This window comes from Rhipicephalus microplus, chromosome 1, assembly GCF_043290135.1.
Source record: "Rhipicephalus microplus isolate Deutch F79 chromosome 1, USDA_Rmic, whole genome shotgun sequence".
In the NCBI taxonomy this organism is placed as follows: Eukaryota; Metazoa; Arthropoda; class Arachnida; order Ixodida; family Ixodidae; genus Rhipicephalus; species Rhipicephalus microplus.
This window is the reverse complement of record NC_134700.1, coordinates 205586116-205730294: the sequence shown is the minus strand read 5'-3', so window position 1 is coordinate 205730294 and position 144179 is coordinate 205586116. Positions and strand designations below refer to the sequence as shown.

At 46.3% G+C, this 144179-nt stretch overlaps 4 protein-coding genes across 14 annotated transcripts in view; 3 read left to right on the top strand and 1 right to left on the bottom strand.

Moving 5' to 3' along the window:
* Positions 1-2467, top strand: part of LOC119160184 (uncharacterized) — a 6341-nt gene extending 3874 nt beyond the window's left edge. Inside the window, exons 3-14 of one of the 8 annotated variants that reach the window (XM_075890692.1) lie at positions 80-109; positions 195-227; positions 312-344; positions 412-444; positions 1029-1061; positions 1129-1161; positions 1242-1271; positions 1439-1483; positions 1588-1617; positions 1712-1738; positions 1835-1917; positions 2164-2467. In XM_075890692.1, the coding sequence (XP_075746807.1) occupies positions 80-109; positions 195-227; positions 312-344; positions 412-444; positions 1029-1061; positions 1129-1161; positions 1242-1271; positions 1439-1483; positions 1588-1617; positions 1712-1738; positions 1835-1917 (410 nt within the window). In that variant the 3' untranslated portion in view covers positions 2164-2467. Of the gene's footprint in view, positions 1-79; positions 110-194; positions 228-311; positions 345-411; positions 445-1028; positions 1062-1128; positions 1162-1241; positions 1272-1438; positions 1484-1584; positions 1618-1711; positions 1739-1831; positions 1918-2163 lie in introns of all 8 variants that reach the window. The other 7 variants (XM_075890689.1, XM_075890685.1, XM_075890677.1 and 4 more) reach the window with 7 other exon arrangements.
* A 5588-nt stretch (positions 2468-8055) lies between these two features.
* On the top strand, positions 8056-14508 carry LOC119160185 (uncharacterized). Of its 4 annotated transcripts, none has more exons than XM_037412882.2 (11): positions 8056-8277; positions 8917-8976; positions 11671-11733; positions 13058-13090; positions 13176-13208; positions 13280-13312; positions 13397-13426; positions 13595-13621; positions 13728-13757; positions 13835-13944; positions 14199-14508. In XM_037412882.2, exons 1-11 carry the CDS (start codon positions 8070-8072, stop codon positions 14217-14219), a joined length of 648 nt encoding a protein of 215 aa, XP_037268779.2. In that variant the 5' UTR covers positions 8056-8069; the 3' UTR covers positions 14220-14508. The 4 variants fall into 4 exon arrangements, with proteins under 4 accessions (XP_037268779.2, XP_075728313.1, XP_075728324.1 ...); XM_075872209.1 differs by having other exon boundaries at positions 8067-8277; positions 8917-8984; XM_075872203.1 differs by having other exon boundaries at positions 8069-8277; positions 8917-8980.
* A 45770-nt stretch (positions 14509-60278) lies between these two features.
* On the top strand, positions 60279-110084 carry LOC142766810 (uncharacterized). The gene is made up of 8 exons (XM_075868030.1): positions 60279-60612; positions 61342-61465; positions 67532-67895; positions 89050-89085; positions 89213-89245; positions 97521-97592; positions 104988-105196; positions 105283-110084. Exons 1-8 carry the CDS (start codon positions 60279-60281, stop codon positions 105521-105523), a joined length of 1413 nt encoding a protein of 470 aa, XP_075724145.1. The 3' UTR covers positions 105524-110084.
* LOC119159779 (uncharacterized) lies at positions 110047-142052 on the bottom strand. Its single transcript, XM_037412631.2, has 13 exons — positions 141896-142052; positions 140963-141234; positions 136740-136933; positions 131794-131892; positions 130114-130173; positions 129453-129539; positions 128013-128128; positions 127379-127477; positions 122395-122500; positions 122130-122315; positions 116200-116363; positions 114327-114372; positions 110047-112318 (listed from the first exon to the last, which is right to left on the bottom strand). Exons 2-13 carry the CDS (start codon positions 141228-141230, stop codon positions 112211-112213), a joined length of 1533 nt encoding a protein of 510 aa, XP_037268528.2. The 5' UTR covers positions 141231-141234; positions 141896-142052; the 3' UTR covers positions 110047-112210.
* Between the last annotated feature and the right edge of the window lie 2127 nt (positions 142053-144179).

Sequence of the window (144179 nt, the reverse complement as noted above, 5' to 3'; positions counted from 1 at the left end):
GCTGGTTGTGATAACGTTCTTTTACCAACTACAAAGGGCCTATACAATTTGTCTCACGCTCCCACATTTTTTTTTTCAGGCTCATGCTTTCTCAAAAATGACATCAATGGTAGGTATCCTGAAGACGGAAACCTGCAGATTGAGATTACAACCTAGAAAACGGAGTGCAATACTGGATGATTTTTTTTTTCCAGAATATGAATACGAGATTCCTATTCCCGTAGAGGGTACGAACTACAATTCAATAGTTTTCGCGAATGTAAATACTATGTTTAGTCCTGTCAACTAATTCTACACCCCTTTTTTCCCAGGGATATCAGCGCAAGACATCTTCCATCAGAACGGTTAATATTTTAAATATATCAGACCTAAGTTTTAAATACTAAACCCCGATATCCTCACCCTTTTCAGAAGCTGAACCGGAACAAACAAATGATGTGGATGGTACGTACCGCTTTCTTTAACTTAGTACTCGCAAGAGCTGCTTGTGTCAACACATAGCTGGCACCTCCATGAGAAGCATGCAGGCGTAGATCCTAAACTTTCAGCTCGCATCCACCCTGGGGGATTGGCCGAGAATCGGGTACGTGATCAGTTGTAGCTAGTCGAAGAAGACGACGAAGTTTACGAATCTACACCATCAAATACGTTAAAAAATGAAGGTATTGCTTTGTTTTTTGTTATTGAAGGTATTGCTTTGTTTAAAAAAAGAACTGATTTCTTTCGTTTTTCAGTAGATATATACATTAGATCAACCGCCATATTTTTCAATGTAGCCTTCCTATTTTATAACCTTCACTATTCTAAAACTTAATCACTAAATTTTTGGTCAATCCCCCACAGTGAGTGCGCGCCACAGTTAACAAGTCAACGAGATCCACGCGCTGTTCTCCTGTGTGGCATTGTCTAGCCTGTTTGACATGTGCGGTCTTCCGTTTAAGTCAATTACTCGTCTTTTCTTACAAGGCCTCGTGTCTTCAAGCTACGCCGAAGACAAGAAAATTAATTCGTCATCTTTTCTTTCTCAGGTATATCAGCACAAGACACCTACAATCATAACGGTGAATATCTTTCCATACATATCAGACTTCCGTTTACAGTAATCAACCACATCCTCACCTTTTGCAGGAGGTGTACCTGAAAAAATTAAGGATGTGTGCGGTATGTACCTCTTTCCTTAACACAGTGCTCATAAAAGCTGCTCGTCGAAAATCTTAAATCTCGTTACCTTTTCTATTCAGAACCATCGTTTGAACGAAGAACGGAGGAAGGTATACGCGCATCATTTCTCATTTCTTCTAAACGTCACGTTCGTACGTGCTCCTTAAAATAAAATCGATACTTGTTTCACCGGAATGGCCAACGAATGATTCGAAGGGAGGTTCCGAATATTTTTCGCCTGACCAGTCAATAACACTAATACTTTTCCGTTTTTCAGCACACGATTACGACGATTGTGATTCTTACTTCGGTGATGAGTCCAGTGCGTATGACCTCCATTAAATAATTGCCAAAGATAACAAACGCAAGTGCTACTTATCGCCTCCTCTGGACATGCACCGCGCTTTCTTTTTTTTTTTTCAGCAGCCAATACTTGCAGTGCTCTAGGCGAATGTGGTATGGGTTTGATATATCGCGCTTAGATATACAGCAATTTTACTCGCCCTGTCACTGATTCCATTCTCTCAATCCTTCCTATTTTATTCTACAGAACCACAGCGGCAACACTTCAAGCAAGGTAGGGAATGCATCACTTATACTTTCCTCAAGATGACCTTCTGCAAGAGGCTTCTTACAAAAGCTAAAAGCTAGAATTGTTTTTTTTTCACAGCAGCTTCACCTAAAGAAGATCCCTATGGCAACCCATACGAGTACGACCTCGATGAGGAAGCCACTATTGCTTCGCCTTCCCCTTAGGTGAATCTCCCTTACACTATGCGCTCATTATGCAACTTACGTTTTCTCTTTGTTTCGAGTGGGGAATACAAGCTACTTTCAAGATTCTATATCAACGCTGATTGCACTTTCTTTTCGAGGTTAAATATCCGTCACCATACATGTAAACCTTCTAAATTAGTCTGTGCTTCGCCAATGAACGAATGACAATGGTTGGTGTTGCATCTTACTGTGGCTAATGGCTTGTATTTTCTGCCTTCTGCTCAGAACAAATGATCGCATATGCACTGGGGTGGCCCTCAAGCTGCGTCGTATCAAGATTAGATATCGTCCTTGGCAATTGGAAAGTTCGCCGTGACCTGACGTGAAAGTTCGACACAAGCCTAGGGCGCTGTCTTGACGTCATTCGTAGTGGGCTTGTCATTTCTTGCGCCATCATCATTGCCCCTGCCGCACGAATTTCTTAAGCCATGAAGCGGCCGCGGTATCTGGACGGCTTCATGTTTTTACTTTCTTGAATTATCCCTTTCGATACCTTTTTAAGTGGAAAAGAATAAATGATCTTAGACGAGTTGCGTGTCTGTATTATGTGGAAGCCGATTTAGTGCATGGCGTGTTACGTTACGCACAGTCAGACAGCAAGGAAGCCGTTCCTGTGTTCATACTCGGGGGCAGTCCACTTCACAGTGAAGGCTGTTAGATCACAACACGCAATTTCGGTGTTCTAGTTGTTTTCTGACGTCAATAACTACTATAGCGCACAATAAAACAAGAGAACGAAATATCACCAGGGCCCAGTGGGATGTAAACCCTGTTCCGCTGCGCAGCAGTCGAGCTTTCTATCCCAAGCAGCGCCAGTCCTAGAGCCTCTATCGCACGAAAGACCTTGTGCAGGAATCGTGCCGAGGAAGGAATCGCGTCAACAGATGTGATGAGTGTGGTAGGTGAGTAAACAAATGCACGTTGCGTGTTTCCGCATCCGAAGTGAAGTGCACCAAAAGAGTAAACTTTGCTTGGTTGGCGTCCAGTCTCAGTTTCGCCCACGGCGCACGAAGTCGACCCACACTGTCTCAGAGCTGGATTGGACGGGAATCTGTAGAACTTGCACTAATGGCTCCTGTTTCACTGGAACAAGACTTCATGGGCCAAAATATTGGCGCCATGAGGACTAATTCGAAATAAAGCGCTTCCTTTGTCCTCTGATAAGCGTGTATCTTGTATTCGCATGCCCGTATACGCTATTCTAGACCGCTAGCTCACTTCTCAAGTCTGCTGAATGTCAGTCACCGCTGAATTGAGAATGCGGCGTGGAAGCTACCAGAACCAGACTGCTGCGTGAAGTCACCAGAACTTCTTTTCATTAAAATGAAGAAACAGGGGTTGGTGCCATTATGGTGGCACCAGGTACTCGTTTTCTTTTAGTACACAACATATGCTGTAAGATCAACACTAACGGCACAAAATGCGAGGCTGTACAACAGACGATGCGAAAGTACGAAATAGCCAAACTTCACAAGTCAGTTCACATACAGTTAATAGCTTCATATGTTCCACACACAAGGCCAGTACATCTCGCATTACGGTTCATATTTGCCTAATAGATATATATGTACAATTTCCACATACAAGGTCAATTCACACTGAGACAGATGGTTACACATGTGACACAAACTATCTAAATGTTCCATATTTTCTGTACTCTGACTCTGTATTGTACTCTGACGTAAAGTTAGTGTCAATGTCGATAGGTGTGCCGCAACATTTTCTGAGCGTCACACTTGCTGAGAGCCATCTCTATGCAAGAGATTTGTGTGGCAGTGTGAACGAGACTTCGAAAAAAGGTGTCAGTACCCCTTTAAGAAAGTGAAGGTGAGGCCACATACACAATTCAAGTGCTATGGTTGTCACTAGCGCATCTGTTTTGATTCCCCGTTGCCGTCCTAGACCTTCAATGCTATTTAGCGTTCATACATGGCTTCCGAGATAATTTACGAAAACCTCTCGAGTCGAAATCTCGGAGACCATGATGAAGGTTGGCGTGCTGATCTACAGATGGCGCTTGTCGTTTCTGCCACATTGTAATTAAAAATAGGGCACTGTTGAACTACAATAGGTATGACGGTGTGAGAGGAATTTGAAAAGGTGCCATGGTGCTGGGATTGACGTTGGGTGATGCGGTCTTGTGCATGAAATCCGAGGTTCAAGCAAGATTGGAAATTAAACAACATGGCATATATAGGTAGACTTGCTTTGGTAGCACACGGGAATACCTCAAATCTGGGGGTACAGGGTGGCATAGGATGGACATCGTTCGAGTGCAGGGAAGCTAGCAGCAAGATAGAATCCAAGGAGCTATTGAGAAAAATGGGAGAGGAGCGTTGAGCTAAGAAAGTTTTCAGCTACTTGTTCATAAAGAATGTCTAAATCTAAACGAAGAAAGCGAACTCGAATACTGTCAAGCAAGTATTTAGAGAACAGCAGAATACCAAGCCAAAAGAAAACATCGGTTAAGAATAAGGTGAAGGAAACAGAGAGGGACACGTGGAAGATTGAAATGCTTACGAAATCACGAAAAATGCTACCGAACTTTCAAGCAGGAAATTGCAAAAGAAAACATCTACGATGATCCTCGGGGTAGTTTTTGCTGTCCGAGGCCAGAACGGGAATATTGTGGACCAAAGACGTAAGAAGGCACAGACACGTTATGTTACAATTTTTTAAAGTATGAGTTATGTGATTCTTAAAGAGAAAAGGGAGCCCCGTAACTGTCTGCATCAGAGTGCAACCCCTCAACAGTAGCTCACGAGGGATAGGGGTTAGGTGGGATTAAAAGAATAGGAATAAAGGTAGAGAGGGGGAGAAAGGAGAGAGCGAGGCGCAGGGACAATGAAAGACAGAAAACGACGGAAGTAAAGAGGAGATAGGAAAGTTGGTCACGGTCGCAGGAGTCCGAGGATGGGGCACCACTCAGCGAGAGCTCTTGTCGGCGGCAGGAAATGGCGTAAGGCGAGCCAGTCGGCCAGAGCTGCGCTGTCGTCGGCGATCGCGGGGGCACAACCGGTCGGCACGAAATCCAGAGAGCGATTCCTAGAGTATTATTACCCTTTGAAGTCTACGAACAGCACATACTCTCGACAACAGCAACCTACTTGTCTTCGTCGCGCCGTCTAGCTGTCTCCCACTCGCCACAGTTTCGAAGCAAAAGAACTTTTAAACTAAATATTTATACATAACTACGAATAAAGCTTATAAAAATCTCTGAATGAAGATAACAGACATATTTTTCATTTTCGGTGAATTTATCAAATTTACAAATTGTTTTAGAAAAGCTGGCCCCTGAAGTGTGCGAAGTGTTTCTTGACGGGAAGGGTATCAGAATCTTGGAATAACGCCAACATCGTTTTAATCCATAAGAATCAAGAAGTGAAGGACTTGAAAAGTTACAAGCTGATTAGCTTACTATCCGTTCTCTACAAACTATTTAGAAAAATAATACCTAATATAAATAAGCTGCCAATCAACCCGGTTTTATGGTTTCTGCTACCACGTTATACCTGCGAACATTTTAGTCTCATCGGCCCACCTAAGATTCTGACTCCACCTCACCCGCTTGCCTTCTACGAAAATCCAGTCACTTACCCATAATGACCATCTGTTATCCTGCCTACGCGCTACGTGCCCGGCCTATGACCATTTGTTCTTCTTGATTTCAACTATACCATCCTTAACCCTGCTTTGTTCCCTGACGCACTCTGCTCTCTTCTTGTGTCTTAAGGTTACACCTATCCTTTTTCTTTCCATCGCTCGTTGCGTCATCCTCAATTTAAGCTGAATCCTCTGTGTAAGCTTCCATGTTTCCGCTCCATAAGCAAATACCAGCAAGATGCAGATTGATCTGATTTGCTATATGGGGTTTAACGTCCCAAAACTACCATACGATTATGAGAGACGCCGTAGAGGAGGGCTCCGGAAATTTTGACCGCCTGGTGTTCTTTAACGTGCACCCAAATCTGAGCACACGGGCCTACAACATTTCCGCCTCCATCGGAAATGCAGCCGCCGCAGCCGGGATTTGATCCCGCGACTTGCGGGTCAGCAGCCAAGTACCTTACCCACTAGACCACCGCGGCGGGTCAAGATGCAGCTGTTATATACCTTCCTCTTGAGGCATAGTGGCACTGTACCAGTCATTATTTGAGAGTGCTCGCCAAATGTGCTCCATCCCATTTTCATTCTTCTAGTTACTTTAAACTCGTGGTTCGGCTCCGCCATTACTACCTGTCCTAAGTTGACGTACTCTTTACAGCTTCAAGTACACTGCTACCTATTTCGAAGCGCCATTCGCTTACTAAGTTCCTGTGCATCACTTTCGTTCTTGCAGATTAATTTTAAGACGTACTTTTCTGCTCTCCTTGTCTAACTCCGTAATCACGAGTTGCAATTCGTCCTCTGAGTTACTCAGTAATGCAATATCACCGTCGAAGCGCAGATTATTAAGGTACCCTCTATTAACTGGTATTTCTAACTCTTCCCATTCTTGGCCCCTGAAAACCTTCTGTGAGAACGCGGCAAATAGCTTCAATTGGGGAGACCTGATCTCCTTGTCTTACACCCTTCTTTATTGGTATTCCGTCACTTTCATTATGGAGCATCCCGGTGGCAGTTGATCCTGATTCCACAGTGTCTGCATGACTGCTGATATATCTACTAAATAAAATGCCTTCTCGTAATCTATCAAGGATATGCATAGTGGTGGGGTGTATTCTGAGCATTTCTCTTTCACCTGATTGATAGTATGAATGTGCTGGATTGTCGAGTAGCCTGTAAGAAATTCTACTTGATCCTTGAGGTAATTGAATTATAATGTTGTCTTGACCCTGTTAGCATTTACCTTTAACGTGTTCTTTTATATGTGCTGAATATAAGTACAGGGCCCACTTGCATTTCGCGTATACAAGTAAATGCAGCTGCAGCAGCAGGTATTTGATCTAGCGACCTTCGTGTCACCATTTGAGCACCATACATAACCACTAAACCACCGTTTCGCGTATAAAATAAAATGTAAAACTGTGTGTGTCGTCATATGTATGAAAATTCATATGTCATTATGAATACAGAACAGTGCACGTTGGATCTCGGTTAGTTAGGCCTGTATTTTAATTACGCACGCATGGCCGTATTTCTTGGATACAACCCTCAGCCTTCGACATTTCTACAGAAGTCCGCGGATGCGACGCTACCCTTTTGTGCAGATTATGGTTGGGTGTAGCATTTACGCACGCGCGCTCATTTCGCATATGGATGGCCCACACCACAACATGTGACCACTGTGGCGGTGTTGAAACGATTCAACGTAATCTGTGCCCACAGTACTGTTAGAAGAGACGGGCGCTTCGGAATACGTTGGATAAACTAGACGACCGAACTCCTTCGGAAGAACGAATCCTGCGCCATGGACCGGACCTGACGTCTCAAAAAAAAAAAAAAAGGTTGGGCAAGCGCTTCCTGAGTTCAAACAGCCTCTCCGAACGACTTTGATCTTAGCGTCCTGTGTGTGTATTTTTTGTTTCTTTATTTTTATTTATATTTTCTTGTTCTGCTGTACAACGCCTATTTATTCAACCCTACGCAGGGTAGAAAACCAGTTTCCTTTACGAGGTTAACCTCCCAGCCCAATCTTTTCATCTATTTCTCTCTGTTGCCTCCTCTCGTTCGTTTCACGGTTTATTGAAGGGTGAAGTTTCATTGGTTTCATCTCTACAGTTCACACGTCAGAGTGGGAGCGATACGAGACAGCTTTCCAGCACACACACACACACACACACACACACACACACACACACACACACACACACACACACACACACACACACACACGCACGCACGCACACACACACCCACGCACACACCCACGCACACACGCACGCACACACACACACTCACACACACACACACACACACACACACACACACACACACATATATATATATATATATATATATATATATATATATATATATATATATATATACATATATATATATATATTCTGGTAGCTTCATTCAATTTATTACTAAGGCTGCATGGCATGCGGAATTTCCGGCGTTTATTATCAGCATCTACCGGGACGGCTTATTGGTGATCACTGCATCACAAAAAACGCAATGAATCAATGAAAATGTCGGCACGAAACCACTTTTATCGATCATTGCTAAAGCTCAGCTATAGCATAGTCACGAGCATGATTCCAACAAGATGTGTATTGTCACGTGTGCATATTCTCGTTCGATGTAGACTATATAAGCACGTCTACGTTAACCGCCCACCGTCACGCGTAGCGTCAAGTGATCTCAGACACCGAGCTGACCAGGCGACTACAGGTAAGTCGATCTGTCTTGCTTATTATGGGTAGGGACTTAACGCATAGCAATTTATTCACGCTGGATTTGCTTGAGAAGATCGATAAAGGACACTGAGAAACGCTACTGACCAAGTGATGCGCGTTTTAGAAAGCAAGGCCTAAGGTGTTGTTTGCTGCTTCGAGCCTGAGGTCTGTCTCTCTTTGTTCCGAAATAGTTAAGCTTTCAGGCCAGGGTTTTTTCTTTCTTTTTTGATCGCGCTGTTCGGGCGAGACTTTTTCATGCCGGCCTATAACTTTGAAGTGAAGCTTTCAGGTCAGTCTTTCAACTTTGAAGCTGACGTCTCGCTGCAGCCTTTTTCGGCTGCTGACCCAGAATATACGTTACGCGGTGACCGAAGTTCTCCGGTTGTGTACACCTTCACTTTACCTATAGAGTTTTCTATAGCTAATATGTGGGTTGCGTTGGTTCGCTGGGCGTTTTTCATGGGCGCGAAATACTAAAAAAACCCTGGTGCGTTTATAACGGATTCTAAACGGATTCTGGAGTGGTCGATATTACATATAATACTTTCGAATGCGGCGTGTATCATAGTGTTAGTTAATTCATGCGTTTAGCCGAATACTTCATGCAATGTATACTCGCTGTTGCCTCTTGCAGGTGCGCTGACTTCGTTCTTCTTAAGCCCTGGTCAAGCCGCGAAGCCTCTTGAACAGAAACGTGCGTAAGTAAGGTCCAAAGCACAGCAGCACGAGTTCTCAGTAGAGACGTGGTCACACCGCATGTCCTTCCTGTTCTCATGTTTCTGTGTGCTATCGTTCATAACGTACGCAGTACCCAATCGATGTTACCGACGACGTCCACTGGCTTTCATCACTATCTGCTGCACAGCGGTTTTCACATCTCGTACATGCGAAAAAAAAAGAGGTCCTTCGCACGTACCTCCTTGTCTCGTTCTTGTCTTGTTTGTAATTAGATTCGGCGCTCTTCCTTTCTTTTAAGTGTGAATACACTTTATAAGCGACCCCAAACCGTCCACCGCCGTCGGCGGCGTCCGCAGTCTTCTCTCTATCTTTAAAAGAAAGAGGACTTGGCGGGCCGCAGCGCGATGCTCTACCGAATAAGCCACGGACGCGACGCTGATAGTCCCCCTCCCCCTTCGCTCGCTCCTCCGCTCTCCTCGCTCGCTGCAGCTGCGCGCTCACCCCTCTCTCTCGCGCGCTCGCCTTCTTTCTCAGTCTCCCGTGGAGAGCGGGTCGTGCGATGGATGTCCCGGAGGCAACGCTAGCATCAACAACGAATGCAGTACAACCGAATGCCAGCACTGTACCCGTCGCTGGAGGTGATGGTACCGCGGTGGTTTCGCCGACGTTGGAAGACAAGGCGGTGCTGCGAAGGGCTCGTGAGACCGAATGTAAGCGGGCGAAGCGTGCAGCGGATGCCGAACTGCGTGCTCGCGAGGCCGAGTGCAAGCGGGCGAAGTGTGCAGCGGATGCCGAACTGCGCGCTCGCGAGGCCGAGGACAAGTGGGCGAAGCGTGCAGAGGATGCCGAACTTCGCGCTCGCGAGGCCGAGGACAAGTGGGCGAAGCGTGCAGCGGATGGTGAACTGCGCGCTCGCGAGGCCGAGATGAGGCGTCAGCATCGAGCCGCGAACGCGGCCCAAGAAGCGGAACGACAACGCAAGCGTCAGGCGGAGAAGGGCGATGAAGGCCGGCGTCAAGACGCCGCTCGCAGTCGTCAACGGCGAGTGGACGTTCGCGAAGCCGTTCGAGCCAGTGAACGTGCCGCGCGGGAGAGGGTGCGAGCCCTGGACTTTGCTCGTCCAGGGCTCGCATGCTATAAGGGGGAGTAAAGTTAAAATCCGTTGGCATTCGCCAGTGAGTTAACGTAAACTCCCCCGTGTGATCAAATTGCGATTCCCAGGAACCATTACACCATAAAGGCACCATAGTGTGATTAATAAATTATAATAGTGCGAATGAATAAATATCCCTCATAGCATCACCCCGTGCATTCGCACTTAACCATGTTCACCCGCGGGGAAATGCTTGGGAGTTTTTTGTAACACGGTTGTAAAATCAGTGGGGTCATGCGAACCGAGCTACGCAGCTTTGTTGTTCGATGCCATTGCCCTATATACAAATGCACGCGATTGAATTCATTTTGCGGCAACACCCAACATACCCAACTCATTTTGTATGTTACTCTATACAGTCACTCAAGAATATGATAGTCGCATGGAACATATCTTTGGGCGCCTGTTGAGCGTAATCATACAAATTTCTGGGCTTCCGTACTGGCAGGCACACGGCTCTCAAAGGACGTGCGCTATTGGTTACGACTATTTATGTCGCCAGGAATACATGTCCTTCTGGCTTAGCTTCTGGCATCACAGTGCAAAGCTCGATGACGCAGTGGTGATGACGGTGATGTCGCATTAGGCCAGTCTTCACCTGGCATACATAGCTAGCAATTGTTTCACTTGAGCATTTCGTAAGCGTGTGGGTGTGCCACCACGTGTCCACCATTGCCGTGCCTCGCAGGAAGGCATTCAAGTCGTTTCGCGCACCACTTGACGATTCGAGTTCTATTACGCATCCCGGTGGCTTCATAATATGGTACGTACTGCAAAGACTACCCGTGTCCTTAGCCTTGGGTTCACATTGAAGAACCCCAGGTTGTAAAACTGATAATTTCGCACCACTTTAGCGTGCCTTATCTTTATATCGTGATTGCGGTGACTACAACACATTATTTCATTCTTTCAATTCGTCAGAATGCGGAACAATGCAGTTTTACGCGTACTAGAAGGTGCTGCATCATTTTTTGTCCACCCGTATTAAATTTTTTATAGTGTAGTTATTCATTGTCAGGCCATATCTCTATAATCACTTTACCTAACCGCGAGTGCGGTTTTTCTGCCACCTGTCTACCTCTGTCTTTCGTTCCTTGTATATTTACGCACTCAAAATACCAGTATTTTCTACTGCGCTTCGTTGACCTTTAGTCAGTAGGCAGCGGATCTGAAACGGCTACATGGTGTCCGTGCTATTCTTTCGAAATTCAAAGCTGTTTTATTAACATAAGAAGGGGGGAATGGGGGGGTCTAATGGTGACGGTTGTGTACTATCTGTTACTCCCATGTTTTCAGAGTTCACAAATATTCACAGCGGTGGGTCCATTTACCGCAGAGTTCAAACATCACTGCTACTCGAAGGCTTGCGTAGCTTTCTGTGTTCGATAAACCCTAGCTAGTGTCTGAGCATAACTTTTACTTTGAAGTGATCAAGCGCTCCACCTGTATGGTGCTTCTTTATTTTTTCCGCTTTTAACACACCTGTCCTATCACTGCCCCTTAGTGTGCACAACGGTGACGATCTACAATTTCTACATGCATCAACTTAACTCGCAGGTTTCACACCAAGGAACATGCGCACAGCAGCTTTCTGGCTTCTGGTTGCCATTCTGGGCATCGGTGAGTGCTTCGGTTTTCACTCTTAGCGCCAAACACAAGTGCGGATGTTTGGAATACGCAAACTTTATCGCTTAAGTGTTGCCAGACTATCACCACGTTCCTTTCCTCAAGTTTTGTTTCCGCCTCGTTACACTGCGTTCAGCGCATACCACGCCTTCGATGTTCGAGAAGCTGCGAGGCCGTAGTAGATCGTTTTGTTAAGCTTACGCCCACTTCGTGAACATAACAGATTATTCTGGAACCTACGTCGCCGCTAGCGACAATGCTAGAATATTCGATGGCAAGGGTATAAATGTCGACACGCATCGCCGCTCGTCAGTTGATCGACGGCCGACTCCCTGCTCGCCTCTATCAGTCTTCGTGCTGTACTTTGACTCTCCTTTCACGTGGCCACAATCTCGGTCCGAATAAACAGTTTATTATTCGACCTGCAGCCTGCTTCCTTCGTCCACGTCATGACCCCGTGACACTATTGTGATAGGGCCAAGGGTTGTAAGTGAGCCAGATTGGTGTTTCCAGCGCAGGCTGGTGTCGCAGACAGAACGCCATGACCCTGCGAGCTACTTTTCCAAGACACTGTATACCATTCAAGAGGGCTTGTTGCTGAGCTAGTTCTTTACCCCTTATGTAACACTCCCCCTGTGGGGTCTTTAAGGAAATAAAGTGAAAGTGAAATAAAGTGAAAAAAGCTTGCATGGCGCACAGAAGCCGACGTGTGAACTAACCTACGAGAGACACATGCCCTATTTTGTTGACGTCTCTATTCAGAAAAGACATGTTGGTGTGAAGCTCGTATATTTCTTTTGCACTTTTATCGCTTTTCTATTAGGCTGACTTCTTTTCCACGGCAATTTATTCCTATACTGTATGGTATCACTCACCACTTTCCAGTGTTAGTTTTGTACTCTGTCAGTTGGCATTATACTTTATCGGTCATGTTTCCATACCAATATGTGCATCAGTCCAAGTGTCTTCCAGCCAGTGGGTATATTCAAGTGTGCTCAACTATATTTCCTAGGCCATATAATCGCACATGATGGAATTTCGTCAAAATATGTCGTTTCATGTGCCCGGAAAAACGAAACCGCTTACCTTGTGCTCTCGCACCCTGAACGTCATGTATACTCAGATAAGCACTTGATACTCCCGCAATGTCATTTCAAAGTTCTTAGTTGCATAGTTTCTGAGTCGTTGCATTTCAAGCCTTCATTATTCCGTACATGTAAACCATGCAGTGGCTGATTATTATAAGTTTTTTTCCCTTCTTCCACTTACAAAGACTCCAACTCGCCTGTCTCACCCTCCTACTGTTTTATTGTTTCAGGATCTTGGGCCGTAGACTACCTCGACACATCAGGTAGGCAGTCTAAAAAATTTTTCCGATTCTAGCGGCTCAAAATAATCGTTTCATTGCACTCCGAATATATATTTTTTATTTCCAGATGAATCGGCGCAACCTATATACCATCGCAACGGTGAATATCATCCATCATATCGGCCTTCAGTTTCCTTTGATATACTCTGACATATCCTCCCTTGTTTTCAGGAGATGCATTGGAAAAGATGCATGATGACGACGGTATGCATTGCTTTTCTGCAAAAAAACTCCTTTTCTCATAATTCCTAAATCAAGCCACGTTTCCTTTCTTCTTTTCTTCCTCAGACCTATCGTTTGAAGGCAGCGCTGAGAAAGGTATGGATTTACTTCATAGCCTATTTGCGTAAGGCTCCTAAGATCATTAAAGTAAGACAACTTTTTGCTTCATTTGCGCCGCCAGCGGGCACACACGAGGAGGTTATGTACAATATTCCCAATGTCTTACCGAAACCGCTGAAACACTCATCATCTTCTTTTTTTCAGAGTACCTCCCTTATTATCATGGTGACGGTGCGTATAATTGCTCCTAAGATATACTTTTCTGAATTCAAGTCTTCCGGACTCTATTATAAATCCTGCGCTCGAAATCCCTTCTTTTTTTCTTATTATTTCACAGGCCCGCATTCGATCAATCTCCACAAGCGAGGTAAAGCTTGCATTTTTCAGCGTTCCTCAATATACACTTACGCAGGCTGTTTATTAAAAAGTTTATTTTTCTTCCAGAAGCTCATTGCCGAGAAGATGTTGATGTAACGTATCCACAAGAACTGATTGACGAAGCAGAAAGGCATGAATACATTATCGATGTATATACTGCTTCTCCTAGCCCCCCCGTAAGTCGTCACGATATGCCCATTATGCATCATCGCTTTCTCTCACACTGAACTCATTGTCAATGAGTATTAATGTGAATTTCTTAAAAGTTCCACATTAATTTTCCCAAAATATAAAATCACCGTCGGTATTAACGTAGGCATTATACAATAAAGAGTTCAATAGTTTTTTCTTCCCAACCAACTCCGGTACGTTGGTCGGTTTTGAACCTTACTGTATTTAACGGCACGTATTTTCTGTCTTTTCGGCATAGATGTCTTTTTCATCACTGTGACGCTCAAATTGTGTTGTATCAGCATTTTGGATGTGATCGTCGACTACGCTATCAGCTGACTCGACAGAATGGATGCAAGCTCAGGGCCCTATAGTAACTGAATTCGCACATGCCTCACCCGCTGACCACTTCTTCCTTCGGAGTGAATTGCCCCTGCCACGCATAGAGCGTTTTAACTTTGGCATGTGACTGTTTCCGGTGCCTGGAAGTTTGTTTTCTATATTTGTTGCGTGACTTTATCGCTTTCGACGCTTTCCAGACCGAAAGAATAAACAATCTCGTACACGAAGTGCGTGTCCTTCATGTACATAGTACCTTCGGCTCATGGCATTCACTACACATGATAACGTAGTAAGAAACCCCTATCTTGTTCTTACACTTAGCCACGCATTTGCTACCTTCTTGTAGACTGTGTTCAATTTCTCATTTTACTTTTTAATTCTTCCTCCAACCTTGCATAAGGTACGCGTGTGCTATTAACTTCACTGTACTTCTCACGTTTACTATGTTTTCTGCCTGCGTTAGGTCTGACCGGTCCGCCTTTGCTTGCTGACATCACATGACAAAGCTCCTAAAACTTCACTCTTAGCAGAATTGTCATTGCGCTACAAATTTGCAGTGCCCTAGCATCATGTTCGAACTAGGAATCTGACGAGGGTCTCCGCTACAGCCGTTATTACGGAGGCTTAGATATGGAACATTCAAAATGAAATGATCCCTCGTAAACAATCTGTGCTTTGCGCATTTGCCGTGTTGTAAATGCCTAAGGGCAGGCTTACGAAAAAAAAAACATATCAAGGGTTTTTACGAGAACGCCAGTCACTCTAATTAACCAATATTGCTCAGCTGCCAGCTTGTATTGATACCGCGAGCTATGTGACGCTGACAGGCAAAGGAAGCGTTCCACAATCGCCGTAGTGTCTACTGGCGTTGCTTAATGACGCTCCCGCGTTTAAGTAATGTGCATGGGAATGACAGCCGCCGTAGCTCAGTGGCAGAGCATCGGACGCGTTAACCGAAGGCCGTAGTTACGGTCCCTGCCCATGGCAAGTTACTTTAACGTGATAGCGTTCGAGAACTCGTGTCGCGGAAATTCCGCCATCGGCGTCGGCACCGTTGGTTGTGAGCGAAAAACCGTCCGTGAGCGGAAATTCAAGAAAAAAGCAAAATAAAATAAGGAATAAAACGTTTGGACCCATTGAGGATTGAACCCGGGCCGTTTGCGTGGCAAGCAGTTGTCCTACCACAAAACTACAATTTTTTTCTTTATTTCCGGTTAAACTTCTCACACAGGGTGCTAAGATGAAGATAATACAAAACACAACGAACAATGCAAAAAATGAAAATAACTAAGGCCGTCTAGCATTACTATAACACATCGCGTCCTAGAATTCCTCCATGTTCATTAGGGCTTCTGTGCTCCCTAACCATAAAGGTACACATTCGTCCGTTCTTATTACCTCGAGAAACCTTGAGATACTTTCTTTAAAATACTCTCTTGCTGGTCTCCTGTCCGGGTCACAGTGAAATACAGCCATTCTAGCCTGATCCCATGAGGGTCCCATGAGGGTCCTGATCCCATGAGGGTCTAACGGGAACTCTTTTTTTTAATTGTTCTTTGTAATACGTCCCAAAAGTAAACTCCTTTCCAACAGTGCAGGAAAACATGGTCAATAGTTTGCGGTTTCTTAAACATTAGACAGTGAGATCCTCAAAGCATATAAAACCCACAATCTTCTAGGAAGGTTCTTAGAGGAAGTGTTCTGGTGTGTAAGGTAAAAAAGAACGTTTTTGCACTTGGAGCTGCCGGCATTTTTTTTTCAAACTCGTGTAAGTACATTCTCTGCCTTGCGTGCTGTATATAGCGGTCTGTGCAGTGGGATGGGGAGCACAGTATCATATAAATTTTGTAGTTTATTTTTCAACAGACCACAGGTAGTAAGTCGAAAAACGAATGCACTAAAAACGCACGCTGGCCACAACTTTCTTCATGTATCCTTGTACAGCCCCGGTGGTAACATGAGAGCTCACAACGAACTCGGGCAACAGTCTACTTAGTCTTGTTTGACATACTGCTAGTAGGAAAGGATCTCTTGTCTCACGGAAAACAAAAAAAAAAAACCTATTTACTAACTGTTTGATAAACAGATGACCTAGCCCAAGGCCTCCACACTTGACCCGTCTAAACAAATTAGTGTGACGGCACCTTTCCCAGTTAGACCCCAACACAAATATTGCAAACACCCGATGTAATTTTTGCACATTGACCCGGGAACAGTACAGAACTTGCATCACATACCATAGCTAAGACAAAAAAAAAAACAGTTGCATGCAGTAGCCCTAGCAAAAATGAACATATAGGTTGCATTCCACCTATTCGCTTTCTCTTTATTTCTTTTGTTTGCTGTGTCCAATATTCATCAGAACTTTTGTATGACTCGAGCAGAACTCCGAGGTATTTAACTGACCTGTTCGTTCATTTAATGGCAGCGAAAAATTCTGGGGTTGAAGGCCAATATTCACGCCAAAATCCGAGGCATTTACTCCAGTATATGTGGCTTCCTGTAACTTCGGCGAAATATGTAGAAACGCTGATTGATTCTTCAATACCTTCATAGGAAGTGCTACAAATCGCAACATAATCAGCGTATGCGAATAGTTTGAGAACCATAGTCAGCAGATTATTTATTCCACACTGTTGGTAAATGTGCAGTCTTTATGATTTGTTGAATATCAAACGCTGTCGATATCGCGCGACCTATGTGTGGGTGTTTTGTCTCAGTGTGAGTCAATTGGCATGCCTTTCAAACACTCTTAATAGTTGTCACGAACTATAATCTGGCATTTGTGCTACTCGCAAGCTTTGGCTACATAAAGGGATAAAATCGAAAACCATTTTTATTATACACTGCACATCTAATTGCAAGATTGCACAACACTCACGGTTTCGAACACAGTTTACACACAGAGCTTACATCTAAAGCCACTTTATACAGAAATGTTTCTTCTGTTTATTCCCATAAAAGACACACCACTTTAACTTGCTTGCATACTGAAATTGCCTTTTAAGTAGCACAAGTTTTCCTGCATATTAAAATGGTCTTGTTTACAGTCATTAAAGTAAGTGGAACTTTGTTTTTTTGTTTTTAAATGTCGCATGTCATCAGCCTCTGTATGGTAACTATTGCAAAGTTAATGTGTACCAGTGCTATCTCATACGTCTTTTTCATGTCTTCCCTAGATACCTCTCTACTTTCGGCATAACATGGGAGCATCAAAAACACCCCACACTTTTCCTTCTACAAATACTTCTACACTTTCGAACTCCTTGTCCCAAGATTTTAAGTCACCTGGCTTCAATATTTTTAGTAAGCCAGTATTCTGTGTTGTAAAAGAATCTCATCTCATGGCAATACTGTCCTTGTAGTTTTGACAGCATGAGTAATTCAAGTGCTTTCTCTCTATCTATCCTCTCGTAGACTGTATAGAAGCACATATGATGGGCGAGGGGTGATGTCACAGTACGTTTCCAACCAAGTGTGTGCTGCAAACCCTAGATGGCTCTTGGGAAACCGCGCATTTCCATATGGCCGAATAAGTTACACAGAGTTAGTTCTCGCAGTGAAAACCAGGGATGCAATAATTGATGGTAATTAACATATATTTTCCTTACGGCTGCATTTTTTACTCATGACCTGCGCAAATAAACACTTTGATTCACACAAAAAACAGCGAGAAATTCTTTTATGCAATCACACATGACACCCACACACAAACGAGAAGAAAATTATAGGCAAAAACCATGCTGCTGAAATCACACTCTCGATAGTCGTAGAGAGCTCATCACGGTGTCTTTCGTGTGGGCGTCCATCTCAAGTCGCGTTAATTTGCATCCAGCAGTCGAACGGAGAGGTTACATGGGACAAAGTCCCGTGACTGATCTGACCATACGCAACCGTACCGTACGTGACTAGAGAATCACTAATCGTGGTTAGACTGAATTCATTATATTTGTTGTCAATATTAACGTCGACACGTTTAAGCACTGGCTCTGTTTGCTCATTTTCGTTTTCAGTTTTCTTTTTTTTTTTTTGACCACGTGCTTGCGTCATCTATTGGCACACAATGTATAATCGCGTCTGAAAACGATGGCAGCGCAATATTGCTATCATAAAATTAAATTCTTTGCACGCATACACTTTATTATCTTATGAGGGGCGAAGCTCCTTATAACAGCACCCGTTCGTCCCTCGTAGCCGTTGTAGTGTGTAACAAGTATGACATTTTGATTGATATGTGGGGTTTAACGTCCCAAAACCACGATACGATTATGAAAGACGCCGTAGTAGAGGGCTCCGGAAATTTAGACCACATAAGGTTCTTTAACGTGCACCCAAATTTGAGCACACGGGCCTACAACATTTCCGTCTCCATCGGAAATGCAGCCGCCGCAGCCGGGATTCGAACCAGCGACCTGTGGGTCAGCAGCCGAGTACCTTAGCCACTAGACCACCACGGCGGAACAGTATGACATTTTGACCCCCAAGGTGGTACCGGTGAGAGATTTCTTCTGTGCGTTGTTGAGCAATTAAAACTAATGTTCAATGTACATGCCAATGGCTGCTAATGGCGAATGAGAGACAGGAGCATTCGGCTTTTAGTTAACGCGCACGCTGCGATCCCCATTAGCAGCCATTGGCATGTGCATTGAGCACTATCTGACAAGAAAGGGTTCCTACGTTGTAATCGCTGGGCGTAACCTCCTTGGTTTTAGAAAGGTTTAGCGAGCGTTGGGCCGCAGTGCCATGAATACAGTGAACTAGTATATACCATGAACTCGAGGTGGTTAAAGGTGGGGAGTAGACCCGAAGCGGAAGCCGTAAGAAAGTGTGCGTGTGCCACCTCTCGTTTAGTCTTTGGAATGTCCGCTGGATGGCGGAGCTTCTATATGAGGAGAGAGAGAGAGAAACGAGAAAAAAAGGAAGGCAGGGAAGTTAACCAGGTGTTAGTATCCGGTATGCTACCCTACACTGGGGTTGGGGAATAGGGGGTTGAAAGAGAAAGGGAGAGTTAAAAAAATAAATAAGAGAAAAACACCGACACACATGCACACACAAAATCAGTCCACTCAGAGGCGTTCCGACAGGCCAGTAGTTCGTAAGAAGCCCAGTAGCGCTTGCACGGCTTTCTTCTGTGACGATGAGTCATGACGATGGCGCAGTATACTTTCTTCAAACAGCGGCTGGTCATCTACCCTGTTTAGTTTATTAGAAAGGTGTTGTCTTTCCAGGTTGTATTTCGGGCAGTCACACAGGATATGTCGAATTGTTTCTTCATCTCCGCAGTGTGCACAGTCAGCGGTGTCGGCCATACCTATGCGGAACGCGTACGCACGGGTAAACGCGACTCCCAACCATAGTCTGCACAGAGCAGTAGCGTCGCCTCGTCGAATTTTCGTTGGAAGCTGCATGCTTAACGTTGGATCAAGGGATCGTAATCTTGCATGCGTAAAGAGAGGCTCATTCCAAAGAGCCATGGAGCGTTGGCGAGCAAGCATGCGGAGCCTCCTACCAGCGTCCGTCCTTGAGAGAGGTATTGACTGGTCGTTGTCTTCAGTATGGGCTGAACGGGCAGCTTGATCAGCTCGTTCGTTACCGATAATTCCACAGTGGCTTGGCAACCACTGAAATATAACGTGGTGTCCTTTCTCTGTTATATGGTGTAGCATTTCTGCTGTTTCAAATACCAACTGCTCGTGTGGACCACGGCGTAGATTTGACAGAAGTGACTGCAGTGCCGCCTTGCAGTCGCAGAAAATCGTCCACCGTTGCGTGCTTTGGTCGTTAATGAAACGCAGCGCAGCGCAAAGCGCTGCAAGCTCTGCTGCCATTGTTGTGGTTGCATGATCTGTCCTGAACTTGATGGTTGTGGCATGCGTTGGAATAACGACCGCCGCAGTTGAGCTGTTTGGCAGGACGGAGCCGTCGGTGTAGACGTGGGTGCAGTCTTGGTACTTCTCGTACAGCAGAAGTAAGGCGAGCTGCTTGAGGGCTGGTATTGAGAAATCACGTTTTTTCTGGATGCCTGGTATTGTCAGGTAGATGACTGGCTGTTTGAGGCACCATGGAGGAATAGAAGGTTTCGCCGCGGGCGTAAAACCAGTTGGTAGGGAGTCACCATGTGTAGTTATTGTTCGACAAAAAGGAATTATGAGGTCTATCCACTGGTAGAGAGGCAAGGTGGTGATGGGGAGTCCGGCCCACATGCCTTATGTGTGTCCTCAAAGCTCCAATTTCAATATGGGTCTGCACGAGGTGGTCTTCGGCTATAGCTATAGTCGCCATTGTTGAGGAACCCTGAGGCAGACCTATGCATCATCGAAGCGCCTGTGCCTGAACGCTTTGTATCATGCGTCGACTTGTTTTGCTGGCGTTTGATAATGCAGGCAGACTGTATCGTAAAAAAATGCCGCCATATCCACGAAGTGAATGATGATGAGTGGGCGAAGCTCCGGAGGTAAACCTGGTAAACAATGAATCCTCCGTACATTTTGCCCACTCGATTTTATTGCAACGCTCCCCCTAGCGTACGTCGCCGCACTATATCGAACGATGACACGCGCCATATGTGGCATCATTCCTATTTTATAACACCTCGCATCTTTCATAATCAACTACACGTACCGCCGTCTAGTTTATAACATCTTGCATCTTTTGGACGGACGGACGGACGGAAGGACGGACGGACGGATGGACGGACGGATGGACGGATAGACGGACGGATGGACGGACGGACGGACGGACGGACGGATGGACGGACGGACGGACGGACGGACGGATGGACGGATGGATGGACGGACGGATGGACGGACGGACGGACGGACGGATGGACGGATGGACGGATGGATGGACGGACGGACGGACGGACGGATGGACGGACGGATGGACGGACGGACGGACGGACGGACGGACGGACGGACGGATGGATGGATGGATGGACGGACGGATGGACGGATGGACGGATGGATATGGCTGTACCCTTTAGATCGGGCGGTGGCTAGCGTAATACTTAGAACTGAACGAGAGGTGGCTACATACAGGGGACGCACAGCCCACGCCTTAAGGAGCTTCGCTCCTAAATGCCAAGGAAAATCCCTCTGTACAGTCGTAACATAGCGTTAGGCTGCATTCCCCAAGTCTTTCCAGCGAGAAACTTGAAAAGATGGCATATGCCTGTCAATCGCTTTTTCAAATACGACACATGAGGGCTCCATGATATGTCTCTGTCGACTATGACACCCAGAAATTTGTGAGATCGACGATATGGTATATTTTGACCGTTAATTGACACTCTGTAATTCGACATGGGTTTGCGCGTAAATGCCAGAAGAGCGCACTTTCCGGAGGAAATTTCCAGGCCTCGATTGCGTAGATACAAAGCAGTTGGAGTAGCAGCTCTCTGCATTCTCGCTCGTAACTGCAGGCGAGTTACCGCAGATGTCCAGATGCAGATGTCATCAGCGTATGTTGATAGATAAATATTGTTTGGTAGGTGCGTATGGAGAGCGATCATGTTATATTGAATAGCACGGGGCTCAGTACACCATCCTGAGGGACGCCACAACTGAATTGTGTAGACGTGTTCCCGGTCTCTGTACTCACAAAATAGGATCGCATTTGGAGATAACTGCGTATCCACTTAAACATTCGGCCACCCACTCCAATATCTTCTAGTGCGGTAAGGACGGCTTCATGTGTCACGTTATCATAGGCTCCTTTGACGTCAAGGAACAGAGAGGCGCAAAGACGCTTATGGCCTTTCTCGTGTTCAACGTACGTGACTAGGTCGATGACGCTATCGATTGATGATCGACCACGTCGAAAGCCAGCCATGGCATTTGGGTAGATCTCATGATACTCCAAGTACCACTCGAGTCGGCCGAAAATCATTCTCTCCATCACCTTACCCACGCAACTGGCCAATGCGATCAGGCGATAGGAGGAGAGTTCCAATGGTGATTTGCCAGGTTTTAGTAATGGTACTAGACGACTAGTTTTCCAACTTAAGGGGACAGTGCCCTCTAGCCAACAATCATTATATAGCTGAAGTAGAGCTATTCTCGCGCGCTCACCCAGATGACACAGGGCTCTGTAGGAGATTCCGTCAGGTCCTGGTGCGGAGGTACGTTTGCATGAAGCGTGTGCTGCTTTGAGCTCCTGAATGGTGAACGGGAAGTCCATACAGGAATCACGTGGTGGCGGACAACTGCTCGAAAGTGGTGAGCTGCTGATGGCTGTAGTTTGCCCTGATAATCCGGCACAGAACTCTTCAGCAACGTCCACATCTGGTCGATTTTGGTGAAGGGCTAAGGTCTTGAATGGTGACTTCTGAATGGGCGATGACCGCAAACCTCTAACCGTCGTCCATATCTGCGATAAAGGCTTACGAGGGTCGAGTGACTCGCAGAAAGTAATCCAGCGTTGAAATTCTAGGTTGTCCAACCGACGTTTGATCTTCTTCTGCATACGTCTAGCAGTCCGTAAATCTTCCATGTCCTTCGTGCGCCGGTACCTTCTTTCAGCTCGTCGTCGCAAGGCTCGAAGCCGCTCCAGCTCTATGTCGATGTCCATGATTCTTACAGGGCATGGGATCGTACACACAGTCTCTTTTACAGTGCTCTTGATGGCCTCTTGTAAATCGGATATGTGTTCTTGGCATTGGTCTTCCATACGAAACTGAAATTTCTTCCAGTCCACTCTTAACCATGTCGCGCACTTTAGGAGGCGACAATCCTCTGATCTTGACGTATGTTGGAATGTGATCAATCCCGTGCGTTTCTATATCCGTGAACCATTCAGTATGTATAGGCTTCGCGAAACAAAAGCCAAGTCGAGACAGCTACTGTATGTGGAGTCACGTAAAAATGTAGGACTGCCATCGTTCAGTAACCAAAGTTGGTTGTCGGAGGCAAAAGACACCAAGCTTCTGCCCTTCATGTTGGTATTCTGACTTCCCCATAATGTATGATGAGCGTTAAAATCCCCGATGATAACACACGGGTCAAGAGTTAACGCTATGATGTCTCGTAGTCTTTTTTGATCGAAACGGCCTGATGGTGATAGGTATGCGCCAACCACAGTGATGTTGAGCCTCCTCTTTTTCACTCTTAAGCATACGTATTGGTTTCCGTCATGAGGTGGTACAGGTTGAAGAATGTAAGTGAGGTCTCGGCGAATGTACACCAGAATATATGATGAAAAGATTGGTTTCCGTCATGAGGTGGTACAGGTTGAAGGATGTAAGTGAGGTCTCGGCGAATGTACACCAGAATATATGATGAAAAGATGCGAGATGGTGGTACTTGGAGTGTTGAATAGATGGACGTACGGACACACAGACAGATGCATGGATGGACGCATGAACAGACGCAGAGGCGGATGCATGGACGAACGCAGGGACGGACGCACGAACAGATGCACGCACGGACGCGCGGATGGACGCATGGACGGTAACACAGACGGACGCATGGACGGATGGAAGCAAGAACGAATGAACGGCCGAATGCTTCACCCCACTCTCCATCATTAACCCGGAGGATATGCTGCCAATTTTTTTTTTGTCATTCGCAGATGTTCGAAATAATTTTTATCCCGAGTGATATAGACGAGATGGTCAGCGATGGCCAGAAGGAAATCTTCGCGCACACTAGACGCGCCTTTCATTTCTCCGGTCCGTGTGCGTGCTTCTCAACAAGTGTTATTGCGGGACACGTACCACGCTTCTGTCGGCCGCGGGCCGCGTAAGAGCGCAAAGCCAATGAGCGTCTCTTGCAGGCCCAATTATTGCATTTCCAGTTCTAACAAGGTACTCTTTTCACGTGTGCCGGTGCAATCTACTGCATTTTCTCGCCAGTACCGGGCTGGAGTATGTACTCCAGCCCAGAGATATCCCGCACCCACAAACATGTAGCTCACGACATGTCGAAGCAGAGAACGGATTCTCATTGTTCCGAGTTGCCCAACCGGCAACCGGGGCGCTTCGAAGACGTCGCTGTTTGCAGCTCCCAGGAACGACGATCTCCGAAGAAAGTGGGAGCGCAACCACCTTAGGGCTGACAAGCCTCTCAACGAAACTTCAGCAGTGTGCGGACATCATTTCGAGCTAAGATACACCCTGCGCGATTATGTGCACGTGATAAACGGCAGTGAGGTGCGCATTGCCCGAGGAAAACCGTCACTGGTTCCTGATGCCGCGCCAACGCTTTTTTATCCACGCAGTAGCTAACCTCGTAATTTTACGTTTGCATGAACCAGAAAGCAAACGCGCGTTAGAAGTAACCACATCCGCAGCTCTGCAGAAGTCCGCGACGGCCCGACAAAGCAGACGAAGCTGGCATGAAAAGTAGCAGCGACGTCGCCTGGCGGCATCCGCGTGAAAGCTGACGCCGGAGCCCAGCCGGTCACGTTACTATAGATACTAATCAACTTCACTATAACAAAAGCTATGCACGCGAGGGGAGAGGAGCCTGCACATTGACACGAATGGCGCTACTGTAGTTTTAAATGCGAAGCATTTCTTAGCGAGCTTGAGCGACTTTGAGCGTATCTATCTATCTATCTATCTATCTATCTATCTATCTATCTATCTATCTATCTATCTATCTATCTATCTATCTATCTATCTATCTATCTATCTATCTATCTATCTATCTATCTATCTATCTATCTATCTATCTATCTATCTATCTATCTGTCTATCTGTCTATCTATCTATCTGTCTGTCTATCTATCTATCTATCTATCTATCTATCTATCTATCTATCTATCTATCTATCTATCTATCTATCTATCTATCTATCTATCTATCTATCTATCTATCTATCTATCTATCTATCTATCTAGCCGCCTACGACGTTTAGCTCTCCTGGCCGTTTTGATGACGGTATCGATACCAAACTTGGTATGGCATAACATGACTGTACGAAGAACATATCTGACTGGTCATTACAGTAAAATCACGAAATTTATTTCATGAATGACATGATCTACATTTCATGGTCCTGCAGCACTTGCGGTGGTTTCGTTCACATGGCGCGTCTTGCAAAACTGGTATGATATGACATGATTGCATGTTGAACACAAGCGACCGACCATAACATGAAAGTTACGACATGCGTGTCATGTAACAACATGACTACATGCCACGCTCATGATGCGCTCACGGCCATTTCGCTAGCTTCACATGTACCAAACTCGGTATTACGTGACGCGAACAGACGACATAGGTAAATGACACATCCAAACATGATATTCATGACGTGCGTGTCATCTAACAACATGACTACATGCCACACTCATGAAGCGCTCGCTGCTGTTTCGCTAGCTTCACATATGCCAAATTTTGTTTTACGTGATGTCAATGGATGACGAAGGTATGTGCCTGGTGCAAACATGATAATCATTAGATGCGTGTCATGTGAGAACATGACTACATACCATAGTCAAGGAGACAATACATTTCGAGTGACTCGGTGCGCGTGCTCGCCGGCGTTCATTTCATTGCGTCACGCCAGCGTTGCCACGGCAACTGCCGGTCTCTCCATATACTCGCAGGCGCGCGCCGCGCTGCGTTGCTTTGACGCATGCGCGTTTCAGCGCGTCCAGCGTCCCTCCGTCACGAAAAGACGGAGACGCAGTGCTGTCTGGGTAACGCATCGGCGCGAAATGAAGAACGCCGCATTTAGCACCGGTTGCCGTCGGGCCGCGCCGACAGACGCTGGTCGTGCCAGTCGCACCTGGCGTCAGACTATAGAGTGCTCGCGTTTTGCTAACGTACTCACAAGAGAACAGCGCTTTCTGATAGGTAGAGAAGCAATGGAAGTGGTAAAGAGATACCTCTACTTAGGACAGGTAGTGACCGTGGAGCCGGACCATGAGACCGAAGCAAGCGTCGATCTGCCCAGCGTGCGCGCGCGTCAATACCACATTGCAGTATTTTGGGCCCTTCATGATGCGCTCATGGCCGTTTTGCTAATTCCACATATACCAAATTTGGTGTTACGTGACGTCAATGGATGACGAAAGTATATGACTGGTGCAATACTGACAAGCGTGTCATTTAAGAAAACGACAACATACCACGCTCATAGCGTGCTCGCAGCCGTTTCGCTAGCACCATATGTAACAAATTTGGTATCACGTGACGTGAACTCATGACGAAGGTAAACGACACAATCAAACGTGATAATCATTACAATTAAATCATGTACGGCATCATTTACCTCCACCTCGTAACATTGTGCTGATTTTAGAATGCCATGTCAACCTTCCTCATTCGTGCTTCGCATATTACCGATTCCCACTGTGAGATCTGCCAATTTTTAGGGGCGAAGCTCCTTATAGCGGCACCCGTTCGACCCTCGTAGTCGTAGTAGTAGTGTGTAACCAGTCTTACATTTTGACCTCCAAGGTGGTGCCGGTAGGACATTTCTTCTGTACGTTGTTGAACAATAAAAATTTCGCAGCGTGCGCGTTACTAAAAGCCGAATTCTCCTGTCTCTCATTCCCCCTTAGCAGCCATTGGCATGTACATTGAGCACTATCTGACAAGAAAGGGTTGCTACGTTATACTCGCTGGGCGTAACCTCCTTGGTTTTAGAAAGGTTTAGCGAGCGTTGGGCCGCAGTGCCATGAATACAGTGAACTAGTATATACCATGAACTTGAGGTGGTTAAAGGTAGGAAGTATACACGAAGCGCAAGCCGTAAGAAAGTGTGCGTGTGCCTCCTCTCGTTCAGTCCTTGGAATGTCCGCTGGATGGCGGTGCTTCTGAGGAATATATGATGAAAAGATACGAGATGGTGGTACTTGGAGTGTTGAATAAGTGGACGAACGGACACACAGACAGATGCATGGACGGACGCACGGATGGCTGCACGGACGGATGGACGCAAGGACGGACGCAGGAGCGGATACATGGACGAACGCAGGGACGGACGCACAGATGGACGTGCGGACGTGCGAAGAGACGCACGCACGGACGGGTGGATGGACGCACGGGCGGCCACACAGACGCACGCACGGACGGACGGAAGCAAGAACGAATGGGCGGACGGATGCTTCGCCCCACTCTCCATCATTCACTCCGTGGATATGCTGCCATTTTTTTTTCCAGGGACTTTAGGAGCTTCTGGAGCTCTGCTAACCGCAGAGATAATGTGGTTGGATGGTGTGCCGGTTACAAGGGGCTTATTCTGCATATTGTGCAACACTGCACTATACATATACGTAGTGACGAGACTGACCAAGCAGACAGAACAAAAAAAAAGAAACGTGCTCTCAATCGAAGTATATATTTTAGAGTGCGAATATATGAGAACATCTGTATATTTACGGCATTATACCGCAAAGAACACTCTAATCAAATAGCGCATTTTTTAAGGTACTTCACATTGATCAATACGTAGGCCGTTCCATAATGCGACGGATGGTAAATTTCAAAAATGTTTCTCATCCGGCTATGCGCGGCTCTATGCTCTCCCATAGTACAGTACCAAGTACTCTAAATCGTTAACTACTTTTGCTGAACGCCACGCTCTCCTATAGTAGAGCACCTCGTACTCTAAATCGTTAACAACTTTTTCTAAACAAACGCGTCATTCACCTTGAAAGAATGTTCGTCAACACGACTTGAACATTGATGTGCACGGGACAGCTTTAAGCTCTCCCATAGTAGAGTGCCCTGTACTCTGAATCGGTAGCCACTTATTCTAAACACATCTTCACAGCTTGCTCGTGGGACTGCTTTCCGCTCTCCCATAGTGGAGTACGAAGTACTCTAAATCGTTAAACACTTTTTTATCAACACGTGAAAATCTCTCACAGAGTTGAAAGAATGCGTTCTGCCTCGCCAAGAGTGAGGTCATCGAGACGTCTTTGTGTCCTCCCATATTAGAGTACCAAGTACTTTGTACCCTAAATCGTTCACCGCTTTTTTCTAAACACACTCGTGTACAATAAAACTTCCCTTAGTTCTCATCAAGTGTGAGGGCCACAGGACGGCTTTCAGCTTTTATATAGTAGAGTGCTAAGTACTCTATATTGTGAACCATTTTTTCTAAACCCAGGTATAAGGAGCTTCGTCCCTTAAACTAAAAGATTGGGAGTCGGTTATAGAAGTCATTGGACGGTGCCCCGATTGTCGAGTGGTCGTCGAAGAGAAGAAAGATATCGCGGACTAGACAACCGTCAAGTACAAAATCAGCCGAGTGACTATGGGAGTGCACCATGCTGTGGCGGTAGCACGGGTGGTTTCGACACTCGAGAATGGGGCCATCCTTATAGGGACACTAAAGGCAACTATTAAGTCGACGTTGTTTGTTGAAATAGCATATGCAGAAACCTCGTAGTGCCAAGGTGGTGCTCATCTTGAAATCAAATCATGTTTTAGAGGCTCGCATCGGGCTAGCGTACTTCAAATTTCCCGCCTCAAGTGGAACGTCTCTCGTCGCTGTTGCCATGCGCAACGTTGCCCGGCTTTACTGGGCGGCCCCCGACACTAGTAGCAGGAGAACGACAGCAGCGAGAGCACAGCAGCCACTACGGCCATTGAAGAATTTGCTACATGACCTCTGAGATGGCAGGCGTGCTTGGTTTAACTGGGCCCCCCTAGATGGCACGACCTGTCCAGTTTACCCAGGCGAAAAGTGAACTTCTGAACGACTCACGCCATTCTCCATAGTAACGTCCGGTGGTTCTTTTTTCCATGAATCAAACAGAAACGAACAAGCAGTATTTTCTTACGTCTCTAAATACATGGAGGGTTTTTATATTTAATGCAGCTAGTTTAATTACTAGCGATTAAGTGCAGGCGGCACCTCTCACGTCATCGGGATCGTTTCGCTAACGTCTTACTCGTAGCATATGTGTTCTCGTTCATTTACCCTGATTTTTGGGTAAGTAGGGTACTGCTGTTGATAATATTGTCGCTTTAGACATTGTCATACATTGAGGTCTCACTCCGGTGTAAATTGTTATTTGAGTTTAGTATCCTTTTGAGGTGCGGAGCCTTCCTACAGAAATTGTCTCACGAAGAAACACCCCATGCACCTTCGAACAAGCTCCTTTAACATCATTCACTTTGCGGACATGGCTGTGATTCTTTTCTCTCAAACATTACTTTTTTATGTGTCTCGTTTAATCTTTTTTTATCCCTTTCCTCGTGAGCTACTGATGAGCTGTCGCACTTTGATGCAGACAGCTGCGGGGCTCACTTTTCTTTTGGATTTTTCTAATTAAAAATTAATACCCCCATCCCCTTCCTTAGTACAAGCAGTACCGTAAGTCCTTCACCTTTCGAGCTAAACGCACCATCGAAACTTCTTGTATATATAAAAGCTTCTAGGAACATTAGAAACGAACACACGTTCGCTGGTCAGGCCTAAAGTGTCCTGTTTAAATTTGCAAGCAGTGTATACACAACGCGGTCACCGCTTGCTTATTTGCTCGACATTATATTGCTGCGTAGCTGACATATCAGGGGTCAGAAGACGACAACGAGGAAGTGGTCTGTCGGTTGTGCGTGCTGTACTCCATCTTAGCCGATGCTATACGCATCAGTTTCAATTTAGATTCTAAACAGACACGCCTCTTGTCATTTTTAAGTAACATCTTTGTGGTGGGCATGCTGGGTACTTCCCTGTCTTCATCACGAAGCTCCGCAACGGCCGCATCATCTTAGGTCCAACCATGTCACAGGTTGAACAACCATCGTCTTCACCACCTGCCCCTTCCGTGACTTCTACGTACGTCGTTCTACCTCCTGCTCGTGATCCCCGTGTATTTTCCGGTCAGGATGGCGTTGACGTCGACAAATGGATCAACCGATACGAACGGGTCAGCGCAAGCTATAGGTGGGACCCGACTCTTAGGCTTGCCGATGTGCTTTATTACCTCGATGGCCCACCGCTGGTGTGGTTCGAGACGCACGAAGTGGCGATTACGAGATGGGACTCCTTTAAAGAGAAGATCCGCGACCTTTTTGGCGACACCATTGGGCGGCAGATCGCAGCGCGGAATCAACTGGCGGCTCGTGTACAGACGTCGACGGAGTCGTACGTCGCGTACATTCACGACGTCATCACCCTATGCCGCCATATTGACGAGCACATGAGTGAGTCTGAGAAAGTGACCCATGTGCTGAAAGGCATAGCAGACGACACCTTTAATCTTCTAGTATACAACAACGCTGCCACCGTCGACGCCATCATTAAAGAGTGCCGGCGGTTCGAAGAAGCCAAGAACCGTCGTATTACTCAGCGATTCACCCGGCTGCATAACACGGCCGCAACCTCATCGTGTGAAGCCGTCCGCCAGTTCCCCACGTATGACAACGTCACGCGCATTCTTCGTCGGGAAATCGAAGCCGCCTGTCCGGCTCCTCTTCAGCCACCCGTTTTCGCAACGCTTGCCTCTGACAAACAACAGCCGTCAGTGGCGTTAATACAAGCTGTGTTGAGGCAGGAGTTTGCGAACCTCGGCCTTCCAACAGCATGTCCCTTGACTCGCCCTGAAGTCCCGTCTTACTCCCCTGGACACGCTCGCCGTTAACGTCCAACAATGCCCTTCCGTAACCCTTCGGAATGGCGAACACCCGACGACCGGCCTATTTGTTTTTCCTGCCACCAGCCTGGGCACGTTGATCGCTATTGCCGCCACCGTTGGTCAAAACAACCACGTCAGACCTTCTCTACCTCGGCGCACATGCACCCGACGACCCCTCGACGTTCAGTCGCCGCACCCTTCAATTTCTATTCGTCCTCATCTTACGAGCCTTCCCCTGACGCCCCTTTATCCGGTCGCCGCAGCTCTCACTCCCCGTCGCCGCTACGTCGCCCATCCCGCTCTCCGCCACTTCGGCGCTTTTCCTCGCCAAGCTTCTCTGGACAACCGCAGCAGGAAAACTAGATATTGCAGCTTATAGAGGTGAAGCTGCAATACCAATGACGGTCGAAAATCCTCTACTGACGCTTCCCACGCACCACAGCCTGCTTGAAGTACAAGTCGACCATGTTCCTGTGACCGCCCTCATTGACACAGGTGCGCACCTGTCAATTATGAGCGCTTCTCTACACCGCCACTTGCAAAAGATGATGACGCCGTTTACGGCGCAGGCAATACGTGTTGCCGATGGCGGTACTGTACCAGTATTTGGAATGTGCACTGCTCGTGTCAGCATTGCCAGTCGTCACACCGTGGTCGTTTTTGCCGTGCTAGCCTGCTGCCCTCATGACCTCATACTTGGCCTTGATTTCCTTTCGGCACACTAGGCCTTAATTGATTGTTCGTCTGGTACCCTTAGCCTCGATCTTCCAATCTTTGCCGACTACTCTGCAAAGCCCACTAGCCGCTTGAGCCCAACCAGTTTCGTTCACCTGCCACCTCGAGCCGTCACGTACGTGTCTTTGTCATAGACCCCTCGCGTTCCTGACGGTGATTATATCGTTACGCCGATAACTGAAGTTCGGCTGACGCGCAGTGTTACTGTGCCCCATACCATCGCGACCATAGCGAATAACTGTGTGTTCCTTCCGCTCCTTAACTTTGGTATCACCCCTCAAGTGTTGCCCTGCCACATGTCTCTAGCCCAGCTAACTGCCATAACCGAGGACGATGTCAGTGTTGTCGCTGTATCTGCTCCTGATTGAAGCGCAGTCTCACGGTCACCCAGCTAAGACGATGCTATTTTTCGAAACATGATTGGATCGGAGCTTTCGCCTCACCAGGCCGACGCTCTCTGCCAGGTATTGGCCTCATGCAGTGACATTTTCGACACCGACGATCGTCCCTTCGGCCAGACTAAAATTTTCACTCACGGAATCAACACTGGTGACTCTGCACCCATTCGCCATCGGCCGTACCGCGTGTCAGCGTCCGAGCGAGAAGTGATTCAGAAAGAAGTGACCAAAATGCTTACGAAAAACGTAATCGAACCATCATCGAGCCCTTGGGCATCTCCCGTGGTATTAGTAAAAAAGAAAGACGGCTCATGGCGTTTCTGCGTTGATTATCGCCACCTCAACAAAATTACCAAAAAAGACGTGTACCCTCTACCACGCATTGACGATGCCCTGGATTGCCTCCATGGCGCCACATTCTTTTCATCTCTCGACCTCCGATCTGGCTAATGGAAAGTTGCTGTAGATGACATGGACCGAGAAAAGACCGCCTTCGTTACCGCCGACAGTCTTTACCAATTCAAGGTCATGCCCTTCGGTATCTGCAATGCTCCAGCGACCTTCGAGAGAACGATGGACGCGCACCTACAAGGACTTAAATGGTCGACATGTTTGTATCACTTGGACTACGTGATCATTTTCTCACCTACTGTCGCAACCCACCTTGAACGCCTTTCGACCATTCTATCCATATTTCAACGGGCCGGCCTGCAGCTCAATTCCTCCAAGTGCCACTTCGGTCTTCGTCAGATTACCGTGTTGGGTCACCTTGTTGACGCTGCCGGCGTACGGCCAGACCCGGCGAAAGTACGCGCTGTAACAAACTTCCCGGTCCCACGCTCTGTCCATGATGTTCGCAGTTTCGTGGGCCTCTGCTCCTACTTTCGCCGGTTCGTGAAAAACTTTGCGGCACTCGCACGGCCACTCACCGACCTTCTCAAACAAGACGTCCCATTTTGTTGGGGCCCTCTTCAAGCTGACGCCTTCTCTGAGCTAATCACCGCTCTAACGACACCTCCTATTTTAGCACATTTCGACCCCGATTCTCCTACAGAAGTGCGAACAGACGCAAGTGGTCACGGATTGGGTGCAGTTTTGGCCCAAATTCAGCGGGGCAACGACCATGTAATCGCGTATGCAAGCCGTCTGCTTTCTAAGTCTGAACGCAATTACTCTATAACAGAACGGGAATGTCTCGCCCTCGTCTGGGCGGTTTCGAAATTCCGTTCTTACTTGTATGGCCGCCCTTTCGTGTCATCACAGATCATCACGCGCTGTGTTGGCTTTCTTCTCTGAAGGACCCCACTGAATGACTTGGCCGTTGGGCATTATGCCTACAGGAGTATTCCAACTCGGTTGCTTATAAGTCTGGACGTCTCCATCTGGACGCCGATTGCTTATCCCGCTACCCTGTTGATCAGCCCGACGAATCGGACATCGAGCCTAGCCTCAGCGTCCAGTCAATGTCCCAGTTTCTTCAGATTGGTGATGAACAACGTCGTGATGCTTCTCTGCGACAACTTATTGACCGTCTCAAATCTGCTCCGAACGACGCGTCACTTCGCATGTACGTCCTCCTGAATGGCACGCTGTACCCTCGTAGCCTCCAGACAAATGGCCCTGAGCTCCTTCTTGTCGTGCCGAAACACTAGCGTTCAACCGTGCTGCCCGAGCTTCATGATGAACGAACTACTGGTCATCTGAGTGTATCTCGGACGTACGACCGTGTGCGTCGCCTCTTTTTTTTTTTTTTGGCGTGGTCTTGCCAGGTTCGTTCCCCGCTACGTGTCCTCCTGTGATAAATGCCAACGTAGGAAGCGACCTACTGCACCCCCGGCTGGACTTCTTCAACTGACCTCCATTTCAACCGAACCTTTCTTCCGTGTTGGCATAGATCTTCTCGGTCCTTTTCCTGAGTCGAAATCGGGCAACAAGTGGGTTGCTGTTGCTATAGACTACGCGACTTCGTATGCCATCACTCAAGTGCTCCCCACCAGCACCGCTACTGACGTTGCAGACCTTTTGCTCCACGATGTCATCCTACACCATGACGCTCATCACTAATTACTCACGGATCGCGGCCGCGCATTTATGTCCCGAGTAATCGACGATCCTCTGCGCTCTTGTTCGACGCAGCACAAGTTGACCACTTCCTACTATCTCCAAACAAATGGCCTTACCGAACGGCTAAATCGCACCCTCACGGACATGCTCGCTATGTATGTGTCCTCCGACCACCATTACTGGGACTTGGCGCTACCTCACGTGACCTTCACGTACAATTCTTCGAGCCACGACACCACTGGTAATTCACCCTTTTATTTGCTCTATGGCCATGATCTGACGTTACCACTCGACACCCTACTTCCATCCACTACAACACTCTAAAAAAAGAGCGAGTAAAAAGGGTGTCTTTTTGTCCCACAACAATAATCGTCATCTATATTGCGTTCCATCCTTGCGCTATCGCCCCGCGCCCGGTACATTCCGGTCACGATCGACATGCCCATTATCAGGGTTACATTGCATTCTCGATAGGAAAGTGGCCAGCGCCGAGTTTTCAAGAAAGGAAGCGCACGCAAGCCTGATGACGATTATTGTTGTGGGAAAAAAAGACACCATTTTTACTCGATATTTTTTTAGAGTGAACGCCGTCAACCGAATGTGCACGCGACGCTATTGCCCGTGCCGACCACGCACGTCAGATCACCCGCTCTAGACTTTCGGCTTCGCAAGCCAACCAGAAAGCCATCTACGACAGCCGGCATGCTGACGTTCACTTCTCACCCGGTTCTCTCGTTCTCCTGTGGTGCCCAGTTCGTCGAGTTGGCTTATCAGAAAAGTTGTTGTCTCGCTACACGGGTCCTTACCGTATCATCCGCCAGGTAACCGACGTCACCTATGAGATCATTCCTGCATCTGAGACCACAAGCCCGCCTGCAACCACACCCAGTGATGTTGTGCACGTCAGCAGGCTAAAACTTTACCACCTGCCTACTGAAGACCGTAGTTAATGTGCACCGAGACGGCGCTTTTACCGCCGGGGGGTAATGCTACGTAGCCGACATATCAGGGGTCAGAACACGACAACGAGGAAGTGGTCTGTAGGTTGTGCGTGCTGTCCTCCATCTTAGTCGATGCTATACGAATCAGTTTCAATATAGATTATAAATAGACAGGCCTCATGTCAATATGTTCCCCGGGTCTGCGCACGGCAACCAGGAGTTCGGCGCAGTTAGTCAATAATGCCATTGGCATTAAACTGTCTTCGTACCAGTTATGCCAAACTGGTTAACACCCCTGCCCGATCATTGGGGCCCGTGAGGTTCAGAAGATAGGGTTTCCTGAAATTAACTAGAGGGACTCTGGCGCACCGATCAACCATCGACTTAGGGAATTATGGGTATTAAACGAATTTGCCTAACCTTCGTGCTTGCGGGCTTCGAACACACATGTGGCTTCGTTTACTGCTGCGTTTTGATTGTTTCGAGTTAATTAAATAACACACCGTTGTGAACATCTAAACCCGATTCGAATTGGTGAGCCTCAAAGCTTAAAGGGAAGATGAAGCGCTTTTCTAAAAAATGATTTAGTAGCGCATAAGGAAAGTTTGATCCTTGCTGAATTAGAAAAGCGATGTGGGAGTTCTCAAAAGTGAACGCCAATAGCACGTTTTGGTGAAAAAATAGTGCCTGTGGCCGTCGGGCATCTTGAGACGCTGAGCGAGCACGGTGACATCATTTTCGATATCACGCGTCATCTGCAACAGCAGCACTGCTGAAGTGTGGCCTCTTCGATAAGTACCGGCAACGGCACGTCATGGGTTAGTCATGGAGGCCGTGGTTGAAGATAAGAAAGAAAACTTGCTCCGGGCCAGAGGAAACGAAGATAACGTATGTTTCCACACCCACACTTCCACGTCGCTCGCGGGGGTGGAGCAAGACAAGCTTTTATTTCGCCTGTTCTAAAGCTCCTGCTGCTACAACCGCGAAATCAATTATGACATCGTTAAGGATAATGTCGGTCCTTCCTAAACACGAACTTTGATAGAATTCTAAAATCTCTTCAGCTTCCCTTTAAGATGGTGAAATGCAACTGTTGAACATTTGCTGATTGTCATTTCGTGACAAAGCAGCTCCAATGCTACGCGAAGCTAAACAGAGCCAGAACAACGAAGATTAGACGAATTCATGTACTACCCATCATTTCCATGCTTGCTGAAGCTCCTTGCGTTGCAGCTTTCATAGACACTAGCACCAGAGTTCCCTCTGGTGTATTTTTAGAAAATTCTGTGGTGCAAAAGAGTTGCAGTACCTCAGATCTTGGAGGCCGTGCAAAACCACGCTTGATGCGGAAACTTTTCGGGGTACGGTAGGTCAGTGCAATCGAATGAGAAGGAAAAAAGCCATGGCTTGCCCCTTCCAGTCATCTTAGGTGAATTGATCGGGGACACAGAGAGCTTTTCTTATAACTGTATGTGCTTCCGGTAACAGCCGCGCAGATTCATGGCACTGTGAGATGTGTAGCTGTGCGCAGGGTATGCCCAACCAGGGGTGTAATATTCCAGAAGATCTCACTATTGTCCTCTGTGAATGCAGGCTATATGTACCAAAGAGATAGTTTCTGAAGGCAGCCTTAAATCTTCAACAGGACTCGAACTGGAAGTTCCGGGCCCAGCTACAGTGCGTGACGCGCCACGAAAGCGCTGCTGACTTTCTTGTGGGTCACAAGGCAGAATAAAACTTCTTAAATGGCGTAGTGTAAGTGTGTTTTAGGGGTGTGCAGATTAGAAAGCACTTCGTTCAATAATTGAACTCCGAGTGAATTTGTGTCCTGCGAATACGTCGCCAGACAGTGCGAATTTGAAGCCCTCCCCGCAAGTGGCCCTCCCATATCGTACAGCAGAAGACACAAAGTTGCCCTCAACGCGAACGCCACGGTCCCGACGCCGGGAAAAGTTCAGCGTAAACACTGTGCGCACCGGCGCGGCAGAAAGAAAGGCTCCTCTCTTGCAATTGACCTCCGAAGGAATCTAGGGAGAGGACCACCATATTTCGACGAAGCTGACCTGGAGCTTGAGGCAGTCGAACCTTGGCTCGGGCGAAAGGAAGATGCACACCGATTCCGTCTAGACAGAACCCACATCGGCTACACTCCGGTCTCTGGTGTCAAGTCGCTCCCCCTGCTATACGCCCCGAGGGCTCCATCAAGTGTGAAGTGCTACTCCGCACCCCAACTGCCACCAACGAAAGTATATTCGGACTTTATTGTTTTTAACAAGCAGCGAAATTAGGTTGTGATTTGGACCCTTAATTAATTATGTCAACTCGAAGCAGCCACGAGAGTTGCAAAATTGTTGTCAGTACGGTTTTTTGAGTGTATTTCATTTTCATGTTTGATCGAAAGTAAATAGTTAAAGCGAAATGTGTCCGTGTGCATCCCTCTGGTCTCCATCACTTTACGGGCAGTGACAGTTTGTGTAGCTCTACGTGCTATGTGTTTATCAGTGTACATATCATAATCATCATCAAATAGGGGAAGTATTAAGTCAGGCGAAAAGGCAAACATATCCAACTCTCCATTAAAATATTCGCCCTCTCTCTCTCTTCCCACATTCCCTTAGTCAGGGATTGTGAAGGTTCTTCGCAGCAACCCCCCCCCCCCCCCCATGCCCTACTAAGTGAATGTATGAGGCAGGTTCAGCCCCACCCCTCTCCAATGACACGGGAGGGGTCAACCACCTTCCCCCCCCCCCCCCCCCGTGTGCCTTCTTATGAACCTCTGTAGTGTCTGTGCCTCCATCTGGTGCCTCATTTGTTGCGTCACGTTTGTCTCTAGCTAACCATTTCGTAATCGCAGATATGGAAACTGCCTTGCTGAAGACGCTCAAGTTCATAGCACTGAAAGAGGGAATTAAGCCATCAGCTGCTTCAGTTTCTGGGCACTCTGCATGCCAGTGCTTTATTTTTATCGTTGTTTGAATACATTTATCTCTTTCCCACCGCATAGGATGGCAAACCACACGCGCGCCTGATTGACCTTTCCTTACACTTCCTTCTACTCCTCCTGTCTTCTGAAAAACCCCCGCGCACGATGCGGCTTTTTTTTTTTTATAGCGTAGAGCCTCGCTCCTCTGTAATCGGTGAAACGGCCGACGACCACCACTCTTTCAATAAAATGTATTTCAACTAGCTTTCGTGCAAGCTTGTGACAGATGAGAACTTCGTAAGAGGTCTCCACCAATGCTGAATGTGTCCAGCGCTGGTGCTGTAAATACAGAGCCCTTCAAATGTGAAAAAAAATTACTCTAGTATTTGTAACTGCATGCGCATTGTACCATGTGCATGTCATTTCGGTTCACTGATGATCCAGTTATTTGTACGCTACGCTAGCTTGCGGCTATTTTACGCGTCGTAACAAAGCTTCGAAATTAGGCGATCAGCTTGTCTACGTTCTCGTAAAGAGAAAATACTTTGGGCCGTGGCATGGTCAGTAGGCCTGAACGACCATATTCGGTTCAAACCGTTCGATAAAATACAAAACTCTTCTACTGGCTGAGATCAAAGTAAAATACTGACAAGCGAAATGTGAACTTGGTTTTATAATAAATTTTACAATTGTCGTGCGTTTATGCATTTTTTCCCGTGTCTAGCATATAATGATGGACGACTGTTGGTGCATCATTAGAAATACGGGCCAAAAGGCAGTCAATTTTAGAACTTGCACTTGAAAGCTTAGGGAGCAAGCTAATCTCGAAGCATTCTCAATTTCCTACTGCTGCAGTTTCATTTGGATGCTGTTAATTGTGTTCCACAGGAAAGTTTTTTATGGACACAGTACGTGCAACAAATCCAGTGCATGAAATCTTGCTCACCACCTTGAGACCAAAATAATAATTTGCGGGGCTTTAACTGCGAAGATCACGGCGTGATTATGAGGCACGCTGTCACGGAAGGCTCCGGAAATTTGATTATCTGGTGTTCTTTAATTTGCATCCTACATTGCACAGCCTACGGGACTGTAGTATTTCACCTCCGTCGAAATGTGACTGCCACGGCCAGGATCGAACTCGCGACCTTCGGATCAGCAGCCGAGCACATCACTCCCAAAGAATTCGCACTTGAACTATCTCCGTGTTACTTCTTGTAACCCCAATGCGGCTAACACTGAGAGCATCTTTTCTCGCAAACCACCGTGCATTCTACGTACCCACATTGACCGAATCGGTAACGAGCCGTGAGGTAATCACACCGAACGAGCATTTTTCGTGGGCACGGGGTGTCTGCGCATTGGAAAAAGCCCCGACACACGCACGGTATACGTGGCCAATGCATGGACTCGTCGTATCCCGCGACACGTATTTATCTTTCTCTCGGGTCCAAGCCAGCCGGAACATGGGCGACGCGCGAATTGAGGTGTACGGGACGGGCATTCCCCAACAGGCTGCTGCGTGGTTCGGCCCCTGGGCGAATCCAGGAAACCCCGTGAGGTGACCGCTGACCCGGAACCCGCGCTCTGGCAGAGCGCGACGGTGAGCCGGAGCCCCAAAGCGGAGGCCTGTTGTGCGCCCGGGTCTCCACGGGTAACCAACAGGCCGCGACACGCTTGGTGGCACTCTCCGGCACTGGCCACACAGCGAGCTGCAAGCCGACGCCGTCCCCTGAAGACCGATTCGCGCTGCAGGTGAGTTGCAAAACTATTTGCTCGCATGCATAGAAAGGCGGAGACTTCGAAGACGTCCCGTGCAATGCTGTCTGGTTGACACCAAATATATGGATGTTACGCCCGAAACATATTACTTACCTCGTTTCCTTGCCGCTAAGGCGCTGCTGTTGGCACAAACGTGCGCCGGGTTCCCGATGAGAGGGGTCCAAATAACATTCCGCGACACGCCCCGCCCCCGGCTCTTGCCGCGTTGCTTCAGTTCGAGAGAACACAAGCTTTGCTATTTATACAAAAATGAAGATGTTTTTGACAGAAGTCTGTAAATGTTGGAAATTTGTAAAGGCGAGCTTTTCAAAGGTAAAGGAAGCTCGAAAGGTCTATAGCTAATCCAAGATGGCACAAATAGAAATACACAACACATATATACAAAGCGCTAACATTCGACAAAATGTGTTATCTGTCCTTCGCTTTGTCTCGTCTTGAATGTGCTATGCTTTTCGAGCTATGCATCACGAGCACACCCGCCGTGCAACCTTAGGCAAAGGAAGGACGAAAACACCTCCCAGAATGCAATGTCAGCAGTCATTGGCCGCTATTATCGCCAAAAACCCGCCATGGCCATATCTCTATAACGGGGCAGGTACCACTGCGTGAAGTATGGGGAAGACTTTGTCCCTTTAGAATGTTGTAGGAGGTGTAGCCGTCTGAATCAGTAAACTTCTGAACTCAAAAGAATATTCCTTACTGGTGCGCAAACATCCAGCAGTACACATTGAACTTGTTGCAACTGCAGAACATAAACACCTGCTCGCAGTTTTTTTTTTTCGGGCTTGTGGATAGCGCCGAGCCAATGCTAACAAGAGACTACGCACTCCGGGATGAAACCTTTTGCAGTGTGGCCTATATGTTGTCTCAGCACAATGTACCAAATCTAACTTGCTGTACATTTTTGTTCTAACGCGGCGCAAATTCGACATACAGCGGACATCTTCGCAGACAGTAATAAGTCGGCTAAACTCCCAAACATAAAGGATCATGGCCACGTCCGTTGGTGGCACAGAAGGCTACATATGTGCGGATACAGCTGTAGTGTTTGAAGGACACTGCACTCGGCGACAGCTAGTTGTCATGCTGTGCAATCTTCTTTCTAGCTCTGTGCATGTGGTGCTCACTCTCTCACTCTTTTTTACTTTCTATTGTATATTAACATCTATAGCGCCAAGGTACGGTAGCAAATCATACGCTCATCTGGTTGACTTCTCCACCTTTTTCCCACTTGCTTCCTTTGTGACTGTACTGGTGATAAACTTGCTAAGAACCGATGACCGCTCTCCACATTTTAAGAGTTCTTAATCCACTTTTCCATGTGAGTGATTGAAACAATTTTATTAGGTTCACAACAGACGCACGCAAACTTAACATCACCTGGCTAGGCCTACTCGCGGGCCATGAATTGAAACCAAGCGATCATTGAATGACCTTAGTACCGAGGTTAATGCTAGATGAAACGAGGGCTGCAGACATTTCTAGATTCCGTGAAGAAATAATGAGTTCGAGGGATTGGTCGCACACTTTAAGGGCTTTCTCTCTTCTATCGTCTCGACGAGCTTGGGGTAAGTGACGTCAGCGGCATAGGGCAAGAGGTAAGTGATGTCAGTGGCCTCGTGACCTTGAGGGAGTGCGATGAGATGCGATCACTCTCTCCCGTTATGTTTCCTTTGCGCAAGTGTGGCTCACTGTGTAATGTCAGCAAACTATACGAGCGTAGTGCCAGCAGGCACCCTATGGCAAGAAATGCCTGATCCAAACGCCACTCTTGTTTGTTATCAGCTATTGGTCAATAACACGCTGTCTGTTCTTCGGCGTCGAACAGCAAGCGCTGGCATTTCCGAAGAGCTAACACAAATCGCCATGGGAAAAAAATGGCCCCGCATCTGCATGTAATGCGCAAATGTCGTCGAAAAACGATAGTCTTGTGTGTGGAGAGAGTGAACAAATAATTTGATGTTCTGCACAAAACAATCGGTGAATGGTATTTTGGAGGCGCTGCAATAGAGTGCCTTGAGCGTGCAGCGAATGCGAACGAGGGCATCAAATCACGTCACACGTGAGACATGAGCGCCAACTGACAGTCTTCTTGAAAAACGAAGTGCGTGGCTCTGAGACGGGCGTGCGCGCCTGTCTCAGAGGTGATAAGGAGAGGAACGCAAGGCAACGGTTAGGTGCCACCACCATCGCGTCATAGCAAAGCGTTGGAAACACTCACTTTTTCGTGCAAGCGTTGCATGGGCAGCGCAGCGTGATAAGCGCTATGGTCCTTAAAATTACTTATGTATGCATTTGCTAGTAAAAAATGCACATGCAGAATACATACGTGTTGTTATGGTACCCCAGACTTGCGCAATAATTGCTTGTTAATTGACAATTGCACAAGTATGAACGCTAAACCTTGAGCAACATTGGTGGGTGCTGCGGATGGGGTCGGCCGTTTCAAATACCCGGTGCCGTTAAGAGTGGACAAACATACAAAAGTACAGACAGACAGACCAAAATTCCTGCGTCGAAGGTCCCCAAGAAAGGCTATCGTCTTTAAAAGAGCGCGTGAGAAAATGGCAGCTTCACGCTCCGTCACTCAACTCTCCTTGCGGCGCACGACTGCAATATCTGGCACAGCTGCTCACAGCAGTGTTTGCTTTGCACTAATCCTGAAATATTGTCTCCCACAAAGGCTGTGTGGTGATTCATGATCGCTCTAATTGAGTGTCAGGTGGTTGAAAAGAGGAACCACTTTGCAATGTCACGCTGCCAACATATTCCCCTTAAGGCTGCGTTGTTCCTCGGGAACGAACTGTCATTTGAAAGAAAATCAATTTCAAGCGTTTTACTGCGAGGTTTACTTACTGCATGCAAGCCAACCAAAGTACTCGTATCCGATGGGAGAAGCCCACTGCGCGCTAGTCGCGTTTCTGAGGACTACAAATAAAGTTATTCTATCCACCCATGGTACTTCGCGAAAGCTCACAGCTTTTAAATGCGAAGCATTTCTTAGCGAACTTCGGTGACTTTGAGCGTATCTATCTATCTATCTATCTATCTATCTATCTATCTATCTATCTATCTATCTATCTATCTATCTATCTATCTATCTATCTATCTATCTATCTATCTATCTATCTATCTATCTATCTATCTATCTATCTATCTATCTATCTATCTATCTATCTATCTATCTATCTATCTATCTATCTATCTATCTATCTATCTATCTATCTACCTATCTATCTATCTATCTATCTATCTATCTATCTATCTATCTATCTATCTATCTATCTATCTATCTATCTATCTATCTATCTATCTATCTATCTATCTATCTATCTATCTATCTATCTATCTATCTATCTATCTATCTATCTAGCCGCCTACGACCTTTAGCTCTCCCGGCCGTTTCGATGATGGTATCAATACCAAACTTAGTATCGCATAACATGACTGTATGGAGAACATATTTGGGTAGTCATAACATGAACATCATTACATGTATGTCATGAATGTAATTTCATGGTCCTGCAGTTCTTGTAGGGGTTTCGTTCACATGAGATGTTGCGAAACTGGCATGGCATGGCATAATTGCATCGCGAACAGAAGCGTCAGACCCTAACATGAAAATCGTGAGATGCGTGTCATGTAACAACATGTTCACATGTCACGTTCATGATGCGCTGGCGGCCGTTTCACTAGCTTCACTTATACCAAATTGGGTATTACGGGGCGTGAATAGATGACGAAGGTATTTGACTGGTGCAAAGATCATAATCATGAAGTGCGTGCCATGTGAGAAAATGACTACATGCCACCGTCAAGGCACCAATACTTCTCGACATGACGCTGTGCGCGTGCTCACCAGCGTTCATTTCGTCGCGTCACGCCAGCGTTGCCACGCCAGGCGCCGCACTGCATTGCGTTGACGCATGCGCGTTTCAGCGCGTCCGGCGTCCCTCCGTCACGAAAAGAGGGCGACGCAGTGTTGTCTGGGTAACGCATTGGCGCGAAACGCAGTATGTCGCATTTCGCGCCGGTTCCCGTCGGGCCGCGCAGACGGACGCTGGTCGTGCCTGGCGCCAGACGATAGAGTGCTCGCGTTTTGCTAACGTAGCGTCGCTGTGCCCAGCGTGCACGCCCGTCCACGCTACTTTGGAGTATATTGGGTCCTTCATGATGCTCTCGCGGCTACTTTGCTAGCTCCACATTTACCAAATTTGGTGTTACGTGACGTCAATGAGCGCCGAAATATATGACGGGTGCAAACATGATACTCCTGACCCGCGTGTCATGTAAGAACATGACAACATACCACGCAAATAGCATGCTCGCGGCCGTTTCGCAAACTCCACATATACTAAATTTGGTATCAGGTGACATGAATAGATGACGAAGGTAAACGACACACCCAAGCATGATAATCATGACACGGAAGTCATGTATGGTGTCATTTACTTCCACTTCGTAACGTTGTGCTGATACTTAAGTGACATATCAACGTTTCTCATTCGCGCTTCGCATATCATCGATTCCCACTGTACGTGGGATCTGCCAATTGTTTTTCGCTATTAAATGCGAAGCATTTCTTAGCGAAGTTCGGCGACATTGAGCGTATCTATCTATCTATCTATCTATCTATCTATCTATCTATCTATCTATCTATCTATCTATCTATCTATCTATCTATCTATCTATCTATCTATCTATCTATCTATCTATCTATCTATCTATCTATCTATCTATCTATCTATCTATCCAGCCACCTACGACTTTTAGCTGTCTTGACCGTTTCGATATAGGTATCGGTAGCAAACATGGTATGGCATAAAATGACTGTATGAATAACATGTTTGACTAGTCATAACAAGAAAATCATGATATGTATGTCATAAAAGTCATGATTTACATTTCATGGCCCTGCAGCTCTTGCGGTGGTTTTGCTCACATGGCATGTTTTAAAACTGGTATGGTAAGGCATGATTGCATGGCGAAGACAAGCGACAGAACATAACATGGAAATCATGACATGCGTGTCATGTAACAACATGACTACATGCCATGCTCATGATGCGCCCGCGGCCGTTTCGCTAGCGTCACACATACCGAATTCGGTATTACAGTACGTCAATGGATGACGAAGGTATGTGACTGGTGCAAACATGATAATCATGAGATGCGTGTCATGTAACAACATGACTACATGCCACGCTGATAATGCGCTCGTGGACGATTTGCTAGCTTCACATATGCGAATTTGGTATTACGTGACGCTAACGGATGACTAAGATATGTGACTGTTGCAAACATAATAATCATGAGATGCGGCGTGTCATGTGAGAACATGACTACGTGCCATAGTCAAAGCACCAATACATTTAGACGTGATGCAATGCGCGTGCTCGCCGGCGTGCATTTCGTCGAGTCATGCCGGCGTTGCCGCAATGCGCCGGTCCTGCCATATACTCAAAGAGGGCGCCGCGCTGCGTTGCTTTGACGCATGCACGTTTCAGCGCGTCCCGCGCCCCTCCACAACGAAAAGAGGGAGACGCAGTGTTGTCAGGGTAATGCATCGGCGCGAAATGCAGCATGTCGCATTTCGCGCCAGTTGCCGTTGTAGCGATCAAGCTATGCCTTGACCCAGCGGGTCATTCGCCACGCCAGACCAGTGCCCAAAAGGATAGTCTCGCCATGGCTGGACAGAGGAAGCAACAGGGGCCGACTACACGAGACGGCGCCCACTGATTGACAGCGGCACCAACTATGTGGAATGTAGCAACAGAGGGTTATGGAGCCGCCGCTCTATCTCCCGCCTGGGCCACGCATCACGTTGGCGCGTTAACCAGCAGACGACGACGGCGCTGGTCAAAGGGCTCTCCCCAGAGGATTCCACGAACCTGGCATCTCTCGAAAGGGCGCGCTAAAATCTTCCCGTGGGAACGCAGCGCGAGGCCGGCACCAAAGGGGTCGAGGCGCCCGTGCGTCTTCCGCTCTCCCCCTCCCTGTTCTACGGCAGCGCTGCGACTGGTGGCAAGGGTGTGTGTGTATGTGCAAGCCAGTGTTGTGCCTCTATGAACATACATGACGGGCGGTGCTTCACTGAGAGGAACTTCCACATCACCATTGGTCCGCATTGTTTTGTGTAGTGATCCCCAACCTAGGGACCTAGGGAACGGGGGTCAACAAAAAGGGCGTGCAGCGCTTCGCCCAACTTTCTTCTCTTCTGTCTTCATCTTGACAACTCACTGTAAAGATGTAAATAAATCCGTTGAGTTTGCTCAAAGCTCTCCCCTAGTCCTTGGCTCGACGGAGCGACGGCGACCGGCCCCGCTACCCGCAGACTGCGGTCGCCACGACGCGCAACAACTGGATGGCAAGCGGTGGGATGTGAGCCTGGAAGACGGAGAATGAACAACACGCCGAGATCATGGAGACTGGCAGCTGTGGACTGGTGAGTGCTGGCTTTGGTTTTTTGGTTGCCAGGCTGATAAGATAGAAGCGCAATCTTTTCGCTGGTAGAGGCTACCACTGAAGCAGTTGTTTACGGAACTTCTGGGTAGAGAGTGAGCTGCACCACACTAGTTCTCTGCCATGGATTGGCAGCTTTTGTTGAAGAATCAGCTCCTGATTCTGGGGGAGGAGCTGGGAGCAGAAGTAGATGCGGGGATGAAGAAAGACGCAATTGTTAGCGCTATCAATGGCTTGAATCTGAGCAGTGAAGATATTAAAGAAACGTGGAACGAGATTCAAAAGCAACAGGAACAGGAGCGTCAGGAAAGGCGAGAGCAAGAGAGAGAGCAGTGGAAGTAAAGCCTAAAAGTGAAACAGGAAGAGACAAGAAGATCAATACAGTGCCTTAGATGGTCTCAAGTAAATTAGAGGATCCATGCATTCGAAGAGGGCGAGGATATAGAGAGTTACCTAGCCTCTTACGAGAATGTTTGCACAGACCTAGGGCTCGACGAAGACTATTGGTCTTTCGCCTTATTGAGTGTCTTTCCGTGCGACTTAATTGGCAGAATAAGGTACCTTTCCAAGGAGGAGTTCAATAATTACAATGTAGCTAAGGCAGCCTTACTGCGGTGCTTCGGCATCAGAGTTGACAGAAAGCAAATTCAGTGCAAGCACATGAACGCTCCGTTGAAGAACGCGCGACGGCGTGCTGGTATTAAAACCAAGCCTAAGAGAGGTCCGCGTGTCTCTTATAACACCAAGGTGAATAGTGAGCGAAAATGGGATATAGAAAAACGGGAGCGAGGTGAAGAGCTTGAGCGGGCACTCAGCCTAGAGATTGAACTGTCGGAACAAAAAGTCGAGGCAACGCGGTGGAAGATTCAGCCATCCGCAAGTGTAGCGCACGGGAAGTGCGAGGTGCAGCCCAGAGCTTTAGAGAAGGCTAGCACGTTTAAAGACAGCAGCAGGTTCGATGAAGAACCGAATTCGAGTGCTGCGAAAGATGCTGCACTGAGTAGAGAGGCCGACGAAGGCCAGAGCGAATTCGACGAGGTGCTGTGCCAGTTAGCTGTTAGCGAAACAGCTAGGGTAGCTGTAGAAAGGCTGGGACAAACCTCAACTGTGTTTGTCGCGACGGTGGATCTTGCAAAGGAGGTTGAAGAAGTCAAGAACACCGAAAAAAGCTCAGGAGAAGCAGTGAAAGTAAAGAATGGTATCAGTGCAGTTGCAGACAGCTCTCAGGAATGCGAGCAAGATTTTTCGAAGGGAAGCAGCTGCATTGTTCCAAAGTGTGTTAACCAGTCCGCCGGTCTAGAGGGTTAGAATAAAGATGATTTGGTCGAAAATCATTTAGACCGCGCGACTGAGACAGCTGACGAAAGCTGTGAGAGGGTTCACGAGTGTGAGATGCGATCGGGAGGCTCGGAAACGAGACGCAAAAAGCGGCGCAGACGAAAGAGACGTCGCAAAGCCGCGAGAAAGACGAACAGTAAAAGAAGAAAGACGCGTGTAAAAGAAGGCGCAAAACCTGTCAGCGTAGCAAATAAGAGCTTTGCAGCAGCGTCAAAACTGCATTGCATGCGTCCGAGCAAACAGATGAAAAGTAAGAGGAAAGCGGGTTCGCGAATGGAATTGCGTGGAGAGCGCCGGTCTTTTCGTTCTATCCACAGAACGTTTCAGGGCGAACCTGAGTACAGCGTTAGCACAGGTGAATCGGCTGGACAAGGCGACAGAGCCAAGAAATCAAAGTGCCGAAATACTGTGGCAGGTGGTGCAGAAGCACCCTTGAGCTGTAAAACTACCGATGGCGCAACCCGAGGCCAATTTCCTAACGGTGCAGAAAAAGTCGGTCGTAGACGTCGCCGTAGAGGAGTGAAAGGTACGCGCGCGACAAAGCGAAGGCAAGAAGGAGGAAGCAAGCATCGGGGAGAAAGAAAAGAGGGTAGCTCATCGGCCAGTTCAGCGAAGAGGCCTTTGTGGCGGGAAGTAAGGCGCCAGCGGCGAAAGTAGGCCACGGCGCGCATCCTCGCGACGGAATGTACGCAGGAGATTTAAAGCTTTGCGGGGACAGGATTGTCGAAGGGGTCCTAGAAGAAAGGCCACAATAGCTAAACACCACACGCGAGCTAGCCCAAAGAAGGCATGGCCACTCTGTCCCATGCATCGCTCGGGTCCCCTACGCCGAACTGACAGAAGCCCGCCAAAATCGCGAATGAGGCGTTACGCGGCAGTTAAGCTGGAAGCACGTGCTCGTTGTGGACTCGGGTGTCCTCAAAATCCGGCAAGACCGCGACCTCCACGTGTGCGATTGAAGTGAGGGCCGACTTTAAGCTGGAGAGTCGGACAAAGTATTTTTTAGAAGCATGTTTGTTTGCTTATTTTTGGTTTTATTGTAGTTTTAGATGCGGAGCATCTAATACTCGAGGCTTGTAGTGCGGCGCCGTCCGCACGCTTCCTCCTCCTTCTTCCACCATCTGTGCATCCCTTCCTCCTCTACACACCGCGCGCGCTTCACTCCTCCACCATCTGCGCACCCTTCCTCCTCTACACACCGCGTGCGCTTCTCCTCTTCACGAACATTTGCTAGCTGTATAATGTAGCGCGCATGCGCCGTCGCGCTTCGAGAACATCGGCAGCTGACGCGCGCGCATGCGCTGTTGCGCTTCTCCCCCTTCTCGAACATTCGACAGCTGACAGTGCATGCGCCGTCGCGCTGTATATATACTCAAGGTCGGCGCTCGCTCGCTCAGTTGCCGCTCGTCGGTTGGTTTGTACGGCGCGTCGACGTCCAAGGTCGCGGTGAAATGAATTCCAACGAATCCACAAACACAATGATCGACGTCCCTTCAACCAGCGCCGCCCTTTCACATACGTGTGTACGTGTTCACTCATTTAACACCCCCTCCTACAACCACGTTAACCAATTTAGCCATCGACCCAAATAAGTCGCAATTTAGCACCCCATTTCACAACCACGTTAACCAATTTAGCCATCGACCCAAGTAAGTCGCACTTTAACACCCCGTTAACCAATTATATGCTCCGCATCCTCCTCAGTGTTCCCCCGTGGGAAGCTGCGGGCAATTTTTTTTATGTGCCGTCTCCACAGCTTGTTTGTTTAGTTGGTTTTTCAGTCCAAAAATTTTGAATTGTTGAATTGTTAAGCTTTATGAGGAAGCAGTGGCCCGCATCAGTCTGCCGACTGCGTGAAATTAGTTCTCCTCGAGATAAAAGCATGTAGGTCAGGGATGATGATTTGGTACGCCCACTAAATTTGAATGAGTGGTCGCTATAGGTTATCGCGGTATGACCTATGATTAGGGGTGTGTTAGTATGCTAGCGTTCTTTGAATGAGAGTATGATGTCGTGCTAGAGCGCACAGCAAAGTCTTGTGCGTTCTTTAAAAACATGGGCTGACATGAAACTATATTCAGCAAATAAGCGTGTTAGTACACGAATTGCATTACCCCTTATTATTTTAGTATGTGCTCAGGGATCAGGTGAATTCTTTAGCTGAGCGTTATGTTATACCGAACGTTGAGGGAGGTTTTTCCGTAATGATTTTAAGTGGTCTTTTGAGTAATCGAAGTTTTTAGCTATGAGCAAGAGTATTAGTGTGGTTGCCATTTAAGAAAAAAAAAGCGTAGGGGCATTGTGGTACATTTGAAAGACCGGCCTGGTTGCCGAAAACTCATTGCCGGTGCTTGCTGGTTCTAGCGGTTGGTCTTTGTGGTTTCAATGGTGTTGAAAGACTGCGGTTACTGTGATCTCTCCCGTCGAGCAGCTGACACTACCCGACGTCCGAGATCTTCCTGTCGGCGGAGGAGCTGTAGCCATCAAGCTATGCCTTGACCCAGCAGGTCATTCGCCACGCCGGACCAGTGCCCAAAAGGATAGTCTCGCCACGGCTGGACAGAGGAAGCAACAGGGGCCGACTACACGAGACGGCGCCCACTGATTGACAGCGGCACCAACTATGTGGAATGTAGCAACAGAGGCTTATGGAGCCGCCGCTCTATCTCCCGCCTGGGCCACGCATCACGTTGGCGCGTTAACCAGCAGACGACGACGGCGCTGGTCAAAGGGCTCTCCCCAGAGGATTCCACGAACCTGGCATCTCTCGAAAGGGCGCGCTAAAATCTTCCCGTGGGAACGCAGCGCGAGGCCGGCACCAAAGGGGTCGAGGCGCCCGTGCGTCTTCCGCTCTCCCCCTCCCTGTTCTACGGCAGCGCTGAGACTGGTGGCAAGGGTGTGTGTGTATGTGCAAGCCAGTGTTGTGCCTCTATGAACATACATGACGGGCGGTGCTTCACTGAGAGGAACTTCCACATCACCATTGGTCCGCATTGTTTTGTGTAGTGATCCCCAACCTAGGGACCTAGGGAACGGGGGTCAACAAAAAGGGCGTGCAGCGCTTCGCCCAACTTTCTTCTCTTCTGTCTTCATCTTGACAACTCACTGTAAAGATGTAAATAAATCCGTTGAGTTTGCTCAAAGCTCTCCCCTAGTCCTTGGCTCGACGGAGCTACAGCGACCGGCCCCGCTGCCCGCAGACTGCGGTCGCCACGACGCGCTACACCGTCGGGCCGCACCGACGGACGCTGGTCGTATCTGGCGTCAGACTGTAGAGTGCTCGCGTTTCGCTAACGTATAGCTACGCTGTGCCTAGCGTGCGCACGCGTCGACACTACATTGGAGTACATTGGGCCCTTCTTGATGCGCTCGTGGCTGTTTTGCTAGCTCCACATATACCAAATTTGGTGTTACGTGACGTCAATGGATGACAATATATATGACTCGTACAAACATGATAATCCTGACACGCGTGTCATGTAAGAACATGACAACATACCATGCTCATAGCGTGCTCGCAGGCGTTCCGCTAGCTCCACAAAATACTGAATTTGGTATCACGTGACGTGAATAGATGACGAAGGTAAACGACACATCCAAACATGATAATCATGACACGGAAGTCATGTACGGCATCATTTACCTCCACCTCGTAACGTTGTGCTTAGTATTTTAAAGTGACATATCAACATTTTTCATGTCTGCTTCGCATATCATCGATTCCCAGTGTACATGTGATCTACCATTTTTTTGTAGTGCAGCCTACCCCCAGCCCTCGCGTTCCGTATCCTATGATGACATGACGATAGTTATAGCGCGAGATCAGAACGACGACAAAGAGACAAGAAGGTGACGTCTTTGCCGTCGTTCTGTTCCCGCGCTATAGCTATCGTCATGTCATACCAACTAGACCAAACTGCCACACTCCTATGATGATGTCTTGTATCATAACGGGAAGGCGGGCTGGGCCTCTTTGGCTCGTGCATCTGGATTGAAAATATAACCTGGTTACTGCCGTACCGGACGTGTTCTCATAAGTGGTGGAGCGTGCTTTGGTTCCCACGTCATCCTGCTCTACCGATCACCCCTGGAGCTCCGATCTGGTCGACGGCTGTGCCCTCAAGCAACAGGGATGGCAGAACCCAACGCGTCCACTGCTGCAACCACTTCTTCTCAGCCACTTAGTCTTCACTACACCATGAGTACCTCTCACCAAGACCCTCCGGTATTTTTTTGGTTTGCGGCGAAGACGTCGAAGAATGGCTTAACAGTTATGATCAAACCAGCGTTTGTAATAATTGGGACGATGCGCACAAACTGCGCTACGTTCCTTTTTTCCTCAATGGCGTCGCCAAAATCTGGTATAACAACCACGAGAGCGACTTCTCCAATTGGTTTGCCTTCCCAGGGCATTTCCGTCAGGTATTGGGCACGTCTACAGGAGGCTCTGCAGTAGCGAAACAGATGCTCGCAACCCGCATCCAGGGGGACGACGAATCATATACGTCCTACATTGAAGATGTTCTGGCTCTCTGTCACCGAGCACAAAATGACATGACGGAGGCCGATCGCATCCGACACCTACTGAAAGGTATCAACTCTGTGGCTTTCAATGCTCTCGTGATCCAGAATCCAACTACCGTCCGGGACGTCATCACCACATGCCAACACCTCGATGCGCTTCATTCCATGCGCCTTCCACACGCCTCCTGAGACGCTCGCTTTACCGGAGAGCATGAATTGCGAGCTCTTATCCGCACAATTGTCAGAGAACTCCATGACCTTATTCCAGACAACCCAGCCATTGCGTCTGCCTGCACACCTTCTCCCAACCTGCGTGAGATAATCAAGGACGAACTGGCATCAATGACAAGCGCTGCACATTCCCCGTCTCCTGTGCGCTTTGCGGCGCCTTCGTACGCAGAAGTCACATCACGGGACCCTGCACCAGTTCCAACCGTGCCTGCGGACGTTGGATGCGACCATTTGGCTGCGATGGCAACGCAAATTTCAAGGCCACCCAACTATTCTAAATGGCGTCCTCCCCGACCCATCTGCTTCTACTGTGGCATAAGGGGTCATATATCCCGTTTTCGCCGCCGCCGTCAGCAGGATGAACAACATGGTTATCCAGCTTACGAAAGAGACTTTGCCCCGAGACCAGATGAATACGATCCCGCAAAGTATCTGTCCACATCCCGTCGATCGCCCTCCCCTCCACGGTCTCAAGCTGGATCTCATCCTTCTCGTTCATATCGCTGCCGTTCTCCGTCACCGTTTCGGCGTACGTCATCACCCCTGCGTCCTGCACCGACATCTGTGGACTCGGAAAACTAGAAGGTGCAGTTTTTGGAGGGGAAACTGCTTGTTGTCAAAACGTTACAACTCCTCCGTCTCGTCCAGATAGTTTACTGGGTGTTTGTGTGGAAGGTGTTTTTGTTAACGCCCTTATAGACACTGGAGCCGCCATTTCGGTAATTGATCGTGAATTGTGTTTTCCCCTGCGTAAAGTGCAAACTCCTTATGCCGGTCCCATGTTATGTGGCGCTAATGACAGTCCGATTTGCCTGTCCGGATTGTGTACTGCTCGTGTTCTCATCAATGGAATCCGTCATCACATACTGTGCTGTCTTCGTGCGCTCATCCGATAATCTTAGGCTAGGACTTCTTGTCAGCTGAGTCTGCTGTAATTTCGTGTGGTCGGCCCCTCATTCGTATTACGGACACTGAGCTTTCTTCTGCTGCCGACCTTTCGTCGCCCAACCTTGTCACAGATGCGGATTTCCTCCTGCCTCCTGGACAAGAACGTGTTCTTACGATCAAGTCACGAGGCATTCTAGATTGTGACGCTGTGGTTGTTCCTTGCCAGCGCTGCATTTTTCGAGGGATCACCATCGCATCTTGTTTAGTGTGGTTCTCACGTGGTCATGCAAGCATCACCGCCTGTAACACGACGCCAGAACCAATACTTCTGCCAGTGGGGACCACTGTTGCCAGCATTACCGAAGAAGCACCGGTTTGTGTCATCACTGGTTCATCTGCTTCATTCTCAAAGGGTATGCCAGCGGAAGATTCATCTCCTGCTTTAAAGGTCACTTTGTGTAAACATCTCAACCGAACGCAAACTGATGCCTGGCTAGCGTTAATAATGAAGCACAAAACTTGCTGTGACGTTTGTTACGAAGGTCTGGGTCGAACAACAGTGGCCGCTCATCAAATCGACACCGAAGAATCCTGTGTCATTCACCGCCGCCCTTACCGTGTGTCGGCTTCTGAACGCAAGCTTATAGAAGAACAAGTCAACGACATGCTCGCGCGCAACGTCATCAGGCCTTCGACAAGCGCATGGTCTCTTCCTTTCGTACTAGTAAAAAAAAGATCGCTGGGTACGGTTTTGCATTGATTACACATCACTCAACAAAATTACTCGTAAGGACGTCTGCCCAATGTCTCGCATTGACTACGCCCTTGATACGTTACATGGTGCCGAGTACTTTTCAAGTCTCGACTTGTGCTCTGGTTATTGGCAGATTCTGATGCACGAGTCTGATAAAGGGAAGACTTCGTTTGCTACGCCATATAGGCTCTTTAAATTCAATGTGATGCCCTCTAGTCTCCCAGCCACATTCGAACTAATGATAGACACGGTACTGCGGGGATTAAAGTGGAAGACCTGCCTTTGCTACCTGGACGACATTGTCATCTTTTCGTCCAGCTTGTCACAGCACCTGGAACGGCTAGACGAAGTCCTCACGTGTTTAGCTAAGGCTGGTCTCCAGCTCAACACTAAAAGTGTCGGTTTGCAAGTCACAGCATCAAGGTGTTAGGTCACGTTGTCAGTAAACAAGGCGTTCAGCCCGATCCCGACAAGGTTGCCGTGGTACTGCACTTTCCTACATCAACCACACCGCAGCTTCCTGGCTTGGCGTCGTATTTCCGCCACTTTGTACGTGACTTCGCTACTATTGCGGCTCCTCTGCAGAAACTTCTGACCACGAGCGCACCCTTTGTCTCGTCGGGTGACTGCGAAGCCGCTTTTCACTCCCTCAAGCGATGCCTTACATCACTGCCAGTGCTTCGCCGTTTTAACCCTGCAGCACCTACTGTGCTACACACTGACGCGAGTGGACTTGGCATCGGTGCTATCCTTCTTCAGTGGAACCACGCTTTCGAAGAACAAGTCGTGGCCTACGCGAGCCGTACTCTTTCACCTGCTGAGCGAAATTACAGCATCACTTAGCAAGGATGTCTCGCCATCGTGTGGTCCGTACAAAGGTTCCGCCCTTATTTATACGTGTGGCAGCTTGGGCTAGTTGGTATGGCATGACGATAGTTATAGCGCGAGAACAAAACGATGACACAGAGACAAGAATGAGAAGGAGAAAGAGAAAGAGAAGGAGACAGAGAAAGGTGTCTTTCGTGTCCTTCTTGTCTCTGTGTCATCGCTTTGTTCTCGCGCTATAACTATCGTCATATCGTTATTTATACGGCCGGCATTTCACATTAGTGACTGACCATCATGCTGTGTGTTGGTTATCGTCTCTAAAAAATTTGTCGGGACGCCTTGGCCGTTTGGTACTACGATTGCAAGAGTATGACTACAGCGTCACATATAAGTCGGGTCGACAGCACAAAGATGCCGACGCTTTGCCACGTTGCCCGTTCTCGCAAAGCGCCGAAGAGTCACCTTCCATCTGTTCATCATCGCCCACCAAAGTGACCAAGCAGACAGCTGCTGGTTCTAAAGAGTTTGTTGCTTTGGTGGACCTTCTTTCGTCCACAGATCTCGCCTCGCTCCAACATGCCGATACCTACTGCCACACAATCATCGATCGGCTCACTGGCTTATCGCGTGCTCCAAACCGCCGCCTAAGACGACAACTTGCCCGTTTCAAGCTTCAAGATAGAACACTATGTCACCAAATTTACCATCCTCTCTGTAACCAATGGATTCCCGTCATTCCTCGCTCACTTCGTCTGGAAGTTTTACAAGCGTTTCATGACGACGCGACAGCTGACCACTTAGGGTTCCACAAAACTTACGACCGCCTCAAGACTCGCTGCTTTTGGCCTGGCCTCTCCACTTCTGTCGCCAAGTACGTCGCTTCCTCCGCGCCATGCCAGCACCGAAAACGTACCACGTCTCTTTCCGCGGGACCATTGCAACCACTGCCGTGCCCGTCCCCTCCCTCTGAATTTGTGGGCGTAGACTTATACGGATCTCTTCCGCTTACGCCAGCTGGTCACCGTTGGATTGTTACTGCCGTGGACCACCTTACTCGCTACGCGGAGACGGCAGCTCTTCCGTCTGGTCCTACCTCTGAAGTCGCCGATTTTTTCCTTCGCGTCATTATTTTGTAACATGGCGCACCACATGTGCTTATTAGTGACCGTGGCAAGACATTTCTTTCACATGTCCTTGCTGAAGTCCTCCAGGCCTCTAACACCATCCACAAGACCGCATCAGCGTATTACTCAGAAACTAAAGGTCTGACTGAGCGTTTCCACCGAACTTTGTCCGACATAATCTCCATGTACGTTCAACCGGATCACAAAAACTGGGACACTGTCACAAAACGAGCGCTCAAAAAGGGCGCGCCGCCAAATTCTAGCGTCGAAACGCCGGAGTGACGCCGCGAGGTCAACGATAAAAAAAGAGAAAAGAAAACAAACATTCAAAGACTCCCGGGCGCGCGACTCTCTCTCTCACCTGCTCTCACCTGCTCTCTCTCTCTCACCTGCGAGGAGGTTCGTCGGCGTGGGCTCGCCGACGAACCTCCTCGCCCCACATCGGCGGCCGAGCAAGCACTCGAAATTTCTAGAAGGAAAGAGGCGTGGTAATGCCGGGTTGAGTCATCCGACGCGGACGGCCCTCGTATCGTCTCGACCTTTTTCCCAGCTTTCGCTGCGCATCGCGCCGACGAAATGATGAGAACTTTCTGGAATCTCGCGCGGAGGGTATTTAATCGAGCAGCCGAGTTGAGAGATCAGGAGAAGACGGACGTTAGCGCCAGAGCGCGTAGGGATTCCGCCGTGTAGTCGGCGAAGGTTTTGTCCATAGGGACAAAGCAGGAGAAGACGGAAGTTAGCGCCAGAGCGCGTAGGGTATACCGCCGTGTAGTCGGCGAAGGTTTTGTCCGTAGAGACAAAGCAGGAGAAGAAGATGATTTCCACCTGAGGGGTGACGACTCGAGCTACAGGCAAGAGTGTGTGTTTACCGCTATCGAGCGAAGACGCGTGGCAACAGCTGCGTGTGAAGCCGACGTGTTTCCGGCGAAGAAGTTTGAAGCTTCGAGAGCGGCCAATTGAAGACGCGAGGTTTCCCGGAAGAGAAAATTCGGCGAGGTTTCCTGGAAGAGAAACTTCGAGGGCAGCGGAGCGACAACGCTGGACTTTGAGTGAGTGATTCTCGGAAGAGTATCATCCCGACTTTTGTTCCAAGAACTTTGGACTGAATAGGTTTCCTATCTCTTTAGTCTTTAAGTGTCTTGGTTGTTCAATGCATGCGACTGCATTGTAGTGCGTATTGTTGTCTGTGTCCGTTGTTTCGAGTGTGGCTGATTGTGCTGTGTAGTACGTTGTCTGTTTGGTGACACATTGTACTAAACTATTGTGGAGTGTGCATACTTGTGTGTTGTTTTGATCTGCCTTTATTGAGAATATAATTCTGTTTTTGTTTATCAACTCTCGGGTCTGACTTGTTCTTTGGGCCACAGCCGGCGTCCGCTGGCGCGCCAAAAAGGACCACTTCTAAATTGTCCACGCTTTCGTGGTGCGGTTCGGGGGCCGATACTTCGGCCCTCGGAATTAGCCCGGCGATCGCCTCCCTAATTAACGGGACCTGTGTGGCAGACACTATACTTCCTTTCGTCACGTTCCCATATAGTACTGCCATGCAGCGTACGAGGAATTACAGCCCCCCTTTTTTTCTCGTGCATGGTAGTGTACCGACTTTTGTTCTGGACACCACCTTTTTGTCCACATCTTCCGTTCTAGCTTCATCTCTCCCGGAAGAGTTCGCCGCTCGCGTCACCCGCTGCCATGAAATCGACCGCGCCAACACTGTTACCATACAGGGCAAGAGAAAAATCGACTTTGATGCAAAGCGTCGAGTTGTTCTGTTCCGCCCAGGCGACGAAGTCCTTTCGTGGACACCTGTTCGTGCACCTGGGCTCTGCCAAAAATTCCTTCACCGATATCTCGGTCCATACACCGTCGTGGAACGAACATCCGAAGTCAACTGTCGCACTGCTGCTGTCAGCGCGGCTCCTCATCGTCGTCGCCGCCACCCTGAGATCGCCCACGTCCCTCGACTGAAACCATATATTCGGTGTCCCAACCCTTTCTAACTTGCTGCCCTCTTTCGTGAAGGGGGGAAAATAGTGTGAGCGCTGACTATGTACGTCATCTTCATCCGTATGACCAAACCATTGTAGTGATCATCATCGTATGTCACGCGGGCTCAGCCTCTTTGGCTCGTGCATCTGGATATATATATATAATATATATATAACGTTTCACGACGAAGCGACAGCTGGCCACTTAGGGTTCCACAAAACTATATATATATATATATATATAAATATATATATATATATATATATATATATATATATATATATATATATATATATATATATATATATATATATTAACACTGTTCGAGGCAAACGAAACAAAGAAAAAGTCTTCTGACAGGAGTCTAATCCACAAATATCCTCGAAATTACCATTCCCTTACCTAATCGAAAAAGAGGTCCCAGGCGGGGGTACTACTCATTACCGTTGGAGCTTACAAATTGGGACGCCCTTCGCAAGGTCACTACAAAAGTAAAAAACTGCCGCCATATCCACGAAGTGAATAATGATGAGTGGGCGAAGCTCCGGAGGTAAGCCTGGCAAACAATGAATCCTCCGTACACTTTGCCCACTCGATTTTATTACAACGCTCCCCCTAGCGTACGTCGCCGACTAAATCGAACGATTGCCTGCCACCAATGACATGCGCCATATGTGACATAAATCCTATTTTATAACATCTCGCATCTATCATCATCAACTACAAGTACCGCCGTCTAGTTCATAACATCTTGCATCTTTTCATCAATAGCTACATGTACCACCATCTAGTGAACACTGCAAGAACTAAACGAGAGGTGGCTACATACAGGGGACGCACAGCCCACGCCTTAAGGAGCTCCGCCCCTAAAACGTCGACACTTAACGATTGGAACCGTTCTCTCCTTACAGCACATAGACAAACCACCAGAACAGTTCAGCGCAATGATGACAACCCACAGATTGATCGACTCCTTCTGACCCTCTGGGACAAAAGGCATGGGCTAATTAGGAGATGGAAACGTAACAAATTAAACAAACGCCTTAAGTCCCACATAGAGGAGATCACGCGAGAAGCGCAAGAGTATGCGGACAAGTTAGCCACCGACAATTGACTGGATATTTGTGAGCACGCAGGCAACAGCTTGCACACGAGCAGAGCATGGTCTCTTTCTCGCACCTTGCTTGGGCAACCCAAACGAAAGAACCACCTAGAGGTAATACAGCTCAAGAATGGGATTGACTCACAAACTTTGGCAGAGGAAATCACCGACCACTTCTTTCCAACAGCTACGACAATCCCTTGCGCTCATCCTCTTCCGGTATTAGCTGACGACACCTCTTCAGATCTCGACCGACCTTTCTCAATGGGAGAGCCGCGAATGGCTATCGATGCCTGTAAAAGGCAGACAGCGCCAGGCCCGGATGGCATAAGCAATCAGATGTTAAAAAATTTGCCCGAAACACAACTGAAGTTTCTTCTCGACACCATCAACTAAGCTTGGGAAACAGGCAATATACCCGCAGAGTGGAACATGGCCACTGTAATTCCTATCCCGAAGCCCAATAAGGCACCAAACGAAATTGGGAATTTTCGCCCGATTTCACTGACATCGTGTCCAGTGAAACTTATGGAGCGCATCGCACTAACGCGACTACTCTGGCAGCAGGACAGAGCCTGTCCGGTTGACCCGCGCGTCATTGGTTTACGAAAACACATGTCTACGCAAGATGCGATGCTTGCTTTGCAGGATGTGTACACCGTGCACAGCACCTCTCAACTGCGTGCTGTAGTTGGCCTTGATATTAAGGGGGCGTTTGACCACGTAACCCACGCAGCGGTTCTTGAGGGCGTTAGAGTGATCCGACTGGGACAGAAGCTATACAACGATGTTAAAAATTTTCTTACCGACCGCACAGTCGCCGTGCAGGTTAACGAAGCAAAAGTGCGCACGCGGTACCTCCAACGGGGCGTTCCGCAAGGATCAATTCTGTCACGGAAACTCTTTTCCTTCGCTCTCAATGGTCTGACACGGGAAGTCAGATCTATACAAGACCTTCAGTTTACAATATATGCGGATAACATCACCCTTTGGGCCGGAAGGGGTTCCCCATCAGAAATACAACACACGCTACAATTGGCCATTGACACGACTTCTCAATACCTTGAAGAAAGAGGGCTCACTCTTTCCAGTGCCAAATGTGAGTTTATCGTCGTAACAAATGGGAAGCTTCCAAACATTCAGGAAGACCGGCAACTCGTTACACTCTCCATACAGAACGACCCTATTCCCAGGAAGCCCTGCATCAAAGTGCTAGGCTTCTGGTTGCAAGATGACGGCAAGTCAAAGGAGTGGCTCTGACATACAACAGTTGCAGCAAGTACACCGTCTTTTGAAGCGCACAACGCGAAAGTTGAGAGGCATCAAAGAACACCAACTCAGGCGCATGATCCTAGTTTTAGCCGTTCCCCGCGTCATGTATCAATATCCATATATTGACATCACCAAGATCCAAAAATCGAAGCTCGAGACCCTGCTTCGTCAGATTTCTCGCACGATACTGGGTACCCCTCATTATGCAAAGTCTGATAGGGTTCAAGGAACTGCGATCCTACCAAACCCCGACGAGTTGACCCAAATTCACCGTGAAGCACAATTCCCGCGCCTCAAACATCCCGCACAAGGATACGCCCTGCTTCGTGACTTAGGCTACGACATATCTGCACCTGTCGCATTTGAAGCAACGCGGCCCCCTTGGGCGACGCTCAACCAGATCACCGCCGAACCAGTTCCGCGGCACATGGATCGAGGTAACCATACAGGATGACGTAAATCGCGAGCACAACATCTCCATGAAACCACTGGTGAGCGGATCTTGTACACGGATGCATCTCCGTCTCATACCGGCGAGGGCTTTTGAGCGGGAATAGCTTCCGATGGACTACCACTGTCATGCGGCTTCCATTACAACATTAGTACGCAATGCATTGCAGAAATCACGGCCATAGTAGAAGCAGTTACCATGCCCAATCCGAATGCCCGTAATTTACTGATACGCACAGATAGCCAAGCTGCCTGTCGAGCCCTCGCGACAGGTGACATTCCAGACGCGCATTACAACAAACTTACGAATAACTTAGCTGACCACCCTTCGTTACGTGTTCGCATACAGTGGATACCTGGTCACTCGGGGATCAGAGGGAATGAAGTGGCACACGCCATGTCCTGCGTAAATCTCTCAGGCCCTCCTCTGTGGTGGCCGGATTCACTGATTCGCACCGAATTACTTGCTATGGCACGTTTAGAGAGGCGCGAACGATTAGATGAGATGCGCAACAATCGCAGGGTTTATCCCATTCCTCCTCATTTCATGACGAGACGCGAGGCATCCCTGATAAGGCGTGCCCAAACTCACTCTTTAATGACACCACACATTCAACACTACATACAAGGAAAAGACGGGTCTCCTACTTGCATGGCATGTGGTGGCTTCCTGGATAATGCTCACGTTCTGTTGGATTGTCCGGGTGGTCGCGCAGCCATGGGCGAGAGCCTCAAGCACATACCTATAAACCTAAGACCTGTGACCCTGGAGGAGTGGCTGGTGGACTCCTCCCCGGACATCATGAAGACACTGCTCCAGCATTTGCAACTTCTAGGCCTGTCTGATGGATAGGCTATCTTTTTTTAGTAGACCTGGACCGGGGTTCTTTTAATTTTAAATACAGTTGTTCTCTCTCTCTCTCCAACAATGGCAAGACAACCAACTAAAAAAACAAGGAAAAATACAGGACTCGCTTTTCTCAAAATTACTTAGTGTCTACGCCAGAGGTTCAACCCTGGCCAGCCAGTCAGAAACAAGTCCTGTTGCATAAAATCATCACTGTACTGAACCAACATATGGAGGGAATAATACACGAACACGTCTTTTATTTCGCTTTCCTCTCACATGTTTTCTTGGTTCGCAAAGAGGTGTCCCCGTATAGAATTGGTCGAGTGACGTATTGCGTCGCTTTTACGATTTGCCAGTTCTTGCAGCGTGACGAAGATGCTACGACCGCCCCATTCAGCAAGTTTTCAACAGGCAAAGTGTAATTTTATCTGCGCTTTAACACAAGGCGAAGAAATCGTTTTAGACCTAGATCACTCATAGTATTCACCCGTATCAATAAAATAGCTGTCCGATCCTCACCTGGCTGTCTCACCGCATTCCCCGCCCTCACTGTGAAAAATCATGGCCAGGCTAGAAGGGAGACACGACGTGCGTCACGCTTCATTTCGCGCTTCACATCGCTTTAAAGGAGTACATATGGACAACCAGTGTTTATTTTGTACTTTCTCATGCACGGTGTATCTTTGCGCAGGATACGCCATATGCAGTGTCCAAGTATATGTCAACTTCAGCTGCTGCAAGGGTTAATTATAATCATTAGCGTTTGTCGTGGGGACAAAAATGTGTGTCTAGGCGTTAACGAGATTGCGTCCAGCTCAAGTGGTCCCATTTTAGTCAGTCACCAATGAACATGGTAGAAGCTCTGAAATCTCAACGCGCTGTAAACAATCATCTACTTCTGTGACATACGTTTCACTTTCATGTGATATACGAAAAAGCCATGTTTTTTTTATTCCTATTTCGGAATTCTCAGCGTAGTGTAGCCAACCAGATGTTCATCTGAGTAACCTCCATGCATTCCGCCTTTTATTTATATAGCATATATAGGGACAGTCTTGATTGGTTTTTGCCATCTCCGCCGCCATGGTCATTCACATTTATGTATATATGTATGTATATAAAAATGGGGAAGGCGCTAGCCTTCTCTTTCTACTGAGCAAACATCGCCTTTCCAGCCGGGGTTGTCTGCGCACGCACTTATCTCATGAGCGACAAGGGGGGGGGGGGGGGGCGCTCATGGTTGCCGTTCTATCGCGGCAAAAATCAGCGCGCGGCTCTTGCCCTCACAACAGGCGGGAGCTTCTATGGGCTTCGCTCTCAACAAGAAAAAACGGTGCCAAAAGTCTTCCTGGAGCGGCCATGTTCTCTTAGACCAGCGTTCTGTAGAGTTACGTGAGATCAGATCTAAATGAGTTGACTGCCAGCCTGAATTCGATATCAACGCCGTCATTACGCAGGAGCCTTGTTGTAGTCATATAGTGAGGCACGCCCCAGGAAATTCGGTTACTTAGCAAGCGCATGTTTATCACAATTGATATTGCTCCTAAAAATGATAGCCTTGCTTCGTAAAACATTCGAATAAGTTGCTATCGTATTCATTGCTTCACCCTTTTGTTGAAACTGTGACATTTAGGGGCGAAGCTCCTTAAGCCCAAGGTCGTGCGTCTGCGATGTATGATGTATGTAGTAGTAGTAGTAGTAGTAGTAGTAGTAGTAGTAGTAGTAGTAGTAGTAGTAGTAGTAGTAGTAGTAGTAGTAGTAGCAGGTAGCCACGTCTCATTTAGTCCTTGGAAAGTCCGCTGTATGGTGGTTCTTCTATATGATGTCTATATGATAAAAAGATGTGAAATGGCGCTGAAGTGTTCGCTAGATGAACGGACGGATGGACAGACAGACATACAAGCAGACTGACGGATGGACGAACGCTCCTACGGACGGACGGATGTACCAACGAACGCACAGAGGAACGCAGAGACAGACGCACGGGCGGACGCACGGATTGACGCAAGGACGGATGAATGGAAGCAAGAACAAACAGACGGACGGAAGCGCGGATGAACGGACGGACAGACGGACGTACGGACGAACGGATGGCCGTACGCACGGGCGGACGCACGGAAGAACGCCGGGACGAACGCATGGACGGACGGATGAAGGGAAACGCAAACGCTTGGCGCACCACTTTGACCTCGTCCAGCAATTTCGTGCTTGACGTCCAGGTCACGTCGCATAGGAGGCCTCTATCAAACACGCTAGGTGCTTCATAAGCACATCGTTCATCATCGAAAATGCGCCACTTTGTAACAGTGTTATTGCACTTAATAAGTGGGCACGTTGGATCGTCCTGCAGTGCTCGGCTGAATGACTGAAAACCTGTTCTACAAAGCTCTGCGATATGAACTGCAATGAGCGAATGCGCTGTGAATCGACGTTTTGTAAGCCAGTCTTAGCCGACACGCATATCGATGTCATTTACAGACTACTGTTGACGGAGCACTGTTTAAGGAATATCACAACACCGCTTTTATATATAGAATAAAAGAAAGGCTGCAGTAGCACAGATAGCGAAATATTAGCTGTGAAGTTTTATCGGACAATATTGTGTCGATCGGCACAAAAACACTTTTGCATTGAGTAAGTGTTTTTGCTTGGGCGAAAAAAAACCCACATATATACAAATCAAGCTTTTTAATACAAAAATCAATATGACAACAAATCGACTTTGTTATAAGCACCATTTCGATAAAACCTGAGAAAGCATACAAATTTTACTTACACAAACCCTTTGCCACATCACGGGTAACAGCATTTTTTTTTTTCAATTGGCATGATCTCCCAAAAAAGCCGAAGTTGCCGCAACAAGATGCCCCGGGCGAATTAAGTACATTGCTTTTCAATTTGCACTAAGCAGTGAGGGGGGGTCCGTGCAACGAATTAATTAACCCCAACTTTGATTACTAATAACTTCGAAAGTAGTTGTATAACTCATTCATGACTTCTTTGCGCAAACACGTACACGGACACAAGGAAAAGAGGCAAACAACACGGGCGCAAACTCACAACTGGTTTATTTTGAACAACGAACTGTACTTATATCTTCACGTAGCCCACACGCCCCCCCATCGGTGGATCCAGGAACAAACGAGATAACCAAAAGAAGCTTATTCAGCGCTACGTCATGATAAGAACCACAAAACGACAAAAATTAAAGAGTTCATGCATCTGCAGACGGATTGTTGCACGTGCCTTTCAAAAAGTCAAATTCTTTATCGGACAAGGTGACGGAAGCTTGGCTAATACATTTTTCTCCCATGTTTCTAATATGGAATGCTTCAATGAACTCCCTGTTAATTTTTCTCTTGTGAGTTGACAGAATCTTTGTGTCTGTAAAAATTGGTACGCACCCACAAGACTTGCAGTGATCCACCAGATGTGTTCGTCCTGAACTACGAAATGCCGAGTCATGCTCCCTCAACCGTGTGTTTATACACCTTCCAGATTGCCCGACATAAGATCTGCTACAGCTGAACGGAACCTGGTATACCACTGCTGTTCTGCAAGACCGGTATTGTTGGCTGTGTTTCATCTGGCAGCTGTTCTTACTCTGCGTAGTGCCGGACTCCATCATGTTCCGAAGTCGTGGACACAACTTAGACAGCTTGTTGGGTGCTGTGTCCACGACTTAGGAACATGATGGAGTCCGGCACTACGCAGAGTAAGAACAGCTGCCAGATGAAACACAGCCAACAATACCGGTCTTGCAGAACAGCAGTGGTATACCAGGTTCCGTTCAGCTGTGGCAGATCTTATGTCGGGCAATCTGGAAGGTGTATAAACACACGGTTGAGGGAGCATGACTCGGCATTTCGTAGTTCAGGACGAACACATCTGGTGGATCACTGCAAGTCTTGTGGGTGCGTACCAATTTTTACAGACACAAAGATTCTGTCAACTCACAAGAGAAAAATTAACAGGGAGTTCATTGAAGCATTCCATATTAGAAACATGGGAGAAAAATGTATTAGCCAAGCTTCCGTCACCTTGTCCGATAAAGAATTTGACTTTTTGAAAGGCACGTGCAACAATCCGTCTGCAGATGCATGAACTCTTTAATTTTTGTCGTTTTGTGGTTCTTATGACGTAGCGCTGAATAAGCTTCTTATGGTTATCTCGTTTGTTCCTGGATCCACCGATTGGGGGGGGGGGGGGGCTACGTGAAGATATAAGTACAGTTCGTTGTTCAAAATAAGCCAGTTGTGAGTTTGCGCCCGTGTTGTTTGCCTCTTTTCCTTGTGTCCGTGTACGTGTTTGCACAAAGAAGTCATGAATGAGTACCAACTCGCCCAACTTTCAGTACTGTAGTTGTATAACGATTAAATCGACTTCTTTAAAACTAAGACTGATTACACGTTATTCAGGTATCTTCGCACCGGCGGCTAAGTGGAAACTGTGATGTCGCCTGACAGATCGATAGTGCAAAATGATATGTTATGTGGGCTTTAGAACTGACCATCACAAGCTGGCGCCATTAGCCTGCTAGCGATTCCCGTCTGCATCATGTGTATTCCACAAACTGCGATACCTTACAGACAGGACAGAAGCGTCTGTTACCGAGAAAAGTTAACCTAGAAACGCAAATCGCTGAACATCAATTGCAAATTTTATACTCGATGCAACAGAAAAAAGTTCAGTGAGATGTACCCGTCAAAAATCATTGAGACTTTTCGACGTGGCTTTGCACTCTCGAAAACTAAAAGTCAATTTCACGGTTTATTTGTTCTGTTTGTAGTCCTTTTTTTTGAAAGTCTGGAGGACAACATCCCCAAACTTTGGAGCCTCATTTCGAAATGTTTCTAAAGGCATATATTCACTACTTTTTTGTTAGTGCAGCTGAAACAGCCGAAAAGGATTTTTTCGAACACAGAAGCCATTTCATGGGCTTATCTGTCTCTGATGGTGAATCGGTAGTTACACATGCGGAGTATAAATTAGGAAAATGTGGCAGTACGTAGACGTGACGTGACCGGTGCGTTGAGAATATATTTTTATTAAAAACGTAGATTAGGCTAGCACCAGCCATCTATCATCATTATATAAGTATTGAAAGAAAAACTACGTCGCCGCCCAAGTTCTCAATACACATGGTTAACCAGAGAACAGCGAAACTGTATCTCAAGGTATCGAAATGTCTTCTGTTGTACCTATCCATGCTTCAGACTTCGCGTTTGGTGACGTCAGTTTAAAGGATATTAGTAACACCTACAGGATTTTAAGAATAGAGGGTGATCGTGCGCCTAGTATCATCCCTATAGCTACATATGCCAATAAAACTTGAGGAGGAACCAGTGCAAACCCGGCGACCCTTCGAAGTTGCGTAAGCTAGCATTTGTTGTCAAGATGTTCTCCAGACCGTTAGAAGCCAACGTGCGTCAGGTATCAGTGTATTTGCTGAAATGCAGCCTCATCAAGTGTGAGGCCCACGTGACCACTTTCAGCTTTCCCATATAGTAGAGTACCGAGTTCTCTAAATCGTTAAACACTTTTTCTAAGCACACGTGAGCTGCCATGAATCATGCTCACGGTGGACGGCTTAATGCCCTCCCATAGTAGAGTTCTACGAACTATGAGTCGTCATACATTTGTTCTCAAAAAATAAAAAGAAAGGTTCGCTGAACCGCTAGAGCCAGTGGAGCCTTGGAAGAAGGGCTCCATTGCGATGAACCACTCTTTTTTTTTAAATAAATGTTGGCTGTATCTCTCTGCCACATTTTTCACCTAGTCATATGTGTGTGTCTGAAACACCTAGTGTACATGTTGCCTAAGGAGGTTTATTGCTGTTGCATCCTCGTCACTGAATTCTAACTGTTGTGTGATTCTAGTAAAGAATGTGTAGCAAGCAAATACTATTTGGAATTGTGATTTATTATATTTTAAAAACAAGTACAATTTTTTTCTAGACAGAATTATATAAAGCTATACCGTAAACCGCATGAATACGCGAGTGCGTAAAGGTGTTTATTGCGATTCAACAACGATGAAATATGACGCATCCGCAGGGACCTCTTTCGCGGGCCACACACGGCAGCACTGTCGACTGAAAGACTCACTCTTCTCTGTGGTGCGTCGTTGGACGGGCGACGTCGCGTGGGCAGTCTGGCTGCCGTTCTGGACTCCCCCGACGTGGTGGGCTGGGCGGACGCTCCCGGCGACACCCTCAGACCGGCCGTCGGCTTCTTCAGTCGATGGGCGCGCGTAGACGACGATGGCGTCACATGCTACGGCGGCGACGCCTCTGGAAGGCGTACGGCGACCCGATGGCGGGACGACGACCGCCGAGCAGCGGGTCGACGAACAGTCGCCTTCGCCAGCGGAGCTGAAGACTCGGCGTCTGCCAGTGAACCGGACAGGCCACTGCTCAATGTGAGTTTCAGGTGTGCGCCATCACGGAATGCCGCACCCGCGTGTTCCTAAAGGCTGAAATTGGAAGTGGTCACCTTGTCCAGATAATATGTTGATCAAGCAGCTCGTGAGGCCTTCAAGTGCTCTCGGAACAAAGGAGACGATAAAACATATAATGCGAACGCGAAGTAGCCATTTACTTAGTAATTACATGCAAGAATGACAGTCAGGCAAACAAGAATCTATGAATAAAGGGAGAAAGAGAGAGAAAGAGATGCTTTAATGGAATGCTATAAATGTTAGCCTGGCTGTTTGCTTGACATGCTACACCAGATGCTGGGTACTGGGTCATGATTTATACAGCAATAAACACATAGCAGCACAGAGAGCTGCACACAGGTACACACGTGGATTATAGTATTTACAAAATTTCGTCAAGGGGCATAGCCCACAAGAAAGTGAACAGAATTTTCGTGGTGCGTAACGGACCAACGTATTTTTTTCATAGGCCAAGAATATGGAATAGTTCTGAGCTCGAGTCCCGTAGGAAATGTAATCACACCTTCAGAGAATGTTACTGATGCATAATATCTGTAGTCACGCAGAAAACGTTGCAGTTTTCTGTTATGTTACATTGAATGCATGCTGGCGAGTCAGACAGTTTAATTTTGATCACGAAGTAGTTCGTGGTGTATGAATATTTGTTGTTGTCAATTACGGTCTTACGACATGTAGAAGTCACACAATCAATGAATTTTGTGAATGGGTCTGTGCTGGTGACTTGCACCTGTTCAGAAGGATCATTAGGCGCTGAGCTTGTTTTCTAGCCGCGTCGTTTATCGAGAAAAGTATCTCGACCATTATTCTCGAAACGTCGTGTGGAGCTTTCGCAGCATGATCAGCATGGACATGACGTCACAGTATGCTCTGATGAGACATGGGAAGCTTAATTCGCCACGCAAACCTGCCAAACAAACAATATCACCCAGGCTAGACATCAAGAAAAGGGTCATTCGCTGGTGCACGGTGACTCGAACGGAAGTGTGGTCAAACAATTGTGTTCGCCCATACTGGCGTATAGCTCACCGATGATCAAAGGGAAGTTGCCCAGTCCTGCGAAGTTGATCAATGAATGCGCGTCGACGTCTGGAAGCCAAAGATAAACACCGGAGTGAGTTCTTTCATGCCTTAGCTACGAAATCGGGTGTTGCGCAGAACTTTATTATGGGGGCGATGTTTCCTCTTTCTCTATCTATCCGGGCCATTAGATACGCCGCTCACATCAGCATTTGCACAGCTGCTTTCAGTGTCTCTGAAATAATAGGCTTCTCGACTTAAAAGAACATAACTATCAGGGCCCATTGACGTCGTCGTACTGAGGTGCTTACATCTGTATTATTACGTTGACAGGACCCGTAAGCAAAAGGGGCAAACTCGAGAACAGCCCGACGGACAATGTAGTGAGAAATGACAGGCGTGACAATAGGGAGTATTCAAATGGGGGCCCAAAAAGGTTGGGACGCTAAAATAATAGCGTCGAGTCCACTGCGCATGCGCAAAACCCGAATCGCGCTTGGGTTTTGCGTTGGGGGACGCTATTTCTCGAACTTATCGGGAGCCCGAAAGCCTGCCCTAAAAGCTTTGCGTCAGACAAACGTGACGGCACCCATTGAAGCGACGGCTCTCGGCCAAGACCAGAGTGACCTAGAATAGGGGCAATGTCCGAAGCGCCGCAGACCCTATTCGAAAACTCTTCGCCCTTGTTTACCCAAAGTGTGCGCACTTAAAGAAATTTGGGGTCTCAAAATTTGAGAACTCCCTATTGAAGGACAATAAGATGACGGAAAGGTGAGCCAAAAATATACATAGCTAATATCCTTTTCAAGATTCAGTAATCGAAGTCAAGCGGAGTTGTCTCGTACAGGACCACTCCGATGAAGGCCGGTTCCACAGCCGAAAAAGTACACGAAGAATTTTTTCTGTGTTTTCCGCTGCTTCGCCCACAGTTGGCCTCACGTACCTGTTTTCACTTCCAAGACACCTTCTGTACCATGTAAATAATATAAAACACGGTGACCACGAATTTTAAGGGGACTGGGAAAAGCTAAGCGGGATTGCTAGCTAACTAAAGAATTCGCAATTCAATCTATGCAGTTTATGTAGGTAAGCATACAGAGCTGACCATTTATGGGACGTGTATTTAGGGTACATGCATATGTAATATGGGGAACATGCATAATTTAGTGCACATGCATATGACCATTTAAGGTACGTGCATATGTAATATGGCCATAGATGTGGACACTTATACGCACATTGATGCATATGCACCATACGTATTCTATCGAAAATACTACTCGCCAATTCAAGTGTCCAGGTGGATAGTCGCCCGAAGACCTTAATGCATTGTTTTCAGACAGTTTACGAGCATCACTCGACGAGGAGCAAAAAAAAAAAACCATCAGTTTATGAACATGCTGTAGAGAGCCTGGAGCATGCTCAGGAAACACCAATGACCGACCTAATATCGATCGTGCGATAGAACCAACCATCTGCAGATGAAGAACAGAAGTGTGGCATTTAAGGCCAAAACTGGCTCGAAGCTTATCATAAACAATTCGAGGAAGTGGCCCGGCTTGTGAAAGTAAGCACTGCCCCTCTCAGTCTCGCGTTCTTCCTTACTCCAGACACGCACTGTACTTTTGTTCTATTTCATTTTTTTTTCGCTTTCGACGTACCATTCATCTTATCCAATGAAGTGTGGTTCCCGGAAATCTAGCAGCAACAATAACGCCCAATCGGGTCCATGCAGTCACAGAAAACGCACAGGCGTGAACTTAAACGAGTGCCAAGGGGGCACGTAGTGTGGGCCAAAGTCATTACGTAGGCGCATAAACAGTTTGAAAAATGACCCCGCGCTCATGTCGAGGCCACGGGGTTCCCGCCCTTGGCCCCGTGTGCTTCGATGGCCGTTCGTGCTCACACACTTTTTCCTTCTTGCTTTGTTTCTTTTCGTGTCAGTGGCGCGTTTAATCTCTTTAGTGACGCCAGAAACGAGTGACACTCTTGTTCCTCTTCCAAGTGCATCCGCTCGAGCGCTTCCGGTTTTCCGAATATTCGCAAAACAAGTCTCGTAAAAAAGGGGAAGTTTACGCTCACCGTGTAAAGCCTAAAGAAGAGCGGACCTGGCTGATCTTAGAAGCTCGACGTGGCCTTCTCGACTGATGGCGTAGACGTCGTCTTTCCTTGGCGTAGACTAAGCAGGGTCGAACCACAGCCTGTCGCAGACCACGCAAGAATGTCCAAAACTCCAGCAACTCCAGCGCCAGAACTAACGTGCAAAGGTGCCGGCTGTGCCACCCCCGCTAGAAGCGCATGCCTTTCATCGCTTGTACTCGATTCCGACTGCGGGCCAACTCGGCGCGGCGGCTGCGCGGACCAGCTGTGGTCACGGCTGATAAGCAACAGCACGAAGGCATTTTTGCAGACCCTCGCTCACGTTCTGCCTTCAGGTTTAAGAGCTTCGCCAAGGCTTCGCTCTTAATAAAAAAATACTGGTACGTGATCGAAGTTTCTGGTTCAAGACAAGTTTTATGTTTAGTAAGCGGTAGAGGCACTTATATTGGAAACATATATTTGAGCACGAGTTATCTAGGACAAAGCTTGTCAGGGGACAAAACTGTCAATATAGTTGATGGAAATTGATTGAATCAGTAATTGATTGAAAGAACAGGCGGTTTTTCTTTAAAAAGCAGGTGAGTCGATTCTTTGTGCAAGCTCTTTATCTCGACAAGTACAGTCGTAAATCAGTCAGTGAACGAACTTCACTCATAAATTGTCCGAAGGAGCCGATGCCCCTCAAGAGGGCGGGTCAGCTGCGGGCCGCATCCACAGTCGTCAGCCAACTTAACCCGAAAGCTTCGACGCGTCACCTACCCCCGTATTCCGGAACGCCCCTTCACTCAACGCTCCACGTTCCCTTGAGAAAGCCGTTCGGAGCGCCATCTCTAGGCAGGGCAAGTCACTGCATATCAGTGATAATTTGCTGCTATTCTTGAGTAGCGCAGCGTCATTTTCCACCGAGCAGCGGCGCAGTGCTCAACTCTGTAAAGTGAAGGGTGAAAGTCGAGTCGAGGAGCGTTTGTGAACACGGGGGCTAGACTACTTTCAGCGATGCCAGCCGCGATGTACTGAGCGCTGTTGCCGAGATAATACCTATGGCGGCATGCACGGGTAGCATCCCGACAACAGAACCCAAAGCTACGCGGTACTATGGCGTCCATCGAACTGCTTCAGGACGCACCGCGTAGCGTTTGCCGATGACTGCACGTGCTCTTCATGCGGGAAATCTGTGCGTAGGTAACCCTAAAAACTTGCGATGGCCATAACAGCCAATGCTTATTGAACCAGTATACGTAAGTGATAGAGGTACTTACACAATAAATACCACTGGCTTAAATCAAGGGGTGGGGGTAGGGGATCATAGTAGTCTTGACCCCTTGTGTTCCGGTTGGGACGCGATACTTTATAACATCATATATTTGAATTAATTTACAGTTAAACATAGGACATTCAATGCCCATTATTTGTAGTGCGTACCTGTGTTGATTCACCTTGACTCTGACTATTCAAATGACAACTGTCGCTCGACCTGTAAATGCGAAGACTCAATAGAACAGAGCAATTACATGCTTGGAACCCATGCACGATTTTATTACATACCAAGGCATGATTTCAGTCATTATATAATTAAGGTGTAAAATATCCATTAAAGTAAAAATGGCTTCCATAGAAAGGTACGAGTAACCCCTCGTGATTTTTCTGTTTTTGTGCCAGCGCTCAATCCGATAAGTTATTTTAATTTATCTCCTGTTTTTCAGGGAACGCTTTGAACAGCAGTTTGCAACTGTTTCAAAACTGCCCAGGTTAACGCTCTACTTTCCGTGCCCTGTTGTCCGAGGACGTTGGCTTCACAGACAGTGAGACCACTGCATACAGAGACAATAGACGAGAAGCTGCACCAATATCCTTATTGTGTTAGCCTCCAGCATCTTCGTTTGGTACAGCCATGGTGCGATAACACTTATATCCAGTTAATGTGGTGGTACAGATTATAAAATACAATTTCTCAAAAGTAGGGTTGCCATCCATGTATTTGCGAATCACGATTTGTGGCTGTCAGGTGATGTCATACGATATCATATGACAAGTTCATTGTCTTCTATTATTGAAGGCGATGCATTACAGCGATATGCGCTGTGTCCGTATTACTTCGTGGTCTTGTAGGCAAAGACAAACCTCAGAGTGTACCCGCCTTGTAATTTTCCAACTGTGAGCGATGAGCGCTTGTGCCTTGGACTACCACATTCCCTCGCATACTGCACTCGTTAGAAATGGGTAGGGTTGGTTATAGTGTTCAATAAATTACGACTGCTGCTGGCTACTGCTGTTCCGCTGTCGACTAAATAATTGCTAATTTTAGCTAGCGTTGAATTACTGCTGCAAAATGTCCGCCAGTGTTGCTTCATGTGTTGTGCTATTGAGTATATAAAGAACAGAATTGTAAAGAAGAAAGTAGGGTTTTTTAAGACAAGACTGTTTAGTTGGCTGCCTTATACGCTACGGAAAAAGAAAGGGCAATAAAAAGGTGAAAGCGAAAAAGAAAAGAGCCGAAAGTGAACAGTCGCACCATTTTGGGGAGTAGCATTGCTGTCCCTAAACAACACTCGTTATCCACTCCACGGTCCTGTACTTTGTTTTACTGCCTCGCGCCCCGTATGTTGAGCCTACGGTTGTGCGTTCGGGCCCCACTAACGACAGGAGTGTTTTTTTCGCCGGCGTTAATTTACGTCAAGTAATGTCGTAACTATTACACAACAGTTATAAACAATAAATAATGTGTTCTATGTTTTTACGGGTTTAATTTGTGTGCTGATTTCATTGTGGTTGAGTATAACAGAGAAACGAGCTCCTCGAACAATTTCCCCTCATTCGTGCGCCATCAGAGTGTCGCGGCGTTCTTGATAGAAAAGTAGCGAGTGCCCAGTGTTCAAGAATCGAAACGCTCACGCACATATACGTATAAGAAAACGCACACCGTCATCCCTGCAGTTGGAAAAGGTGTCTTCGCACTTGACCTGAAAACATATGCCCAACAGAGCAATCTACGAACGAATCGGTGCCTTCCAACAGACACAGCGGGGGAAGAAACCAGATAAGGGGCGCTAGGAGGTCATTCGGATCACGCGCGTCCTCGAGAGCAGTGACATAAACTGCGGTGGAGGAGAACAAACATGGGAACAGGGGGAGAAGGAATAAGTTTATGCGTACGTTGCATCGAATACAAAGGGAAAGGGAAGCAGGGCTCTCTTCTCTCGCCGGCAGTTTTGGCGAGATAATCCATCGCAACGAATCCGACAAGCGCAGCCCGTCCCGGGCACGCAGCAGGTACCGGCCGTGCTCGTATCCCGAATCCCTCGGGGGAAACAGGTCGTTCCCGTCCCACCGACGCCTAATTGTTCCTGCTGGGCTGCGCGGGAAATGCCCACCACGAACTACACATTCGCTCGAAGCCCTTACAGTCGCGCGCTAGGCACACGTGACACCCATATTCGAGTCCCAGGGGACGTAAAATGCGGCCGCACTCAAAAAAAGGGGGAAATACGTGTCCTCCGTGAGGGAGGCAATGAATGAGATCAGCTAAAGCGAAAAAAGGACGAACGCTGGGTGTGTGCGTGGTGCGAGCTGCAGGTTGGTATAGCGAGGGAGTGCCCGGTTAATCGGCCTAATGGCTGCCAGTCGGTCGCCCTGTGATTGGAGCCGACTTGCCCAATGGCAGAAGCGCGACCTTGCGAAGATGCGGGTGTTGAACAGTCGCGATTCACACCGCGTGGAGGCACTGGTTCAGATGGCCGAATCAGAGGAATGCTCGCGCGAAGAGAAGGAATCGGCCGGGTTCATGCTTTGACCAACACGACGACGAGCGAGTCTGAGAAAGCGTGATTTGTTGCGCACATGTCGTCACTGTTCGCCAAAGGTGAGACATGCCCGTTCTGTAATATAAAGGTATAACGATGCACGTCGCCTCACCTGCGACATTCACAGTCCTCATCCTGTACTCATCCCAGTCCTCATCCCAGTACCATGTCAACAGGTTGGACTTCGTGTGCGTAACTACGCGGTCAAATTGTCGATTACCGCTGTTTTTTTCGTGAAGGAGTTAGCTTCAGGCCCTATTATTAAGTCCCTTTAGCAGGATGGAGGTAGGCGTTTCATTAGTAGTACGCACGCTTTCGAAGGTGGGGCTTTCCACGCCATAGTTATGTAGGGCACGTACACTTCCCCGTTATGACGTAGACTGCTCGGGCCAAGGGCACGCAGAAGTGTCGTACGCGGTTGGAACTTAAAGATTTTCGATGTGCATGCATAATGCCGCAAACCTCGTAGCACACGTGGATTTCCGGATTCGCTCTGCACTTGTTTTGAAGCAGTGAGTTGAGATAGCTGGGTGACATCGCAACGTGAGGGTCATACCAGTGAAATGCCTTAGTTTACTTAAATGACAGTGGTTAAAAAATATAAGTGGACATGCAAATAAACATACAAGCGCCACGAAAATGTGATCTTCATGTTACTATCACGGTTATTACTTACTGTTACATCCATCAAGTCTTATTATAGCTTTAACAGAATGGTATGGATGTCCTTTTGTTAACATTTCTGGGCATGTCCACTGCTAACGACCGGAAAATTCAAACATATGAATTCCCTTACAGTCCTAATTCTTTATTTGTATATTGTGGGCCGATCCCACCCGTTACAGGCCAGGGTGCCGAGGAGAGAGAGAAGAAACATTTATTGATATCAATGATAGTTTTTATGGTTATGGTGGGCGGTGCGTGCCACTCTTCCAGGGCCCTACTGGCTAGAGCAGCTCGCCGGGCCCAGTAAAGGGTCGTTAGTTGGCTTCCCATTTCCAGTTCCTCGAGCCGCGCCTCTCACGACCAATTCAGGGAATCCCTATTCAAAGAACGCCGAGCGTCGCAGCACTCTCAATAATGTTAGAAGATTTGATGCAGTTTGGGAATACTAGCCTAATTATAATTTTGAAGTGCAGAGAACTTTAGGGGACTCGGGCTGTCGTATGATGTCAGCTCACGGCGTCGCTTGGCATCACGCACATGTAAAGCATAGCCATGTATGGTATAGTACAACAAGGCGGTGAGAAAGTGAAGAAAAGATGAGAAGGCGGGATATTGAAGCACAGCACAGCCACGTATAGCGTCGCGCAGGCAAAAAAATGTACAGCACAGCCATGTATATATCAAGTATATCAAGGGGGCGGGAAAGGGAAGTGACGGTGAAGAGAAGTGATCTGCTTCTGAGGAGGAAATAAAAAGGGGGACGGGTTAAATCAAAGCATAGAAATGCATAGTATAGCACAACCATGTGTATTATATAGTACAGCGCCGGTGGGCAAATGATGTGAGGGTGAGTGATATTTGAAGGTGAGAAGGGAAAGAAGAAGGGGAGGGGACAGTAAAACGTATACCATAGCCGTACACTGTGAAGTACAACAAGGGGGCGGGAACGAAAAGTGAAGATGAGCAGAACAGATGTGATAAAGGAGGATGGAAAGGAGGAAGAAGAGAGTAAGGCATAGAATAGACATGTTTAGTACAGCATCACACGGGGTGGGATGCTAAGCAGGCTGCACGTTTGGAACGCCAGCGCTCGTTTTCCCGTGTATGCGAAGGAACTTGTTAACCCTTTCATTCAAACAGATTCCGATTGGCAGGCCATGGGGGAGGGGGCAGACAGAGGGCGTACCCTCACCTCTTCCTCTAGTAATTTTGATCGATGAAGATGTTCTACCAAAAATAAGTAATGAAAATATGTTTTTACGAATAGTGAAGACCTTCAGCAGAGGCTCCTCCCGCACCAAAAAAAAAAAAGAGTTCCTGGCTACATGGCCTGCCAATTAGAATATTCAATTTTGTAAGTAAGTTAGAAACCACCTAGTAGAAACGAAAGTAATGCTCTTTCACTACAGCTCACATTTAGCAACTGCCCTACATACGCGGCCAACCTGACGTGCTCAGAAAATGGAGGTCACGTGTGAACGAAGAAAATGCAGAAGTGTTCCGGATGCTGCCGCTATTCGCTCAGGCATTGATTGATTGATATGTGGGGTTTAACGTCCCAAACCACTATATGATTATGAGAGACGCCGTAGTGGAGGGCTCCGGAAATTTTGACCACGTGGGGTTCTTTAACGTGCACCCAAGTCTGAGCACATGGGCCTACAACATTTCCGCCTCCATCGGAAATGCAGCCGCCGCATATTCGCTGAGGCAGCTTGTTCCTCGACTTGGCAGAGGTAGTGCTGCTAGTGCACTTATTTCATTTTTGTATCTAACATGTGGACTTTGGCTACTATTCTATTTTATCGTAACAATATTAAGCAACAAATAAATAAACTATATTGAAAAATATCATTACATAATAAATAAGCAATGAAATCACTAATCAATCTGGATTGAAAAGTGAGCTTGTATATTTCTTGATTACCATAATCACGCGCGTTTCAAATTGTAGAAACCAGTTGCCTACAATTAAGACAAATAATGTGCTCCCCACAGTGAGCTAACACCCTGGTATTTTTCAATAATCGCCCAATAGAATATAAGTTTTCTGTTTCAAAGACTAGCTCAATCGCTAACGTACGACATTGTAGTTATTGTTAGCAGTCACTGTGCTGCTCCGCGGTGCATTTATATATGAATGCTTTCATGCACCCACTGTCTGTAACGCTGCACCTGTGCGCGTCTGTTCTGCTGGCCCGTGAGGATTAACTGTACAGACGTGCACATGGTTGCAAAGGTTTTCTTCGGTGATATTTAGATGGGTATGTATGCTATAGAAAAGACATCTGTATTTATACTGATGTTTCCATCCCCGCTTCAAAAGAAAAAAAATATTTTGTCGAAGAAATTTAACGAGCTTATACTGTGTTCTACTAAGGTGCCGATTATCATTCACAATCTCAACACTTCAGTTAACTTACTTCAATGTTTCTACTGCTCTGCTTGCTGTAATGGTTGAAAAATTACATACGCATACGGTAACACACCACTACAATAGTGTACCCTTCGACAGAACCAATGAATGAAGTTTTTTGTTGAAGATATAAAATTGTTAGCAAAGGCAGCTCATTCATATCGTTTTCATCATCTAGAACTCCAAAGGTATTGCCGTGACTGTTGCATTCTATGGCCGTATTGCTATGTATAGTCTATACACGCAAACTTTCATTGTATACAGGCCTTTTCCCACCCCCGTTGATAATTGAAAAGACAGCGATCGCACACTCCCATCAAAGCAATACGCACAGAGACAAAGCACTCTTTCATAACTGAGGTTCCGAACTCTTGAAAAAGAAATAAAGTAGTTAAATACATAGATGATGAAAACAATCAGGCCAACTTTGGCCCCATCATCGAGAGGTAAATCTCGTTGTGCTTCAAGCGTAAAATTTTCAGTGTCGTTTTACGATATCATCTTTCATACTACCATGACAAGATGTTGGAATTCATGCAGACGTTTATTTACACAGCAGATCAATACATGAAGTGTCAAAATCTGATCCTCAGTGTTGTGGCATCAATTCTTCGTAAATAAGTGTGAGGTGTACTGCTTATAACAATTGACTTTTTCACCGTGCCCGTCTGAGATAGACACAAGGCGCGAAGCAAAGCCATTTAGGATAAATGCAGCACGTTATATTAAATATCGGAAAGGACGACAGACTGCTGAGGAGGCTGGCTAGAGGCGTTCATTTTGGAGGACGTTATGTTATAGTATGATGCAGTCTGCCTCGAACGACTAAGTGGGGTTCAGAAAGATTAGATATAACTAGCTGAAGTAGCATAAGGGAAGTGAGTAACCGCGACCCTTGACTCGCATACGACGTCATGTCTGATCTCTATACATAAGAAATGTATAACCTAGGGCGATCATTCTTCAAGGAACATTCATAGCTGAACGCATGTCTGCCTCGGTGGTACAGTGCATTACGATGCTCGGCTGCTAATCCGAAGGTGCGAGGTTCGATTCCGGTCGAATTTAAATAAAGGCAAAACGCTATAGATGCCCGTGTTCTGCTCGTTACACATTGGTTAGTAGAAATTTCCGGAGCCACAAACTGCATGAGTGACCCATATTCACGCCGTCATTTTGACGCGTGAAACCGATAAATATTACCACAGCTAAACAGAGTGGGCATATGAAGAGCGACCACTAACGCAATGAACTATATCATAAGGAACGTATACGGCCGGTCATAACGCATATACTCTACCATTCACCGAACACGTATTTCGAATATTCAACCCAAACATGTTAGACATATTCCTTTAGAGCGCTTGAAAAAGAAATGTTAGGGCCAAACGTTTGTGCTGGTACCCTGAGATCCAAATGCAGATGTCATCGGCGTAGATGGATATTTTAACTGCTTTCAGAGCTAAGTGCAGAGTGTCGGGAAGGCTGGCCATGGCAGCGTTAAAAAGCAAGGGAGATAGAACACTTCCTTGTGGGACGCCGAGGGAAACGCGTCTCTCTTCGCTCATTACATTTCCAAGCTTAACACGGACAGAACGATCTCTGAGAAATTCATGTATGAACCGAAGAGCATTTCCCGACACACCCATGGCTTGGAGCCCGTTCACGATGCCTGCCTGAAGCACACAATCATATGCCTTGGCAACGTCCATGAAGACGGTGAGTGTCGAGAGTCCGCTGACGTGGTGGTGCGCGATGTGGCTTAATAGGTCCAAAACACTGTCCTGGGCACTCAGTCGTGGGCGAAATCCGGTCATACACGATGGCCATCGTCTTCCTTGTTCAAGGTACCAAGTTAATCTTGTACAAATTAATCTTTCCATCAGCTTACATACGCATGATGTAAGAGATACCGGTCGATATGACGCGAGGCTCGCAGGATCCTTTCCGGACTTTAAGAATGGCACCACCCAAGCTGTCTTCCAAACAAATGGGATCTCTCCCGTGCTCCAGACATGATTAAATATGTCCAAAAGGGCCCTTTTTCGCTCATATGGTAGATTTGTCAGCATTTGATTGCTGATCAAATCGGGACCCATGGCACAGCGTCTTCTTAATTTGCTAAGTGCCATATCCAGCTCTCGGAAGGTGAATGGCGTATACATCGTGTGGAAAAACTGGGGTGACAGAGGAATCGCCGCTCCTGCTGATCTACCAGATATGTACACGTCTGCGAAATCCTCTGCAAGGGTTTGCAAATCTATCCCTTGTTTCAAAGCGAGTGCTTCGAATGGCCTGTGTGTTCGGATCTTCCCAGAAAGACTATTTATTACTGCCCATATCTTTGTCAAGGGCGTAAACGTTGATAAACTCTCACAGAAAGCGGCCCATTGATTTCGTCTTAATTTTTTTGTATGGTGACGAATCGCAGCGTTTATCCTGTTATATTCGGTTTTCGCAGATGGATTTCCTTAAAAGTTCTCATTAATTTCCGCTCCGCCCGTCTACGTGCTGCGCAGAGGTTCTTCGATTTCAAGTCAGGAGCAGGAAAATGGTCGGGCAGTTTCAGCAATGAAGTTGCTGATCGCTTGCTTTGCAACATATCTGCGAACAGCTCACCAGTGGATTTGTCCAACACTTCTCTGTAGGTGTCCCAGCGTGTTACATTGCAGAATTGTCGACCGGCAGTTTGAAATCCCAGGATATTGGTGAAGATGGGGAAATGGTCGCTGCCCATCTTGTCTGGAGCCGTGGTCGATGATACCAGAAGGTCCGTGGAGTGAAGTACAAGGTCTATTGCACTCCATGAATCTGGTGGCCTGAAAAATGTAGGTTTACCATCGTTCGCCACACATAAGTCGGCAGCATCCGCAGCTGCTAGAAGTTCCTTGCCTCGAAAATCTACACTCTTATCTCCCCAGAGTGGATGGTGCGCGTTAAAATCACCACAGATTATTCGAGGAGCGGGACATCGAGTGCAAAGGTCCTTTAGAAAAGTCTCCATAGAGACCTTTTTTCGTGGGCTTATGTACACCGATACCACACTCAGTTTTCGGTTTCCCAGGCACACTTGCACAGCAGCGACTTCCAGTGAGTTGGAACAGAGGTCTTGCACTGGTAAGGCGACGTGAGGGATTTCCCGCCTTATGTATATCATTGCGCTTCCATTTGCAAACGACGTTATGCTCGGGTTGCCGTGTCGGGTGTACCCTGGGAGCGTCCTTGCATTCGGTAGACCGGCTTCGGAGAGGGCTAGAATCGGTATTGGAATGTCGCGCAGGAAAAGGTTGAGTTCGCACAGGCGTTTTAGAAAACCAGCGCAGTTCCATTGCATTAATAAGGGCACTTGTGAAGGACGAAATAGACCAGGTGGGCGAGACATTGCCATTATTCTACTGTGTGTTTGTGGAAGCAGAGCAAAGTAACACTGACTCTAGAGCCAGGACTGCTTCCAACATATCCTTCGTTGAACTCGCAGGCATCTTAGCGACGTGTGAACGTAGTGCGGTGAACAGAGCGCGAATAACGTGCTTGAGGTTTTCTTGCTGTTGGCTTCCAGATGGTACTTGAGGTGGGCTCAGTGCATCAGCGTAGGTGCGCTTGGCGGACTCTTTCGTGATACATTTCTCACGTTTGGCCCGGATAGCACAGAGCGCTATTTCAATCATTGAGCGTCACTTGTTGACACTTGGCCTATCTTTATCAGCGGAAAAATCGGCCTTCATGCTCTTCCCGGGAGCGCGACGGAAGTCAACACGTCTGTCGCTGAATATTCGAGGCCACTCAATTCGTTGTGCAACAAGTGTCCGTTTCCTGGGCATTACCATCGACAACAAGCTACTATGGCGACGTGCGGTTGATGGTATAGTCACTGCATCAGTGCAACGGATCAACGCTCTGCGTCGCATTGCAGGGGTCCGTTGGGGCAACAATCCTATGTCCATGCTTAAATTGAATGATGCGCTTATAACAAGCCGCATCATTTATCAGCTGCCCCTGATATCACCATCACCAAGCCAGTTCGAACGCCTAGAGGCAGTGCACAGAAAGGGTCTTCGCTTGGCGATGGGAGTCCCTCAGGCGGCTTCAAACACGAAGGTCACCAATGAAGCCGAGTCTCTTACGCTCCGCGTTTTGGCGTCTCAGGCCTTATTGACGCAGCTGTCAAGACTGGGCGAGTCCTTCGCAGGCACGGCGCTTCTCCGGCGGCTAAGAGCAAGAACGGGCTCACATTTCAACGCGGCACTAAACACATTTCATTATTTAGGCTTGAAACTGCCTGAACGGCGCCCTATGGACCCGCCATGGTCTTTTGTGGATGTTGCGTGCAACTTCAGCGTACCCAAGCTACCAGCGAGGCGCACCATTCCAGCCGCGGAAGCAAAATTTCTTGCGTTGGACCACTTGAGCACCATGTACCGCGGCCACCTACAAGTGTACACCGACGGATCAGTGTGCACACAGACGGATAGCTGCGCAGCGGCTTTCTGCATACCCTGCCTGGGCGTGTCATGGTCGGGCCGCCTGGATCGCGTGGTTTCGTCCACAACGGTAGAAAGCGCTGCAATTACGGCGGCTTTGCGAAAACTGCGATCCTTTTCTGCACGAGATGTTGTAGTGCTGACGGACTCCAAATCGGCGCTACAAAGACTGCATCGTGGCCTACCTAAAGAAAAGTTCACCAGGCAATCTCTGGCACTAATCAAACACCTAAATGTCAAGAGTTTTAATATAAAGTTCCAGTGGATGCCATCCCACGTTGGCATTGAGGGCAATGAAAAGGCTGATGCCCTTGCTTGCGAAGCACGTACATCATTTCCAAAAGTAAGAATTCCCAAGACTTACCAGAACAACAAAGATGTGATACGCAATCATTTCAAGGCGATCTACAAGTTTCCACACCAAGCATGTGTAATTCATGGACTTTCTCGTGAAGAAGCGACGCTGTTGTACCGCATTAGAACCGGCTCCGCATACACCCCGGCCTGGTCATTCAAGACTGGGAGATACGCTTCCCCGTTCTGTGCCTTCTGTGGTGACATCGGGGATATTGAACATTTCATTTGGCTTTGCCCACAGTTTGATATGCAAAGAGCAGCGATGATCCGCACCTTGCGAAAAGGCTGTCATAGACACCGGACAGTTGATGACATCATCTTTCCTGAAGGACCCGCGGCAACTAGGAGGAACGTGCAACGAAATTTGTTTGTCTTCCTGCGAGACACTGGGCTGTCTGACACGTGGTGACATTTTCCAAATTCAGGAGATGCTCAGGCGGAACAATTGCCGGCCATGCAGGCCAGGCTAACCCCGCCTGCTACAACACCACCACCACCACCACCACCACCAAAAATGTTAGGGAAGGAACTATAGCAAGTTCGCACGAACGTCCTCTCACATTACAGAAATTACTTGGGCCGTTGCCTGAAATGCATCTTTAGAAAAAGGCGTACATTTCCGTAACTGAAGACTTCTAGGTGGACGTCGGACTAGATAAGAGCTCGCGATATACAGCTATAGGTGTTGTTATATATACGGAATCGTGTGTTAGTTCGTATACTGTGCAGAACTAAAAATGCGCGCGTATGGACGCTTATTTGCAGCGTGAAATTCTGCAGGCAAACTGTAAATTAACATGGTTCAGTGTCAAGTTTTTTTTAGCTGCCCAATGTTGATTTCTGGTAACCCTGATTTTTTTTATTTTAAGGCGATAGCATTAATTAGCTTGTTTCACAGAACTTCCGGCATTGGCGTCCTTGTGAGTGAAAAATCATCATCTTGTATGCGCCCCAAAAAAAAAAGAGAAAGATGCAAATAAAATAAATAATGAAAATTTCCAGGTCTGAGTGAAGATCAAACACACATCGTCTGCGCTCCAAAATGTTTTACCTCACAGCCACACGTCTGCTTGAACAAAAAAAACAGTAAAAAAACTACTGCATGGAAATGCAGTGAAAATAACATTCATGCTTTACAAACACTATAAAGGCTTTCCAATAAAAAACGTAATATTGCAGTAATATGGCATGCTACAAGCGTACATTGCCATCGGGCACCAGAACATGTGATATCAACTTCGTGTTTAAAGCCAGCCACCGATCACAAAAGGCGCACACATTAGCATTCCTTTAAGACCATTTGGTGGGCGCATAGCAAGTTCGAAAATATTTCGCGCGCATTGTTTCTCGCGGTTTAAAGCATGTTACCCATTACACAGAATGCAGCCATATGCAAAAGCTTCAACAACGCAAGCCACTTTCAACAATATCAATTACGCTGTAGTAACCCACAATTGAAACTTCTCGAGTAACATACAATAAAAAGTATGCATTAAATGGTTGAAGTACGCACTAGGGACAGGATATCGCTATCACGCTCAACTTTTAAAAGCGAAGCTTGGTGATCTCCCTTTTTTATTTCTTTTTTTAGTAATATGCGAACCTTTACGATACATTTCTTTCTTTTTTTTTCGCTGCAGAACTTATATAAATGGAGTAGATGAGGTACTATAAGCATCAGCCATTCCACAACAGGACAGTTCTAATAGAACATAACATGTGTTTTGAACTTGACATACTGGTTCGCATATCGATTTACCACAGTGTAAGAAAAGTTTACTTGCTGCTCCACAGGGTGGTATTAGTGAAATTACTGGCCTATCTCCATGTGTACTAGCTAGTGAACACAAAGCTATATATGAATTATAGGTGAGCTTTTCGGTGGCTGCTGGGAGTTGAGATGAGGACATTGACCATATGTGATTAGACAGCAGCGAGAAAGCAGAAATTCTAATGAATTACTCTCCATGGGCTGCTAATAGAACGCACGTTCTACGCATTATTCACGATGAACAAACGGTAGCATGCATATGCACACGGCGTCTTGTGCCATAGCATTTCGTTTCTAATGCTCTGATTTAACCCTTCCCTCGAGTTTCCTTTTTCTTAAACCAGCCAATCTTGTGTCAAAACGGCAGTAATTAGCCACTCGATTGCAGAGAACATATTCTTGTCATTTAAATTCACCAATGCTGGCACAGTAAAAAAAAAACACGATTCAAAGAAAGTGGGAGTAAAAAGTAAAGTAATCATATTATTCAATTACGACGTGATACGGGATGCAAATTAATGCCACAACTATCTGACGAACGCTTACTCCAAAGTAACATTGTCAGTTTCCAATGAGACTCACCCTATTTAGAAATAACCAAATGAAATGATTTTGCAGCCATGAGCATTTCACACCCAGCCTGCCACTGAACAGCATTTTAAGACAGTTTTCTTTTCTTAGTAGGGGTCCTCCCATCATTCTCTCGTCATTACGACATGGCTAACCATTACTAATTCAAAGTACAAGCAAACAAAGTTACCCCATACGAACACGTTGCACCCTGTCACGCTTTTTCGATTAATTGCGGTGACCGATGGGGCAACAGCGTGGATCGTCCATGAAACTAATTTTGATCGAGTATAAAAAAGGGTAAGAGTGAATGAAACAGCAATCACGTAAACGTGATTTCTGTTTGCTGGCTTGGCGAGTGAGATGGCGTACCCGTGACACGCTGCAGACAGTTTTTTTTTTTTTTTTTTGGCCGGAGAACTTCGCCCCTCCCTTTTAGACTCGCAGGCAATAGTTATGTGCAGCGTCACCTTTGTAAGAAGCAAGCAGCAGGCCAGCAAATCTCCTCGTAAATGTTCTCAATTGTACATGCCAGAAACACACCGTCACTTGGCCGTCTATGGAGCACATGTTCGCTTGGCACTGACTTGCAGTTCCGTGCATACGCTGCCATGTTGGACTCCACCCCACGCTTATATGTGCAGTACGTGAAGAAAAAAAAAATGATTTAGATTGGTGAAGACCGATCATATTTTTACTCTCTTTAGTGGTATGGTGATATCAGGCAGTGTTGTGCCTACCATGCTTAGCTTTCACACGTCAACTCTAGAGATTTTTAAGAAAAGATATATTTATTCACAGTTCGCCCCTCTCAACCCGTAGATGGCTCTGCATTTTGTTTTTTTTTATTATAGTGAAATTGTGGTTTTTCGGAAAATCCAACGACGCTATAAACAAAAAGTGACCCGTCTGCTTCGTTCGTTTTAGAAGAGTATACCGGCGCTATTGAGGTGAGGGGGCTGATTATGGTCCGAAAATCCGGCGTCTGGCGCTTAAAACAAGAAAGGTTTCTAAATTACGACTTACGTCTCACGACCATATATAGAGAAATATACTATGTAGAGAGAAGTCACTGGAGCTTTTTTGCGGCACAGCGAAAAGGGCTTGGCTAACCGCTAGATGGCGTACCCATGCTCGCTTTTTCTTCTTTGTTAAGACATGTAATAGCCTCCTCAGGAGGACTATAAAAATCCAAGTTTGGAATCATTGTTCTTGCAAAAAAATTTCTTAATTTGTGCAATTTTTTATATCTGCTCAACATCATGTCCCGCTGAGGAAATTTAATGCTTTACAAAAAAAAAAAAACAGTGAAGTATGACTAGAAAGTGTTTTCTTTCTGCATCTGTTTTGCAAAAAGAGGCACATTCATGTGGTTTAGATGTACTAAACATGTATTCCCATTGGGAAAGCATGAGTGTTTAGTCTAGTGACAAAGACACTCGCTTTCGGAGCATGAGGGTACGGGCCCAAATCCCAGCGTCGGAAAGAAAAACCTTTGTTGTTTTATTTATGCTGAATACATTATCGGGTCTGACCAACCACTCGTGGCCGCAGAGCCCTACGGGAGTGTCCACTCTTTATATAAGTATGTTTCTCTATGTCACGACGACATTAATAACGTCATCGCATCACCACCACATCGTCGAATGTGGTTCAATGCTGAAGAATTTCAATTGATATGTGGGGTTTAACGTCCCAAAACCACCATATGATTATGAGAGACGCTGTAGTGGAGGGCTCCGAAAATTTCGACCACCTGGGGTTCTTTAACGTGCACCCAAATCTGAGCACACGGGCCTACAACATTTCCGCCTCCATCGGGAATGCAGCCGCCACAGCCGGGATTCGAGCCCGCGACCTGCGGGTCAGCAGCCGAGTACCTTAGCCACTAGACCACCGCGGCGGGGCAAGTTTAATTGCTCAGTATATCGTTTTGAATGCAATTGATTAAGCGGTGTCTATGCTTTCACCTGTGCACACCTCAGTATAGTTTAAAGGGAACATGACTTTCGGTTTATCGTGAAGCAACTCTCCGATGCGCTACATGTACAGTTACGGTAACAATTGTCGGCAGCAGTTTACGACGCCCTAAAACTTTGTGCGACGTTAGCATTGCCACAAAAATTTTCCTCCCTTGAATACAAGTTAGTACGTTGCGTCAAGTTAAATATAATGTTTCAAAGATTTGTTATTCATCCACACAGGAGAAATGTGAACAGCATACCTATCATATAGGCTCATCTACAATAGAGAAATGTAGTATACAAAGAATCCACGTAAAAAGGAAATTTTGGTGAGACCGCGTCGGACAGCCCCTATAGAAATGTTGGTGTTTAGAAGCAGGGTCACGCATTGATTTGACGTGTTCGTAGTACTGCGGTGAACTTCGGCGAATGTGGAACACAAGCGAGAAAAAAAAAAAAAAAGAGTACGACGAAACGACTGAAACGCGACGGACGGCCAGTAGAACGTCACTGTCCTGCAAGCAAGTGCAGTCGCTGTCCGCGATGGGTGGAGTCCTCCCAGCAATGGGGGGGAGGAGGGGGAGGAGGGGGGGGCATGCGTTTTCGCCGTGTCAGCTTTTTCGCTGCCTGTATTATTTTTCTTCTAGTCTCTACGGAACACGTTCGCACGTGGATTCTCGAAATCACATTTCACCGAGCATGGACCCGGTTACGTGCTCCGTCCTAGACGTTTTCGAAATGTTGAGGTCCCATGACGACCGCTCTTATCAGCTTCGGAGAAAAAAACAATGTGAGACACAAACGCAGAGATTAAACGCCCACACATTGCGAACGCGGTGCGACAAACTTGTGAAATCTCTAGCACTGCCTCTAATCTCATCGTTGACGTCCAGGGCCTGATCATTGGAAATTCACCGGGCGCTGGTGCCATGTTGTGTAGCAGCTCTAAAGAGTCAGTTTGTTGCGTTCTCGCCTGACTTCATGAAATAAAGTTAATTACGTCTTGCAAACATTACATAGCCAGTTCGTAGGCACTTAGCACGTTCTCGAGTGAAAATTTTGTGTACCCCCATTAACGACGTAGTTGCGTTCGGTCAAGAAGGTGTCCGTGGCGCGTAAAATTACGCGAAACTTAGCTGACGGTAGCTCTGAACCACAATTTTGTTTGACAGATTCGTGTCTTCTACCACACAGCGTTTTCCACATGCGTGTACATAGTAAGGTTGACAGCGACCTCTTCGCGTACATCAGTACACCTCTCACCATGCTCAAAAAAAAAAAACTGAAAACTCTTTTCAGTGTATAAGACATCTAACTGAAACGCTGTACAGGTTGTCATATCGTCGTGATGCGGCCTCGTGGCGAAAACACTAGAGAATGCGAGCACTTCGGTGTCGACGTCTTTTCCCCTGTATACGAACACGGTGCTCGCAGTCGACTATATTTCTGCGTCAAGATGGTTCAGGCGTTTGTTTTTCTACATCTATTCTTCTTTCAGTGCTCTTCTGGTCCTAACGAGTAAAATATTGGCCACCGGACTCAACGCGGTTAATTTCCCAACATTTTTATCTAAATAAAAATAAATTAAGGAGAGACATTCTTCTATTTGTTCTCTCTTCCTTACAAATCAGCAACATGAAAGGGGTTTTTTTTTTGCGATTATCACTGTCTGTCGTACGATCAGAAGCTCGTGACAGGTGCATGTACATTATTAGTGAGTAAGGTGGTTGATCACTGGATTTCTCATTGGGTCTCTGTGCTTTTCGCCGGTTCTATATGTTGAGAGCCTTTCTTCAACATGGAAGTAACTTGTGCGAGTGCTTTTTTTTTAGTAATGTATCAATCTCTACTGATTTTCTGTGCACTACGTGCACATGTGAATACACCACAACGACGCAACCAATTCATGCATTTACATTCCGTAACTTCGCCGAAAAAATAAAAAACTGTTCTTTTTTATTTATCTTCCCCAGGACGTCAGACCCAACTTCAGGAACATCTACCATGCTGTAAGAAAAAAACATTGTTGTATGCTTGCATGCACTTACGAGTTGGCGTAATTAAAAAAAAGGGGGGGGGGGGGGTTCTGTAGAACAATGAACAACGATACTCATTGAAACTCATTGAAAATTTCAGGGTCAGAAGAGTGAAGCAAAAAGAAGGCACAAGGTGAGCTACCTTTATATTTTTTTTTTCAAGTAAAGTTTAGCTTCCGACACGCCCTAAAGGATTTTAGGATACGCCCTAAAATTTTAGGAGCGGAAAACAGTGTGAATCTGTGAAAACAACAACAGTCGGACCACGTGCCCGGTGCCGCACAGTTCCCAACCGGAAAAAAAAAAATCGCGTGTTGATGGAACTACATTAAGAGGCCTGAGGTGCGGCCTCACCGGTAACCACCGCCGGGAACGCACTCCCTCACCAGAGAAGGATTGGCCACCCTGGTGCAGTATCTGGCCACTACCTCCCACATGGATACGCCAAATAACTCACGGCCCTCAGTCCTCAGCAGCTGCGAAGCAACTGACTACGGCGGCGGTCAGATCTGCAACGCAGCAGAGGGTGCTAAGAATCTCTGGACTACAGACCGCCATTGGAACCTGAACTTGGCAACGTTTAACGCTAGAACCTTATCTAGTGAGGGAAGTCTAGCTGTACTATTCGAAGAGCTAGAGGGTGTTAAATGGGATATAATAGGGCTCAGTGAGGTTAGGAGGACAGATGAAGCCTATACGGTGCTACAGAATGGGCACGTCCTTTGCTATCGGGGCTTGGCAGACAGAAGAGAACTGGGAGTGGGGTTCCTAATTCACAGAAACATAGCTGGCAACATAGAGGAATATTATAGCATTAATGAAAGGGTGGTAGGTATTGTAATTAAACTGAATAGAAGATACAAGATGAAGGTAGTACAGGCTTACGCGCCTACATCCAGCCATGATGACGCTTCAGTTGAAAGCTTCTATGAAGACGTGGAATCGGCAATGAGTAAGGTAAAAACACAGTATACTATAGTGATGGGCGACTTTAATGCAAAGGTAGGGAAGAAGCAGGCTGGAGACCAGGCAGTAGGAGATTATGGCATCGGCACTAGAAACGCCAGAGGAGAGCTACTAGTAGAATTCGCAGAACGCAATAATTTGCGGATTTTGAATACCTTCTACCGAAAACGAGAAAACCGCAAGTGGACATGGAGGAGCCCTAATGGCGAAAATAAGAACGAAATAGACTTTATAATGACCGCACACCCAGGAATCGCGCAAGATGTGGAAGTGGTTGGCAAGGTACGATGCAGTGACCATAGAATGGTACGGTCTCGAATTCGCCCAGACTTGAAGAAGGAACGACAGAAACTGATACGCAAGAAGCCAATCAATGAGCTAGCACTGAGAGGGAAAGTACAGGAATTCAGAGTGTCGCTGCAGAACAGGTACTCGGCTCTTAGTGAGGAAACCAACCTTAGCGTAGATACAATGAATGATAATCTGACGAGTATCATTACGGAGTGTGCAGTGGAAGTTGGAGGCAGGGTAGTTAGACAGGACACTGGCAAGCTTTCCCAGGAAACGAAGAACCTAATTAAGAAGCGTCAAACCATGAAAGTGTCAAGTACAACAAACGAAATAGAACTGGCAGAGCTTTCGAAGTTGATTAATAGACGTAAGGTATGCGATGTAAGAAGGTATAACATGGAGAGAATTGAACACGCTCTGAAAAACGGAGGAAGCTTCAAAGCAGTGAAGAGGAAACTTGGGATAGGCAAAAGTAGAATGTATGCACTAAGGGACAAAGAAGGCAAAATAACTACCAATATGGATAGGATAGTTAAAATAGCGGAGGAGTTTTACAGAGATCTGTACAGTAGCCGAGACAACCACGACCTTAATACTATAAGAACTAGCAGTAACCCAGACGACACCCCACCAGTAATGATAGAAGAAGTCAGAAAAGCTTTGGAGAGCATGCAAAGAGGCAAAGCTGCTGGTGAGGATCAGGTAACATCAGATCTGCTGAAAGATGGAGGACAGATTGTGTTAGAAAAACTAGCCACCCTGTTTACGAGGTGTCTCCTGACGGGAAGGGTACCAGAGTCTTGGAAGAACGCTAACATCATCTTAATACATAAGAAAGGAGATGACAAGGACTTGAAGAATTACAGGCCGATCAGCTTGCTCTCTGTAGTGTACAAGCTATTTACAAAGGTAATTGCTAACAGAGTAAAGAAAACGTTAGAATTCAATCAACCAAAGGAACAAGCAGGATTTCGAACTGGCTACTCAACAATTGACCACATTCATACTATCAATCAGGTAATAGAGAAATGCTCAGAGTATAACCAACCACTATACATAGCCTTCATAGATTACGAGAAGGCGTTTGATTCAGTAGAAATATCAGCCGTCATGCAGACACTGCGGAAGCAGGGCGTAGATGAAGTATATATAAACATTCTGGAAGAAATCTACAGGGGATCAACTGCTATCATAGTGCTTCATAAAGAAAGCAACAGAATACTAATCAAGAAGGGTGTAAGGCAGGGGGACACAATTTCCCCAATGCTATTTACCGCGTGCTTACAGGAGGTTTTCAGAAGCCTAGAATGAGAACAGTTAGGGATAAGAGTTAATGGAGAATACCTTAGTAACCTGCGCTTCGCCGATGACATTGCATTGCTGAGTAACTCAGGAGACGAATTGCAACTCATGATTACAGAGTTACACAGGGAGAGCAGAAAGGTGGGTCTTAAAATTAATCTGCAGAAAACGAAAGTAATGTACAACAACCTCGGAAAGGAACAGCGCTTCGAGATAGGTAATAGTGCACTTGAAGTTGCAAGTAAAAGACTATGCCTACTTAGGGCAGGTAATAACCGCAGAGCCTAACCACGAGATTGAAGTAACTAGAAGAATAAGAATGGGGTGGAGCACATTCGGCAAGCACTCTCAAATTATGACAGGTAGATTGCCATTATTCCTTAAGAGGAAGGTATATAACAGCTGTATCTTGCCGGTACTTAGCTACGAAGCAGAAACCTGGAGACTCACAAAGAGGGATCAGCTTAAATTGAGGACGACGCAGCGAGCAATGGAAAGAAAAATGGTAGGTGTAACATTGAGAGACAAGAAGAGAGCGGAGTGGATTAGGGGACAAACGGGGGTTAAGGATATCATAGTTGAAATAAAGAAGAGGAAATGGACATGGGCCGGGCATGTAGCGCGTAGACAGGATAACTGCTGGTCATTGAGAGTAACTAACTGGATTCCCAGAGAAGGAAAGTGGGCTAGGGGGAGACAGAAGGTTAGGTGGGCAGATGAAATTAAGAAGTTTGCGGGTATAAATTGGCAGCAGCAAGCACAGGACCGGGTTAACTGGCGGAACATGGGAGAGGCCTTTGTCCTGCAGTGGACGTAGCCAGGCTGATGATGATGATGATGATGATGACGCCCTAAAGGGTTTCCTCTGCATTACTTCAAAGGCTTTGTGTAACCACATTTCCGTTAAAGGTGAATTATATAGCTGAGCTTCAGGTGAAAACTGCTTGCAGTAAAAAGGTAAGGTGGTTGAGGCGATTAATACAGCTCGGAAGTTCTGGAGTTACTTTCTCGAACAAGCACGTACAAGGGAGAAGTGAGGGCAAACACAAGGGTGACCTACTTACTTAACCTTATATTCACATGTTAAGTTAGCTTTGAGCTGCTGAGAACAATAAAATGAATCAGCCAAATACTTCCACAATCAAACAATTATTATTTTGAAATAAAAGTTGAAACGATAAGTAGCTAGTTGAAACATTATTGATGAACTTATTTACTGTGTCAAGTAATGCTCACTTTCTCAAGCACTCCAGCTGGAGATGCGCTCTGTCCATTGTTGATTTCTTTCAAAAAGGAAAAAAAAACATCATAAAAAGTCCCTATGTATCAACCATCAGTTCGTAATTTGCTGCGTATAGTTTAAAAAAAAAAACCACTGAAGTCGGAGCACGCATTCCCCCTCATTATTTTAACATGCCAGTGGTAAGCCCTATAAAAATCATTTACGATGGCATCGCGAATAAATCTTATTAGATCGCTTTTTAAGAGGGGAGGACCATTTGACTTGTGGTTTTGATTATCAAGCAGTTTAGTAATCGATGGTGGCGCTATTATTTTAGGCTCGAGCTGAGAAACACCAAACGCTTCTAGTACACTCTAGCAACATGGCCCCATTACATAGCGAGAATGAAGCAGGGGCGCAGCGAGGGGGTGGCACACCAGGCCCATGCCCCCTCCTTTGATTTATATTATTATTATTATTATTATTATTATTATTATTATTATTATTATTATTATTATTATTATTATCACTTTGCCGTGACATATAAAGTACAAAATGACACTCGATCCCATCTGTCTGCCCAGCCCCACTTCACAACAAAACATTTCTGCCTACATCCCTGGTCTGAATACTTATGATACAGCTAAGGAAAGCACGAAACCATTTAGTTGATACCCGTCAAAAAGTAAACAACTACATAGGGAAAGCTAAATCAGAAAGAGAGAGAGAGAGAGAGAGACATCCTGTTCGGGCGACGTATACCATAAGATGGGCGCAGAACTGTAGCCGTTGTAATTGACGCGGTGGTTCTTGCTTACAAAGTAAGGTACTCGATGAATAAATATCCGTCAACAGGACTCCAATTCGTTGGCAGCGTTTCGAAAGCTTCAGACGTCCACAGAGCCTGCAGTATACGCCGAAAGCATCGCATCACCAGAAACAGCTACATCCGTGACATCAATGCAAGCGTTCGGTATAGAAGACAATGGCTGGCCAGATACACGTACAGGCCCACGCTGTCGCGCTGGAAAATACGAGAAGTGACATTAGCAAAACAAACTTGAAAAATAAAATAATATTTGAAAAATAAATAAACGAGATACCATCTGAGGCAAGCCAATGATAAATTTCAGTCTGTTATGACAGGTGCAGTAGAATATTGGTTGCAGGTGGATCAAACGCTGAAATATGTGCAGGTGACGCAACCGATGCTTCAGGCATTAGTTTCACTTATTTGAGGTGTGAAGATACCAACTAAAAACCTGACAGCAATGACATTTCATCAATTGATTTTTACGAGTCACTGTTGCATTCGTTACGCGTACACGAAAGCAGCTTTATCCCCACGTTATGCAGCGTGGCAACCAAGGTATACACAAGGTATACGATCAGTTCGTCCTTGGCGTGGTAGCTGATGCCCTGTGTCAATAAAAACAGCTCTCTATGTGCCACAAGCGTTTCCTGCTCATGAAACACCGACCTCAGAAGAATCCATGCTCTTGATTGATAGGTGGGGTTTAACGTCCCAAAACCACCATATGATTGTGAGAGACGCCGTAGTGGAGGGCTCCGGAAATTTGACCACCTGCGGTTCTTTAACGTGCACCAAAATCTGAGCACCCGGGCCTACAGTGTTTTCGCCTCCATCGAAAATGCAGCCGCCGCAGCCGGGTTTCGACCCCGCGACCTGCGGGTCAACAGCCGAGTACCTCAGCCACTATAGACCCCCTCGGCGGGGCAAGAATCTGTGCGCCACGAAGCGGCATTCGACCAATGGTACCAATGACAACCTATAGGCTTGCAGGCCGGCGAACATCACTATCCACCGCAGTGACTTCAGCCTGCTGCCTTGATGATAATACTGCGGTGTATTTGCTTCAAGAACTACAGAATTAACCAAGAGACGCTGCTGCGCATCACCGGCTCCGAGACAAGTTCATCGAGCTCCACCTTTGGCGGTCTCCCTGCGACCTTCGACAACTCGGTCTTCAGATGTGTTATGCATATGTACTGCACAGTACTTATTGGCTTTAGAAAAGGTCTATACTTGGCCACTTACGTCAACAACGTAGAAACCAAAACCGTCACCACGACACCCGTAGCCAGTGGACCTGAAATAACCCACATTATTGCATTAAATTTTCGTACCATCAGTTTCAGCGTTCACTCACTCCTTTTCTAGTATGAGCAGAAATCACCTATTGAAGTGATACCTGGATTTATCCATCCTTTTTCAATAAATACAGCCCTTTTTGCTTCATTGACATCTTTTTTTTTTTATTTTAGAATAAGTTTGGGTGGATGAACATGTTGTTCACTGTAAATATTTTCTGAATCTCTCTCAACTAGACAATAAAAGTTCATTGTATTGCATAATTGGCGATGTTTTGGATCAGTTTCCTTCTACTGTCGGCTAGGCCTGGTCATTCCATCGTATACGTCAACGCATTTCGCTCGATCAAATGAACTTGTGACATGTACTACAAGTGAAGCGTCAAGTCGCCAAGGTTCTCACAAGGAGCTCTGTCTTCTCTGCCAGTGATTTTTTTATATTCATACGAAATTTCTAGCTTTCTGCCACTCGAATACATTCTGCGCTCGGTAGTATTGTGTGATTCTTAAATCCTTGAGGCGTAGCTTATATCTCCGTACAGTAGACAAGCCTCGGTAGTCCTTCTTCATCAATCACTAACGTATAAACGTGTTCTGTCGCGCAGCACATGTTCCTGCCGCTGTTCTCGGAGGTTCTTTCCACTCAAGGGTCGATCCATCATCAGGGCTCGAGCCAAGTCACTTCGGAGCTGAAATTCAAGTGCGTTCAATTTCAACACTTCTACCATAACTTGTCCACTGCTGACATTTTCTTGTTATAGAGGGTCAGCTCGGTATACTTGAAATCCTTATTCCATTCAGATGATAATTAGCACACTGATGGTAGCTGACGGGTCCTTCGGACACTTCTCTCTATCTGTTGGTGTTTGCGTGGTTTCTGACGTTCTGATATGCAATGTCCACCTCACGACGCCTTATTTGGGACTTGCAGTTACCCTGCCCATCATGAAGCACGACTCATGGACTCTGTCCAAATTCCGATGGAGGAAAGAGAAGAAATCAGAAGTTTCACCTAGAAAGGACAACAGCAAGGCGCCGGAAAAAACGCCTCAGCCCACGCTTGTGTCGCAGATGGATCCGGGTGTGGATCCCACCGTAGTAGCGAGATACAAGCGAAATCGCTACATGGATCGAAAGGTGCGCTCCATGGGCAGCCCACTGTTTTTCGCGTCTCTGCTTCTTGCTTGACACAAGGGAAAGTTTCGCAATCGCCAATACCTCGTTCATCCAAATCACGGATTTCAAATATAGTTGCTTGGACAGTCATCGTGGCTTAGCTGAACTATCTCTCACAATTGATGAAAGATTAGGCGAAAAATACGCATCAAATGGAATTTCACAACTGCTATATTAAAGCAAGCCATTCAATTCGCGATGGTACCATGGAAGATGTCATGCATATCGCAATGAAAAATTGCACACTTTAGCGATATGACAATAATTCTGGCAGTTATGCACGAAACGCTAACGAAGTCCACTACCATCGTGAAGGGTGACTGTCATCATGGATGACTCAATGTAAACGCTCGTGCACTGGTCCGCTGTGTACGCTCCGCTGAGGAGACGAAATGAGCGGACGAACGCCTCGCCCCGTAAAGCCGCTGGCCCGCTCATTGTGCCGCGCACGCGCAGTTTGCGTTCCGCTCGTTCGTTGGACCCGCGGAGCCAATCGACCAGCTTCGCTGTTTTTTTTTTTTTGTTCTTGTTCTTGTTGCCCTTCACTTGTGGCTCATGCCCACTGTGGGGGATCGGCTAATAATTGAGTGGTCCTATAAAGTATTATTATATTTTAGAGTAAAGGAACTTACATATTGAAAACGTTACAATTTTTCTTAATAAGTACACTTTTTTTTTTATTCTGCTCCGGTTTAATGTTAGAACTGTGAGAACGTTGAACGCCGCTTTTGGAGCTTTTGTGCAATGAGCTTAGCTTTAATTAAGAAATGCAAGGCAGCAGCGTCAAGTTACAGTGTATACCTCGTGCTGAAAAGATATTGTTATCAGTACTCTTACGCTCGATGCAGTTTAAGCGTGTGACAACACGAGATCTTGTCAAAGTATGTGCCTTATACTTGTTAATAACTCCGGTTCAGCGCAACTTTATTTAATCTTCACTTCGAAGTTGCTAAAGTGCATCTGTTATTTGAATCGCCTTTTCGCAACAGAACCCATTGCAATATTGATTTAGGGGGGATGATTTAACGCTTTCACAATGTTCTTTTCCCCATATGCAGTAACCGTAACAAGATAATCAACTGAGAATACGTTCGAATACGTACGACTCTTTCTGGGAGTTATGCTCGTCGCGATCCACGAATGTAATTTAATGTATCGATTGAATTTCCGCAAGCATAATGTCATAAAAAAGCCCAATATAAAAGTAGATGAGTTGAAAAAGGTAAACAGACCACGAGATATACAATCGCATAAAAAATGTCTATAGGCTTTCTCACTGGCCGACGTAATGCCTTTCTGTGCCGTTACCATAAAGCTTGCAATTTATTTTCCAACGCAGTTTCTTCAGAAGCCAAAACTTGCCGAGGATGTTGGTCCGGACGACTTCGGCTCAGCTTTGTTTGGGTCTAGGGTAAGCTTCGTTTATTTTCAGCCAAAGCTGTAGAACCCACTGCGAGGCTTACGCGCCATGTGCAAGTATGCAGGCTCAGGTGACTCACCTACGCCAATCCCGAACCTCCATCACCGATATGAGGGGTCTCGCTGTTGATGCCGATCATCTGAGGCTGACATGACCGTTTGCGAAGGCAGCACTAACGAAATATGCTTTATTGAATGACATAAGTCTCATGCGGCACAGGATGCGATTGACGGTTTAGAAATTCTCTCTTCTCGCGCGTGTAAGGAAATGATAAAGGAAGCGTTCTTAATCATTGAGTCTGCCTCATGAGATTATCGAAAATTTCCGTAAGTCATGGCAACTACACATTGCTATTTCTTTTCGCAATCACCCTATCGAATTGACACAGTTATAGCCATTCCCTAGCATCATCTAAAGTCGGGTTGAAAGACAGTATGTGGGAAACATCGAAAACTGCTACACCGCAAATTTACTTATCCGCTCTGCTTGCTATTTTTTTGTAATACTAATAGTATTCAATTTTGCTTGCGAATATCTGTCTCCCTTGTCATGTGTGTTTATTATTACGTAAATCACACTTCATCCTCACTCGCAAATAAACCTTGTATACTCATGCTTTTTCTTTATCGATGCACGTATAAGAGTGTAAAGGAAAAACAGAGATGCTAGCCAAGTTAAAAGAAGCACTGGGATCATGCAACTTTTGCACATTCCCCTGCAGCATGCAGTATAAGACATCTACCCTGTGTAATTGAAGTGGGGATCAAATATTACAATATCGCCGCTTCTGCTCGCAGGTGTCCCTGCGGACCCTTGCGCCCGCGGCACAGCAGTGCAATTGAACTTGAAATAAAAAAAATAGGCAGACCCCATTGAGAATCGATGTTTCACGAAGCGTGCGGATGGGAAGAGACTGTGTTATAATTTTTAGGGGCGAAGCTCCTTATAGCGGCACCCGTTCGTCCGTCGTAGTCGTAGTCGTAGTCGTAGTCGTAGTGTGCAACCAGTTTTACGCTTTGACGTCCAAGGTGGTGCCGGTGGGAGATTTCTCCTGTGCGTTGTCAAACAATAAAAAAAAATCGCAGCGTGCGCGTTAACTAAAAGCCCAATTCTTCTGTCTCTCATTCCCCATTAGCAGCCATTGGCATGTTCCGGTAGGAAACGTTAGTACAAATAGAAGTGTTAAAAGCCGACTTCTGCTGTCTCTCATTCCCAGTAGCAGCCATTGTTTACCTCCAAGGTAGTGCCTGGTGAGATTTCTCCTGTGCGTGATTAAACAATAAAGAATTTTGTTCAAAACGCCGTTGATTGATGAAATAAACCAACGAAAGACACCAGATGTTTTCTAAAAGCAAAACGAAAAGACGCCAGATGTTTCTAAAGCAAAACAAAAAGAAGACGCCAGCTGCTTAACAAAAGACGCCAGGTGTTTTCTAAAGCAATGATTTTATAATCAAAACCATATCGATACAGGTTTGTCGTTGCCGATGCTCGTACCCGTCGGTGTGTGCTCGTATGGATAAGGATGCCGAAAGGCGGGCGCACAGGGCAGCGGCGGCGCGCGCTCGCAGACAAGATCCTGAAGTGAGAGCACGCGAGGCAGAAGCGCGCCGGGAAGCTGCGCGACGTCGCCGCCAAGATCCTGCTGTACGGGAACAAGAAGCCCCATCAGCAAGGCAGTGTCGGCAAGATCCCGCCGTACGTGAACAAGAAGCTGCAGCGGCACGTCAGCGTCGGCAAGATCCTTCCGTACGGGAACGAGAGGCCACATCAGCAAGGTAGCGTCGGCAAGATCCTGCTGTACGGGAACAAGAAGCCCCATCAGCAAGGTAGCGTCGGCAGGATCCCGCCGTATGTGAACAAGAAGCTGCAGCGGCACGTCAGCGTCGGCAAGATCCTTCCGTACGGGAACGAGAGGCCACATCAGCAAGGTAGCGTCGGCAAGATCCTGCTGTACGGGAACAAGAAGCCCCATCAGCAAGGTAGCGTCGGCAGGATCCCGCCGTATGTGAACAAGAAGCTGCAGCGGCACGTCAGCGTCGGCAAGATCCTTCCGTACGGGAACGAGAGGCTACATCAACAAGGCAGCGTCGGCAAAATCCTGCTGTACGGGAACAAGAAGCCACATCAGCAAGGCAGCGTCGGCAAGATCCCGCCATACGTGAACAAGAAGCTGCAGCGGCACGTCAGCGTCGGCAAGATCCTGCTGTACGGGAACAAGAAGCCACATCAACAAGGCAGCGTCGGCAAGATCCCGCCATACGTGAACAAGAAGCTGCAGCGGCACGTTAGCGTCGGCAAGATCCTTCCGTACAAGAACGAGAGGCCACATCAACAAGGCAGCGTCGGCAAGATCCCGCCATACGTGAACAAGAAGCTGCAGCGGCACGTCAGCGTCGGCAAGATCCTTCCGTACGGGAACGAGAGGCCACATCAGCAAGGCAGCGTCGGCAAAATCCTACTGTACGGGAACAAGAAGCCACATCAGCAAGGCAGCGTCGGCAAGATCCCGCCATACGTGAACAAGAAGCTGCAGCGGCACGTCAGCGTCGGCAAGATCCTTCCGTACGGGAACGAGAGGCCACATCAACAAGGCAGCGTCGGCAAGATCCCGCCATACGTGAACAAGAAGCTGCAGCGGCACGTTAGCGTCGGCAAGATCCTTCCGTACAAGAACGAGAGGCCACATCAACAAGGCAGCGTCGGCAAGATCCCGCCATACGTGAACAAGAAGCTGCAGCGGCACGTCAGCGTCAGCAAGATCCTTCCGTACGGGAACGAGAGGCCACATCAGCAAGGCAGCGTCGGCAAAATCCTACTGTACGGGAACAAGAAGCCACATCAGCAAGGCAGCGTTGGCAAGATCCCGCCATACGTGAACAAGAAGCTGCAGCGGCACGTCAGCGTCGGCAAGATCCTGCTGTACGGGAACAAGAAGCCACATCAACAAGGCAGCGTCGGCAAGATCCTGCCGTACGTGAACAAGAAGCTGCAGCGCCACGTCAGCGTCGGCAAGATCGTTCCGTACGCGAACGAGAGGCCGAGGCAGCACGTCAACAGTCGCGAAGCAGATCTTGAAAACGTTCGACAATGGGAAGCGGCGAGGAAGCGCGCATATCGCCAGGCGAATTAGCGGAAGAAAATTTCACGGTATTACTTCCAGGAGCTTCGCCCAATCTCATCATCATTCACCTCGTGGATCTGCCGTCAATTTTTTTTATTGAGCGAAACATCACGAAAAGTGCAAAAGATATGTACAAACTCACGCACAAATACACGTTAAACATAATTGAAAATTTGTTGAAGCGCACTAAAAACGGACGGACAGAAGAGGCTGAGAAGGACAGCGCTTGCTGTCCTCTTCTGTCCTCCCGTTTGTTAGTGCGCTTCAGCAAACTTTCAATTATGAACGTAATACAACTGGCCCAACTTGCCATCTTGCTGAAATATACGTTAAACAGGAGCATATGTTTTACATAAGCTGTTGCTTACAGTTGCGTAACGATGCCAACAGCGACATGGATATTAGCAACACCAGATGTGGTATGCTGACATGAAACGCTGGTGCTCACGAGGGTGGTAGCCCCGGACACTGCTTCATAAGTAAACTTCAACGGATGGCGCCTAACTCGTTAACCCGACGTGACGGCTGTATCATGGGACTCCATATGTAATGTTTATCAAATTGAATAGCAGGCACTGCAACCACGGCTGACGTTTCACCAACATTATTACTATACGGTACATTTCAAAAAGCACTTCAGAGACCTGGCGTGGCTGTGTAGTAAAATATTTGATTGCCACGCAGAATGTTGGGGTTCGATTCTCGGACCCCAACATTCGATGCTTTTGCATTCGTCGGTCAAGCCTGCCGATGTCAGCTTTTAAGAGCGAAGCTCCTTAAGGGGAGAATCGGGTCGAAAAACGCGAGTTTTTTTTTTTTCAAAATTACCGATTTTTAAGTGTGAGTACGCTTCACAAGCGACCCCAAACCATCCACCGCCGTCGGCGGCGTCCGCAGTCATCTCTCTATCTTTAAAAGAAAGAGGACTTGGCGGGCCGCAGCGCGACGCTCTACCGAATAAACCACGGACGCGATGATGATATCGGTGTCAGTAACGCGCCTTATACCCCCTCCCCCTTCGCTCGCTCCTCCGCTCTCCTCGCTCGCTGCAGCTGCGCGCGCACCCCTCTCTCTCGCGCGCCCGCCTTCTCTCTCAGTCTCCCGTCGAGAGCGGGCCGTAAGGGGGAGTAAAGTTAAAATCCGTTGGCATTCGCCAGTGAGTAAACGTAAACTCCCCCGTGTGATCAAATTGCGATTCCCAGGAACCATTACACCGTAAAGGCACCATAGTGTGATTAATAAATATAATAGTGCGAATTAATAAATACCCCTCATAGCATCACCTCGTGTATTCGCACTTAACCATGTTCACCCTCGGGGAAATGCTTGGGAGTTTTTTGTTTCCGCCTATTTTGATAAGATTAGTGCCTCTACGGTTATGAGAAAAATAATACAGGTCGAGACTTGACTGAAAATGCTTTAAAATTGCATCTAAAGAGCACAAGGTGCCTGTTAAAAGGTCGAAAGTGCGCAGTCTTCGAGCACCTTGCCGCCGATAATGCGCCGCCGCTCGCCATTGTTGATCGCATCAGTCGATGAGTCGAGCCTCACTCTTCAAATAACAACAGTTTCTCTTGCTGATGCAGCGCAAGAAATAATAAAAAGAAGCACTCTGATGCGCGTTTTTCGAGCGCCACGACTGGCTTATCACATGGTACGAATCGTGGACCACCATTGGCCGCTGCGCGCCTGTATGTGCTGTGAAACCTATTTGCGGGGTCCATGTCTTGTCGAGCAGCGCAGCTGAACAATATTTTTCTCGTATAGTTATCTCCGTTATGAATGAAAAAACGACATTGCTAGCAAGTGAAAGCCATTGTGCGGAGCACTCTGTAGGAACTAGGCTACGAGCAGCTGGTCTGATTTGCGGCAGTTGTAGGCTCGAAAAGGCCAATGCATCAAAAGTCATTCACACCCGTCAGCCGAAAAGTTCGTGATGCTGCAATAGATGACGTCAGGGCCAATCTTGAGAGGTCGTAAGAGCTCGCAGTGAGAGACCTTAGCAGAGACGACATTGCCATTATGTACGACGGTATGTAGCACAAACATGGCTGCAAAATGGCATAACACTGGACTTAGTTTGGATTTCGCAGTCCTGTCGAACTTCTTCCTAGCTTCCAGTTGGCACAAGGCTCTGCCAGATGGAGCGGAAGTTTGGCAAGCGTTTCATGGCCCTGTCTGTGAGTGAAATGTCTGTGAGGAGTCGGCTCGAAAAAGCCGAGAGGGACAAACTCGTGGTGCTGGCGTATTTTAGTCGCAGTGGCCACTACAAGAAGGATCGTTCTTATTGGTGTGCAAATTTCATCTGATTTAATGATACCTTTTATAAATAAAAACTCAATTTTAACTTTGAAACTCGTTTTTCTCAAAACAGAAAGTTTGCCATTTTTTTCATTGTGCCCCTCCTTTTGGGCACTTCTAGTGCTCGGATCTGCATGAAATTTGCCCAAGTCTTTTCTAAAGTATGGCGAATGCAATTGTCTGGTTCAAATTTCAATATTTTATTGTATAATAAAAAATTCTATGTAAACCTTTAAAGGGTAGGTGAAATATGGATTTGTTACATCGATTATTTTTCACGGGCAATACATATTTTGTATGTGCTTTCTAATTAGTTATTTGCACTCTACACTTTATTTCCAGCATTATGAACCATGAGTGGTAAAAATTACAGACGTTTAGGGATGAAAAGAGAGGGGGCAAAACGGTTAAGATTTTCACTTTGTCATGTTGCAGAGCTAAAAGTGTGTAACTTGCAAGAAAATTAAATATACATTTGAAATCAGCATAAAAAGTTCAATAAACAGCTCAAGTTTCGTTGCTCTAGGGTGAATATTAAAAAAAAAAAAAGGTGTCTTCGAGTAGCATCTCCCCTTAAGGCGTAAGTGAGCGTCCCGTCGTAATCGTATGAAGCCACTTCTCGTTAGTTTTTGAACCGGCCGTAGAGGACGGTACTTGTACATTTAACGAAACCCATATACGCTGAAAAATGAAAATACTACGATACTAGAGGACGTTACCTGTAGTATATGATAACTAATAACAATTACAGCTTACCCATGGAGTGAATGATGAAGAGCGGGGCTAAGCGTCCTTCATTCCGTCCGTGCTTCCGGCCATCCGTTCGTTCTTGCTTCCATCCATCCGTGCGTCCGTTCGTGCATTCATCCGTTCATCCATGCGCTCGTCCATTCATGCATACGTCCATGCGTCTGCCCATTCATCCGCCCGTCCTCTTGTGCGTCTATTCATGCGTCCGTCCGATCATCCGTGCATCCATCCATCCTTCCGTGCGTCCGTCCATTCGTGCATACGTTTGTGCGTCCTCTCGTGCGTCCATTCGTCCATCCCTGCGTTTGCGCATGCATGCGTCCCAACGTCCGTCCGTGCATCAAACAGACAGACGACGGACGGACGCGGCCAGCGGATGATTCACGGTTTGCCCGTAAAAATTATGAAACGCACAAGACGGCAGCGGCTCGCGCTGGAAGACGGAACCCCGATGTGCGAGCGTGCGAGAAAGTAGGAGTGGCGTCACACGAGGACGTTGGCGATCGCGTGTTCGTCGGCAGCGCCGTACGCTAGGGGGCGCGGTGTAGTAAAATAAAAGCCGTTTTGGCGAGCGCACTCGTTCACGTCGGCGGATGGACAAGGCCACAGAGCGGCGAGCGCGCGAGGCAGAAGCGTGCCTTGAAGCCGCGTGGCGCCGCCGACAAGATCCCGACGTACCAGAACGGGAGGCCGAAGCGGCGCGGCGTGCGGACCCAGCTTCGCTCCACTCTCCATCATTCACCCCGTGGATAGGCTGTCATTTTGTTTCTTAACGCTCAAGCGTTAAAATTTCCCATGTCTGTTATTGCCCTTCCTGGGTCGATATAAACTATCAATCATTTGTGGCGCATACCCGCATACTTCCGGCACATACCCGCCCGCGGGTATGTGCCAAACGTCTGGCGGGAAGGAGTTGATGATTACGCGACAGGATTGTGACGTTTTCCATGTCTTGTCATGACCAGCGAATCATATTCGTCAAACCATTTTACCCTCCCGCCAATTTTGGTTTACCCCAAGTCGCATGGGTGATCACGAGAGCAGCCACACGTTGGAGGTGGCTAGACAGACAGACAGACAGACAGACAGACAGACAGACAGACAGACAGACAGACAGACAGACAGACAGACGGACAGATGTTCAAAGTGCCTGCAGTACGCAAAGGATTGTTTCGCGTTGAATAATGCATGTCCCATGCTTCTGCTCGCAGGTGTCCCTGAGGACTCTCGCGCCCACGGCACCGGATGCGGCCTCGTTGCACACGACCGCGGCTGCTGCTGCGACCGGCCCGCCCCTGGTGCCCTTCTTGCCTCCGCGATCAGTGCTACGCGGCAGCTTCGGCCGCTACCAGGGCCCGCTGAGCCAGTGGCAGATCGCCGCCGACATGTACATCGACAGCGACATCCGCAAGAGGGGCCGGTATGAGCGTGCACGTCTCCTTCACCCTTTGCTTTTTTTCCTGTGCTCAAACTTAAACTGACGATGATCGCTGTTTACCAACTCAGGCGAAAAGTTGTGAGCCATTCGAGCGGCGAAGCGAAGGCACCCATGGCGCCGGTGGAGCGCGTGGAGCGGCGACAGGACCGCCCCCCGGCCGAGCCCTGCCCTCGACGCGCGGACGTGGACCGCGAGCTCGGCCTGCCCCGGCGCCGGCTTGTGCTCAAGGGACCGCTGCACGCCACGTCTTACGCGCACTGGTACTCGAGGGTCTTCAGCCCAGCCTCTTCGTCCAACGAGGACTGCTGAACGTATCACGCGCCGTATCAAGCTGAAGACTCAATCCAGTTACCAAGGCCACGAAACCATCGATAAAGACGTTTGTGCAGGTCTTCCCCTACCAGCATTGTTTGAAAACGCACGGCATACATGCCAGACATTCTCATGTCGCGAAGTGGCACTCCGGAATCACGAGAAATGCATCGTTCCTTTGTATGCTCTTCCTGAGACAGCCGACAGCCACAAATGAATTTTGTGGAACTCAGCCCTTGGTATTCGTGATACTTAAGGTCTCTCTTTTTGTGTATGAGAAGCCATGACACTGTTCCAAGCAAATATTTTCAAGGCAGTCACTCACTGCAAGCAACTTAACCAAGATAATCTCTACGGGAGTCATCTCAGTGCCCATTACGAAAAACAGAGCTGACATAAATAAAACAAACACAAAAGATGCGGGTAAGGCACGTTATCGTTTGTTTCGACCTCGTGCATTTCTCTTTTTTAACTTTATGAGCACGTTCACACCAAGACAAATTCGCCCTGTTCAGGGGAGGCGAGATTCGCCTCAATATAGTGGCGTAGCTGGGCCCATGCACCCCTTGATTTTTAGGGGCGAAGCTCCTTATGGCGTGGCTTGTGCGTCCCTCGTAGTACGTAACCACCAGTGGCACATACCCGAAATAGGTATAACGTTTGACCTCCAAGGTGGTGCCGGTGGGAGATTTCTTCTGTGCGTTGTTTAACAATAAAAAATAATGCTCAATGTATATGCCAATGGCTGCTAATAGGGAATGAGAGACAAGAACATTCGGCTTTTAGTCAACGTGCACGCTGCGATCCCCATTAGCAGCCATTGGCATGTACATTGAGCACTATCGGACAAGAAAGGGTTGCTACATTATACTCGCTGGGTGTAACCTCCTTAGATTTAGAAAGCTTTAGCAAGCGTTGAGCCGCAGGGCCATGAATACAATGAACTAGTATATACCATGAATGAATTCGAGGTGGTTAAAGGGGGAAAGCAGATACGAAGCGCAAGCCGTAAGAAATTAAAAGCTCCTGCTGTCTCTCATTTCACATTAGCAGCCACTGGCATGTACATTGAGCACTATCTGACAGGAAAAGGTTGCTACGTTATACTCGCTGGGCGTAACCTCCTTGGTTTTAGAAAGGTTTAGCGAGCATTGGTCCGCAGTGCCATGAATACAGTGAACTAGTATATACCATGAACTCAAGGTGGTTGAAGGTGGGAAGTAGACCCGAAGCGCAAGCCGTAAGAAAGTGTGCGTGTGCCACCTCTCGTTTAGTCCTTGGAATGTCCACTGAATGGCGGTGCTTCTATATGGGGAATATATGATAAAAAGATGCGAGATGGTGGGACTTGGAGTGTTGAATAGATGGACGAACGGACACACAGACGGATGCATGTATGGACGCATGAACGGACGCAGGGGCGGATGCATGGACAAACGCAGGGACGGGCGCTCCAACAGACGCATGGACGGACGAATGCTTCGCCCCACTTTCCATCATTCACTCCGTGGATATGCTGCCATTTTTTTTTCGTCATGTAGTAGAGAGGGAAGAGAGGGAAAAATGACTAATTCAAGGAAGTGCCCCCTCCCCCCAAACATTTCTGCCTACGCCGCCTTAACAGCACGCCGATAAACCCCGGATCGTTTTTTTTTCTTTTTTTTTTTTGCGCCAGCCGTCACCGGGTTCTCTCGTAAGAGTCAGATATTCGAAAGATGACGGCGAAGTGCGACGAGCTCATCCCGGCGCAGTTTTCAATGTCCATCGCGACATAAGATTATCCGTTAACAATTACGTTCTTTCTACCCATGAAACACAAGAGCTGTTGCCCCGAGAAGCAATATATATCTCAACATACTCTTTTGTTTGTAACTCGCCAAGGTGGCTATTGTGTTCGACTGCTGACCCACAGGTCGCGGGTTTGAATCCCGGCCGAATTTCCAATGGAGGCGAAAATGCTCGAGGTCCTTTTGATTACATTATGTGCACGTTAAAAGAAACTCAGGTGGTTGAGCTTTCTGGAACGCTCTACTACGGCGTCTATCATAACGATATCGTGGTTCTGGGACGTTAGACCACATCAATTATTATTATCATTATTATTATAATTATTCTTCGTCGTGCAGCTCTCTCGCCTCGGAGCACAGCAGGACAAAACCACCACCGCTGCTGGCGTCACTTATTCTTGCATTCTTCTCTTCACGCATCGGCGGAGAGTTCATGGCCAGTTTCCGTAGGAACTCGCGAACCCTATGCGAGCGGAGCACCGCGGAAACATTCGGGATGTCCGGCGATCGCGCTTCTTGGTTGGCGTCTCAAATATATTTACGCGGCATGTGTCGCCGCATCGCCGGTTTTGCTTTACGTCGGCTTGGTGGGTAAAATAGTGGGAACGACGCAACATTACGGCGGCAGGAAAATTTCATTCGCTGTAGGAGGCGTATTTTTCCGTGTGAGCGCGCGTTATAACCGGAGCTAACCTAAAGGGTGGTCGAGTTAAATTGCAGGCGTTTATTTGAGGAAAGTTAGGGTCCCAAGCTTTACACCTAAAGCGCGCGGAAACCACAGAGTTGGTATGTAATGCTGCCAGCTGGTGCATGTAACGGCTTGCGAATACGATCTTACGGCAGTATAAAACTGCAGCTCCACAAATTTCAGTAACTAAGAAGGCCTTGGTTATGCGAAGTCATGTTCCGAAATGTCACAAGGAAATTGTGTCAGTACCTGCATGACAACTTGCATAAGTAATGAACGTGCAGTGAGTTCCACGGGAATACCTTATAACATGCCATTGGAGTGAAATAATGTAATTACTGCCCCACTGTAATTATATATGGGAGACGACAATTTCAACCTTTAATTTATTGCTTATCACCTCAGCTGTTTCAACGGGATTTCAAAGTCCCAAAGACTCGCTGATCTTTATCATAGGCAATTCTATGAATACAAGCCATGGTATGAATGGCTTCCAGTCATAAAATGTGCAACAAAAAAAAAAAAAAACGCGAAAAGACATTTTAGTTATTTTCGCGCGAGCCATTTCAGGTGCTTTATGCACAATAGTGTCCGAGAATGATGTTAAAAAAATGATTGCTTCATGTGGCTTACTTTAAGAAGGGTCCCTGCTAAAAATGACATTTGAGTGAAGCAATGTAGCAAACATCTGCCAATGCAGTTGAATGATTGCTAGCATTGTGCCCATCTATAGAAAGAGCAGCAGATGGGACTGAGAAACAAATAAATATAAGGACCGCAGGGGGTGTTGTCTAGAGCCCCATCGGCGCTTTCGGCTTCCTAGTCAATCGCCAATTGGCTTCTTAAGTCCAGTTCTAGCTACAGAAGCAAAAAGAGTGTTATACTGACGTTTCCTACTAAAGCTGTCTTGGCCATAACTTATCTACTGTACTTGAGAAGCCAGTTCATACACCATATTTTAGTGATACCAGAACATACAGGGTGCCTAATTTGCAATATACATAATAACGAATGGTAATATCGCTATGGTATTGCTAAATGTCAGCATTTGCAGACTCTGCCAGTTTGGTTGTTCTGAATACTTCTGATGCACAGGAAGCTTTCACATTAGCATTGCTCATTTTTTGCTCACCACAGCCATACAAACTTTACTTGTATGATTTAAATAATGCAGGGCACGTGATAATCAAATTTATGGAGGCTTGAAATACAATAGCAAGCAGCATGGAAACAGCTATTCTTAATTCACCTTGCTTGACGAAACAAGAGAGTTTAAATGTGTATGCTAGAGTCTTTAGAAAAAGAATGACTAAATCTGACTATACAGATCACTTGTCTTCATGACAATGGCATAACCCATCCTACCGAGACCATCACATTCTAGAGGCCCACCAAGTTAGGCACGCAATGTGCATTGAATGAACATGACTAAGATTGGAAGTCTTTATGCGAATATGTAAGCACTTTTGAAGCACAGTAGCTGCATAGTAGCAACTCTTGCAGAATTTTCTAAAATAACGAACGTGGGCTGATTATATAGAAAAATTGCTCACTAAAAGGAAAATACCAAAGGTGCCTCAAGATTTCAAAACATGCATGCAAAGGATAAATTGTACACCCATAATTTGTTCATGCTAGTACAACATGGCACATGCAAAAGGGGTTAACAGTCTTGTGCAATTTAACAAGACGAGTTCCTCAAGAAGACAAAATCGACAAGAGTGGTGCTTGAGAGCCACTGTGATGATATAAAACAATGTACTGCTTGTTAGTACTATTTGTAGTTCCATGTTTTGTCTTGCTTGAGTGTGCATGTAAAAGTAATTGCCAGTGTGCATGTGCATTCCGAAACAGGTGTATGCTCAGGACTAACTAGAGAAATTTCGTCCCTCTTTCCATGAGCTCACACAATTTTTACAAACATCTATGTTCTCAGGTTGACATGTATGCAGCCTAGCAAGAGATACAGAAATGCTGCTCTTGTGTACAATAGTACCACACTTTTATAATATCAAAGCCAGAAAGAAAATATGTTCACACACCACTAAGTCATACAATAAAGTATCTTTATTCTCATCTGAAACGATGTAAGCCTTTTTCGTTTCTTCACCAGTTCAAGCATACACACACGCTGCAGTAATCGACTAAACATAAGGCGCATTTCACACAAAACATTTCTACGTGTGACAATACAGAGGTAACAGTGAAGATGATATTGCACAACTTCACACATCACTGCAAGTTATTCCGGACATTTAGACTAACAGTCATAAGGTAAAAAATGTCAAGCCTACTCAAACAGAGAACACATTAGTCCACAATTTTATGTCAGCTACAGATCTAGGCTTCATCAAAATCGGGCAAACTGGGCCTTTGTCACAAAATATCTGAGAGAAAAGGCAGCTTTGCTTGCACAAATTTCGAAAAAGTTTTCACAATTTAAGCTCTATCGTCAAACTTTGAGTGCCAGAAATTAATACCAGGCACATAGGCATGCACATACTACAGTAATGGCACTGTAAAACAAGTGTATATAAGTGTGCAGCTTTCTAAAGAATAACAACAATACTCATTGGCTTTTAGAAAGTAATACATGTTCTATACTTGGCACACCAAAATCTGCATAATCTATCCTCAACAATTTATGAATATATATAGCTGCAACATTAAATATTTTCTCATTAATGCACCAGACTGCATTTCCAAACAAATGTTTTTATGGTCAGTTGTGTGCATAACTGAAGCTTACAACATGCTACAGTAAAACTATGGCATCGTAACTTCACCCTAGCCATGCTAAGTCACAGGACACAAGAACACTTTAAGGAACAAAATGTGTGGGTTTCGAAATAGCGCGAAGCATTTGCTCGTTAGTATATTTTCCACCACCCAGCTAACCTCTGCCCTTTCTACACTTCCCTGTTTATTGTAACAACTTCAGAAAAAGGCAAAAAGTCAGACCTGTGACAATTATTACCATCATCACCAATACAAATACAACCTTGTTGCAGTATCCCATGCACAGATGCCAATTGTTCGCAATCATCGAAACGGTAACCCAACAAGATGGTTTTCATTGCCACCAAATTCTTTACATGGCTGAGGCTAAACTCCAACAGCAAGTACTAACTTAGATCTGCTACAAACAACAGCATGACAAGTTTAACGAGCTGATGTTCAAGCAATGCACACTCTTTAAAAAGGAACAAAAATAAAGACGCCTCTTTTACTAGTCATATCACCTGCTATGCAGCGAATGTCATAAGTAATCACAGTAATTAAACAACAGGCAGGCATACGTGCAAATGCATGACATACGAGAACCAATAGTCTATAGAGAACATGGCTGCACTGATCCCACCAAGCTGGAGCTACAGGGCTTTTAACAAAGCTGCAGATTAACAAAAAAAAAGTGTTAGTAAAACATGCTAATATTTATGCCACAGCTCCAGATTATTTGAGGCTCATACAACATGCATTTGACAATCTAAAGAGACTAAATAATACACTGACCTAGCAAAGCACAGTCAGCAAGTAGATATGCTCTTTCTTCACTTTGCAGAACCCTCTATACAAAGGCCATTAGCTAAGACAGTAGACTTTTATATTCAGGGAGCTCAAATTTCTGGTTGTACAAAAAGACACATGCATGTTATAGGACATTTCGTATTCAAACGTTGAGACAAAGCCTAAACCCAAAAGAAACAACATCACTTGGTAAGGAAGGCTAACTTACGCTAAGCGCATTATCACTTGGCCAGATAAAGAAAGTCGAGAATATTTTTAGATGACCTCACAGATGAGAGGCAGCACGCTGCTGCACATTTATGTTAAGAGAAAATACATGTGTACAACAAACTGTGCTATAACACCAAGATAACTAAATGCGGCACATAACAGATTTGCACAAGATCAATTCGATCAAAGCGAGAAAACAAGCATGCAATAGTGGGCTCGGAAAACAAAGTAACACTTGGTGCACTACGAATACACGAATGCCTCAATAGCCAAGTATAGCCAACAGCCGAGAAGGAACGGGCCACTCCGTTACAAAAGAGTGCTTTGCCAAGCCTGAACAGAAACTTTCACGTTCGATCTTTGTTTTTGAAATCAGCCTGACTAAAGGACAGTTTAGCAGGTTACATATCTACAAGGAGGAGTTATGCTGGGGGCTCTCGTCCTGGCATGAGTGCTAGGTGGCATTCAACTCTAGCGTACTTCCTGGCCATCTGCGCAGCTTTGAACGTGGGCAATGTAGAGCGAGCGTGTTGAACAAACCTCCATGCATAGAGGACACGGCAACAGCGACTCCATTGCCTGCACGTGGTGCACACGGTGTTAGCTCAAGAAAACATGTTTACACAATGTGGAAACACATAAATATGAATACACACACATAAAATGATTCATACAAAAGTGCATACACAAACACTCATCCGAGTGAGTGGTAAAAATGTTAAGATTACACTTATGCATGCCCAAATAATCCATCAAGCCTTAGTTAAGACACACACCCAATATAACTGTTAAATAACTATTTGCTCACACTTACATATTTCCCTTTCATAATACTCCACAGAGGTTACACAGTCTAAACTAATTTTAACGGATCCACGTACAGTGAAATCTCAGTATAACGAACTTCAAGGGGCCGCGACAATTTGTTCGTTATTTTGAGAGGTCATTATAGTAAAAGCCCGAAAATGAACCATAAATACTTTTTTCCCCCCGACCAATATGAACTTTACAATGGTAAGTCATTAAAGTGTTTTTCACAAGAAAACAGCCAAAAAATGCACGTTTACTTAATAAAGAATTCTGTGATTTTTTTTTTATTTTGACGCGTGCAGCACAAATTTAGCAGCGCGAAGGCCTCCAGCTCATCTACATTTCTGTGGTGCGATTTGGTTCTTTGGTCACAACAGCCTACTTTTTGCCTTCCAGTTGCCGAAGAATATCTACTTTCTCACTTAGCGAAAACTGCTTCTGCTTCTTCATCGCAAACAGAGATGAACTGATTTGTAGTAGCACCGCAGCGCGAATGCAGACTTGCTGTGCGGACGTGATAAGTAATCACCGAAAATAGATGGACACGACTGACAAACAAGTCCTCCTAGAGCACATGTAGAAGTGACAAAGAAACAAAAACCCAAAGCGTCGCGCCTGTCATCGCCTCTTCCAAAGAAAAAAAAAGTGCTAAAAAAAGAAAATTCCTCGCGTTTCATTTTCTGCTCCCTCGCTGTCTCAGGTTTTCCGCGCCCATGCTTCCTGTTTCGCAACTCCCCCTCTGCCTCGCTGACCTTGCCCTCCCTTGTTCTCACTCCTCGCCTCTGCGATTGTAAACCTGCAATGTTGGCGTTTCAACAAAAAGAAAGGAAAGAAAGTCGCCCTTTCGTTGTTTTTTTCTTCTTTTCTCTACACCGTCACGCGCCTTCGGAGGAAGGCGTCCGTTTGCTTTGTCGTCTACTTGCGTACCCCTCCGGTGGTTGCGAAAAATTTCAGAACATGAGTTCGTAGTACTGAGGCGTTAATATAACATGGAACAAAATTAACGCTCATTATTCCAAAAAGTTTGGAATTCTGAAGTACGTAGTAGTGAAATAATTTTACATTGAAGCTATTAGCAGTCAGCGTGAGATTTTTTAAAAGTTCATTAATCTGAAAATTTCGTTAATGTGGGGCTCGTTCTACCAAAGATTTTACTGTACCACAGATTTTCAGATCCAATGAACCATTATTCTGCCCAAGTTTGGTGTGAGTGTTAAACTAATGGAGCGAAGTTAGCTTTCGACGGATTGCGATGCAACAGATTATCGGTAACAGCAGATGAAATTAGCCACATATATCTTCAACGTTGGGCACATAAAGCGTACTGTTGCCGTGTTGACCTGGGCTGATAACAGACTTGACCACGCCACTCTCTGCACACTAATTGCACAGTAACTTTTTTGCAACATTGGTGGGCCAAGCAAGTCTGAGAGCACACTGGTAACGCCAATGATTGAGGTGTTGCAGCTGACTGAATAGGGGCACAATGTGATTGCATCATCGCTCAAGGGCGCTCACCAATCTCTTCTGACAACTTTTTTTTTCAAACCAAGTTTAAATAAGAAGTTTTCGTTTCCCTTCGGCATGGTTCAGGGGCCCACTGAAAAACATGGTCTGGCTAGTGAATGAGATGATGTGAATGGAGCACGATTACACTATCGCGTTTTATTTGAAGGCGAAGATCAAGATTTTGCTGGTTTTTCAGGTGCTCATTCAAAAAGCAAACACTTCGCTGCAAAAAGACAAATGAAAACATGTACAGAAACAGGGTGCTTACTTGAGCACTAGTTTGCTGTGCAGATGCGGAGTTGGACTCAGAAGACCTGCAAAAACAAAAAAACTTGTATGTTCAATTTAGCCATAAAAATAGCATAGCTCCACAGTTTGATTCCTTACAGAGTTTAACGGCATGACATTTATTAAAATTGGCTTACAAAAACATAAGAAAAAGTTCCATAAGGCTAGTCGGGCTGGCAAAAAAATGTGAAGCTGAGAAAATCGCATTTGAAGTTTTGACACTCGCTGCAGAAATTTCTAAAAGGAATCTTCCACAATAAATTTTATTTATATGTTCCCTATTTGTTTTCCTGCTAAACAAAACAGAAAGTGTCTTATTTAATCCAAGGAATCATTTAAAAATAAAACAAAAAATTTCCAACGTGAAGAGCAAGATCCCAGCTCCACAATGGCAAGTGGTTGAAGGGGAGGGTGTCCCAGAAAGACCATGGGGTATGAAACTAAAGCCACTGCTTCCTCGCATGAGCACTCTATTGGCATTAATTAGCTGCCTGCACATTAATCATTAATCGACCGCCTGGACGTTGGGCAGCATGCTGCCCTGTGTAAGGTTGCTATAAGCCGAGCGTTGCTTATGTCAGGCACGTGCAAATATAGCGTCCCAAGACAGTGCAGGATGCGCAGGGAACTGCATAGATTTTGCGTATCTGACAAGCGCGTTTACAAAATCACGGCGAAACCAAGCGGACGCATCTTCACCCTTCGTTCAATCACCTTTGTAAGCGGAGAATGACATGCGCTCTCTGTTCCGCTGCTTGCGCGATCATTTTGCACAGGGAGCAGATCGTAATCGTAAAGGTGATTAATGGACACCGACTCCACCAAACTCACGACCCAACGGCGCACTTTTAGCCAGCGCCTTAAGTCCGATTTTGACTGCTTCGAAAAGCTCGTTACGAGGACGGTTTCAGAGGAGAGTCTCCGGACATCTCGATCGCGTGGATAAACTACCGGCACAAAAGAACAAACACAGTGCGCCGAGAAACATGCACGAGAGCAAGAGCAGACGAACATGATCGGACAGCCACAAGCGCAAATGCGCAAGAAAAACAAAAAAATGTGTTGGTCATGCCAGCCAATGAGAAACGTGGAGCAGCGTTCTTGAAAAGTGCAACGGCCACGTCAGCCAATGGGAGCCCCAGTAGAGCGCACTCAAAAGGCGTGCCGAGTGAGAGCCAATCAGCAACGCGGTAACGACCTTCAGAAAACCCGCGATGGCAGCCATTCCGCTTGGACGATGCCATTTTGAGATTGCGCAAGTAACGCATGAAGGAAATAGTTCCAAATCTAGGTCAAGATGGTGGCGTTCAGCCCGCTGCACCGCTCATGACGCGGGCACGAAGTTTGAACTGATTTTGTTCTTTTGGAAGCATTTTACTGCTGCTGGGGTGCTTCGAAGGCTCATTTTATCACAATTTATGACCGAATTTGGCAATAGTAATTTGAGAGTGGATGCTCAAAGGTACAAACTGCCAAAAATAGGTTTAGAAATAAATTCATCTTTTTCCATTTTTTTATCGTTTGTAGACCCGCGTCCCCCCTTTACACTGTGTTGGGACATCTGCCACACCCAAGGAGATGGCAAATGCGATTCGAGGACACTCTTTTATAGTCCGTGTTGGTGCGGCAAGTGTGCTGACACGTGCGTTGCGACTAAGCGGGTAGCGCATGTACAGGCCCTAAGTGTTGTACTTTGTGTTGGCCTTCAAATAAGACATGAAGACATCAAGCAGATGATGAAAATATATGGGCGGATCAGGCACGACATGGAGATGCGAGTGTGCTACAATTGCTAGCAACTGCTCTGGTCTCATCTACGCAGCACAGTTTCTTTGAACAGCATTCTGCTTTACCTTTGGTTGCTGCTGTTGCTACTCCTCAGCTCTGGTGGTGGTTCCTGCAGGGCATTGATCTGCTCACGGAGCTCCTCGATGGTGTTCAAATGCTGCTGCACCGTTGTCTCGAGCTGCCGGCGCAGATTTTGCTCCGTTTCGTAGTCCGTGCGGTACACCTCCACCTGTGGATGTGGAAAGTTGGGCAATTTCGTTTGGCAGCTGCTTCAATATAGTATGCGCATCACCATGTGACAACTGACACCATTGACATCTCGGCATCTATGGCCCCTGTCACAAAGAGATTTCGGGCCTCCGATTAATTTACCTGGCTACTGTGAGAGACACTGTGGTATCTCTTGATCAAAACGTAGTTGTTGATAATTTTGTATGCCAGAACCACGATGCGACTGAGGCATGCCCTATAATACTACCAGCGAGGGCTATTTAAGGTGCACAAGAGCTGTGCGAATAGCAAAGTCTTGGGTGTGAAGCAAATTAAGATATTTAGGGGGGAGTGCAAATCGAACTGAATGTTTTCGAAATATTTCTCAAATATTTCTAAAATAATTTACAAATGATTTAAAGCAAAAATGCAGATGTAGTAGAGAATTCCTACGCATATTTTATGAGATACAGTTAAACCTCCCTACAACGAAACTGACGGGGTGCAAAAAAAAATTTTCGTTGAAGCGAAAATTTGGTTGTAGTGAAATAAAAAAAATATAGCCGATCTGAGCTAGCAAAACAAAGCAATGTTTATTGTCAAAATTCAAAAAATGTTCGCTCCTTCCTATTCTTCCCCAGCAGCGTCAAGATGTCATTCTCACCCATGCATAGCGAGGCCATGGTGAAAAGCACCCTGAAACAATGCTTGCACTGCCTTCGTTAACGAACCAAACAGTTGCATTAACACGTTAACACCAGCAGCAGTCAGCCCTCAAAAGTATCTAACAACGCCGAGATGGAGGCAGGGTATTGTGGAGCGGGGACTTTTGCATTACAGTCGCCGACCGATTTTCCGGACTCCAAAAATTCGGACTTGTTGGATATTCCGGACTTCATAAATGCACCATCAGGGATCCCATAGAGCTAATGCATTGTTTCGACCGATTTTTCGGGCGAATTTGCCCCTGAAAGTTCGAGCGACTAAATCGCTCGTTTTGTGCCACGCCCCAAGCCATTGTGAACGCCGCCATGTTGGATTTTCCGTCGGCTTAGCTAAGCTTGGTCTTCAGATGCCTTTCCTGCCTCCGAGATTGGAATGCGCACGCCATATTTTAAGTTTCGGAGGCCGTGTTTGCTTTTTAAAAGACGCGGTGATGGATGCCCTTTTTTCGTCTTCGGTCAGCACTATCGTCATCACATCGCACGGGGAGGAGGCGAAAGAAGGATTCTTTTATTGTCGTTGCAGCTTTTTTCAGTCGCCATTCTGCACGTGTTGTGTCGCGTAGCGTCAAGACGTTGTGTGCTTCGCAGCGGCTATCTGCGGCATCGAATTTTGTGTTCTCGGTGCCATGGCTCCGCCATCTGTGCCATCGCGGGAGCCAGGTGGTGTGAAGAAGCGTGGGAAGTATACGACCCTGACGATGGAGAAGAAAGCTGCCATAATCAAGCTAATAGAGAGTGGACGTTCACAGCTAGATGTCGCCAAAGAATACCACCTCTCCAAGCAAACGGTATCTGACTATGTCAAAAACCGCATTAGGATTTTGACAGCGTTCGAGAATTCACACAACAAGAGCCAAAAGAACGACAGTAAGGGCGTTCATCCAGCCCTTGAAGAGGCTCTGCAGTTGTGGCTTAAAGGAGTTTTGGCAAAGAACCTGCCCGTGTCGGGAGATTTGTTAAAAGAAAAGGCCGAGTCGTTCGCTGTCAAAATGGGCATTGAGGATTTCAAATTTACGGACGGATGGCTTCGTGGCTTCAAGAAGAGGCACGGAATTTTGTTCAAAAAAGTGAGCGGTGAAAGCAGAGCGGTGAAAGCAGAGCGGTTGAGCAGACTATTGTGTCCGATTACCATGCCACGAAGTTGCAAGCCTTGCTTAAAGAATACGCTCCTTCGGACATATTCAACTGTGACGAGACGGGACTTTTCTTTAAGATGCTGCCGGATCGTACCCTATCATTTTCGGGGGATTCATGCGCCGGTGGGAAGCTCAGCAAGGAGCGCATAACAGTCATGGTAGGTGCCAACGCCACCGGTACGGAGAAACTGCCTCTTCTTGTTATTGGGAAGGCGAGAAACCCGAGGTGTTTTAAGGCTGTGAGAACCCTCCCTGTTGAATACGAGAGTAATTCCAAGGCATGGATCACTCAGTCCTTGTTTGAACATTACGTACGCAAACTTGACCGCAAGTTTGCGCAACAGAGCAGAAAGGTAATCTTTTTTGTGGACAACTGTGGTGCGCACGGTAGCGTGCCGAACCTTGAGGCCATTCGGCTGGAATTTTTGCCGCCTAATACCACAAGCGTGCTCCAGCCAATGGATCAAGGCGTGATCCAAAACATCAAGGCACACTACCGTGCTCACCTGCTCAGCCGCACCGTCCTGTGCCTTGTAATGGGAAGGCCTACAAGGTCGACATTCTGACGGCCATCCACATGTTAGCCGAAGCTTGGAAGGCGGTGAAGCCAGATACCATCGCGCATTGCTTTAGGCATGCCGGGTTCGCTGCTGCTGAAGAGCCCGAGGCGGATAACCCGGACGTAAGCGACCCGGACGGCACCGATGGCGGGGAGGACCTAATGCACGACATGCGCAGCGTAGGAGTGAATCTACCTGCCACAATGACATTTAAAGAGTTCACTCGTGCGGACGACTTCATTGTTTCGTGCGCGGAGGCCACTGACGACGAAATTCTTCGCCAGGTTGTCCCGGAGCCGGAGAGCGGCTCGGATGACGAGATAACGACGACCGCCCGCAGCCGTCGGCAGCGGAGATCGCCAACGCGGTGACAATTTTGTCGAGCGTTTACGGTGACGATGTCACCTTGGCGCAAATACGAGCAAACCAAATCGCCTCCAAGCGTAGTTTGAGGCAAGGCAGCATCAAGGACTTTTTTAAACCTGCCTGATGCAATAAACTTCAGATTTTTGGCGAAAACGAATTTTTCGGACTGTTCGATTTTTCGTACTTTTTTTCGGTCCTCGCCAGGTCCGAAAAATCGGTCGGTGACTGTATTCTATGTCATTCTTGTCATCCACCACTCACGGCTAGGTGATTTTGTTGATAATGCGGACGAATAGCCGCTCTGATTCGTTACCCCACTGGCCAAGCGCGAACATAATAATAAGCAACGGAATCGGAAAAGGCATCGTTCCGTGGTTGTACCCAGCAGCTACGTGAAGGAAACCACTGAGCGACTGAGCTTCAGCTTCGGATTGTCTCCAGCTCAAAAGCAAGCCGGTGGCAAAAGCAGGGTAGTCTCATTGACATCGCTATCGAGCAATGGTGGCGCCCATGTTTGCTGAACAGCAGGAGCATAGGGGCTCTGAAAATGCATCGAAATATTAAGATTGGGTTGACTGCATAGAAATAAGTACCCTATTTACTCGTGCAATCCTCGCACTCGCATAATTCTCACACCCCCAACATCACCCAATAAAATACGACTTTTTTTTCCCTCAAGTAATTATCGCACCCCCGAAAACTGCCGCAATAATGTCCTCTACTCGTTCCAACCACTGATGATGATAGAAATGCACCATCTGGCGCCATCTCTTAAGCATCAAGCGTACTATTGCACAATGATTCAATCCAACCAAGCCAAGCCGAAGTGGCCAGTGTGCGTTGCGGCATGTTTTGTATGTTGCGTCGGTAACCTTGTCAAGTTATGAGCCGGTACTGAAGCTGTACGGTTGCTTTGAAGTTGCAAGTGATAGATAATGCACTAAAGAACCGCAACAGGGCCGCCGGTAGGCCCTTGGGATTAATGCTAAACTTTATTTCTCAAGAAGGAAACTGCGGACAATTCTGTTAAATAGCCATCATCCCAATACTGACGTCCCACGCTTACATTTTGAAGGCTCCTGTTGAGCCACGGCTACCGCTAGGCACGCAACGCCTACAAGCTTTGCGTATGGTATTCTAATTCTCTACTATTTGGTTGCACTTTTTGTGTCTCAAATAAATTTTGCCTTGTGTTGAACCTGAGTTTTATTGTCGAGGTAAGTTTTAATTAGCTAGTAGTTCTCAAAGCTTGCTGTTAGTTGCTGGTGTGAGAATCCCGTTTTACGGCCACCTCATTTTCTTTTTCGTTCTCTACATTTTCGTGGAACGTTTTCCCCGCGCAATTCTCGCACCCCCCAAATTTGCATTAGTTTTCCGTCAAAAAAAAGTGCGAGGATTATGCGAGTAAATACGGTATCTGAGCCTGGAATAGCATTGTAAAATTTTGTTGAAGCGGGACGATTCAAGAAAAAGTGTTTGCTGTGGCGGCAATATTTATACGTTGACTCCTATAGACTGCTGACGGGGAATCGTGAATTTTTCGTTGTAGCAGAAATTTTATTGAAGCGGCATTTGTTGTAGTGGAGTTGAACTGTAGGAACATGGAAGCAGTTCTTTTGGCTAGGTTGATGAAGAGTTGCTAGGCGATATTTCTTAGACGTCTCATCAAGAATGAGGCAATGGAAAGGCCCAATTGTATTTATGTACATGATTTGGGCGAACAAAAGTGTTACCGACAACACTATACACATAAAAGGCAAAGATGCTGTTTACTCAGCCTCTCCCCCTCTTTCAATTTCGGTGGAAGCCCAACTGATGTGACTGACAAGGTGTGCTCCCTTCAAGTACGGAGTTCTACATCTGCCTCGAAGCGTCAATATATAAGAACATGAGAAATTTTGGATGGCAAAAATCTTCGATAGCATACAAAAAACGTAACTGCATCAAAATATGGTCGTTATAATCAAAAGATCGTTATAGCTGAGATTGTTATAGGTGTGTTCAACTGTATTTTGTTGGCTGCATCAATCCATCTGGGGAGATTCTCGCCTGCCAGCGTTTTACCCAGCCGTGTGCCTGGGGTTCATCAGTAGGCCAGTTCTCTCGTCGGGGCACATCAGTGAACCAAGCAACCTAGCCAATTTTCTTGGCAGAACTCAAATGTCTCGTATGGAGCAGTGGCAGACACAACTTGCCAGTTTGAACCTGGGAGCTCAACTTGCTCTTCTAAATCAAGCCAAGCATCAGATGAGGCTAGTAGTAAAACCCTGAACATAGAGCCCCAGCCATAGAGGCTCCAAGATCCTCCTTCCAACTGAATAAAGTTTCCCCCTCTCTCTACCAATAACGCCACTTATCACCAGAAAATTATGAGTTCACAAAGAAATAAACTGATTTAGTGTGACTTTAGTGTCCCTTGCAACAACTATACCATGGCAGGTATAGCGAAGTTATTTGATTCGGATTTCATGGAACCGGGAAATATGTCTGAATGAAACAAATTCCAAATTACCAAGAAGTATCAAGAATACAATAAACAAATGCCTATCTCATCAACACACTTTCATTTTCTCAGTGAATACGATTTGTGTACTTCGCATATGAGCAGTGTAGAATCGTTAAACACCACTCTTGACTGTCCACAACATGGCCTCCACTGAAGACCTCTCTACCTTAACTAACCCATAACGTGCTAACCTGAAATGTAATTACAGTAAGGTTCATGCTGACTGTGGGAATATAGACTGTGCTGCCTTTAATTCAGTTGTACGTGAATGCCCTTTTCACTACTTTGCGCTCAAAAGTTCATCCAAACTAACCAGGTTGTACTTAAGTATGACCAAACGAATGAAAATTGGATGCCATTGAACAATGCATACGCTAGCTGGAACCAGAGAATGCGTTTTTCTCAATTTTTCTCACATTGACAGGAGTCGAATTAACGAGCTCTTACTTTGCTACCTTTGAACTGCAAAAAAAAAAGCTTGCAGTTTCCTACCTGTGCCTGGAGAGGAGGCAGCAACTCCAAGTCCTTCTTGAGGCGCTCCACTTCTTGACGCAACACCTCAATCTGGCTCTCACGTTCTGCCAGTTCCTGTGCCTGCCTCTCAGACTGGAGCTTCATTCTCTCTGTGTCACGCGAAGCAGCTGCGCCAGACTGCTGTTCCACACGCACGAATGTGTGCTGTACATCATTAAGATTTGCTGTCACCAAACAGTCCACATACACAACTTCATCATAGCCTTCTTTGAGCGCTACTTACCTCACCAGCATCATTGGAGTTTTCGTAATTCTGCCAAGTTTGCAGCAGCTCAGCGTAGTCTCGGCGTGCACGATCGCTGTTCTTCTCGGCCGTCAGCAGGGCACGTCTGCATGAAGATTGAGAAATGCAACGAGGAATCCAGTAAGCAACCTATATTAGGTACGCTTCACAAAACACCACCATGCAAAGCAGTTTAATTGAAGGGCCAGTAAACAAGCTCCAACCCTTTCTTTTTACACCTTCCAAACAAGCCCACTTGTTCATGCCGAAGGTCACGGCAATCGCAACATGCAAACATTGCAGCCCTGTGTGCCACACAGACTCTCTATTTCAAGAAACCATACACCCCTCATTTTCCTGTGCTGCCCGCAGCCATTCTGGTAGGGACAGGGACAACCATTATGCCCAAAGGCAGAACCTCCAGTATGAAGAGATGTGTTGCAACTTTTGTGCTAGTGAAAGGGCACTTGCACTGGGGCATCGTGATGAAGGCAGATGTCCATGCCCTTCTATGCCTGAGCAGTCCTTTTCACCCGCTAAATGACTTAGTGTTGCGTAAGAGCAATGTTGCGTAGCACTGGCGTTGTCCATTGGTCATCTGTACCACAAAACTGTGTGGTACCCCTGCAGTTATGCAGTTTTGACCACGCAGCTGCCACGCCTGTCACATATTTGTTTACCACGTCAATGCCTCGCACCACACTTCCTCACTATGCTGCGTGCAAGTAAGTGACCCGTGTGACACATGGAGGAAACTATGCTAGATTGTTAGCAGTGCAGTGTTGATATAACCACTGACGTCGCATTACATTATATTGGTGATCTGAGCTTAGTCGCAGCAGGCTATACCTATCACTTTACACGGCCAAGAAGAGAGGGGAGGCCGAGCGAAAAGCTGAAACCAGACAATACGGTTGTTATAACCCCTCTAACTTTCTTATTACAGCACTTCCTTGCAAACATTTTTGCGGTAACATGTTCTCAATTTATTGTGCGTAGTTATCTCCATATCGATGGGCTGTTTACTCAGCCTTAAGGGGGGACGTGGCAAGTAAAACTAATTTTTTTATTAATGTACTGTTTGTGATGAAACTTGGTGTGTGTATGTGGATGATTGTGAGGATTCCAAATATGAAAACCGTTTTCAAATACCTCTTGTACTTTTTGAGTTACAAGCATAATTATACTAATTAATGCTCTTCACACTTAAAGAGATAATTATTGCTAAATGAAATTATTTTTTCATATTATTATGTTCCCAAAGCATCAACTTGTGCAAAGAAGCTATTAGTTGATTTTTCTAGTTCTTGTAACCATAAATAAAATTTCCAAAACATGGATGTTGTTTTGCGCACACATCGCAGTAATTATAAAATGTGTTCTAAAAATTTTAAATGATGAGTAAGAAGAGAGATAAAGCTTTATTGCACTGCTAAAGGCCTCCTGAGCCTAGTGCAAAAAACGGAACGACTCTATCAGTCTTTGTTAGAAAATGACAGATGTTCTAGCGAAGGCACATAGGCGAAAATCAAGAGTTGAGAAAACTGACTTTGAAAGTTCACTCTTGTTTGGAAGTTCACAACATGCCTAAAACACTCAGAATCCTCCTGGGCAGTAATCCTGAGATGCTGTGGCCTTGGCCTCTGTAGAGCGCAACCCAGTTTTGCGCTTCTTTGTCGTGGAACAATGCGCCTTTTGAGCCCTCTTTACCCTTTTGGCATCCTTTTCGGCTGCTCGCCGCAAAGAGCAGTCTCCTGGATTGAAGCCCAGTTGAGCAGTGATCTCTTGCAGCGCACTCTTGCAGCCACCATTGAAACGGCAGACTGCATCTGCAACTGCACTTTCCACACTTCGAAGGGAGGCGAACTGGCTCTTGGACTGGAGTGACCAAATGAGGCTGTTCATACTCTCCACAGCGTTCTGGGTTTTTCCCTGCGCACACCTTTCAAGGAGCTCTTTGTTCGAGAGGCGCTTGTAGATTGGCAGCAGTGCCACTCGCACGTGAGGGGGCAGTTTATGTTTGTGAGGCGGCAGCGGCTCTCCCTTGGCCAATGCCTGATTGTGCGGGCACCAGGAGTCAGTCCCACTTGGGCACAGGTCGTGGTGTGGATCCTGGTCTGTGGATGTTACATGGTAATAAGTGGCCATGATGGCCCTCTCCATGCCAGGAACATCGTTGGGGTGGCTCTTAATGGCCCAGCCATAATAATTCGTCAACTTCTTTATAAGGCCCTGCGTCAGCCGGCCTTTGCCACCCATGCTCAGTCCTCGGCCTTTGGATTTGTGCTCATCAAGAAGGTTGCGCAAGGAAGTGCCCATTCTTTTTTTCACATGGTTCACACACTCCTGTTTCTTAATCAACATGTAGCCATACACCTTGTCTTGCGTGAGGGCAAGGTACGTACGGCTGTCACCGTCGCAGAGCACATTGATGTATCGAAGCTTGTACTTGGTAAACGATCTTTCAAACATGATCCTCGCTGCTTCTACTTCCATTTGGCCTGCATTAGCATCGGTGTTCTTTTGGCACTGTGGCTTGTGTTTCTCAAGCCACTCCTCATAGTTGTCGTCACCAGGCTTGGGGCCAACAGCACAGCCTTGGCAGTAGTTGGACAGGACACAGTGGTCCAAGACCAAGCCTGTGTACAACTCGATTACACAGCCCACGCCAATATGACTTCTGTGCCCCCTCGTCATCCACGTGCCGTCGTAAATGACGTCAATGTTGCCTGGCACTCCTCCTAGGTCCTTGTAAATGTCATGCACCTTCTGTGCACTTTCTGCTTCAATGCGGGTGGCAGCTGATGTGGTGGCAGGGTGGCTGTACTTCCTTTGCAGTCTCTGGTAGGACTTGTGGTGCAGTGCTCGATGCGAAATGTCCATCGCAGAAAAAATGTCATTTATGGCAGATTGTTTTCTGCCAACTGACTGCACAGCCCTCAAAGCACGCACGTTTACCTCAAAGGGGTTCGTTTTTTGTTGCCCGGAGCACCTCGGGGACGACCACGCACTGTTCACTATGCCACAATTGTCACAAAAAAGTTCCATCCTCGCCGCGAGTCCAAGGCAGTGCGTAGTCTCGAGGCGTATCGACCCTTCGTCGCACTTGTTGCACTTTACTGACGAAAGCAGACCGTTCAGCATCTTCTTATTTACAATGAAGAATGTGGAGTTCTTACCGCCGTCATTTTCGTCGCAGCCTTCGTTCAGAAGCTCGAGCTTCCGCTTTGAAGCGGACTTCGATGCTACGGCATCCAAAACATCCCGCCTTGTCTGCGCCCGCTGCGCGATTTCTTCACTGCTCGGAATCTGGGCCGAAACTCGCGATAGAATGTTCGACGCGCGCACGCCCGGAGTTGCAACGGCTGCCGACGCGGTGCCACCGCAATCGGGTTCGCGAGAGCGTCCATCACGGTCGACGGCATCCGGCGGTCTGACATACGACGATGTGGCACCTTCCACACTCTCGGCCTCACAACAATCAGCGAAGGGTCTGAGTAGAGGCTCCGTGACGCTTGAAGAGCATGCTCCGTCCGGAACTGCGACTGGGACGGCAGCCGCAGTCGTCTGCCCTTTGTTCCAAGCTTTCCGACGCTTGCCGTACTTGTGGACGCTCCGGAACTTTTTTTGCGACAACATAGCACCGCAGTATGAGCAAGCACTCAGAAGAGACCACCGATGTAAACAAAGCTTGGTAAAAAAAGCACGCGAACTATCACAAAAACAGCAAACTGGCAAAAAACGAAGCGCACGCCGGATGATTCTCGACACGGCGGCCGCAGATGCGCTCGCGCTTCCAAGGTTGCCAAGGTGCGCGGCGCAGCTTTGACCAGTAAGAGGTCGCGCCTGCTACCACGTGACCCGCGCAGCCAATTGCCGTTCTTCGTTTTCGTTTTTTTACTTGCTCCTCGCGCTTTTATTTTCACTCGGCGAAATACGAGACCGCGACCATCGGGAAGCCGGCTCTCTCTTCTTTCCAAAGCTACCAAAATGGCGGCCCACGGTCAACAACTTGGCGCGTTTGTGCGGCGTGAACAACACCGTTTCAGGGGCTTTTTTTTCGCACTTTTCGGCGACTAGCCTCGGCAAAAACACTATTTGCGGGATTTGTAGCGCACGTTTCGCTGTAATATTTTAGAACAAGGAAGTTGAAGGTCTGAAGATTACGAAAAAAAATAAATCAGAAAATCGCATATTTTGACCAAAATCGGCACTTTACTTGCCGCGCCCCCCCTTAACAAACACACTAAATGAAAACAAAATCATTGCATTGATAAATCAATTTGTCAACACTTTTTGTTCACAAGTAAGCGTATCAAATTTCAAAACATTTCTCCTTGTTCCAGCTGCTGTGGCACAGTGAAAGTTTTCCACAATCTCCAATATGGATTTCACATAATAAAATTTTGACTGCAATCTGAGTTCTGTGGATTCTGCCACAGTTAACATGAGGCAAGAGGAAAGAAGGTGAAATTAATTTGTGAATTGTGCATTTCAAACACTCCCTTAGCTTCAGGTACTGTTTTTTTTCTGTTCCTTTTTGTTATTGTGCTCTTGACGCCTAGCACAGTGGGAAGTCGTCACTGAAACACCCAAATTAAAGCAACAACAGTAAAGTAAACAAGTAAAGTGACAGAAAGAGAGAGTAATTTCAGATCGAATATTCTCAATGCATAAGAACAGCTGAGACAGAGTAAAACATTTCAGCAGCTTCTTTTTTTTGTCCAAGTTCAAAGATTTCCAGAGAAAGCTGTTCCCAACTAGCAGCTGGGTGCAGTGAGAGGACACGCACTGTAAAAACATTAGCTCTTAACAATTCCCTATAATATAATGATATAAAATACACTGGTCCATCCCCCCCAAAAAAATTGATTTTAAGCATTATATTTAGCACAATCATGACCTACCTTACTTGTGAGCATGAGTGACCCACTTTGAATTTTTTCTGATTATAGATTCAGCAGCGTCCACAATGAATGCTCACCTTAGCTCCTCAATCTCAGCAACCTTGCCCTCGCACTGCCCTTGCAGAGCCCTGACCAAAGCTTCTTTCTCGAGAAGAGCTGTCTCAAGCTCTGCCTGCCTGCAATACAGTATATGGAGACAACCGAACAACAAACACTTGACAAGATTAACACTTCACAAGGCATTAAAGCAAGTGTCAAGTAGTTGAACATACACACTTTAAGCTTGTAGATTTACCATATTTTCTGGACTACGAATCAACTTTATCTGAAAAATTTGTTATTGCATGTTATAAAACAGGGCCATTTAAGTATGCATAAGTCCATGCTTGCTCCTTTGCGGGTTTAACCCAAGCTCATTATTTACGTGAACGCAATAGGCTCTTGCATGTGGACTTTTCAAATGTTTGCCAATCTAGAAAGTTTGTTAGCATGAGATTCATAGTAACAAAATTTCACTGCATGCATCAGGTTTCAATCGCACAATGGATTCTACCACAACTTTTCTACGTGTGAAGGCTCTTCTGAAAACAGCAATTATCTTTAGGCCAACTCACAGCAGCAACTTATCAATTCAGTAGAAATTGACATTTGAGCCAAGAGTTCTGTGAATTCTGACCCAGAGAGCACAGATGGCACTTTGAACAGACTTACTTGGTAGTGGCCTGTGAAGCAAATGCTGCATTCCTGCTCTCAGCCTCGCTCACTTGCCGTCGGAGTTTGGAGGTGACGTCTTCCAACTCTTCTATTCGCTGTGTCTTGTACTCGAGCTGCAACAGGGCACAGTTAAGGTTCAAGAAACGTCCGAAAATGCAACAAGTTATTATGCGCCAACCCCTGACCCAGGTACCAGCCTAAAGTCTTTAGATTTTTCATTTAGATTTCTCATTTGGCCACTAAGGGGCACAAGCTACAATAGCAGCTTGGAAAAAAAAAAAACAAAAGAGCTGCAAACTACATTAATGAAAGTAAAGAATGTCCTTAAGACATTCTTAACTTAAGAATGAAAAATTATGAATGAATACACTGAATGAAGAAGAAAAAATTTATAGTTCCCATTAAGGGGGCAGACTGGTCTTTGGAACCAAAAAGTGACAAAAAAATTCATTTTTTAAAATTGGCATATTTGATTTTTGCAGGTATTTTTCTATCTCTCTGCAAATTTTCACACATCAGGAAGAGGTAATTTTTTTTGTAATGTCATTCGAACTGTCCAGATTCTAGGTGCTTTTAACATTCAGAACCTGCAAAAAATAGAGAACCGACTTCAAGGCTTCTTTATAATTTGCCGGCACCTGTGTTAGAAGCTCCGCTACAAATTTATGAGCACCTTTATGAGGATTGCAAGACATGCACATCATGATTGTTGCTTTTTGAAGAAGCTGTGTGTTTTCAGTTTTTTCCATTTTTCTCAAAAAAGTAAATTTACAACTTCAATTTTGAGGCCTCAATATCTCTGCAGCTAGGGCAGGTACAAGAATAATTCTTTTTGCAATGGAAACCTGTATGCGTGTAGAATGCAAGTATGGGAGAAGACTTTAGAGCACAAGCTTTTTTAATTAATTACTCATACAAATTGTAACACAATTCCAACTGCATTTGAAAATGGATAGTTAATTTTGCGGTAAAATAAACAAAAAAGGCCTAAAAACAAAAACAAAAATCTTGCATACTTTCAATCTATAGTCATTAGTTCATGTTGGCATACCTTAAATACCATTTTTACTTGACCACTTTTTTTTCTATGGCGGCCTTAAACAATAGAAGATGAAGGTGAATAGAAGAAGGTGAAGTTATACCAAGAATAAGATGAATGACAGAAAAACTAATTAAATATTTGAAATCAGCAGAAAAAACTGCCTAATCCTGTGCAGTTTGATCTAGATCATTGCAGAAATGAACAAAAAAAATGTCTAAGACGAGTCTGCCCCCTTAAATCTCTGAGAGTTTCAAACTGCAATGTGGGCAAGAACACCTGCGCGAGGTACCCACTAGTTTCACCTACTTTATCTGAAACAATGAATGCACCCAAGCTCTGTTAAGGAACAGGATAACCCACTGATATTTTTAGAATGATAGGATAGACACTCTCACCTGCTCAGTAAGCTTATCTATCTTCTCAGTGAGCTGCACCGTCTTGCTCTGTTCCTGATAAAGCTCCACCACAGCCTGAGAAATGCTCTGTAATGGAGATAGCAATAAATGGCCTACTGTCTAACCACGGCAATAACCTGAATGGAGCAAGCCAGTGATACATTATGTGTTTACTCAAGACTACTCGCCAGTGCTTTGTGAAAACCTGTGGCCACAAGTAACGTATTAAGACTTCTGTGGACCACCTGCTTGAATCGATATCACCCCCAGCCCCTTAATTTGCCGGACCCACTTGGAACCTTAGGTGTAGATGCCTTGCATTAGTCCAGATAATGGTTGCTCACTGAAGTACGTGGCCCTTAATTAAGCATTTTTGCCACATTTCCACACTGAAGTAGAAATTGAAGCTTTACGTAGTATGTGCCAGTTCTTGGTAACGAAGTAGACATTATAAAAAGGCATACGCCATGTTAGAACTGTACGCTGATAGCATGGCTACAAGATTACATTTATTCACACTGCTGCAGTGAAATAACACTTTGCTAAACACTAACCAAGTGAGGAAGGCAGTATTGTCATGTCGGTAATCGAATCTACAGCCTTATTGTATAAGTATACTACGATCATAAGCTGGCATGCAGCAGCCAAAAGAGCAGCCCACCATCACATTTTTGTCCTTGCTTGGTAAGAGACCAGGAACCACATCAGATTTGTCTGTACACTGAGAAAACGCAAAAGAAACAAAGTATAATGAAGAGGCAAGAAAAAAATTTAAAAGGTCTTTTAACAACACAAAAACACTGCCAACATGAAAAACAAAGTGCATGCCTGGATAGCACAATGGCTCAACAATAAAGAATACATGGCGTCTAAAGAACAAGTTAACTCGCACACCAAAGAAGGAATAAGAGTGTGCATGATGCAACAGTGGTACGCTCAATAAATTTAACAATTCATTTTAAACAAAGTAGTCCATGCACAATGCATGTACTTGAATTTGTTTGTTTTGAATTGAATTTGTTTGAATTAACCAAAAGTATAAATTATCAGAGCATGAATTATTGCAAGTCTACTGCAGTATATAGCTATGCAATAATAACACACTTTCTGCTGAGCCGCGCTCCTCCTACTGTTTCCGGAAAGAATAGGGAGGCAGCTCTTGTTGATCTTCAAGGAAGTGTTGCACATTTGAAACCAACACGAGAAACAGTACAAGACTAAATATTTACAATCGCCAAGTTTGACATTGAAATAGAGAATATTCCTAAAGCCTGTGTACCTGCACCACTCTTCTGAAATCTGAAGAATGCAAAAGTTTAAATGAGAACAGAAAGGGTGTCAAATTTCAGCTAACTTCAGTCAAGACATTAACTCAGAGTGGGAAATAAACAATCCGAAAAAGTTAATCATCCCCATCATCAGCCTGACTAAGCCCACTGTAGGGCTAAGGCCTCTCCCATGATTCGCCAATCAACTCGGTCTTGTGCTTTCTGCCGCCATGTCATACCTGCAAACTGTTCAATCTCATCAGCCCACCTAATTTTCTGTCTCCCCTTTGTACATTTTCCTTCTCTAGGAATCCAATCGGTTACCCTCAATGACCCGCGGTTATCCTGCCTACGTGCTACGAGCCCGGCCCATGTCCATTTCTTCTTCTTGATTTCAACTATGATATCCTTAACCCCACTTTGCTCCCTGACCCACTCTGCCATCTACCTGTCTCATAAGGTTACACGTATGACCTACCTTTCCATCGTTCGCAGCCTCTACCTCAATTTAAGCTCAAACCTCTTTGTAAGCCTCCAGGTTTCTGCTTCGTAGGTAAGTACCGGCCAGATGCAGCCGTTATATACCTTCATTTTGAGGGTTAGCGGCAGATTCCCATCCATGATTAGAAAATGCTTACCGAATGTGATCCACCCCAACCTTATTCTACTTATTTCCCTCTCACGGTTCGGCTCCACGGTTACTACCTGTTCCAAATAGACGTATTTCTTTACAACTTCCAGTGTCTCTTTACCTATCGCAAAGCGTTGTTTCCTGCTAAGACAGTTGCACATTTAGTTTTGTTCATAATAATTTTCAGACTTACTCTTTTGATTCTGTGTCCAGCTCAGAAATCATGAGTTGTAATTCGTCCCCCGAGTTATTCATCAAGGCAATGTTATCGAATTGCAGGTTACTAAGATACTCTCCGTTAAATCTTATCCAGGTTCAGAGTACAGAATTGAGCCTTGCAGGTCACTTAGTACTTTACAACATCGAAGACAGTATCAAAACCCCAAAGAAAGGAATCATAAAAAAGCCTGCACAGGTTTAAGGAATAAAAATGGTGTCTCACATCTGCTGAGGTAGTTTGTCCCTCGGCAGCACCGTCTTTGCCACTTTTGGGATCCCACTTTCCGGACATCAGTGTCATAGCTTGGCGTTCCGATGCATACTGCATGTCAGAAGATTATCACATACTTCAACATAAGAGGGCAAGAAAGGCGAAGGCAGCTACTGCTTGTTTGTGGCATCTGTCTACATATGTGTGTTGCAGGCAAATAGGTGCTGCTTTACTTACCAAATCACGACAGACTGTTGTAATAAAAAAAACTAAACAGCACCAGTCTTTCATTCTAGTGTGCCTGAAATTCGCACGAACAAAAAATAAATAAATAAACAAGGGTGGGGGGAGGGGGAAGGGTTGAGCCTTTTGGAGAGCAGATGAGGAAGCAGCATGAATAACGCTATATCGGAGAAACTTTGCATAATGAAAATGCAAATTTTTGAGCAGTGCAAGTTTCGTTAAGAGCAAATTTCTGCTCACACTGCAGAAAGAACTCAGAGACCAGCTAAGCTGATAACTGAACAACAGCAGCACTGAATAATAACTGTGCGAATACAATCCAGTGGAGCATTTTTACACATACTACATTACACTCTTGCAAGCAGTCCACACAGACTGGTAGACGTTCCTTTAAAACAGGAACAAAAGCTTGTTTCTCATTTCTTCTCAATTTTCAATTTAGTTCCCATTGCACTCAAACCATCTGATTGTGTCTTACATTCAAGTCACATTTGTTTGGTCTTTTTTTTTTAAATTAAAGTACATTGGACTATCGTTATTTCAAACCCAAAGGTACCTCTGAATCTTGTTCGAATTATCAAGAAGTTAAAATTATCAAAACTTTTCAGATAGATTACTCTGGGTGAGGTAACACCCCAAATTATGATTAGGCATTGATTTTATCACATTTAAATAATTGTTTTAAGTATATTTAAAACCGCACTGCACGCAATTAACAGAAAGCAATAGTGTAGGGCCCACAAGTTTATTGGCCATTTACTGCCGATCAGACCTTCAAAGAAATTGTGAATTGCCAACTGCATCTTTGCTATAGGTATGTGCCCTCAGCACAAAGCTCTCTATACCAGTTGAGAAGCATCACAGTTAACCGCGCGTGTGCTCTGTCTCAAACATTTGTTTACTAGCAAATCCTTTTTCCTTGAAGGCCTGAGGTTCTTATTTTTCATTTTTAGACTGTGAGGATTATATAAGCATGCTAATTTTTTAATAGTAGTGACAAAGCAGCAGATATTTTCTGGTATGAAACTGAAAAAAGTATGAATTGACCAAATGATAGAGTTTGAATTGATAGGCTTTTAAATACATTGAAAGAATAGAGGGCCAACCAACATAATGAAATTTATTTGAATTATTCAAAAGTATGAATTATTGTATTATCGAGAGTCTACTGTATAGCGGCTGACAAATCCAGAGTCGGAGGGCTCCACTTAAAATTTCTCTATTTTATCGTTTCCTTGCTTAAAGGGGCCCTGCAACACTTTTTGAGCATGGCCAGAAAACGCTGCCGATCGGTAGTAGATGCTCCCGACAACACGTGAGCCAAATATAGCACAGCACACGGCCTGGAATTCACAATAAATTATCAAAGTCAGCTAAAAATTGCTTTCTCTTCTCTCGGCGAATCGCGTTATATACCCAAAAATCACATGTCAACGACCCATGTCCACCACTGGCCGATTTGAACCTGGCGCACTCGCTCGTTACAGAGATCGCGGCGGGAGGCCGCTGCTTGTCCACGCGTGCGCGCGCGATTACACTGAAGAAGCGGCACATTCGAAGAAAAAAAAAGAAAAAAAATGCTCAAGGTCACTAGGCTCGCGTGACGTTTTGCTGTGGCCCTGCCATTTCTCCCTGCTAAGCTACCAGCGCTTTTGTCGGGACGAGAGAAGAGAGAATCTCATTGCAGCATGCAACAAAGCTTTGTAACTGCGCTCGCACTGGATGTATTAAAATTTTTGTGGCGTTGAATTTATAAGGCAATAACCTCTTCATGTGAATTGATTGCATGGTTAATTAAAAAAGTGTTTCAGGGCCCCTTTAACGATATACTATGTTCTTGCCAGGAATGGTGAAGTGGTCATTACACAATTGAGCTGTACACGGCCCTCACTTCCACGCCGAAGCTCGGCAAAGCTCTGGCCTGATGGCAGTGCCAAAGACCCGCCCAAGCCTGGTGCTAAAAAGCTGCGAGCCCAGCCCTATGTACAATAACAGAAGCCCAGGTGACGCCCGGTCTGGCTCGACGATGTTTGCCGACAAGACAAGCTATTCTTTTTCGATAATGTGGCCCTTTAACATATTAAAGTGAAAAATTAGTAAAGAGCACGACACTACAGTCAAATCTCATTATAGCGAACCTCGAATTAACAACTTTTTCGAGAATACCCCTCCAAATGTCCATTGCGTTAATGCAAAACTATTTCACTACTACGAATTTCACAATTTCGAATGCTTCAGAATACCGTATTCAATTTTATCCCCCTTATAAATCCTCAACACTTCAATGTAACGAATAGCAACTGTAAAAAGTGGCTTGCAGCTATAAAAATGATGCCCAGTTCCATATCTGCCACTGTCATCATCATAAGTACGCCCGCATATTTCTAAATTTGCCTGCCCTATTCACTCGTGCGATAGCCCTATCACCATCGCGTTCTACCTGTATTTTATGTCACGTTTCACCTCGTTGCCTTTGTTTTCGTCAAACAGCTTTAACTGCGCACTTGTTACGTGGTTGTATTTTAACCTTTTAGTTCGTGGTTGAATGTCAAAGATGAGCTCCGAAAGCAGCACGAAAGAAAGGCTACGGCCATGAAAAATGCGGCGCGAGTGATCTGTGGGATGAAGTCGCGAATGAACACCCGTGCATGCTTCACCAATGCGAAAACACCACGCACAGTGTGACGATGAAGCATGCATGTGAGTGCAGCTGACGAACGATATGATCCATACCATTTGTCTTGATAAAAAAACAGCGCCAAGTGCAAAGACAACATTGAAACAGCGAGTGTGAACCAACGTGAAGAATCAGTATTTAACACCAGCCAATGCTTCACAGTGCGTAAAAAGGACGCACACCATTACAGTACGTCTTTCAGCAATGCACCAGTCCACATCAGGATAGATCACGCTCATTCGCATATAAACATGCACTGGTTCCGCAATATTTCTTTATTTTATTCGCGCTTTATTAGAGCATAACGCGGTCGTGAATATATACACCACAGGTAGGCGACTCCTGTGTCTGCATTAAGGTTTTTTTGTGCAAATTTTCAATACTTTCACTACAATGACTTTAATGAAAAATGATTTTTAAGAGGTCCTTTCAGGTTTGTTGTACCGAGATTTCAGTGTGTATACACAGGTTACAAATTGTGGAGCAAAAATAACAAGCTGTCTGATGATCTAGTCTTCAGTGACGCGCGGCTCTCCGGCATCACATATTCCGCCAAACTTAACTTCCGTTCCCTGCTCGCATTGGCAGCCAGAATTGCCAACACCTTCTTTGCACGCATAGCAAGCTTGGGATTAGACTGTTCTTTCAGAAGTTACCGTACTTACTCGCGTAATCCTCACACTCGCATAATTCTTGCACCCCCCACGTCACCCAACAAAAATAAGATTTCTTTTTTTCCTCGAGTAATTATCGCACCCTCAAAAACTACTGCAATAATGTGGTCTGCTCGTACCAGCCACTGATCATAGCGTGCGCCATCTCTTAAACATCAAGCATACCATGATTGCACAGAGATTCAATCCAATCCAAGCCAAAGTGGCAACTGCGGGTTGCGGTGTGTCTTTTGTATGTTGTGTCAGTAATCTTGTCACGTTATAAGGCGATACTGAAGCTACACGGCTGATTTCAAGTTGAAAGTGATTGATCATGCACTAAACAACAGCAACAGGGCTGCCGGTACGCCCTTCGGAGTCGACGAGTTCTGTGTTCGCTACTGGTGATGGCAGCTGAAAGACACCAATACGCCTTGGGCCTTGTGTGCCTAAAACCGGGATTGATGGTAAACTTTATTTCTTCTGAAGGAAACTGCAGACGATTCTGTTAAATAGCCATCAGCCCAATACTGACGTTCTACACATACATTTTGAGGGCTCCTGTTGAGTGACGAACGCTACCGCTTCGCATGCAACGCCTACAAGCTTTGCATATGGTACTTTCATTCTCGGCTATTTGCTTGCAGTTTTTGTGTCTTGAATAAATCTTGCCTTGTGTTGAACCTGTGTTTTTATGGTTGAGGTAAGTTTTAATTGGTACTTCTCAAAGCTTGTTGTTAGTTGCTGATGTGAGAATCCCAATTTGCGGCCACTTCGTTTTCTTTCTCGCTCGGTACGTTTTCGCGGAAAGTTCTCCCAGCGTAATTCTCGCACCCCCAACTTTGAATCTGTTGTCCGCCAGGAAAAGTGCAAGGATTATGCGAGTAAATACGGTAGTACCTCAGTTGCAAGACAGGGGCAGGAGGATGATTTCACAAATAACCAAGTTTATCTTGTGCGGCAGGTAAATTGTTGCTTTCCTTGTGGCAGGCTAGACTTCATTTTCCCCACTCTCTGGTTAAAATGACGAAATAAGCTGTCTTACTTCCACATACGCTTCGCTGCATTTTTTGGCGGTAAGCATTCTCAGGTGGACTTCATTCAGGCTTTGCAGCTGGCCCTGCGCCACCCCAGAGAAAACAATGTAGCTTGGAACTGGCCTGGACCCGAGATCAAAAGACAGCCTGCCCGAGCCTGGCTCGCGAGACGGGCTTTCAGGCAACCCAGAGCCCGTGCGCACCTACATTACACAAACCTCATCTTTCAATTTAGCGCAAAACTTCATCTTTTTTTACATTTAGTGTCTTCTTGATCCTCAAGATCTCTCAAAGAATGATTTGAACAGATTGTGCGTTAGGAGTCCCATTTAACATTATAGTACCTACCAGAGTGCACGCCTTTTGCAGCTTCTCCACAAGATCCCTCAATTCCACTTCCAAGCAGCACTTCTCCTCAAGCTTGCGACGAGTGTCTGACAGCTCCACTTTGAGTGCTGCCTGTGCCTCAGAGAGTTGCTTTTGATATGCCACAAAAGTGTCGTACTGCTGCTGAATCTTGGATGTACAAAGAGCCACTTTTTCTGCATGGTCATAAGAAAGAGGGCAAGTCAGTGTAGATGGCAACAAAATTATCAACCACATAAGAAGTGTAGTTTAAGATTGCGCAGATACACACAGATCAGCCCGTGCGCTAAATTTCCCGCTTACAATACGAGGGACAGCCTCGTGAAAACTTAGTACCTAAATAGAAGAAAATGCAATCAACACAAGCTGAAAGCAATGAATGTTAACAGAGGAGTGGCTCATCAGCAGAAGAAAAGTGGCACTGGAACACCTTGGAGCTAGCGTGCACCATTAACTACTTACTAGGTGCAGTTCAAAGGCTGCTAATATGAAAACTGCACCATCACGAGCCATGCTTCATTGTCAAGATGGCTTCAGTGGTGTAAATACCCACCCATAAAAAATTCAGCCGCAGGGAAATTTCGTTTCATTTAGAAACTTTAGAGAGCAATGCTGAGTTAGTTCATTTTAAAATGTACATTTGAAAGTCTCATTTTGTTCGTGTGGCTGTGATGAGATTGAACACTACACGCCGATGGAGTGTCAAAAATTTGTAAGCACTTTCTTGTATTTTAAAAAAGGGTGGCAAAGCTTTTTGATTGATATGTGGGGTTTAACGTCCCAAAACCACCATATGATAATGAGAGACGCCGTAGTGGAGGGCTCCGGAAATTTTGACCACCTGGGGTTCTTTAACGTGCACCCAAATCTGAGCACACGGGCCTACAACATTTCCGCCTCCATCGGAAATGCAGCCGCCGCAGCCGGGATTTGAACCCGCGACCTGCGGGTTAGCAGCCGAGTACCTTAGCCACTAGACCACCGCGGCGGGGCGGCAAAGCTTTTTTTGTTATTTAGTTTGGTTGCCAGATGACAGGTGACCATATGAATGAACACTATTTTCCATAAGTCATCACTCATACTTGTGGTTGGTCAAATCTTGACTTTGAAAGGAAGAGAAACTTCCCTGCCTCAAACTCACGAGGGTTTGGGACAGGGGTAATGAGCCCGATGGGTCGGGCCCTAAGGACGGGGCTCCCCTGGCTGTGGCCGCCAGCCTGACGTGACCCAGAAGCGCAAGCTGCACCTCTGGGTCAGAGTTTGGCGAGCTGTGCCTCCCACTGCTTTAAAGTATTAGAGCTTGTACTGACCTAAGAAGGTATCTAAATTTGATGGTTGGTTTAGGCATCGCCACGAAATGTGGTAGAGCGATGGCGAGCCGCCACACCACGGACAGGCGTGCCTATACAGTGCTGCCAAAATTTTGTTTAATCTTACAATGTTGGGAAAGACTCTCATTTTAATTCTGCACAGGTCGACCTCGTCCTCCCCTTCTAATGATTTGTGGGGGGTGGCTCTGTATTTTTGTCACGTGCCTCGAGGGTTAGCAAGAATTTTGCAAGGGGCCATTTTGGATAAGTCATTATCCTTCTCATTCGCTTCCTTCTGGAGTGTTTGAAAAGATGGACAGGGTTATCGATGTTCTGCTCAGTTCGCCAGCCCCCGAGCAGAAGCGTCGGCACTTTCATTTCTCTCCAGGCCTGCGTGTTCTGAACACCAGATTAGCCTGTACTTGTTCCTAAATGTCCCACCTGAAAATTTTCTTATTTTTGCATCCACTAGTGCCAAATGGCAGAAAGTCTTGGCTCAGGAAGCAGTGAAACTACACAAAAAATTCATTCACTCATACCTTACTAATTCAAGTTTCTTAGAAAAGTAAAACTGCGTGCCATGGTCCAGCCAAGCTATACATCAATCATTGTATGAAAGAGTTCAATACTTCTGGTGCAAACAAAATCTGCCGTGGATAATCCGCACTGCGTGCAACCACGTCCAGCCCTCACACTGGTGTTCGATTTCACCAATAAACAACAAGTGCTGTGACATGAACTATTGTCTGTTTACTATAGTCATCTAAAGACCCCTCAGTAACAGCAATATCAAACCTTGAAGGGCTATGCTTTGAGGTCAATAAAGCATCGTGGTTGCCTTGTGCATGCATGATCATTTTTCCAACTGGTTAGTTCCATTAATATATAAAGAGGCATGCATGTTTACGCCTTACATTCAGCACCTCTTTGGTACGTCTTTCCTGTTTTCAGTTGCAATGGTTGAGCGGGTGCAAGAAGTAATGAAGCCACGTCATTGCCAGAACTAGTGATGCTGCATAACTTGTTGGAATTCTATGCAAGGACATCACTTTTCTCATCTTTTCAAAGGAAAATTAGACTGCAAGTGCTTGAAATGTGTTGCCGCAATGTGACGAGCACACAAAATTGCAGATGTTGCCAGTTAATGGAAGCAAGTTGCAACAGTGACTTTAGTTACCACTGCCCTTCGCAACCACAGAAATCGCTCTGCTACAAAGGTTGTGTGCTCTGGTACAAGCGGTGCCATCATTTGCCTCGCAGAGCACAAACCCTTGTGAAACATTCGCTTGTGAAATAGCTCGAAGCATGAGTAAAGGTGGATGCTTGACCGAAAGCTTAACATAACGACAATGAAATTCGATTGCACAACTGCCGTGTTCCTTGCATGGATAATATTGAAGCTTTATTAACCACCAACAAATGAGAAATTATGCAGGGACGTTGGACTAATTTACATGAAACAGGTACCTATGGGTGACAACAGCAAGCTGTGCACTTGACATTCTCTTGAAGCGATTGACAATCCTCTAAAGTGTTGTCCAACAGACGGTAGTTAGTTTGTTGCTAAAGTTGAACATAACTTAAGACTGGAGACCCCCCCTCCCCCCACAGATGCCCGAATCACAATAGCTGATCTCCGCAACTAAAAAAATAGTCCCACTCGTGCACTCCGCAATATTCTCTGAAGGTGGGAGAACAGTTCTCTATAACAATGTTCTCCACTGGCCCTCTGTCTCATGACATTAGCCCGTAGTGTGTGCCCATTGATGCAGACTTATATGCTTTTGAGGAGAAAATGCCACTATCTTGTAAAGTTGTATCCAACTGTACATACATTCACATGAATATGCAGAAACATACTGCTACTATGAAGCATTGAAAGTAAATGTGGTATACAAAACAACAGCTTCAGAAAGTAATCAAGCATCTTGCTAACTTGATACATACTGAGCAACTTTGTTAATATAATTTCACCACTTAAAAGTTGAGTATCGCTCAATAAATGAAAGGGCAGCAATGCACTTTCACTGCTGTTATGTGCTAATGAAACAGTGACAACAGCTGGTGGCCGTGAGCGAGTATCTGCGACAGAGCTATTTGGTACAAGATCTTTTAGGCTGACCTAAACATTTGCCAGAGACTTGAAGAAGACCACTACTTTCACACACAGGCCGCCTCGTTTTCTTTCACATTCTACTTTGGCTGGCATTAGTTTTGGGCTCCATCAAACTGGCAGCTCTCAATATGTGGTCAAAATAAAACAGAGCTTCGGTTTCATCATCTTTGTTCGAAACAAACATTCAGGCTTAGTCTTCTGTACGACTGAAATAATGCTTTGTTTTGAAGTCCATGGGGATTCTCGTAACTCATACGCCCAGCACTGACACATAAAACATTGTAGCAAAACGATATCGAACTTGGGTCACAGTTTCACGTTATACTTTTTCAATGAGTAAAATCATGTACATGTAGAAACATACCAAACAGGTCTCACGGCCAGAAATCGCAGCGGGACTGCATGTTTTTAATTACACAGTTGTACACTATATACATGCAGTGCAATTAGGAGTGCAAGAATTTACAAGATAAACATTTAAAATAACCAGTACAGCATAACAGAGGAGGTGAACATATAGCGAGTATGTTTGAATATAGCAAAAAAAGAGACATAAAAAGGTGGCAACACACATGCTAAGCATTTCAATGAATCGGTAAGGCATAATAGAGAAAGTGAATATAATGTGTAAATGTAAAAAAAAATGAAGAAAAAACATATACAGTTTGGAGTGATGAAAGAGGTAGCAATGTTGCAGTAGCAGTTGGACGTGAACGCTGGCAGGACATCTATGCGATGATTTAACACGACACGTCTCTCGAGGCAACAAGGAGACTCACCTTTCAAGTTGGCGTTCTCCTGAAGCACTTTGGCGATACGTTCTTCCGCCTCTTGATGAGTCAGATCATCGCTCGCGCTGGACAGCGAAGTGCCGTCGCCGTGGGGCAGCGACAGATGCAGATTCTCGAGCGGCCCGTTGGCAGTGACAGCTAACGCCATGCTCTCGTCGTTCGCAGAGAGCACCTCGAAGTCCGACATTAGGTCGTCGCTGCCGTCCGAACCAGCTGGCATCGAGAGGTGCTCCGGATGGGACGCGAGGGCCGTCATTTCACTAACACACGTAGTGACAAAAAAAAAGGGGGGGGGGGTCAAGTAGTTGAACACGCACACTTAGAGACTCGAAAGAAGCGTCAGAGTGAGAGTGGAGGAAAAGAAAACGCAGACACAAACAATACAAGGTCGTCGTCGCCGCGCCACTTCACAGCAATTTCGGCTCGGTGATTCATAAACAATGCGTAACAAGGAACTATACCTGGCGCCATTGCAAAACGTGGCGCAATTGTCGAGCGATGTGTGTTCCTTGTGGGCCACATTGAAAAACTCCGTTTGAATGACACTTCGTTCGATTACTCTAAGCGGTCTTGTATACGCAAATTCACGACCCTCCTGCAGATTGGGATCAAGGAAACGCCATTACGGAACCTGATGCGGTCGGGTTAACATTGAGGCTTCCGCTTTAAAGCGACTCAAAATAACTTGCTGTCACAGAATGTCTCCTAGAGCAGTATTTAAACAGTGGGCTACAAGTTAGTGACAATAAATTCTCATGACAACACTTGGAAAGCGACATTTGCATTAAGATCACCGGCACGCACTCAACGCAATGGGATGTCAAAACAAACACTATGACTAACGAAGTTAAGCACGAAAACAGCGCTATAGATTACGCGTCCCACATAAAGAGTCAAGATAGGTAACACAGAAAAGTTTACCTTCAGTGAGCACCGTATTTGCAAGCAAGAACTAGTGCACAAACGTCAAGCGCTTGCCCTGCAACCGCTTATCCTGCTGCTGGTGTTAGCGGCCGTGGCCAGTAGGTGTTCTGTGCCGTGGCGTTCCCTGCGGTGGCCTGGAAAACAGAAATGACCGCTTGCCTTATCGTGACGGTAGACGTTAAAATAAACTTGCAAGGCTTTGGCGGGAAGTTCAATATTTCGCACGAGAGTGAAGAACTACGAGTGTAAAAAACACACTTTAGCAGTGTGCTTTTCTGGACCATTTGGTTCACGGCAACAATGTGAAGGGTTGATGATGATGATGATGATGATGATGATGATGATGATGATGATCCTCTTTTATTGGTAGCCCTCAACCACAGAGGGGGATCGGCCGAGAACCAGGCGGCAGAATCTTTGGGTTAGTTGGTTATGTATTTCAAAACGCCCAATGAAGTTTTAGTAAAAACACGAAACAAATCATAAATGTTGTACGAAAATGATATATGAGCTAGCAGGTCAGCAATCAGATAGTCTCGGAGGAAGAAATAATAGTATCAATAGACTAACAAGCTAAACTTTTTGTTTCCATTATGTATGCACACACAGCAGAACAAACCTCCTTGTTGCTATAACGTAATGTAATCCCTCCAAAGGACAAAACTACTGCCACGTTTATTTATAAACACAGCTTCTCACTTCGGTCGACAGGGTATCTTTTACTTTGATAAGAATATCGGTGACAGAATAAAGATAAATGATCTATTGTTTCTATTTCCTTGCAAAAGAGACATAATGGAGATGCTCTGAGTCGAGCTTTATGTGAGTAATAATTCAGGAGGGGAATTCTACAGCGTCATCTAGTAATTGCAATTTCTAACTGCCTAGATGTGCACCACTGTTTATTCCAGCAAAATCTTAGATGTACGATGCCCTGACTTTATCCAATAATAACTTGTTTGTTTCCTTGTGAAAACAAGCATTTCTATATCCGAGTGCTGTTACGTAAGCGAAATCAGGTAAAATGGAGAAGAGTGGTCCGCTTAAAGATGCTTTGGCTAACGAGTGTGCCATTTCATTTAGACAAACCCCGCAGTGGCCAGGTACCCATACCAAGGAGAACTTTCTCAAGTTTGTGGGTAATAAACTACTAATCATACGCATTAATGTTAAGTTTTTTGCTGCAGAGAGCGCAGTACACCCCGAAAGAGAATCAGTAATTATGACTGCTTCTGAGCACACCACAACGCGAGTGCAAGAAGACATACGCACAAGACAAGGACTGAACTTCCAGCCTCCGTCTGGTGTGTCGCGTCATAACGTGCTGGAACCCTGCACATTGCAATCATAAAACACAATTTGCTACAAACCTTAACACCAATTGACCATACGTAGCATTTTTTTTCTTACGGGGGGGGGGGGGGGGTGGCGGGAGCAAAAATAAAGTTTCCGCTTGGTCCCGTTCATTTATAGGTCAAAGAAAAAGTGCTTATTAATAACATTTACCATCAGCAAACCTTGGACTCTTGATCCAACGGTGCTGAGCCTTTCAAGTTTGCAACACGCATGAATAATTCTACTTTGACTGGGGAACTACTGTTATCAAACGTAGTTGCAATGATGATGATGATTATGTAGCGGTGACCTGCCCCTTTTCTACGGGGAATCACACTCAGACTGTGTCCTGGCCTCAACAGAGAAAATTAAAAAAAAAAGGACAGTGAAAAAAGAAACACCCACACTCGCCAAAGGTAGGAGACGCGCAAATAACAGGTCCTCAGTTCGGCGTACAGTTCTTCACCGCCCGGAAAGCTACCCTTTCCTGATTGCCACCGCGCATATCGTGCCCTCTCAATGTCACCGTTATCATCTGTATCGAGAAACCCTATAGCGCCTCCGGGAAGGTTGCGCCCTCAACCGGAGCAGTGCGAAGTCTTAAGAGGAGAACGAGGTGTTCTTGCGTCTAGGTCTCCATACGTGCCGCAAACTCTGAACAGGCTGCTGACAACAGCATTATCGAACCTTCTGCGGTACTCAATTAAAAGAGTGCGAGGAGCTCTGCTCTCGCGTCGAACAGGGGCTAGGGTGCTGCCGCAAATGTTGTCGTAGAAGTGCGACTCACTGATATTCTCCTTATAGGTTCTGTAGCAATTAAAGATCGACTTGGCCTCCGTATACTTTCTCCATCGGGGTCTTCCGCATCCCTGATTCGAAGTCGGACCTCGACCGTCCGTTCAGCCGCAGTTTCAGTATACTGGTGGCGTCCTTGCCCATAGACTGT

Coding starts and splice junctions, on each gene's coding strand:
- LOC119159779 (XM_037412631.2), bottom strand. CDS start 141,230: ATGACGGCCCTCGCGTCCCATCCGGAGCACCTCTCGATGCCAGCTGGT. Junction 130,174..131,793: donor GACAAACTACCTCAGCAGAT/GTGAGACACCAT, acceptor GCGTTTTCTCAG/TGTACAGACAAATCTGATGT. Junction 122,316..122,394: donor ACTCCAATGATGCTGGTGAG/GTAAGTAGCGCT, acceptor AATGATGTACAG/CACACATTCGTGCGTGTGGA.
- LOC119160185 (XM_037412882.2), top strand. CDS start 8,070: ATGAAAATGTCGGCACGAAACCACTTTTATCGATCATTGCTAAAGCTC. Junction 11,734..13,057: donor GGTTGCCATTCTGGGCATCG/GTGAGTGCTTCG, acceptor TTATTGTTTCAG/GATCTTGGGCCGTAGACTAC. Junction 13,427..13,594: donor TGAAGGCAGCGCTGAGAAAG/GTATGGATTTAC, acceptor TCTTTTTTTCAG/AGTACCTCCCTTATTATCAT.
- LOC142766810 (XM_075868030.1), top strand. CDS start 60,279: ATGTATCAATATCCATATATTGACATCACCAAGATCCAAAAATCGAAG. Junction 67,896..89,049: donor CGGACAGGCCACTGCTCAAT/GTGAGTTTCAGG, acceptor TATCTTCCCCAG/GACGTCAGACCCAACTTCAG. Junction 97,593..104,987: donor CAGCTTTGTTTGGGTCTAGG/GTAAGCTTCGTT, acceptor TTCTGCTCGCAG/GTGTCCCTGAGGACTCTCGC.